The sequence below is a fragment of the Misgurnus anguillicaudatus genome, unplaced genomic scaffold (assembly GCF_027580225.2).
Source record: "Misgurnus anguillicaudatus unplaced genomic scaffold, ASM2758022v2 HiC_scaffold_33, whole genome shotgun sequence".
Taxonomy (NCBI): Eukaryota; Metazoa; Chordata; class Actinopteri; order Cypriniformes; family Cobitidae; genus Misgurnus; species Misgurnus anguillicaudatus.
Genome location: NW_027395283.1, coordinates 4654519 through 4758340, shown reverse-complemented (window position 1 = coordinate 4758340; position 103822 = coordinate 4654519). Strand labels below are relative to the sequence as shown.

At 38.6% G+C, this 103822-nt stretch overlaps 1 protein-coding gene and 1 long non-coding RNA gene across 2 annotated transcripts; one reads left to right on the top strand and one right to left on the bottom strand.

Annotated features, from left to right (window-relative positions):
* Positions 1 to 11912: 11912 nt before the first annotated feature.
* On the bottom strand, positions 11913 to 88959 carry LOC141363182 (protein NLRC3-like). The gene is made up of 6 exons (XM_073865774.1): positions 88848 to 88959; positions 86855 to 88663; positions 72356 to 72529; positions 65493 to 65666; positions 52802 to 52975; positions 11913 to 13737 (listed from the first exon to the last, which is right to left on the bottom strand). The coding sequence occupies exons 1-6, from the start codon at positions 88862 to 88864 to the stop codon at positions 13731 to 13733; spliced, it is 2355 nt and encodes a 784-aa protein (XP_073721875.1). The 5' UTR covers positions 88865 to 88959; the 3' UTR covers positions 11913 to 13730.
* Positions 88960 to 91000: 2041 nt separating this feature from the next.
* LOC141363183 (uncharacterized) lies at positions 91001 to 94064 on the top strand. Its single transcript, XR_012368665.1, has 3 exons — positions 91001 to 91630; positions 92798 to 92905; positions 93336 to 94064. It is a non-coding gene; the product is annotated as an uncharacterized lncRNA (long non-coding RNA).
* Positions 94065 to 103822: the final 9758 nt, after the last annotated feature.

Genomic DNA, 103822 nt, shown 5'->3' with positions numbered 1-103822 from the left:
GTTAAATTTGATGATGTTTGTTGCTGGTTTTGTTAGTATATCTTCAATCATATCATCAGTTGGACAGTATCTCAGACTTCTGTCCTCCTTTATCACAGACCTCACAAAATGACATTTAATGTCCACATGTTTACAGGATTTTTTGCTGACGCTATGACACCCTGATTGTCTTCATAAACTCTAGATTGATATTTCAGTCCATCAATGTTTTCTAACACTCGTGTACAGTCACAGTAAATGTCATAAACTCAGCTTCACATGTGGACAGTGTAACAGTAGACTGTCTTTTAGTCTTCATGAGATTAATGGATCATTTTTGTTCAGGTTAATGCAGTAACTTGTAGTACTTCTATCAATTATATCAGCTGTCCATACAGTGATTTTTTTCAGTTTATACAAATCAGTTTTGTAATACTGATGTCTGCACAATTAATATCAGTAAAGTTTAGATTATTGAATATGTTTATTTCATGTCACAGAGAGAGAGAGATTGAGAGAAAGATGAAAGAGAGACAGTGAATGACTCGATCTGTTTCACACATAAATTCTGACACCTTGTATTTACTCTTAGTTTTACATCAACACTAACAGAAATGTTTTACATCAGCAGAAGGTAAAATCATCAGTTTATAAATGTATTAAATATTACTTTTGAGTTCGGGTTTGGTCCAGAATGACTCATTTGATGCAATACAATCAAAGTCCACGAGATGTCGCTGGTGTGCAGACTGTACTGACATGAATGAGTGAAGAATGAAAGCAGCATGAGATGTAATGCACATGAGATGAATTGTTCTTAAGAAAATCAAGCATGACTTAACTATAGTTAGCATAGTTTTATGTTTGTTTTATTTGTAGTAGGTCTTTGTTATCAATGCTCACATCAAAAGTCTTCATCTCTGTTGGTATGGAGGAGGATTAGCGTCTAAATGAGCAGCTTTCACATCTGGAAAGACCTCATCAATACTGAAAGAGCAACATCTGCTTTCATCTGTCTTTGTCTATTTCAGTAAGACATTGATAAACTTCATACTGCATCTATTACAACAGCATGAGTTTATAGTAGAAGAGTCCTGAGCACAGTCCAGATCTGAAAACCATCTGACAAACATTTGAAGTGAAAAATACAACAAAGAAAACTCTTAAACAGCTAGAATCCAGTATCAGACATGAATGGGACAACATTCCTCTCCTAAAAGTTCATCAACGGCTCTCCTCAGTTCTCAGATGTATACAGACTGTTTTTAAAAGAAGAAAAGACGCTCCACAGAGATAAACATAACCCTGTCACAACTTTATTCACAGGTGTTGATGCAAAACACAAAAGCAAAGACGTCCAATATTTGGATTTAGAGATAAATGAGCTGCGAGTCTTCAATGTTGTGCTGAACACATTTCAGTTTAAAGCCCTATTCACACGGGATTAGTATTACCTGGTGACGTCCTGTGATTTGTAATAATTACAGAGGTTGTCTGTGATCCTAATCCCGTGCGAATCGGCCATGTCTGTAATTTGTAAAGTAAAAATTCCTCGGAAAAAAATCACCTAGTTCAAGTTCAAGTTCATTTATTTATGAGCACATTTAAAACAGCCACAAGACTGACCAAAGTGCTTTACATTTAAAATATAGAAAAGACAGATAAAGCAAGAATAAAAACCAAATGCACTCAAGTACATGAACAATATGAGTGTAAAACCAAATGGGTTTTACACTACGGTGAAATACAAGTACAAATTAATCTGCCAGCTCAAACAGGTTTTTAAAAGAGACTTAAAAGTAGATATAGAAGGTGCCACTCTAATCTTGAGCGGCAAGTTGTTCCATAGACGGGGCCCTACCACCAAAAAGGCTCGATCCCCTCTAAGTTTTAATTTTGATGGAGGAATTAAAAGGAGATGCTGATCACTGGATTTGAGATTTCTGGCGGGAGTATAGAGATGAACTAGCTCAGATAAATAACTGGGGGCAAGGTTGTATAGCGATTTGTATACCAATAACAGGATTTTAAAATCAATTCTGAGTTGGATAGGTAACCAATGCAGGTATCTCAGGATGGTAGTGATATGGTCGCTTTTGCGACTGTTATAAAGGAAGCGAGCCGCAGCATTTTGGACGAGTTGAAGACGGGCAATTTGTGCTTTGGAGATACCGCTATAGAGTGAGTTGCAGTAGTCCATACGAGAGGTAATAAAAGCGTGCACGGCCATTTCGAGCATTTTGTGATTTAAAAAATGTTTAACCTTAGATAGTAGACATAATTGGTAGAAACTTGCACCAATAACAGAGGAGATATGTTTGTCCAATTTTAAGGACTCATCCAAAAGGAGCCCAGATCTCGCACGCGGGTGGATCTGAAAGCTGAAAGGCTGCCCAGATCTACAGTGGAAGCCTGTGGGTGGTCAGTGGGATTAAAAACAATCACCTCTGTTTTATCTTCATTTAACGTTAAAAAGTTTTGGGCGAGCCAGATTTTGATCTCATCTAGACACTTTAAAAGCGTTCTAATAGCAGACGAATCATTTTTCTTAATGGGAAGATAAATCTGCGTATCGTCCACATAGGGATGGAAGCGTACCCCGTGCCTTCTCAAGATAGAGCCCAAAGGGAGCATGTACAAGGAGAATAGTATTGGCACTAGGATCGACCCTTGAGGGAGGCCACACGAAAGAGGAGCAACAGAGGAGGAAAAGTCATCTAATTTTATAAAAAATTGTCTATTTGATAAAAATGACTGAAACCATTTAAAGACTGTGCCTTTAAGACCCACTTCAGACTCTAATCTAAGTAGCAAAGTGGAGTGGTCCACATCAAAATCTGCAGAGAGATCTAGGAGAACCAAGACCACAGAGTCACCGGAGTCAGAGGCTAAAAAGATGTCATTTAAAACTCTAAGGAGGGCCGTTTCTGTGCTGTGAGCAGATTTAAAACCAGACTGGAAGGTTTCAGATATACCATTAAGATGTAGAAAGGACTGTAGTTGGTCGAGTACAATTTTTTCTAAAATCTTTGAGGTAAATGGTAAAACTGAGATTGGGCGAAAATTATTTAAAATAGAGGGGTCTAGTGAAGGCTTCTTAAAGGGGAATTCCGCCCTAAAACGGAATTTAGGGTGTTTTTTCGTTGTTAACGAGTCAAACTTTCATTTAAAAGCATATTTATGACTGAAGAGCAACATTTAAGATATTTAAGATGTTCGTTTTCTGGTAAACTGGCCTTTGAATGGGAGTGAATAGGGCATGTCGCATGAGTGCACAAAATCTCTATTTTTACAACACTAAGAAGGCTCGACACAACGTGATACTTTACTCGAAGTATCACGTGGGTCTCTACACATGAACGCGAGCATTGAGAACATTGTTTGTGTACACAGATTTTAGTAAAAGCGAAAAGTTTGGAACAACTTACCGTGCTGTTAAACTGCGTCCCGCCGCCATCTTGCCAGTCATGAGCAATCGATTTCAGAATGCGATTGAATGGACTCCATAGGACGCTACTTTTTCAACTACAGGGTCAATATTGTTTTTCACTTGAGACAAAACAACAAATTATCCGTGCATTTATATGGAACTATGCTTTAGGAGCTATCCATCTTTACTCTCCTTCCTCCTTATGTCGCATTCTGAGATCGATTGCTCATGACTGGCAAGATGGCGGCGGGACGCAGTTTAACAGCACGGTAAGTTGTTCCAAACTTTTCGCTTTTACTAAAATCTGTGTACACAAACAATGTTCTCAATGCTCGCGTTCATGTGTAGAGACCCACGTGATACTTCGAGTAAAGTATCACGTTGTGTCGAGCCTTCTTAGTGTTGTAAAAATAGAGATTTTGTGCACTCATGCGACATGCCCTATTCACTCCCATTCAAAGGCCAGTTTACCAGAAAACGAACATCTTAAATATCTTAAATGTTGCTCTTCAGTCATAAATATGCTTTTAAATGAAAGTTTGACTCGTTAACAACGAAAAAACACCCTAAATTCCGTTTTAGGGCGGAATTCCCCTTTAAGAAGTGGGGTGACAGTCGCCACCTTGAGGGTAGTAGGAAAAGAGCCGGTTAGCAAGCATTTATTAAAGAAGGAGACCAGATCAGGCCCGACAGTGTCAACGATTGTTTTTAAATATTTGGGGTGAATGGTGTCATAAGGACAGAAGGATGGTTTGGTGGTTTCAATTATTTTTTTTTAAGAGATGAGAGGGATACAGGTTCAAAATTATCCCAGGAAGCGGGCACAGGAGGGGGGGCTCAATAGTCGCAATGGTAGAGCAAGTATTGGGTCTCAAAATTTCTAGAAAATGTTTTAAAAAGCCTTCACATAGAGAGACAGAGGCAGCATGAGCATTTTTTCATAGGAGGGTTAATAACAGAATTTATAACTGAGAACAAAACTTTAGGAGAGAAAGATTTTTCAAAATTAAATATGAAGCTTTTGCAGATTTGGCAGCAGACTGATAGGCGGATAAGCTGTCTTTAAATAGTTGAAAGGAAGTGTGTAGCTTGTCCTTTTTCCATTTTCGCTCAGCCTTTCTGCAAGTTTGACGAGCCAGTCGAGTGTCGGGGTTTTGCCATGGAGCCGATGTAGCTTTGTGCTTAAAAGGCTTAAGTGGAGCAGTTATATTTAAAACATCCAGCCAGGCAGAGTTCAGTAGACTTAGATGTTGATCGGCATCTAGATCAGATAGCGATAAGTCCGTGGATACATGCGGACAGGAGTCCAGATAGCACTGATTAAAATTTGCCCCGAAATTAGACGAAAAGACGAAAAAAGAACGAGAGAGTGTAAAAGCTTTCTTGGTTAAGGGAGGAGGGTGGGAAGTGACAGTGAGAATAAAATCGGCTTATGATCCGAGAGCGGCACGTCTGATAAAACAATGTTAGAAGCAGTAAGCCCAAATGATAGTACAAGATCTAAAATGTGTCTGTGAGCATGCGTAGGGGCCGTTATCCACTGAACCAGATTAAAAGAATCAATGAAATTGATAAACTCCTTAGAAAGATGGTTAGACTGACAGCAAACATGGATGTTGAAATCACCAACTAATACAAAGCGGTCATATTTTATGGCAATATTGCCAATAAAATCAGTAAATTGCTGAATAAAGTACATTGAAGAATAAGGGGGACGGTAAATTACCCCAATAAGACTGGACCTACCATATTTCGCCGAACACCGAGGTCCTCTGATAATTTTAGTCCCGTGCAAATTGGCATCTCTGTAATTTGTCCAGCATTTGTTACCTGTTATATATTTTTCTCAGTTTCTGTGCCTCTGACACTGCAGCTATGAAGCGCACACACAGAGACACATCTCTCCGATTTTTAATTTGCTTTCATGGTGAAACTTGAGGGCTTTATTAGTACCTATATTTCATATTATAAACGTCTATCTCGATGATTGATATTAAAAATATGCAAAACTGTCAATATTTGCAATCTCTAAAGTTAGGTGACTTTCGTGGTAAAGGAATTTCCCTTGTGGTGATTTTGTGTGGCGCGTTACTTAACCCTTGTTTATTAAAATAAATAAAATTATTATTTAAATCCAGAACGCAGGGTGCTACATGTCTTTCCCCTATGAGAAAAAGATTAACACAAGCTATACTACATGTAAATATTTATTTAATAATAATAATAATAATAATAAATCGAAGAACATTTTTTAGGCTTGTTAAGTGCTAATTTAAAAAGCATGTGTCAATAGGCAAGGCAAGGCAAGTTTATTTGTATAGCACATTTCATACACAGAGGTCATTCAAAGTGCTTTACATAGAAATGAGAAAACAATATATAAAAGAGAAAAAAGAAAATGTAAAAATAAGAGATACACGATAAAATCACAATAAAAACAAAGATACATGAGAATTTAGAATAACAATTAAAGAAAATAAATGTGATTTTAATAAAAACAGTTTAAAATGTTAAAAAGAATAAAACGGGAGTAAAAGTGACTTGAGTTAAAAGTGCAACACAGATGTGTTTTTAATCTAGATTTAAAAGTGTTTAGTGTTGAAGCACATCTGATCTCTTCTGGAAGCTGATTCCAGCTAGAGGTGGCATAATAACTAAATGCTGACGCACCTTGTTTTGAGTTAACCCTTGGTATTTCTAACTGACCGGATCCTAATGATCTGAGTAATCTTTTAGGTTTATATACAGTTAGCATATCTGTCATGTACTTGGGTCCTAAGCCATGAAGTGATTTATAAACGAGTAACAACTTTAAAATCTATTCTAAATGTAACAGGTAGCCAGTGTAAGGACCTGAGGACTGGAGTAATGTGCTCAGATTTTTTGGTTCTGGTCAGAATTCTGGCAGCAGTGTTTTGTATGAGCTGCAGCTGTCTAATGGTCTTTTTGGGGATCCCAGTAAGAAGTCCATTGCAGTAATCCACCCTGCTGGTGATGAAAGCATGAACAAGTTTCTCTAAGTCCTGTCTTGAGACAAAACAGCTAATTCTGGCAATATTTCTGAGATGGTAGTAAGCTGATTTGCTTATTGCTTTCACATGACTACTGAAATTAAGGTCAGACTCTAAAATTACACCAAGATTTCTGACTTTATTTTGTGTCTTTAGACCCCTAGAATCAAGGTATGTGTTAACTTTGAGAGTTTCATCTTTATTTCCAAATACAATGACTTCAGTTTTGTCTTTGATTAACTGGAGGAAGTTTTGACGCATCCAACAGTTAATTTCATCAATGCATTTACATAGAGAGTCAATGGGGCTGTAGTCATTAGGTGACAGGGCTAAGTATATCTGGGTGTCATCTGCATAGCTGTGGTAAGCAATTTGGTTCTTTTTCATTATTTGACCAAGTGGGAGCATATACAAATTAAACAGAAGCGGTGCAAGAATTGAACCCTGTGGGACTCCACATGTCATGGATGTCCACTCAGATTTATGGTTACCTCTGTTCACATAGTAACCTCTTCCTTGTAGGTATGTTTTAAACCATTTGAGGACCATCCCAGAGAGCCCTACCCAGTTTTCCAGTCTATGTAAGAGTATAGTGTGATCTACTGTGTCAAAGGCAGCACTAAGATCTAGTAGCACCAGCACTGATATTTTACCTGAATCAGAGTTTAAGCGAATATCATTTATTATCTTTATGAGCACTGTCTCTGTGCTCTGATGCTGACGGAAACCAGATTGAAAATTGTCCAGATGGCCATTTGAGTTTAAGAATTTGTTCAGCTGATTGAAAACAACCTTTTCAATGATCTTGCCTATAAATGGAAGATTTGAGATTAGTCTGTAGTTGCCAAGTATGGTTTTGCAGTGTCTTAAAGAAATTAAAATTATGCAGTTTTTGTGAACGTATATGTACAAAACTAATGCAATACACAAGGCAATACATATTAATGTAGGACATTTCCAATAATATATTAGTAGATAAATGAACTCTCCGTAGAGGACGTGCTGAAACAGTCGAGTCGGCAAGATGATCATCGTGTTTATGTTTCACGCAGATATTGTTGATGAAAAACTTCCATATCTAAATGCCCAGGCCAGAGTCAAATGTTCAGTCAGTTAATAGTAAAGCCATCGGCGTCAGGCTGCAGCTCCCTCATCCATGGAGCAGACAATGTTGATACACAAAGAAAAAACCTTTAAAGGGTTTTATTTAATGCTGGTAAACAATCAGTTATATTTTGATGCCTTTTATTTATGTTGATCAGTTAGATTAAAGTAATTTTAAATCTTTAAAACTGCATCTAGATGACGCTAATTCTGTCATCTCAGTTTCACTTTTTTCCCCACACGTTCACTCACTGTGTGATTTAACGAAATATGATTTGGTTAGGTACCTTTTACAGCGTGTCGCGGTGTTGCGTAAACAGTGTTATGCAAAGCCTCAACAATATATCTGGGATATAAGTCAGTAAATTTAAGTGAAATCACAGGCTTTGCTTATCCCGTGCAAACCGGCCACATGAAACTCAGACGTAGGGATATAATTTCTAAATCACACAGGTCCCCAGATAATACTAATCCCGTGGGAATAGTACATAAGATGAAGTTAAAAACCCCAACAGTGTAGAAGAAGAGGAATCTTGTCAGTATTTACTTCAGTTTATGATCCTATGAGATTTCTTGCTCCTCTTACATTGACTGATAAATCGCTCTTATAGGAAATGTGTAGACAGAAGCTGAGTTAGGATGAAGATTTACCTCCAACACTTCAAAGTCAGATTTGGATAAAGTCACAGATCAGGGCCCGTATGTATAAAACATCTCAGAAAAGCTCTTAAGAATAGTCTTAAGCTATGACTTAAGTGTCAAAAAATTCTTAGTAAGGAGTAGGAGCAGTCTGAGATTAGGAGACGTTTATAAAGAAGCTGAAAGCAACTTTCAGTAAAGTGTAAGACTCATTCTTAAAGGATAATTCCGGTATTTAACACTTTGAGTCTCATTTCTGGTTTGTTTTGGATGAACTACAGTGATGGACACAGAAATTTTGACAATGGGTCGTGTCTTGAGTTTTTGACTCGTTTAGAAGCGTCTCTTGACTGCTTCAGAATGGAAGTCAATGGCCATGCACAAACATGTCATTAAAACAACACTTAACGTTCATTTTCAAAACTGTGCTACTCACCGAGTGGTTCGTGGTGTTCGTTGATAATTAAAAACAAGTTGTGTAGCGAAATACAGTTTCTGTCGTGTTTTATTTGGCATTTTGTAAAATTCCATTGACTTCTCTAGGAAGACGCAATGCTCGCTGATATATCACTCCGCCGCCGGGAAACTGTTTACTCTCAGAAGAAATTTTTCCCATATTTGTAGGGCTGACATTCGATTCGTGGGTTGACATTCGATTTTCAGTTTTGAGATTCGAATATATATATGTTTTTACGGCGTTAATGCAGAGCTTTTGCCAAGCAGGAAGTGCACTTCACGCTCCCGCTCTATAGGTGGCGCAGAGAGACCAACATCCATAGCCAACAGCCACCAAACGCACACCAGTGGAAGAGATCGCCTCAAACGGAAAGCACGCTTCCTGCTTTGGCATTCACGCTAATAGTGTTGTAAATAACGTTCAGTTTCTTGCAAAAACTGATTGATTTGCTTCACAAGATGTCAATATGTCACACGGAGTTATGGGGGATTGCTGTTGTATTGGATATATATGCTTTAGCTCTTAAAGTGTGCGGATCTGTTGACTTGCATGACGGAGCACCGGGGTTTCTGCAAAATATTTTCTTTATTGTTTTGCTGATGAAAAAACATATTCGATGGTGTAAGTGTTAAAAATAAACTTGATTTTGAAAGTATACTACCGTTTTATTACAGTTTGTTGGACTACGTTCATTCATGCTTCAGACTCAAATATAGAGCGGAAGTATATACGCGGTTGTGAGGTATCTGAAAAAATAGTTCCACTATAGCAAACAACACGGACTGAAATCATACATTGCGCCAATATATTTGTTTTTAATCATCAACGAACACCACGAACCACTCGGTGAGTAGTACAGTTTTGAAAATGAACGTTAAGTGTTGTTTTAATGACATGTTTGTGCATGGCCATTGACTTCCATTCTGAAGCAGTCAAGAGACGCTTCTAAATGAGTCGAAAAGTCAAGACTCGACCCATTGTCAAAATTTCTGTTTCCATCACTGTAGTTCATCAAAAACAAACCAGAAATGAGACTCAAAGTGTTAAATACCGGAATTATCCTTTAAGTGCTGTCTTAAGTGCTGCAAACTGAGGACTACAATGATTTCAACCTAAAATGGCCGCCCTTAACCTCTGAATCAGCCAATAGAAAGCCAGCAATGTTATAGAGTCACAGCAGCATGTGACACCATTAGGCATGGGCCGATAACCGGTTTCAAGGTATACCGAGGTTTTAAACAGTCAAGGTTTCAAAACCACTAAAATGTTCTGTGATACCGTCTCCAAGGTATGAGCTGTGTTTATACAAAATTCATTAAATCATTAAGTCATGTGATTGATTTGATGTTTACATTTAATATACATTACGAAAATACTATATATTTTTTGAAAGCATATTATAATTTAAAGGCTTTATTTTTACCCAGCATTTGAAAGTAACACATTTTAGTGTTGCAATGGCAATACCGCAACACCGCGAAACCGTGGTATTTTTGCTAAAGGTTATCATACCGCCAGAATCTTATACCGGCCCATGCCTAGACACCATACATTTATGAATCATGAAGACCTTACAATTATATTAGTATTTAAATATTTTAATTTAAATTTGCTTCACAAAATGTTTAACAATATTACAAATAAGTACATTCATTTATTTTACACGATTTTGCATTATTTTAATTAAGTTTCAACATGTCAATGAAATATACAAACGTAATGCTATTAAAAAAATAAGGTAAGGAAAGACTATTATAAGGAAAGAGTAAAGTTTGCAAACACTTGGATAAAAATATTTTCATGATCAAGCCTGAAAAAGATGATCAAGTTAATTGTAATTTTTGCCATCTTTGTCCCTTTCACCTTTGGCTTGCTCACTGCTAACATTGCTAACAATATGGTTTGGGTCAGGGTTATATACTCTATAAATATATCACTTTACATGTTATAGTGTCACTGCAATCTTGTAGATAATTAATTTTTTTGGGTTAATAATGCTATTGTAAATTTTATTTACATTCTATGGTATTTTATTTACCTGTCATAAACTGTAAAGCGTAAAAGCGTCTCTACTTAAAAAACTTCAGTTGGTAACACCTAATATTTAAAGGGGTCATCGCATGAAAATGATAGCATTGCCACTTTGTAGGTTTGAGCAAAAATGTGTCGTTTTGGGTGTGTTTTTTAAAATGCAAATGAGCGGATGAAGTGCAAACACTGATCACAATGATGGTGGTTTGTTGTAATTCAAGCTCAATTGTGCTGTCAAGTCCTTCTTTTCTCTCTCTTTCTCTTTGCACTAAATGGCAGTGCAGTGGTTGGATAGTGCAGATTAAGGGGGCGGTATTATTCTAATAAGATATCCTTATGACATCATAATGAAAGCCAAATTTCAATTACCTATTTTTGCTCACACCTACAAAGTGGCAATGCTAACATTTTCATGCAATGGCCCCTTTAAACATTTTTAATTATTTCACTTAAAATGAGAAAATGTAAGTTGATAAAACATCATATTTTTTAGGCCTTATCAATAATTTGATTCAACTTTAACTTTTACAGTGTATATTATGCAAAATTTTTATACCATTTAAGTATGCTGTCTTGATAATCCCACAAAAATTCTTAATAAGTTTTACTACATCTTATACATTTTATACTGTATATTATATTGTGTAATGTAATATAAAAAACCCTATACTCTTTATATTTCATAATGTTATATTAATTCTTATATTAATCTACTTTCTATATACTACTAATATGTAATTTACAGTAAATTTGCTGCTTTGCAACAATGCAACAAGACATTTTTTTTAAGTCCTATAAATACATTTGAATTAAAGTAATTCCAACACATTCTTTGTTGTAAAGTGCATGATCTCCACCTCTCTGCTGCCCTCTTGTTACTCTTAACTAGGTTAAGAGACCTCTCCAGCTCTCTTAAATAATTTAGGAGCTGAGACCTAGTCTTAACACTTAGGAGGGTTTATAAAGCAAACTTATTCTTAAGTCTAGAAATAAGAGTAAAATGACGTCATTCTTAGAATTTTGACACAGTTACAACTAAAATTTTACTCTGAGCAGCTTTATACATGGCCCGTATGTATAAAACATCTCAGAAATGCTCTTAAGAATAGTCTTAAGCTATGACTTAAGTGTCAAAAAATTCTTAGTAAGGAGTAGGAACAGTTTGAGAATAGAAGACGTTTATAAAGAAGCTGAAAGCAACTTTCAGTAAAGTGTAAGACTCATTCTTAAGTGCTGACTTAAGTGCCGCAAACTGAGGACTACAATGATTTCAACCTAAAATGGGCGCCTTTAACCTCTGAATCAGCCAATAGAAAGCCGGCAATGTTATACAGTCACAGCAGCATGTGACACCATACATTCATGAATCATGAAGACATTACAATTATATTAGTATTTAAATATTTTAATTTAAATTTGCTTCACAAAATGTTTAACAATATTACAAATAAGTACATGCATTTATTTTACACGATTTTGCACTATTTTAATTAAGTTTTTAACATGTTAATGAAATAACGTAATACTATTAAAAAATTAAGATGATGAATCACATTATTTTGATTTCACTCACAAGCAGGGTTATTATAGTTTAAAAAAAAATTAGTTTTTATTTTTATTTCGTTTTGTAATGTGTTATTTTATTGCAGTTTAGTTTTAGTTCTTTTTAGTGGTGCATAAATAGTTTTGATTTCGTTTCTATTTTTCAAAAATCATTACTTTTAGTTTTTATTTAGTTTTAGTATAGTTTTAGTCTTTAGCATAATATCATGGTTGTGTACATACACCTTGCCAAATCTGGAAATGTTGAAAATACGATCAGAAAAAGAGGATTTAAAAAAAAGAAGTTTTGTTTGTTTAGTCCTATCAATCAAAGGCCAGGACAAACACCACACCAACCAACACTCTAAATTCTGTTGTGTTATTTTGATAAATATAATATACATATATAAATATAAATGTTTGGTTATAAATAATCATATGCTGGGTTGTTGTTAACCCAAACATGAGTTAAAACAACCCAGCATTGCATTGAAACAACCCAACATATGTTTATTTATAAACCAACATATGTGTTTTGTCCAATATTTTCCCAGCATTGGGTTAAAAATAACCCAGATAATTTAGAGTAAATCAGCACATCCTACTTGTACAAACTGTGCACAACAACCGAAAATCAATGCAAAGTTTAATGTTCTGTCTATGAAATATACCTATTTGTTGACTAAATATTAACATATAATATTATTTGTTGATTATCCACAAAGGCATATAATAGTTTCAGATTAGCATCAGCATTTTTAGCCATATTTAAGGTTTTAATGCTTCCGTGTACAGTACACTTTTAGTTATTGTAATGGTTTGCCAGCAGAAACAAATTGTCTTACTAAACTAGCCGTTAGCAACAAGATGATGTTTTCTGAACCGAACTGTTGGCTCGGAGGCAGGGATCCAGTGCCCTGACAGCGTCATACACATCACGTGACGCTGCTGTGCAGGTCAGGAGTTCTAATAGACTGCCACCTATTGGTCATTAATGATCCAGCAACATCTGCTCATTTGCTTATGATCCGGTAATATGAGTGACTCCGTGTTCAACTGCTGATCCAATAACATTTAAAAAACGAAAACGCAAGTTTTGTTTTCCAAAATTTTAGTTAGTTTTAGTTAGTTTTACAGGTCCACATTATAGTTATAGTTTAGTTTTTTTTAGAAACCTTCGTTTTTATTTTATTTCGGTTAACGAAAATGTTTTTTCACTAATAGTTTCAGTTTTCGTGATAGTTTTCGTTTACGATAATAACCCTGCTCACAAGCTGTTTATAAAGAAAAGAGTAAAGTTTGCAAACACTTAAATAAAAAATACTTTGATGATCAAGCCTGAACAAGATGATCAAGTTAATTTGGATTTCTCCACTTAAACACAATTGTAATTTTTGCCATCTTCGTCACTTTCACCTTTGGTTTGCTCAATGCTAACATTGCTAACATTATGTTTTGGGTCAGGAAGTGATGTCACTATTGTGTCTCCTTATTCACCAGCAGATCATACTGAAGATCAGACATCTTTGCATCTTCATCACCAACTGTAAGTTAAAGAAAATGAAAGAGAAAGTCAATCAGATATGAGATCATCGTCAGTGTCAGATGAAGAGATATAAAAACAAACTATTAGTGCTGTCAGTCAGTGATAGAAATGAAATCTTTAACATAATAAACATGTCAACAATCTGTTTATCACATACACATTTCATCTATTTCCTCTGAATATTTGATGTCAATGTAAGAGATGAATGTATTGATATGTATGTAGTATAATATAATGACACACTGACAGTTTTATGAGTTCACACACAAACAGTAAGAAAATGAAGGTGATGCTTTATTTGAAAAGTCCTGGAGGTTGACAGTCGTGTAAATAAAGAGAAACAGCATCAATGTCAAAGCTCGACAGAGAGTTGTATGAAGTGTCCATCAGATTTTAAGAGTTGACTTTCTCTTCTTTTTTCTAATCTTCATCTCTATCATTTATCATCTGTACTTTGTGTTCATCTGTTGTGTATATATTGTGTTTGTTATTTCTGTCTGTATTCTGATGATTTGATAAATAATGCTTAAAACATGAAATCAAAACCAAGTTGTTATAAAAAGAGTTTAAGATGAACATCTAGTCAAGTGTGAATAACTATAGAGGTGTCGGCCTATCAAACAAACCCCATTAACAAACATCATATATAATGTGTAAGAAGAGTAAGATCACAGTATTAAATCCTGGAGTGAACAAACTCAACATCACAGTTAGTAAACAGACTCAGACATTGGATTGAATTCTTATTGTGTTGATCTGACAAAGCATCAAGTGTTGTTCATGTACACTTCATATTTTCTGTTTGTTGGGCTTAAAGCAGTAATTCTCAAAGTGTGGTCCGCGCACCACTAGTGGTCCGTCAAACCCCCTCAGTGGTCCGCCAAAAGATGACCTAAACTAGGCAAGTGTTTATACAATCGTCACTTATTTAAGTAGATTTTTAATGCACTTGTGAAACTGTGATATCAGTTCTTGCCATTCTGTTTTAATAACTTAAAAATGTATCAATGGCTAAACCAAAGAGGAGTCAAAAGAAAAGATCAAGCGTCAACTGAAAGCAGCTAAAATACACAGATCTATTAGTTTTGTAATGTACTAATTTTTGTTTCATGTTCCTGTAATTTCAGTAATTTTGGACATTAAGAGGAACATTTTTTTCAGCATTTTATTGTTACCATAGACTTCATATACCCACCACCCCAGTTTTAAACTAAGGGCTCTTTGGAATGACATTAAGTGGAACCTAGGCTGTTACAGTATGTTTAATTGCAGGGTTTTTTTCATACGTGCAGTTTGTTGTTCATATTAACATCATCTGTACCAAATTAACATTTTCAAAACCCTATCCCCACCCACACAAGAGGTCCCCACTAGATCTTGAAGTCACAACTTGGCTATACAATTCACTATAATAAGAATTACTTCCAGCACATAATAATGAAAAAGGAACAACAATAATACCACTAGACAAAAAATAAATAAATAAATAAAAATAAATAAATAAATAAAAAATAAAGAATAATATAATATTAATAATTATACTAACTAGATATTAAAGTTTGAGGACAAACTTTATGTTGGCTTGACAAAGCCTGGTCTGAACGTTTAAAACAGTTTGACAGAAGTTTGGTTTAGTATGCTATCTTGTTGTTAGTATGCTTCAGTATGAAGCTTTTTAAAATAAAGCTAGCATGATTTAGCATGAAGCTAACATGATTTAGCATAAAGTCAGCATAAAGCTAACATGTTTAAAGACCCAATCCCCATGTCTCTATGATGTTCTGATGCGAAGATATAAGGCTTTGTTTATTACGTTGCTAGGGTACTAAGTTTGGTTGCTAGGCAGAAAACTGGCATCCTATAATGATTTCACTTCAAGTCACAAGTAAAACGGTCCAACCCCCATGTCTCTACGATGTTCTGATACGGAGATATAAGGCTTTGTTTATTCCGTTGCTAGGGTACTATGTTTGGTTGCTAGGCAGAAAATTGGCATCCCATAATGATCACACTTCAAGCCACAAGTAAAACGGTCCAACCCCCGTGTCTCTACAATGTTCTGATGCGGAGATATAAGGCTTTGTTTATTCCGTTGCTAGGGTACTAAGTTTGGTTGCTAGGGAGAAAATTGGCATCCCATAATGATCACACTTCAAGCCACAAGTAAAACGGTCCAACCCCCGTGTCTCTACGATGTTCTGAAGTGGAGATATAAGGCTTTGTTTATTCCGTTGCTAGGGTACTAAGTTTGGTTGCTAGGCAGAAAATTGGCATCCCAAAATGATCACACTTCAAGCCACGAGTAAAACAGTCCAACCCCCGTGTCTCTACGATGTTCTGATGCGGAGATATAAGGTTTTGTTTATTCCGTTGCTAGGGTACTAAGTTTGGTTGCTAGGCAGAAAATTGGCATCCCATAATGGTCACACTTCAAGCCACAAGTAAAACGGTCCAAACCCCGTGTCTCTATGATGTTCTGATGCAGAGATATAAGGCTTTGTTTATTCCGTTGCTAGGGTACTAAGTTTGGTTGCTAGGGAGAAAATTGGCATCCCATAGTGATTACACTTCAAGCCACAAGTAAAACGGTCCAACCCCCGTGTCTCTATGATGTTCTGAAGTGGAGATATAAGGCTTTGTTTATTCCGTTGCTAGGGTACTAAGTTTGGTTGCTAGGGAGAAAATTGGCATCCCATAATGATCACACTTCAAGCCACAAGTAAAACGGTCCAACCCCCGTGTCTCTATGATGTTCTGAAGCGGAGATATAAGGTTTTGTTTATTCCGTTGCTAGGGTACTAAGTTTGGTTGCTAGGGAGAAAATTGGCATCCCATAATGATTACACTTCAAGCCACAAGAAAAAAGGTCAAACCCCCGTGTCTCTATGATGTTCTGAAGCGGAGATATAAGGCTTTGTTTATTCCGTTGCTAGGGTACTAAGTTTGGTTGCTAGGGAGAAAATTGGCATCCCATAATGATTACACTTCAAGCCACAAGTAAAACGGTCCAACCCCCGTGTCTCTATGATGTTCTGATGCCGAGATATAAGGGTTTGTTTGTTATGTTGCTAGGGTGCTCAAAAGTGGTTGCTAGGGGCGTGGCTTAATACCTATGTAAGGATCCTGAGAGACTGGTTGGATGCCTGAGTAAAATGAGCCCACCCCCATGTCTCTATGACACTGTGGTGCAAAGATATCCATCTGGGCATTTTATAATGGCAGTCTATGGGAGATGTTGCTAGGGTGCCCAAAATTGTTGCTAGGGGCGTGGCTTAATAGCTCTGGGATGATCCTGAGAGACTGATTGGATGCCCGAGTAAAATGAGCCCACCCACTTATCTCTACGACACTGTAAAGCAAAGATATCCCATCTGGAACTGTTTTATTCCCTTATATGGGCATGTTTCCTGCCCCATTATAAGTCATAGGGAATTTTCGGGTGCCTCTTACACCCCAGGGGTACAACTTACACCCCAATCTCATGTATGTTCTTACATAGCCTACCACCCTCTTCAAATTTAGTAACCCACATGTTTCTACGAAATCCTCACTCGGACCTATGACCTGACAAAGTTTTCCGCAATGTTAGTCTATGGGATTTTGCCCCATTGACTTTTCATTGGGCATTTTTGGGCACCTCTTACACCCCAGGGGTACAACTTACACCCCATTGTGATGTATGTTCTTACAGAGTCTACCACCCTCTTCAAATGTTGTAACCCACATGTTTCTACAAAATCCTCGAGCGGAGCTATGACTCGTCAAAGTTGGGCCCAATGTTAAGTCAATAGGATTTTTCGGGTGGTTTTTCGCCCCCCTTTCAGAAATCCTGCACCCGATCGCTTATAAAAGTCATAGCACACCTCTCCTCAATAATCCGGTCGATTTGAGCCCTCTTTCATGGGACTACATGAAACCGTGCGGGACGAGTTACGCGCCGAAAAAGTGTCCAGAAAAAAAAGAATAATAATAAGTATGAGGAATAGTAATAGTGATGCCTTGCATAAATGCAAGCACCACTAATAACTAGATAGGTACATTTAGGTACATTTCCTGAAGAAAATGTGAGTGGTGCTTGCCGTGGCAAAATTCTGGGGAACATATATGATTATACTCCATGCCAAAAGTAAAACGATCCAACTCCCGTGTCTCTACGATGTTCTGATGCGGAGATATAAGGCTGTGTTTACTCTGTTGCTAGGGTACTGTATTTGGTTGCTAGGGAAAATTTGCCATCCACTAGTGATTACCCTCCGAGTCACGAGTCAAACGGTCCAACCCCCGTGTCTGTACGAAGTTCTGATGCGGAGATATAAGGCTTTGTTTACTCTGTTGCTAGGGTACTGTATTTGGTTGCTAGTGGGAAAATTGGCATCCACTGGTGATTACACTCCAAGTCACAAGTCAAACGGTCCAACCCCCGTGTCTCTACGATGTTCTGATGCGGAGATATAAGGCTTTGTTTACACTGTTGCTAGGGTACTGTATTTGGTTGCTAGGGGGGAAAATTGGCATCCACTGGTGATTACCCTCTGAGTCACGAGTCAAACGTTCCAACCCCTGTGTCTCTACGATGTTCTGGTGCCGAGATATAAGGCTTTGTTTACTCTGTTGCTAGGGAGCTGTATTTGGTTGCTAGGGGAAAAAATGGCATCCACTAGTGATTACCCTCCGAGTCACGAGTCAAACGGTCCAACCCCCGTGTCTCTACGATGTTCTGATGCGGAGATATAAGGCTTTGTTTACTCTGTTGCTAGGGAGCTGTATTTGGTTGCTAGGGGAAAAAATGGCATCCACTAGTGATTACCCTCCGAGTCACGAGTCAAACGGTCCAACCCCCGTGTCTCTACGATGTTCTGATGCGGAGATATAAGTCTTTGTTTACTCTGTTGCTAAGGTACTGTATTTGGTTGCTAGGGAAAAAATTGGCATCCCATAGTGATTACACTCTGAGTCACGAGTCAAACGGTCCAACCCCCGTGTCTCTATGATGTTCTGATGCGGAGATATAAGGCTTTGTTTACTCTGTTGCTAGGGTACTGTATTTGGTTGCTAGGGGAAAAAATGGCATCCACTAGTGATTACACTCTGAGTCACGAGTCAAACGGTCCAACCCCCGTGTCTCTACGATGTTCTGATGCTGAGATATAACTGTTTGAATTTTATGTTGCTAGGGTGCTCAAAAGTGGTTGCTAGGGGCGTGGCTTAATAGATCTGAGGTGATCCTGAGAGACTGGTTGGATGCCTGAGTAAAATGAGCCCACCCCCATGTCTCTATGACACTGTGGTGCAAAGATATCCATCTGGGCATTTTATAATGGCAGTCTATGGGAGATGTTGCTAGGGTGCCCAAAATTGTTGCTAGGGGCGTGGCTTAATAGCTCTGGGATGATCCTGAGAGACTGATTGGATGCCCGAGTAAAATGAGCCCACCCACTTATCTCTACGACACTGTAAAGCAAAGATATCCCATCTGGAACTGATTTATTCCCTTATATGGGCATGTTTCCTGCCCCATTATAAGTCAATGGGAATTTTCGGGTGCCTCTTACACCCCAGGGGTACAACTTACACCCCAATGTCATGTATGTTCTTACAGAGCCTACCACCCTCTTCAAATAATGTAACCCACATGTTTCTACAAAATCCCCGAGCGGAGCTATGTCCCGTCAAAGTTTGGCGCAATGTTAAGTCAATGGGATTTTTCGGGTGGTTTTTCGCCCCCCTTTGGGAAATCCTGCACCCGATCGCTTATAAAAGTCATAGCACACCTCTCCTCAATAATCCGGTCAACTTGAGCCCTCTTTCATGGGACTACGGCAAACCGTGCGGGACGAGTTACGCGCCGAAATTTTGTCCAGAATATAAGAAAAATAACTAGATAGGTACATTTCCTGAAGAAAATGTGAGTGGTGCTTGCCGTGGCAAAATTCTGGGTAACATATATGATTATACTCCAAGCCAAAAGTAAAACGATCCAACTCCCGTGTCTCTACGATGTTCTGATGCTGAGATATAAGGCTATGTTTATCTGGTTGCTAGGGTACTGAATTTGGTTGCTAGGGAAAAAATTGCCATCCACTAGTGATTACCCTCCGAGTCACGAGTCAAACGGTCCAACCCCCGTGTCTGTACAATGTTCTGATGCGGAGATATAAGGCTTTGTTTACTCTGTTGCTAGGGTACTGTATTTGGTTGCTAGGGAAAAAATTGGCATCCACTAGTGATTACCCTCCGAGTCACGAGTCAAACGGTCCAACCCCCGTGTCTCTACGATGTTCTGATGCGGAGATATAAGGCTTTGTTTACTCTGTTGCTAGGGAACTGTATTTGGTTGCTAGGGAAAAAAATGGCATCCACTAGTGATTACCCTCCGAGTCACGAGTCAAACGGTCCAAACCCTGTGTCTCTACGATGTTCTGATGCGGAGATATAAGGCTTTGTTTACTCTGTTGCTAGGGTACTGTATTTGGTTGCTAGGGAAAAAAATGGCATCCACTAGTGATTACCCTCCGAGTCATGAGTCAAACGGTCCAAACCCCATGTCTCTACGATGTTCTGATGCGGAGATATAAGGCTTTGTTTACTCTGTTGCTAGGGTACTGTATTTGGTTGCTAGGGAAAAAATTGGCATCCACTACTGATTACCCTCCAAGTCACGAGTCAAACGGTCCAACCCCCGTGTCTCTACGATGTTCTGATGCGGAGATATAAGGCTTAGTTTATTCGGTTGCTAGGGTGCTCAAATTTGGTTGCTAGGGGCGTGGCTTGGGAGTGGCCAATTATGTGCCCAATTGTTACACCCCTAGTCACAAGTAAAACGGTCCAACCCCCGTGTCTCTACGATGTTCTGATGCCGAGATATAACTGTTTGAATATTATGTTGCTAGGGTGCTCAAAAGTGGTTGCTAGGGGCGTGGCTTAGTAAGTCTTTAAGGATCCTGAGAGATTGATTGGATGCCTGAGTAAAATGAGCCCACCCCCATGTCTCTATGACACTGTGGTGCAAAGATATCCATCTGGGCATTTTATAATGGCAGTCTATGGGATAGGTTGCTAGGGTGCCCAAAATGGTTGCTAGGGTAACCTTACACCCCATTGTGGGGGACGTCCTGAAAGAGTCTAGCACCCTCTTCAAATGTTGTGACCCACATGGTTCTACGAAATCCTCGCTCGGACCTATGACCCGTCAAAGTTTTTCGCAATGTAAAGTCTATGGGATTTTCGCCCATTGACTTTGAATGGGAAATTTCGGGTGCCTCTTACACCCCAGGGGTACAACTTACACCCCAATGTGATGTATATTCTTAGAGAGCATACTACCCTCTTCAAATGTATTAACCCACATGTTTCTACAAAAATCTCGCTCGTACCTATGACCCGTCAAAGTTTTTGCAATGTTAAGTCTATGGGATTTTCCCCCATTGACTTTTCATTGGGGCACTTTTGGGCGCCTCTTACACCCCAGGGGTACAACTTACACCCCAATGTGATGTATGTTCTTACAGAGCCTACCACCCTCTTCAAATGTTGTAACCCACATGTTTCTACAAAATCCTCGAGCGGAGCTATGACTCGTCAAAGTTGGGCGCAATGTTAAGTCAATGGGATTTTTCGGGTGGTTTTTCGCCCCCCTTTCGGAAATCCTGCACCCGATCGCTTATAAAAGTCATAGCACACCTCTCCTCAATAAGCCGGTCGATTTGAGCCCTCTTTCATGGGTCTACGACAAACCGTGCGGGACGAGTTAGGTGCCGAAAAAACGTGCAGATGTAAGAATAAAATATAACTAGATGAGGTTAAAGTTTGTGAACAAACTTTATGTTGGCTTGAGAAAGCCTAGTCTGAGAGTAATAGATGGAGCTGCAGTTGGGGCAGTTAAGTTAGTTGGGGCAGATGGGTTAGTTGGGGCAGAATTGGGCAGTTGGGGCAGAATGGGGCACTTGGGGCAGATGGGGCAATTAGAGCAGTTGGGGCATTTGGGGTAGAATTGGATAATTGGGGCAGATGAGGCAGTTGGGGCATTTGAGGCATTTAGGGCAATTTGGGCAGAATGGGGCATTTAGGGCAGATGGGGCATTTAGGGCAGAATGGGGCAGATGAGGCAGTTGGGGCATTTGAGGCATTTAGGGCAGTTTGGGCAGAATAGGGCAGATGGGGCATTTAGGGCAGATGGGGCATTTAGGGCAGAATGGGGCAGATGAGGCAGTTGGGGCATTTGAGGCATTTAGGGCAGTTTGGGCAGAATAGGGCAGATGGGGCATTTAGGGCAGATGGGGCATTTAGGGCAGTTGGGGCATTTAGGGCAGTTGGGGCATTTAGGGCATTTGGGGCAGAATGGGGCAGATGAGGCAGTTGGGGCATTTAGGGCAGTTGGGGCATTTAGGGCAGTTGGGGCATTTAGGGCAGAATGGGGCAGATGGGGCATTTAGGGCAGATGGGGCATTTAGGGCAGTTGGGGCAGAATGGGGCAGTTGGGCAGAATTGGGTAGTTGGGGCAGACGGGGCATTTGGGGCAGATGGGGCAGTTGGGGCAGAATTGGGTGTTTGGGGCAGATGGGGCATTTAGGGTAGTTGGGGCATTTGGGGCAGAATTGGGTAGTTGGGGCAGACGGGGCATTTGGGGCAGATGGGGCATTTAGGGCAGATGAGGCATTTGGAGCAGAATTGGCCAGTTGGGGCAAATGGGGCAAAATGGGGCGGTTAGGTTATTTGAGGCATTTGGGGCAGAATGGGGCAGATGGGGCATTTAGGGCAGTTGGGACATTTATGTGTGTGTTTGTGTGAGTATGATTGGGTGTGTAATATTGTGTTTGTGTGTGTAATTTTGTGGTTGTGTGTCTGTGTGTGTGTGTGTGTGTGTGGTTGTGTGTGTGTGTGTGTGTGTGTGTGTGTGTGTGTGTGTGTGTGTGTGTGTGTGTGTGTGTGTGTGTGTGATGTGCGTGTGTGAGTCTGTGTTTTTGTGGATGTATGTTATATATAATTTTGTGTTTGTGTGTGTATTTGTGTGTCTGTGTGTAGTTGTGTGTCTGTGTGTAGTTGTGTGTGATTGTGTGTCTGTGTGGTTGTGTGTGTGTGTAGTTGTGTTTGTCTGTGCTATTGAGTGAGTTTTGTGAGACAGAGATAGACTGAGAGAGGTTGAGAGATGATGTAATGTATTTGTATGAGTGAGAGTTGACAGTTAGAATTTGAAAATAAACACTCAGCCTAAACATTCTATGAATGTAAGTCTATGGGATTTTTTTGGGATGTTTGATCGGACGGTTTAGGAGAACCGTAAGTCCGATCCCTTAGAAAAGATATAGCACACCTCCTCAGATCAGACTGAAGGTCTGTGCAAAGTTTGGTGGCTGTAGCTTAAAAGCTCTAGGAGGAGTTAGAGTTAGAAATTTTGGTCTCAGAAGAAAAAGAATAATAATAATAATAATAATAATAATAATAAGTTTAAGTGCAACAACAGTATGTTGGCTTTCTCAAGCCAACATAATAATAATAATTTTTACAATAGTAATAGTGATGCCTTGCATAAATGCAAGCACCACTAATAATAATATCCCTGAGCAATAGTAATAGTGATGCCTTTCATAAATGCAAGCACCACTAATAATAATAAAGATAGGTACATTTCCTGAAGAAAATGTGAAGTGGTGCTTGCCGTGGCAAATTTCGGGGGACAGTATATGATTATACTTCCAGTCACGAGTAAAACGATCCAAACCCCGTGTCTCTACGATTTTCTGATGCACAGATATAAGGCTTTGTTTATTCGGTTGCTAGGGTACTGTATTTGGTTGCTATGGAAAATTTGACATCCAAAAGTGATTACACTCTGGGTCATGAGTCAAACGGTCCAACCCCCATGTCTCTACGATGTTCTGATGCTGAGATATAAGGCTTTGTTTATTCGGTTGCTAGGGTAGTGTATTTGGTTGCTAGGGAGAAAATTGCCATCCACTAGTGATTACACTCCGAGTCACGAGTCAAACGGTCCAACCCCCGTGTCTCTATGATGTTCTGATGCGGAGATATAAGGCTTTGTTTACTCTGTTGCTAGGGTACTGTATTTGGTTGCTAGGGAAAAAATTGGCATTCCATAATGATTACACTCCGAGTCACGAGTCAAACGGTCCAACCCCCGTGTCTCTACGATGTTCTGATGCGGAGATATAAGGCTTTGTTTACTCTGTTGCTAGGGTACTGTATTTGGTTGCTAGTGGAAAAAATGGCATCCCATAATGATTACACTCTGAGTCACGAGTCAAACGGTCCAACCCCCGTGTCTCTACGATGTTCTGATGCGGAGATATAAGGCTTTGTTTACTCTGTTGCTAGGGTACTGTATTTGGTTGCTAGGGGAAAAAATGGCATCCCATAATGATTACACTTTGAGTCACGAGTCAAACGGTCCAACCCCCGTGTCTCTACGATGTTCTGATGCGGAGATATAAGGCTTTGTTTACTCTGTTGCTAGGGTACTGTATTTGGTTGCTAGGGAAAAAATTGGCATCCCATAATGATTACACTCCGAGTCACGAGTCAAATGGTCCAACCCCCGTGTCTCTATGATGTTCTGATGCGGAGATATAAGGCTTTGTTTACTCTGTTGCTAGGGTACTGTATTTGGTTGCTAGGGAAAAAATTGGCATCCACTAGTGATTACCCTCCGAGTCACGAGTCAAACAGTCCAACCCCTGTGTCTCTACGATGTTCTGATGCTGAGATATAAGGCTTTGTTTACTCTGTTGCTAGGGTACTGTATTTGGTTGCTAGGGAAAAAATTGGCATCCCATAATAATTACACTCTGAGTCACGGGTCAAACGGTCCAACCCCCGTCTTTCTACGATGTTCTGATGTGGAGATATAAGGCTTTGTTTACTCTGTTGCTAGGGTACTGTATTTGGTTGCTAGGGAAAAAATTGGAATCCCATAATGATTACACTCCGAGTCACGGGTCAAACGGTCCAACCCCCGTGTCTCTACGATGTTCTGATGCCGAGATATAAGACTTTGTTTACTCTGTTGCTAGGGTACTGTATTTGGTTGCTAGGGAAAAAATGACATCCCATAATGATTACACTGTGAGTCACGAGTCAAACGGTCCAACCCCCGTTTCTCTACGATGTTCTGATGCCGAGATATAAGGCTTTGTTTACTCTGTTGCTAGGGTACTGTATTTGGTTGCTAGGGAAAAATTTGGCATCCCATAGTGATTACACACTGAGTCACGAGTCAAACGGTCCAACCCCCGTGTCTCTACGATGTTCTGATGCCGAGATATAAGACTTTGTTTACTCTGTTGCTAGGGTGCTGTATTTGGTTGCTAGGGAAAAAAATGGCATCCACTGGTGATTACACTCCAAGTCACGAGTCAAACGGTCCAACCCCCGTTTCTCTACGATGTTCTGATGCCGAGATATAAGGCTTTGTTTACTCTGTTGCTAGGGTACTGTATTTGGTTGCTAGGGAAAAATTTGGCATCCCATAGTGATTACACACCGAGTCACAAGTAAAATGGTCCAACCCCCGTGTCTCTACGATGTTCTGATGCTGAGATATAAGACTTTGTTTATTCTGTTGCTAGGGTGCTCATTTTGGTTGCTAGGGGCGGGGCTTAGAAGTGACCAATGATGTGGCCACTGATTACACTCCGAGTCACAAGTAAAACGGTCCAACCCCCGTGTCTCTACGATGTTCTGATGCGGAGATATAAGGCTTTGTTTATTATGTTGCTAGGGTGCTCATTTTGGTTGCTAGGGGCGTGGCTTGGGAGTGACCAATGATGTGGCCACTGATTACACTCCAATTCACAAGTAAAACGGTCCAACCCCCGTGTCTCTACGATGTTCTGATGCTGAGATATAAGGCTTTGTTTATTCTGTTGCTAGGGTGCTCATTTTGGTTGCTAGGGGCGGGGCTTAGAAGTGACCAATGATGTGGCCACTGATTACACTCCGAGTCACAAGTAAAACGGTCCAACCCCCGTGTCTCTACGATGTTCTGATGCGGAGATATAAGGCTTTGTTTATTATGTTGCTAGGGTGCTCATTTTGGTTGCTAGGGGCGTGGCTTGGGAGTGACCAATGATGTGGCCACTGATTACACTCTGAGTCACAAGAAAAACGGTCCAACCCCCGTGTCTCTACGATGTTCTGATGCCGAGATATAACTGTTTGAATTTTATGTTGCTAGGGTGCTCAAAAGTGGTTGCTAGGGGCGTGGCTTAATAGCTCTGATACTATCCTGAGAGACTGATTGGATGTCTGAGTAAAATGAGCCCACCCCCATGTCTCTATGACATTGTGCTGCAAAGATATCCATCTGGGCATTTTATAATGGCAGTCTATGGGAGATGTTGCTAGGGTGCCCAAAATTGTTGCTAGGGGCGTGGCTTAATAGCTCTGGGATGATCCTGAGAGACTGATTGGATGCCCGAGTAAAATGAGCCCACCCACTTATCTCTACGACACTGTAAAGCAAAGATATCCCATCTGGAACTGTTTTATTCCCTTATATGGGCATGTTTCCTGCCCCATTATAAGTCAATGGGAATTTTCGGGTGCCTCTTACACCCCAGGGGTACAACTTACACCCCACTGTGATCTATGTTCTTACAGAGTCTACCCCCCTCTTCAAATGTTATAACCCACATGTTTCTACAAAATCCTCGAGCGGAGCTATGACCCGTCAAAGTTGGGCGCAATGTTAAGTCAATGGGATTTTTCGGCAGGTTTTTCGCCCCCCTTTCGGAAATCCTGCACCCGATCGCTTATAAAAGTCATAGAAGACGTGTCCTCAACAAGCCGGTCGTTTTGAGCCCTGTTTCATTGGTCTACGACAAACCGTGCGGGACGAGTTACGCGCCGAAAAAGTGTCCAGATATAAGAATAAATAAATAAACTAGATAGGTACATTTCCTGAAGAAAATGTGAGTGGTGCTTGCCGTGGCAAAATTCTGGGGACCATATATGATTATACTCCAAGCCAAAAGTAAAACGGTCCAACCCCCGTGTCTCTACGATGTTCTGATGCGGAGATATAAGGCTTTGTTTACTCTGTTGCTAGGGTACTGTATTTGGTTGCTAGGGAAAAAATGGCATCCACTAGTGATTACCCTCCGAGTCACGAGTCAAACGGTCCAACCCCTGTGTCTCTACGATGTTCTGATGCGGAGATATAAGGCTTTGTTTATTCTGTTGCTAGGGTGCTCAAATTTGGTTGCTAGGGGCGTGGCTTGGGAGTGGCCAATGGTGTGCCCAATTGTTACACGCCTAGTCACAAGTAAAATGGTCCAACCCCCGTGTCTCTACGATGTTTTGATGCCGAGATATAACTGTTTGAATTTTATGTTGCTAGGGTAATCAAAAGTGGTTGCTAGGGGCGTGGCTTGGGAGTGGCCAATGGTGTACCCAATTGTTACACGCCAAGTCACAAGTCAAACGGTCCAACCCCCGTGTCTCTATGATGTTCTGATGCAGAGATATAAGGCTTTGTTTACTCTGTTGCTAGGGTCCTGTATTTGGTTGCTAGGGAAAAAATGGCATCCACTAGTGATTACCCTCCGAGTCACGAGTCAAACGGTCCAACCCCCGTGTCTCTACGATGTTCTGATGCGGAGATATAAGGCTTTGTTTACTCTGTTGCTAGGGTACTGTATTTGGTTGCTAGGGAAAAAATTGGCATCCACTGGTGATTACACTCCAAGTCACAAGTCAAACAGTCCAACCCCCGTGTCTCTACGATGTTCTGATGCCGAGATATTACTGTTTGAATTTTATGTTGCTAGGGTGCTCATATTTGGTTGCTAGGGGCGTGGCTTGGGAGTGACCAATGATGTGGCCACTGATTACACTCCGAGTCACAAGTAAAACGGTCCAACCCCCGTGTCTCTACGATGTTCTGATGCTGAGATATAAGACTTTGTTTATTCTGTTGCTAGGGTGCTCATTTTGGTTGCTAGGGGCGGGGCTTAGAAGTGACCAATGATGTGGCCACTGATTACACTCCGAGTCACAAGTAAAACGGTCCAACCCCCGTGTCTCTACGATGTTCTGATGCGGAGATATAAGGCTTTGTTTATTATGTTGCTAGGGTGCTCATTTTGGTTGCTAGGGGCGTGGCTTGGGAGTGACCAATGATGTGGCCACTGATTACACTCCGAGTCACAAGTAAAACGGTCCAACCCCCGTGTCTCTACGATGTTCTGATGCTGAGATATAAGGCTTTGTTTATTCTGTTACTAGGGTGCTCATTTTGGTTGCTAGGGGCGGGGCTTAGAAGTGACCAATGATGTGGCCACTGATTACACTCCGAATCACAAGTAAAACGGTCCAACCCCCGTGTCTCTACGATGTTCTGATGCGGAGATATAAGGCTTTGTTTATTATGTTGCTAGGGTGCTCATTTTGGTTGCTAGGGGCGTGGCTTGGGAGTGACCAATGATGTGGCCACTGATTACACTCTGAGTCACAAGTAAAACGGTCCAACCCCCTTGTCTCTACGATGTTCTGATGCGGAGATATAAGGCTTTGTTTATTATGTTGCTAGGGTGCTCATTTTGGTTGGTAGGGGCGTGGCTTGGTAGTGACCAATGATGTTGCCACTGATTACACTCTGAGTCACAAGAAAAACGGTCCAACCCCCGTGTCTCTACGATGTTCTGATGCCGAGATATAACTGTTTGAATTTTATGTTGCTAGGGTGCTCAAAAGTGGTTGCTAGGGGCGTGGCTTAATAGCTCTGATACTATCCTGAGAGACTGATTGGATGTCTGAGTAAAATGAGCCCACCCCCATGTCTCTATGACACTGTGCTGCAAAGATATCCATCTGGGCGTTTTATAATGGCAGTCTATGGGAGATGTTGCTAGGGTGCCCAAAATTGTTGCTAGGGGCGTGGCTTAATAGCTCTGGGATGATCCTGAGAGACTGATTGGATGCCCGAGTAAAATGAGCCCACCCACTTATCTCTACGACACTGTAAAGCAAAGATATCCCATCTGGAACTGTTTTATTCCCTTATATGGGCATGTTTCCTGCCCCATTATAAGTCAATGGGGCACTTTTGGGCAACTCTTACACCCCAGGGGTACAACTTACACCCCATTGTGATCCATGTTCTTACAGAGCCTACCACCCTCTTCAAATGTTGTAACACACATGTTTCTACAAAATTCTCGAGCGGAGCTATGACCCGTCAAAGTTGGGCGCAATGTTAAGTCAATGGGATTTTTCGGGTGGTTTTTCGCCCCCCTTTCGGAAATCCTGCACCCGATCGCTTATAAAAGTCATAGCACACCTCTCCTCAATAAACCGGTCAATTTGAGCCCTCTTTCGTGTGTCTACGACAAACCGCGCGGGACGAGTTACGCGCCGAAAAAATGTGCAGACATAAGAATAAGATATAATAACTAGATAGGTACATTTCCTGAAGAAAATGTGAGTGGTGCTTGCCGTGGCAAAATTCTGGGGAACATATATGATTATACTCCAAGCCAAAAGTAAAACGATCCAACTCCCGTGTCTCTACGATGTTCTGATGCGAAGATATTAGGCTTTGTTTACTCTGTTGCTAGGGTAGTGTATTTGGTTGCTAGGGAAAAAATGGCATCCCATAGTGATTACACTCTGAGTCACGAGTCAAACGGTCCAACCCTCGTGTCTCTACGATGTTCTGATGCTGAGATATAAGGCTTTGTTTACTCTGTTGCTAGGGTACTGTATTTGGTTGCTAGGGAAAAAATTGGCATCCCATAATGATTACCCGCCGAGTCAGGAGTCAAACGGTCCAAACCCTGTGTCTCTACGATGTTCTGATGCGGAGATATAAGGCTTTGTTTACTCTGTTGCTAGGGTACTGTATTTGGTTGCTAGGGAAAAAATTGGCATCCACTAGTGATTACCCGCCGAGTCAGGAGTCAAACGGTCCAAACCCTGTGTCTCTACGATGTTCTGATGCGGAGATATAAGGCTTTGTTTACTCTGTTGCTAGGGTACTGTATTTGGTTGCTAGGGAAAAAATTGACATCCCATAATGATTACACTCTGAGTCACGAGTCAAACGGTCCAACCCCCGTGTCTCTACGATGTTCTGATGCGGAGATATAAGGCTTTGTTTACTCTGTTGCTAGGGTACTGTATTTGGTTGCTAGGGAAAAAATTGGCATCCCATGATGATTACACTCCGAGTCACGAGTCAAACGGTCAAACCCCCGTGTCTCTACGATGTTCTGATGTGGAGATATAAGGCTGTGTTTACTCTGTTGCTAGGGTACTGTATTTGGTTGCTAGGGAAAAAATTGGCATCCCATAATGATTACACTCCGAGTCACGAGTCAAACGGTCAAACCCCCGTGTCTCTACGATGTTCTGATGCGGAGATATAAGGCTTTGTTTACTCTGTTGCTAGGGTACTGTATTTGGTTGCAAGGGAAAAAATTGGCATCCCATAATGATTACACGCCGAGTCACTAGTCAAACGATCCAACCCCCGTGCCTCTACGATGTTCTGATGCGGAGATATAAGGCTTTGTTTACTCTGTTGCTAGGGTACTGTATTTGGTTGCTAGGGAAAAAATTGGCATCCCATAATGATTACACTCTGAGTCACTAGTCAAACGGTCCAACCCCCGTGTCTCTATGATGTTCTGATGCAGAGATATAACTGTTTGAATTTTATGTTGCTAGGGTGCTCAAAAGTGGTTGCTAGGGGCGTGGCTTAAAAGCTTTGGGAATATCCTGATAGACTGATTGGATGTCTGAGTAAAATGAGCCCACCCCCTTGTCTCTACGACATTGTAAAGCAAAGATATCCCATCTGGAACTTTTTTATTCCCTTATATGGGCATGTTTCCTGCCCCAAATTTCGGGTGCCTCTTACACCCCAGGGGTACAACTTACACCCCACTGTGATCCATGTTCTTACAGAGTCTAGCACCCTCTTCAAATAATGTAACCCACATGTTTCTAAGGAATCCTCACTCGTACCTATGACCCGTCAAAGTTTTTGCAATGTTAAGTCTATGGGATTTCCCCCCATTGACTTTTCATTGGGGCACTTTTGGGCGCCTCTTACACCCCAGGGGTACAACTTACACCCCAATGTGATGTATGTTCTTACAGAGTCTACCACCCTCTCCAAATGTTGTAACACACATGTTTCTACAAAATCCTCGAGCGGAGCTATGACTCGTCAAAGTTGGGCGCAATGTTAAGTCAATGGGATTTTTCGGGTGGTTTTTTGCCCCCCTTTCGGAAATCCTGCACCCGATCGCTTATAAAAGTCATAGCACACCTCTCCTCAATAAGCCGGTCGATTTGAGCCCTCTTTCATGGGTCTACGACAAACCGTGCGGGACGAGTTAGGTGCCGAAAAAACGTGCAGATGTAAGAATAAAATATAACTAGATAGGTACATTTCCTGAAGAAAATGTGAAGTGGTGCTTGCCGTGGCAATTTTCGGGGGACAAAATATTCTAAGAATGATTATACTCCCAGTTACCAGTCAAACGATCCAAACCCCGTGTCTCTACGATGTTCTGATGCAGAGATATAAGGCTTTGTTTATTCGGTTGCTAGGGTACTGTATTTGGTTGCTAGGGAAAAATTTGACATCCAATAGTGATTACCATCCGAGTCACGAGTCAAACGATCCAACCCCCGTGTCTCTATGAGGTTCTGATGCTGAGATATAAGGCTTTGTTTATTCGGTTGCTAGGGTACTCTATTTGGTTGCTAGGGAAAAATTTGACATCCAATAGTGATTACACTCCGAGTCACGAGTCAAACGGTCCAACCCCCGTGTCTCTATGGTGTTCTGATGCGGAGATATAAGGCTTTGTTTATTCGGTTGCTAGGGTACTGTATTTGGTTGCTAGGGAGAAAATTGGCATCCACTAGTGATTACACTCCGAGTCACGAGTCAAACGGTCCAACCCCCGTGTTTCTACGATTTTCTGATCCAGAGATATAACGATTTGTTTATTCCGTTGCTAGGGTGCTCATATTTGGTTGCTAGGGGCGTGGCTTAATACCTCTTGGCATCCACTAGTGATTACCCTCAGAGTCTGGAGTAAAACAGTCCAACCCCCGTGTCTCTACGATTTTCTGATGCAGAGATATAACGATTTGTTTATTCGGTTGCTAGGGTGCTCAAATTTGGTTGCTAGGGGCGTGGCTTGGGAGTGGCCAATTATGTGCCCAATTGTTACACGCCTAGTCACAAGTAAAACGGTCCAACCCCCGTGTCTCTACGATGTTCTGATGCCGAGATATAACTGTTTGAATTTTATGTTGCTAGGGTGCTCAAAAGTGGTTGCTAGGGGCGTGGCTTAGTAAGTCTTTAAGGATCCTGAGAAACTGATTGGATGCCTGAGTAAAATGAGCCCACCCCCATGTCTCTATGACACTGTGGTGCAGAGATATCCATCTGGGCATTTTATAATGGCAGTCTATGGGAGATGTTGCTAGGGTGCCCAAAACGGTTGCTAGGGTAACCTTACACCCCATTGTGGGGGACGTCCTGACAGAGTCTAGCACCCTCTTCAATTTTAGTAACCCACATGTTTCTATGAAATACTCACTTGGACCTATGACCCGTCAAATTTTTTTCGCAATGTTAGTCTATGGGATTTTCGCCCCATTGACTTTCCATTAGGGCACTTTTGGGTACCTCTTACACCCCAGGGGTACAACTTACACCCCAATGTGATGTATGTTCTTACAGAGCCTACCACCCTCTTCAAATGCTGTAACCCACATGTTTCTATAAAATCCTCGAGTGGAGCTATGACCTGCCAAAGTTCGACGCAATGTAAAGTCAATGGGACGTTTTCGGGAGGTTTTTCGCACCCCTTTCGGAAATCCTGCACCCGATCGCTTATAAAAGTCATAGCACACCTCTCCTCAATAATCCGGTCGATTTGAGCCCTCTTTCATGGCACTACGGCAAACCGTGCGAGACGAGTTACGCGCCGAAAAAGTGTCCAGAAAAAGAAGAATAATAACTAGATAGGTACATTTCCTGAAGAAAATGTGAAGTGGTGCTTGCCGTGGCAAATTTCTGGGGACAGTATATGATTATACTTCCAGTTACGAGTAAAACGATCCAACCCCCATGTCTCTACGATGTTCTGATGCGGAGATATAAGGCTTTGTTTATTCGGTTGCTAGGGTAGTGTATTTGGTTGCTAGGGAGAAAATTGCCATCCACTAGTGATTACATGCCGAGTCACGAGTTAAATAGTCCAACCCCCGTGTCTCTACGATGTTCTGATGCAGATATATAAGGCTTTGTTTACTCTGTTGCTAGGGTACTGTATTTGGTTGCTAGGGAAAAAATTGGCATCCCATAATGATTACACTCCGAGTCACGAGTCAAACGGTCCAACCCCCGTGTCTCTACGATGTTCTGATGCGGAGATATAAGGCTTTGTTTACTCTGTTGCTAGGGTAGTGTATTTGGTTGCTAGGGAAAAAATTGGCATCCCATAATGATTACACTCCGAGTCACGAGTCAAACGGTCCAACCCCCGTGTCTCTACGATATTCTGATGCGGAGATATAAGGCTTTGTTTACTCTGTTGCTAGGGTACTGTATTTGGTTGCTAGGGAAAAAAATGGCATCCCATAATGATTACACTCCGAGTCACGAGTCAAACGGTCCAACCCCCGTGTCTCTACGATGTTCTGATCCCGAGATATAAGGCTTTGTTTACTCTGTTGCTAGGGTACTGTATTTGGTTGCTAGGGAAAAAATTGGCATCCCATAGTGATTACACGCCAAGTCACGAGTCAAACGGTCCAACCCCCGTGTCTCTACGATGTTCTGATGCGGAGATATAAGGCTTTGTTTACTCTGTTGCTAGGGTACTGTATTTGGTTGCTAGGGAAAAAAATGGCATCCACTAGTGATTACCCTCCGAGTCACGAGTCAAACGGTCCAACCCCCGTGTCTCTACGATGTTCTGATGCGGAGATATAAGGCTTTGTTTACTCTGTTGCTAGGGTACTGTATTTGGTTGCTAGGGAAAAAAATGGCATCCACTAGTGATTAACCTCCAAGTCACGAGTCAAACGGTCCAACCCCCGTGTCTCTACGATGTTCTGATGCGGAGATATAAGGCTTTGTTTATTCGGTTGCTAGGGTTCTCAAATTTGGTTGCTAGGGGCGTGGCTTGGGAGTGGCCATTGATGTGCCCAATTGTTACACCCCTAGTCACAAGTAAAACGGTCCAACCCCCGTGTCTCTACGATGTTCTGATGCCGAGATATAACTGTTTGAATTTTATGTTGCTAGGGTGCTCAAAAGTGGTTGCTAGGGGCGTGGCTTAGTAAGTATTCAAGGATCCTGAGAGAGTGATTGGATGCCTGAGTAAAATGAGCCCACCCCCATGTCTCTGTGACACTGTGGTGCAAAGATATCCATCTAGGCATTTTATAATGGCAGTCTATGGGATAGGTTGCTAGGGTGCCCAAAATGGTTGCTAGGGTAACCTTACACCCCATTGTGGGGTACGTCCTGAAAGAGTCTAGCACCCTCTTCAAATGTTGTGACCCACATGTTTCTACGAAATCCTCGCTCGTACCTATGACCCGTCAAAGTTTTTCGCAATGTTAAGTCTATGGGATTTTCGCCCATTGACTTTTCATTGGGCATTTTTGGGCACCTCTTACACCCCAGAGGTACAACTTACAGCCCATTGTGATCCATGTTCTTACAGAGCCTACCACCCTCTTCAAATGTTGTAACCCACATGTTTCTACAAAATCCTCGAGCGGAGCTATGACTCGTCAAAGTTGGGCGCAATGTTAAGTCAATGGGATTTTTCGGGTGGTTTTTCGCCTCCCTTTCGGAAATCCTGCACCCGACCGCTTATAAAAGTCATAGCACACCTCTCCTCAATAAGCCGGTTGATTTGGGCCCGCTTTTATGGGACTACGGCAAAGCGTGCGGGACGAGTTACGCGCCGAAAAAACGTGCAGACATAAGAATAAGATATAATAATAAGTATGAGCAATAGTAATAGTGATGCCTTGCATAAATGCAAGCACCACTAACTAGATAGGTACATTTCCTGAAGAAAATGTGAGTGGTGCTTGCCATGGCAAAATTCTGGGTAACATATATGATTATACTCCAAGCCAAAAGTAAAACGATCCAACTCCCGTGTCTCTACGATGTTCTGATGCTGAGATATAAGGCTATGTTTATCCGGTTGCTAGGGTACTGTATTTGGTTGCTAGGGAAGAAATGGCCATCCACTAGTGATTACCCTCCGAGTCACGAGTCAAACGGTCCAACCACCATGTCTGTACAATGTTCTGATGCAGAGATATAAGGCTTTGTTTACTCTGTTGCTAGGGTACTGTATTTGGTTGCTAGGGAAAAATTGGCATCCACTAGTGATTACCCGCCGAGTCACAAGTCAAACGGTCCAACCCCCGTGTCTCTACGGTGTTCTGATGCGGAGATATAAGGCTTTGTTTACTCTGTTGCTAGGGTACTGTATTTGGTTGCTAGGGAAAAAATGGCCATCTACTAGTGATTACCCTCCGAGTCACGAGTCAAACGGTCCAACCCCCGTGTCTGCACAATGTTCTGATGCGGAGATATAAGGCTTTGTTTACTCTGTTGCTAGGGTACTGTATTTGGTTGCTAGGGAAAAAAATGGCATCCACTAGTGATTACCCTCTGAGTCACGAGTCAAACGGTCCAACCCCCGTGTCTCTACGATGTTCTGATGCGGAGATATAAGGCTTTGTTTACTCTGTTGCTAGGGTACTGTATTTGGTTGCTAGGGGAAAAAATTGCATCCACTAGTGATTACCCTCTGAGTCACGAGTCAAACGGTCCAACCCCCGTGTCTCTACGATGTTCTGATGCGGAGATATAAGGCTTTGTTTACTCTGTTGCTAGGGTACTGTATTTGGTTGCTAGGGAAAAAAATGGCATCCACTAGTGATTACCCTCTGAGTCACGAGTCAAACGGTCCAACCCCCGTGTCTCTACGATGTTCTGATGCGGAGATATAAGGCTTTGTTTACTCTGTTGCTAGGGTACTGTATTTGGTTGCTAGGGAAAAAATTGGCATCCACTAGTGATTACCCTCCGAGTCACGAGTCAAATGGTCCAACCCCCGTGTCTCTACGATGTTCTGATGCGGAGATATAAGGCTTTGTTTACTCTGTTGCTAGGGTACTGTATTTGGTTGCTAGGGGAAAAAATGGCATCCACTAGTGATTACCCTCCGAGTCACGAGTCAAACGGTCCAACCCCCGTGTCTCTACGATGTTCTGATGCGGAGATATAAGGCTTTGTTTACTCTGTTGCTAGGGTACTGTATTTGGTTGCTAGGGAAAAAAATGGCATCCACTAGTGATTACCCTCTGAATCACGAGTCAAACGGTCCAACCCCCGTGTCTCTACGATGTTCTGATGCGGAGATATAAGGCTTTGTTTACTCTGTTGCTAGGGTACTGTATTTGGTTGCTAGGGGAAAAAATGGCATCCACTAGTGATTGCCCTCCGAGTCACGAGTCAAACGGTCCAACCCCCGTGTCTCTACGATGTTCTGATGCGGAGATATAAGGCTTTGTTTACTCTGTTGCTAGGGTACTGTATTTGGTTGCTAGGGGAAAAAATTGCATCCACTAGTGATTACCCTCTGAGTCACGAGTCAAACGGTCCAACCCCCGTGTCTCTACGATGTTCTGATGCGGAGATATAAGGCTTTGTTTACTCTGTTGCTAGGGTACTGTATTTGGTTGCTAGGGGAAAAAATGGCATCCACTAGTGATTGCCCTCCGAGTCACGAGTCAAACGGTCCAACCCCCGTGTCTCTACGATGTTCTGCTGCGGAGATATAAGGCTTTGTTTACTCTGTTGCTAGGGTACTGTATTTGGTTGCTAGGGGAAAAAATGGCATCCACTAGTGATTACCCTCCGAGTCACGAGTCAAACGGTCCAACCCCCGTGTCTCTACGATGTTCTGATGCGGAGATATAAGGCTTTGTTTATTCGGTTGCTAGGGTGCTCTTATTTGGTTGCTAGGGGCGGGGCTTGGGAGTGGCCAATGATGTGACCAGTTGTTACACTCCGAGTCACAAGTAAAACGGTCCAACCCCCGTGTCTCTACGATGTTCTGATGCCGAGGTATAACTGTTTGAATTTTATGTTGCTAGGGTGCTTAAAAGTGGTTGCTAGGGGCGTGGCTTAATAGCTCTGGGACTATCCTGATAAATTGATTGGATGTCTGAGTAAAATGAGCCCACCCCAATGTCTCTATGACAGTGTGAAGCGAAGATATCCCGTCTGGGCATTTTATAATGGCAGTCTATGGGAGATGTTGCTAGGGTGCTCAAAAGTGATTGCTAGGGGCGTGGCTTAATAGCTCTGAAATGATCCTGAGAGACTGATTGGATGCCCGAGTAAAATGAGCCCACCCACTTATCTCTATGACACTGTAAAGCAAAGATATCCCATCTGGAATGGTTTTATTCCCTTATATGGGCGTGTTCCCTGCCCCATTATAAGTCAATGGGAAATTTCGGGGGCCTCTTACACCCCAGGGGTAAAACTTACACCCCAATGTTATGTATGTTGTTACAGAGCCTACCACCCTCTTCAAATGTTATAACCCACATGTTTCTACAAAATCCTTGAGCGGAGCTATGACCCGTCAAAGTTGGGCCCAATGTTAAGTCAATGGGATTTTTCGGGTGGTTTTTCGCCCCCCTTTCGGAAATCCTGCACCCGATCCCTTATAAAAGTCATAGCAGACGTGTCCTCAATAAGCCGGTCATTTTGAGCCCTGTTTCATTGGTCTACGACAAACCGTGTGGGACGAGTTACGCGCCGAAAAAGTGTCCAGATATAAGAATAAATAAATAAAGATATAAATAATAAGTATGAGCAATAGTAAAAGTGATGCCTTGCATAAATGCAAGCACCACTAATAACTAGATAGGTACATTTCCTGAAGAAAATGTGAAGTGGTGCTTGCCGTGGTAAATTTCGGGCGACAGTATATGATTATACTCCAAATCAAAAGTAAAAAGATCCAACTCCCGTGTCTCTACGATGTTCTGATGCGGAGATATAAGGCTTTGTTTACTCTGTTGCTAGGGTACTGTATTTGGTTGCTAGGGAAAAAATTGGCATCCCATAATGATTACACTCTGAGTCACTAGTCAAACGGTCCAACCCCCGTGTCTCTACGATGTTCTGATGCTGAGATATAAGGCTTTGTTTACTCTGTTGCTAGGGTACTGTATTTGGTTGCTAGGGAAAAATTTGGCATCCCATAATGATAACACTCTGAGTCACGAGTCAAACGGTCCAACCCCCGTGTCTCTACGATGTTCTGTTGCGGAGATATAAGGCTTTGTTTACTCTGTTGCTAGGGTACTGTATTTGGTTGCTAGGGAAAAAATTGGCATCCCATAATGATTACACTCCGAGTCACGAGTCAAAAGGTCCAACCCCCGTGTCTCTACGATGTTCTGATGCGGAGATATAACTGTTTGAAATTTATGTTGCTAGGGTGCTCAAAAGTGGTTGCTAGGGGCGTGGCTTAAAAGCTTTGGGAATATCCTGATAGACTGATTGGATGTCTGAGTAAAATGAGCCCACCCCCTTGTCTTTACGAAATTGTAAAGCAAAGATATCCCATCTGGAACTTTTTTATTCCCTTATATGGGCATGTTTCCTGCCCCATTATAAGTCAATGGGAAAATTCGGGTGCCTCTTTTACCCCAGGGGTACAACTTACACCCAATTGTGATCCATGTTCTTACAGAGTCTACCACCCTCTTCAAATAATGTAACCCACATGTTTCTACAAAAATCTCGCTCGTACCTATGACCCGTCAAAGTTTTTGCAATGTTAAGTCTATGGGATTTTCCCCCATTGACTTTTCATTGGGGCACTTTTGGGCGCCTCTTACACCCCAGGGGTACAACTTACACCCCAATGTGATGTATGTTCTTACAGAGTCTACCACTCTCTTCAAATGTTGTAACCCACATGTTTCTACAAAATCCTCGAGCGGAGCTATGACTCGTCAAAGTTGGGCGCAATGTTAAGTCAATGGGATTTTTCGGGTGGTTTTTCGCCCCCCTTTCGGAAATCCTGCACCCGATCGCTTATAAAAGTCATAGCACACCTCTCCTCAATAAGCCGGTCGATTTGAGCCCTCTTTCATGGGTCTACGACAAACCGTGCGGGACGAGTTAGGTGCCGAAAAAACGTGCAGATGTAAGAATAAAATATAATAATATCCCTGAGGAATAGTAATAGTGATGCTTTGCATAAATGCAAGCACCACTAATAACTAGATAGGTACATTTCCTGAAGAAAATGTGAAGTGGTGCTTGCCGTGGCAAAATTCTGGGGACCATATATGATTATACTCCAGGCCAAAAGTAAAACGATCCAACTCTCGTGTCTCTACGATGTTCTGATGCGAAGATATAAGGCTGTGTTTATCCGGTTGCTAGGGTACTGTATTTGGTTGCTAGGGAAAAAATTGCCATCCACTAGTGATTACCCTCCGAGTCACGGGTCAAACGGTCCAACCCCCGTGTCTCTACAATGTTCTGATGCGAAGATATAAGGCTTTGTTTACTCTGTTGCTAGGGTAATGTATTTGGTTGCTAGGGAAAAAATTGCCATCCCATAGTGATTACACTCTGAGTCACGAGTCAAACGGTCCAACCCCCGTGTCTTTACGATGTTCTGATGCGAAGATATAAGGCTTTGTTTACTCTGTTGCTAGGGTACTGTATTTGGTTGCTAGGGAAAAAATTGGCATCCACTGGTAATTACACTCCAAGTCACAAGTCAAATGGTCCAACCCCCGTGTCTCTACGATGTTCTGATGCGGAGATATAAGGCTTTGTTTACTCTGTTGCTAGGGTACTGTATTTGGTTGCTAGGGAAAAAATTGGCATCCACTAGTGATTACCCTCCAAGTCACGAGTCAAACTGTCCAACCCCCGTGTCTCTACAATGTTCTGATGCAGAGATATAAGGCTTTGTTTACTCTGTTGCTAGGGAGCTGTATTTGGTTGCTAGGGAAAAAAATGCCATCCCATAGTGATTACACTCTGAGTCACGAGTCAAACGGTCCAACCCCCGTGTCTTTACGATGTTCTGATGCGAAGATATAAGGCTTTGTTTACTCTGTTGCTAGGGTACTGTATTTGGTTGCTAGGGAAAAAATTGGCATCCACTGGTAATTACACTCCAAGTCACAAGTCAAACGGTCCAACCCCCGTGTCTCTACAATGTTCTGATGCAGAGATATAAGGCTTTGTTTACTCTGTTGCTAGGGAGCTGTATTTCGTTGCTAGGGAAAAAATTGGCATCCCATAATGATTACACTTTGAGTCACGAGTCAAACGGTCCAACCCCCGTGTCTCTACGATGTTCTGATGCGGAGATATAAGGCTTTGTTTACTCTGTTGCTAGGGTACTGTATTTGGTTGCTAGGGAAAAATTGGCATCCCATAATGATCATACTTAAAGCCACAAGTAAAACGGTCCAACCCCTGTGTCTTTACGATGTTCTGATGCGGAGATATAAGGCTTTGTTTATTCGGTTGCTAGGGTACTAAGTTTGGTTGCTAGGGAGAAAATTGGCATCCCATAATGATCATACTCCAAGCCACAAGTAAAACGGTCCAACCCCCGTGTCTCTACGATGTTCTGATGCGGAGATATAAGGCTTTGTTTATTCGGTTGCTAGGGTACTAAGTTTGGTTGCTAGGGAGAAAATTGGCATCCCATAATGATCATACTCCAAGCCACAAGTAAAACGGTCCAACCCCCGTGTCTCTACGATGTTCTGATGCGGAGATATAAGGCTTTGTTTATTCGGTTGCTAGGGTACTAAGTTTGGTTGCTAGGGAGAAAATTGGCATCCCATAATGATCATACTCCGAGTCACGAGTCAAACGGTCCAACCCCCGTGTCTCTACGATGTTCTTATGCGGAGATATAAGGGTTTGTTTACTCTGTTGCTAGGGTACTGTATTTGGTTGCTAGGGAAAAAATTGGCATCCACTAGTGATTACATGCCCAATCACGAGTAAAACGGTCCAACCCCCGTGTCTCTACGATGTTCTGATGCGGAGATATAAGGCTTTGTTTACTCTGTTGCTAGGGTACTGTATTTGGTTGCTAGGGAAAAATTTGCATCCCACAGTGATTACACGCCGAGTCACAAGTCAAACGGTCCAACCCCCGTGTCTCTACAATGTTCTGATGTCGAGATATAACTGTTTGAATTTTATGTTGCTAGGGTGCTCAAAAGTGGTTGCTAGGGGCGTGGCTTAATACCTATGTAAGGATCCTGAGAGACTGATAGAGACAGAGCGCAGCGCGTCACAACCTGAAAACCACGCCCACCGGGGGGGAAAGCAATCCAACAGTCTCCATTGACTTTGTATTGCAAAAGGCCGCCTCCTTGTCATTTCTGGCTTATAACAAAAAACTGAATAATGCCTAAAAGCTGCTTTGGGACAATATGTACAGCTAACAAGCCAAAGAACACAGAAATAAGTTTTTATAAGCTGTCGAGCCGTAAAACCCAGTCTTTAAGGAGAATAAAGTGGATCGCCGATTACGTTTCCCCCTATTGGACGCAGTTTTACTAATAGGAGTACTATGAAAAGTTGCCTGTTTCCATTTCTGTGTCTAAACGCTCGTTTTTTGAAGTCGACAGCTTATAAAAAATTATTTATTTATTTTTTTGGCGTGTTAGATGTACACCTTGTCACACAGCAGCTTTTAGGTATTATTCTGTTTTTAAGTTTAATCTGTAAATAAGTTTTTATAAGCTGTCGACCCCAAAAAACGAGCGTTTAAAGACACAAAAATGGATACAGGCAACTTTTCATAGTACTTCTATTAGTAGAACTGCGTCCACTAGGGGGAAACGTAGTCGGCGATCCACTTTATTCTCCTTAAAGGCTGGGTTTTACGGCTCGACAGCTTATAAAAACTTATTTCTGGGTTCTTTGGCTTGTTAGCTGTACATATTGTCACACAGCAGCTTTTAGGCATTATTCAGTTTTTTGTTATAAGCCAGAAATGACAAGGAGGCGGCTTCTCGCAATACAAACTCAATGGAGACGGTTGGATTGATTTCCCCCCCGGTGGGCGTGGTTTTCAAATTTGCATAACGGCGCTCTGTCTCTATTGGATGCCTGAGTAAAATGAGCCCACCCCCATGTCTCTATGACACTGTGGTGCAAAGATATCCATCTGGGCATTTTATAATGGCAGTCTATGGGAGATGTTGCTAGGGTGCCCAAAATTGTTGCTAGGGGCGTGGCTTAATAGCTCTGGGATGATTCTGAGAGAATGATTGGATGCCTGATTAAATTGAGCCCATCCACTTATCTCTACGACACTGTAAAGCAAAGATATCCCATCTGGAACTGTTTTATTCCCTTATATGGGCGTGTTCCCTGCCCCATTATAAGTCAATGGGAATTTTCGGGTGCCTCTTACACCCCAGGGGTACAACTTACACCCCAATGTCATGTATGTTCTTACAGAGTCTACCACCCTCTTCAAATTTAGTAACCCACATGTTTCTACAAAATCCTCAATCCTACCTATGACCCGTAAACATTTTTGCAATGGTAAGTCTATGGGATTTTGCCCCATTGACTTTTCATTGGGCATTTTTGGGCACCTCTTACACCCCAGGGGTACAACTTACACCCCATTGTGATCCATGTTCTTACAGAGCCTACCACCCTCTTCAAATGTTGTAACCCACATGTTTCTATAAAATCCTCGAGCGGAGCTATGACCTGTCAAAGTTGGGCGCAATGTTAAGTCAATGGGATTTTTCGGGTGTTTTTTCGCCCCCCTTTCGGAAATCCTGCACCCGATCGCTTATAAAAGTCATAGCACACCTCTCCTCAATAATCCGGTCGATTTGAGCCCACTTTTATGGGTCTACGACAAAACATGCGGGACGAGTTACGCGCCGAAATTTTGTGCAGACATAAGAAAATATAATAATAATATCCCTGAGCAATAGTAATAGTGATGCCTTGCATAAATGCAAGCACCACTAATAATTATTATAATAAGTATGAGCAATAATAATAGTGATGCCTTGCATAAATGCAAGCACCACTAACTAGATAGGTACATTTCCTGAAGAAAATGTGAAGTGGTGCTTGCCGTGGCAAAATTCTGCGGACAATATATGATTATACTCCAACCCAAAAGTAAAACGGTCCAACCCCCATGTCTCTACGGTGTTCTGATGCGGAGATATAAGGCTTTGTTTATTCCGTTGCTAGGGTACTGTATTTGGTTGCTAGGGAGAAAATTGGCATTCCATAGTGATTACACTCTGAGTCACGAGTTAAACGGTCCAACCCCCGTGTCTCTACTAGGTTCTGATGCGGAGATATAAGGCTTTGTTTACTCTGTTGCTAGGGTACTGTATTTGGTTGCTAGGGAAAAAAATGGCATCCACTAGTGATTACCCTCCGAGTCACGAGTCAAACGGTCCAAAACCCGTGTCTCTACGATGTTCTGATGCGGAGATATAAGGCTTTGTTTACTCTGTTGCTAGGGTACTGTATTTGGTTGCTAGGGAAAAAATTGGCATCCCATAATGATTACACTCTGAGTCACGAGTCAAACGGTCCAACCCCCGTGTCTCTACGATGTTCTGATGCGGAGATATAAGGCTTTGTTTACTCTGTTGCTAGGGAGCTGTATTTGGTTGCTAGGGAAAAATTGGCATCCCATAATGATAACACCCCGGGTCACAAGTAAAATGTTCCAACCCCCGTGTCTCTACGATGTTCGGATGCCGAGATATGACTGTTTGAATTTTATGTTGCTAGGGTGCTCAAAAGTGGTTGCTAGGGGCGTGGCTTAATACATATGTAAGGATCCTGAAAGACTGATTGGATGCCTGGGTAAAATGAGCCCACCCCCATGTCTCTATGACACTGTGCTGCAAAGATATCCATCTGGGCATTTTATAATGGCAGTCTATGGGAGATGTTGCTAGGGTGCCCAAAATGGTTGCTAGGGGCGTGGCTTAATAACTCTGGAATGATCCTGAGAGACTGATTGGATGCCTGAGTAAAATGAGCCCACCCCCTTGTCCCTTCGACACTTTACTGCGAAGATATCCCATCTGGAAATGTTTTATTCCCTTATATGGGCGTGTTTCCTGCCCCATTATAAGTCAATGGGAAATTTCGGGCTCCTTTTACACCCCAGGGGTACAACTTATACCCCATTGTGATGTATGTTCTTACAGAGTCTACCACCCTCTTCAAATAATGTAACCCACATGTTCCTACAAAATCCTCGAGCGGAGCTATGACCCGTCAAAGTTCGGCGCAATGTTAAGTCAATGGGAATTTTTGGGTGATTTTTCGTCCCCCTTTCGAAAATCCTGCACCAGATTGCTTATAAAAGTCATAGCACACCTCTCCTCAGTAAACCGGTCGATTTGAGCCCGCTTTCATGGGACTACGGCAAATCGTGCGGGACGAGTTACGCGCCGAAATTTTGTCCAGATATAAATATAATAATAATAATAAGTATGGGGAATAATAATAGTGATGCCTTGCATAAATGCAAGCACCACTAATAAGTATGAGCAATAGTAATAGTGATGCTTTGCATAAATGCAAGCACCACTAATAAGAATAATATCCCTGAGGAATAGTAATAGTGATGCCTTGCATAAATGCAAGCACCACTAATAACTAGATAGGTACATTTCCTGAAGAAAATGTGAAGTGGTGCTTGCCGTGGCAAATTTCTGGGGACAGTATATGATTATACTTCCAGTCACGAGTAAAACGATCCAAAGCCAGTGTCTCTATGATGTTCTGATGCGGAGATATAAGGTTTTGTTTACTCTGTTGCTAGGGTACTGTTTTTGGTTGCTAGGGAAAAAAAATGGCATCCCATAGTGATTACAAGCAGAGTCACAAGTCAAACGGTCCAACCCCTGTGTCTCTACGATGTTCTGATGCGGAGATATAAGGCTTTGTTTACTCTGTTGCTAAGGAACTGTATTTGGTTGCTAGGGAAAAAATTGGCATCCACTAGTGATTACACTCTGAGTCATGAGTCAAACGGTCCAGCCCCCGTGTCTCTACGATGTTCTGATGCTGAGATATAAGGCTTTGTTTTTACTCTGTTGCTAGGGTACTGTATTTGGTTGCTAGGGAAAAAATGGCATCCCATAGTGATTAGACTCTGAGTCACGAGTCAAACGGTCCAACCCCAATGTCTCTACGATGTTCTGATGCGGAGATATAAGGTTTTGTTTCCTCTGTTGCTAGGGTACTGTATTTGGTTGCTAGGGGAAAAAATGGCATCCCATAGTGATTACACTCCGAGTCATGAGTCAAACGGTCCAAACCCCGTGTCTCTACGATGTTCTGATGCGGAGATATAAGGCTTTGTTTACTCTGTTGCTAGGGTACTGTATTTGGTTGCTATGGAAAAAAATGGCATCCCATAGTGATTACCCGCCGAGTCACGAGTCAAACGGTCCAACCCCCGTGTCTCTACGATGTTTTGATGCAGAGATATAAGGCTTTGTTTACTCTGTTGCTAGGGTACTGTATTTGGTTGCTAGGGGAAAAAACGGCACCCCATAGTGATTACACGTCGAGTCACGAGTCAAACGGTCCAACCCCCGTGTCTCTACGATGTTCTGATGCTGAGATATAACTGTTTGAATTTTATGTTGCTAGGGTGCTCAAAAGTGGTTGCTAGGGGCGTGGCTTAATACATATGTAAGGATCCTGAGAGACTGATTGGATGCCTGAGTAAAATGAGCCCACCCCCATGTCTCTATGACACTGTGGTGCAAAGATATCCATCTGGGCATTTTATAATGCCAGTCTATGGGAGATGTTGCTAGGGTGCCCAAAATTGTTGCTAGGGGTGTGGCTTAATAGCTCTGGGATGATCCTGAGGGACTGATTGGATGCCCGAGTGAAATGAGCCCACCCTTTTATCTCTACGACATTGTAAAGCAAAGATATCCCATCTGGAACTGTTTTATTCCCTTATATGGGCATGTTTCCTGCCCCATTATAAGTCAATGGGAATTTTCGGGTGCCTCTTACACCCCAGGGGTACAACTTACACCCCAATGTCATGTATGTTCTTACAGAGCCTACCACCCTCTTCAAATAATGTAACCCACATGTTTCTACAACATCCTCAAGCGGAGATATGACTCGTCAAAGTTGGGCGCAATGTTAAGTCAATGGGATTTTTCGGGTGGTTTTTCGCCCCCCTTTCGAAAATCCTGCACCCGATCCCTTATAAAAGTCATAGCAGACGTGTCCTTAATAAGCTGGTCATTTTGAGCCCTGTTTCATTGGTCTACGACAAACCGTGTGGGACGAGTTACGCGCCGAAAAAGTGTCCAGATATAAGAATAAATAAAGATATAAATAATAAGTAGGGATGTCCCGATCAGGTTTTTTTGCCCTCGAGTCCGAGTCCGAGTCATTTGATTTTGAGTATCTGCCGATACCGAGTCCCGATCCGATACTTCCATAATACATAAAAAAGAATAAAGAAGAGCGAAAAACAGAACCAGGATGTTCCTTATGTCATGCCGCACGCGTTGCTGTTTCTGTGTGGAGTCAAAAGAGTCTAACTCTGTGCCAGCGCATAATTATAGATGTGTTAAAAAATAATTAGAATATTTATGGTATATATACAGGGGTTAAATTGGGATTTGTTTTGTGGGGATGCTCTGTTGGGAGGGAGGGTTCGAGGGGTAGCATGTTTAATCCTGATGACAGCAAAGCCACTGGTGTGTTTCAATGACATTTTGTACCTCTGATAGGATTTTATAAGTTTCAGTTTTAAAGCTGTGCCACATGTTGACCCAAACTTTAAAACCTGAACTTTAAATTATGCAAATCTATGAGTCTGACACCCTATATGCATTTGTTGCACATGTCATCATTATGCACAATTGATCAAACTTAGAAGGAAGTTATAAGACTTAACCTCCTTGACTAATTCTAGGCATAAGATAGGCTACCCAAAAAGACTCAATTAACAAGAAAAACAACATACTGATTCAGCAATATGTCTTATAAAATAGACATAGAGATTCCCTAAGCTGGTCAGCAGTTAGTTAAAAAATACCTATAGTTAGGTCGTAATTAATTTGTATAATCAAAATACATTATTTTATTAAACTATACAATCAGTTGTATCCAGTTATCTAGTTAACATATTGTAATGAGATGAGTGACATGGCTATACATACTTTAATACTTTGTTTCTAGACTTCTATTAAGTTTTTTCGACGTGGGCACCATTCTTACCTCTCTCTCTATCTCTCATCTCTCCAGTATCCTGCGCGAATGCGCGTTCTTGAGGTTCTGAGTGAGACGCGGAGCTGCGTCTGAGCACATGGTGACAAAACGATCAACGCGTCGTTTAAATGAGCGGTAAAAACGCGGTTTTGTCGTGGGTTCCTTGCACGCACGAGTGTGAAGCTTATGAATGAAAACACGTCAATAGGCTTGCTCGACTTCATGCGGGGCCGCAACAATCGACAGCCGGGTGACGTCAAACTACCGCGCGAGTGATCCGCGAAATCATACGGAGGAGTTTGCTTTTAAATCGCTCTCGCGGAACTTTGACGTCATCCGGCTGCCGGTTCTTGTGACGCCGCATGAAGTCGAACAAGCCTATTTTCTTCTTGTCAGTTCACACGAACCAGCGCAGCGCGTACACTGGCGCGGAGCAGAGCGAGACCTTGATGGATTTTAAACCCTGCATATGTATCCGAGTCTTGATCGGGAGGTGACGTCCGATTCCGATCGAGTCCGAAATCACGTGATCGGGGCCGATTTCCGATCATGTGATCGGATCGGGACATCCCTAATAATAAGTATGAGCAATAGTAATAGTGATGCCTTGCATAAATGCAAGCACCACTAATAAGTATGAGGAATAGTAATAGTGATGCCTTGCATAAATGCAAGCACCACTAATAAGTATGAGGAATAGTAATAGTGATGCCTTGCATAAATGCAAGCACCACTAATAATAAGTATGAGGAATAGTAATAGTGATGCCTTGCATAAATGCAAGCACCACTAATAAAATAATAAGTATGAGCAATAGTAATAGTGATGCTTTGCATAAATGCAAGCACCACTAATAATAAGTATGACGAATAGTAATAGTGATGCCTTGCATAAATGCAAGCACCACTAATAATAATAAGTTTAACTACAATAACAGTATGTTGGCTTTGTCAAGCCAACATAATAATATCCCTGAGCAATAGTAATAGTGATGCCTTGCATAAATGCAAGCACCACTAAAAAGTTTAAGTGCAACAACAGTATGTTGGCTTTCTCAAGCCAACATAATAAGTTTAAGTGCAACAACAGTATGTTGGCTTTCTCAAGCCAACATAATAATAATATCCCTGAGCAATAGTAATAGTGATGCTTTGCATAAATGCAAGCACCACTAATAATAATAAGTTTAGAATGAAGAACAGTATGTTGGCTTTTTCAAGCCAACATAATTACTGCCCCCTTTCCAAATAGGATAAATATCTAGACCATTTCTTTAAAAAAAAAATGTAAATTATCCATCTGTCCGTAAGACATTTTTCCAGAGCAGCCACTCTACCCAGTTCTGCTACCCATTCTTGAAAGGAAGGGGCCTCCTCTGACTTCCAACTCCTAAGAATAATTTGTCTGCCAATCATTAAACTGGTTTGTACCCAGTTTCTTATGGGCTTGTCTCTTATATCAATGTCTGTCAACACACCTAATATAAACAACTGAGGACATAGTGAAACCTGAGTCTCCAAAACCCTGCCAATATATTTATGTACCCTTTTCCAGAAAACCTGAATTTTTGTACAGGTCCAGAGGGCATGAGTTAAGTCTCCATCCTCAGTAGGGATGCACCGATCCGATATTCTGGATCGGTATCGGGGCCGATCCGGCCTTTTTTGCTGGATTGGATATCGGACTAACAGGACCGATCCAATTCCGATACAGCACGTTACCCATGGTTGTCACTGACAAGCGATTAAAACGACAAAATATTATAAAAGCACCATAAACGTTTTTATGCACTTTAATCAAAGTCATCTTACACTCAATAGCTTCATGTGAAAGAACAACCGCACATTTAAAGATATTAATGTTCACAGAAACACTGTAAGTTAACTTACTTGCAAACTAAGTTAATCCACTGATGAGAAGCGGACGGATGAAAACGCGTCATTCAACACACGCACACACACAATAACTGTAACGTTAGGCTTTATTAAAGATCTGATTTTATAAAGTCTCAGTAAGCTGTTGGATGGATGCAATTCACTATGTGCTGAGCACACGATGCATCTAATCTCTTTGTTTTAATAGTTATGAACGTAACTTTCCATTGCGGAGCGAGGATTCCCATGTGAGGATGCTTCTAGAGCATCAATGCTGCACCCAGGAAGCACAGTATTGCGCACTCAATATGATTTAGGCGCATCAATCCTGCACCTGAAATGTGCATAAAAGGTCCGGTTAAGTGCATAATTCCCAAAATAACCATCTGCACACTAAAGCTTTTTTACTGTGACTTTTTGAAAATATATTTAGCATACTTATTTGATCAAACGTGCCAATTTTATTTTCTCCTAAACACTGCCATGGTTAATAATTACTAATGTTCTTGTAACTTGTAAATCATTTAAAATTATTGGTTTTTACTTTTAAATTATAATTATATAATTATATTATGCTAGATTTAGCAGAAAGCACTATACTCATTTATATATAGTGTGCGTGTGTCTGTGTGTGTGTCTGTGTGTAATTTAAATTGCTCAAGAAAAATACAGTAGTATCGGATCGGCAGGTATCGGAATCGGCCGATACTCAGAATTCAGGTATCGGAATTGGATCGGAGATGGAAAAAGTGGTATCGGTGCATCCCTAATCCTCAGTCTTACATCTCCAGGCAGCAATATGGTGTGCCTTTTAACCCAAGCCTAAACAATCTGGAAGGGGTCCAATAAAAACGATGCACTATCTTAAACTGTATGAGACGTATTCTTGCATCCCTAGATGCAGTTTTAACATTTTTTAAAACTCTACAACACTCCTCCTCATCAAGTGTTAAATTTAAATCTCTTTCCCATACTTTCTTAAGAGCTGATAACCATCACCCAGATTTTGAATCAGCCAGGAGTAGTATGTTGATACTTCATGGCCTTTTCCATATGTTGACATTACTATACAGTGAATATCTGCTGGCTTAGGAAGCTGTGTACTGGAACCGAAAATAGTACAAAGTAAATGCCGTAGCTGTAAATATCGAAAAAACTGAGATCTAGATAGACCATACTGCTGGCATAAATGTTCAAATGACTTCAAACTATCGTTTTCATAGAGGTCCCTTAACATAATCACTCCTTTCATAATCCATTCCTTCCATAGAAAGGGGACTTTATTAATACACAGTTTATGATTCAACCATATACTCGAACATATTATAACAGTCACAAGCCTGTTATAGGGTAAGTTTTCCTCCTCACCACTAGGGGTACTAGAGGGCAACGTGTGGGGATATAACTCATGTAAAAAGGTAGAGGGAGAGGTGTATCAGAAAAAGGCTGAAGCCTGGCTTGGCCATAAAAATGTGGAGTCATGGTTGAGAAACATTTGTTTGATGCTCAACTTTAAAGACTCTTTTGTGCTGGAGGAGCATAGTCTATGAGAAGAACTATGTAAATGGATTGGGACTGTTCTTTTGTACCAGAGGATATACTGGACATTATTGGACCCACAGATAAGACTTTATTATTCTTACTTGCATCACCCATGGACATTGATTGCTTGAACTTTATATACATTTATATGGTGTGTTTTTTTTTTGAAGTGAATATATGTGATGGAAGGTTAAACTTAATTGATTGGTGTGAATGTGTTTTCTTGCTATATAAACTACAAAGATTTTGCATTTAATCAAAGTCTTTAGTGTGTGTTTATACTTTGTTAAATTGACTATGTTAATGCAGTAGGTTTCCTTTATAAAAAATTGTATTACTGTTTTTGGGTTTAGTTAAATCAAGAATGGTTATAATATATTAAGGTACGGATCAGAGCTACGCAAACGGGAAATCCTTATCCAAACTGTATGCAAATGCGAAATAATAGGATGTTTTTCGCCTCGCTATCCAATTTAATGGACAGACTCTGCAATAATGAAATCAAAGGGAAGACAGATTGTTCTATTGTATACCAAGGGGGAGCATAATAATAAAATAAAAAGCATGATAATAAAATAAAACATTAGGCAGGCCTAAACCACCTTTCTCAACAGGTCTCTGCAGCTTGTTAAAATGCATCCGAGGGCGCTTAACCATTCCAAATGAAAATCTTTCATCCTGAATGCGCATCACTCCAAAATGGCGGCGCTACCGGAAGGTAGTTTATAAAGTTAATAACATATTAAATATGGATATTTCTACAACAACACCGCACGGATTACCCACAGAAGACCTTTGTTTATCATCCTGGAGCCGTTTGGATTTAATTTGTGAAGGATGGACGCACTTTTTTGGACTTGAAGGTCGTGGACTATTGCTGGACCCCGCAACATTACATTTAATGAACAGAAATATCTAAAATATTTTCTAAAATATCCGAAAATGTGTTTGTCTGAAAAACGATGGACATATGCAACTCGGACAGCTTGGGGGTGAGTAAATCATGGGTTTAATATCGTTTTTGGCCAAACTATCCCTTTAAGACGCCATCTATATGATTTTTTCCTCTCTATATAAGGCTTCAAGTCTAAGAATACCCAAGCATGGTCCGAAATTAAAATATTTCCAATGTTGCATTCAATTACAGAAGAAATAAGTGTTTTTGATAAAAGAAAAAAATCAATTCTAGAAAAATTTTTATGTGCATGCGAAAAAAAGTTTAATCCCTTCCAACTGGATTCAGAAGTCTCCAGATATCTATGAGACAGAGAGAATGACACATCCTAAGTAATGACAATTTCGCTTTTGATGTGTTAAACACTTTTGGGCTATTATGATCTAAAAGTGGATCCATTACCATTACCATCATCAATAATAGGCGCATAAATATTGGCCAATAATAAATTCTTCCCCTGTATTTCGGCCCAAACCATAATTACTCTTCCAGACTTGTCTTTCATTTGATTAACATATCTAAATTGTAAATGCTTTTTTATTAATATTATAACTCCCTCACTATTACTTGATCCTTCACTGCAAAACATATAACCCCCGAAAGCCCTTCCCAATTTTTCAGCTTCATGCAAAGCAAGATGTGTCTCTTGAAGAAATACAATATCCAGTTTGTTACGCTTGAGAGAAGTCACCACCTTCTTTCTTTTAATAGGGTGCCCCAACCCATTTACATTCGACGTAGAAAAAGACAATTCACCTAAGTCAACGAGTGGCATTCTTGAATTGAAAGAAAAACATATGTAGCCAAGGTCCCCTTCTCTAAACCATATTCGAGCAATAGTGTAACTGCAAGACCCCATTCAACCCACAAAGAAACAAAAACAGATTGCGCTTCGATATAAACATAGCGCATTAATGTTTTAACAAAAACCCATCCCACATTAGTCCAATGGTCCATGACTCATTCAAGAGAAGTTCCGCGACATTTCGCTACTCAAAATGAAGAAAAAAAAATCAAAAAGAATCAAGGCCGATGAAATTTAACAGCAGAAAAAAAAGCTTTCGACAGTTACATATTAAACTTATATTTAGCTTAACCTTCCTATTATGTTGTTTTTGGGGGCGTGTTAGAGTGAGATTTTGTTAGGTGGTCCTCAGAAAAAAATTGGAAGATAAAGTGGTCCTTGGGCTGAAAAAGTTTGAGAAAAACTGGTTTAAAGGATACACAGCCTATAACAGCAGCAGATCAATTTACATTTATTTCTAATATTTATATTCTAGGATTTAAATGACACTGCATGAGTTTACGTTAAACATTTATTTAAATGAGCTCTACTCACCCTACTGTCTGTAGTTTATAATGTGGATCATCTTTTAGATCAGAGATCAGCTTCACTCCTGAATCTGTGAGATTATTATAAGACAGATCCAGATGTGTAAGGTGTGATGGGTTTGATCTCAGAGCTGAAGTCAGAGCAATACAACCTTCATCTGTGATATTACACCTCCACAACCTGTAGAGAACAGAGATTTTATGTGAATGATGCAAAACTACAAAGTTTGTTTACAAATCTCTAACCTCCATCTCTTCATGTAATGTTCCTCTTTCAATCCCTCAGTAACTGAAACACTGTGTGTTTAAATGTCAAATAAATCCATCACACTGCTGACTATTAGTGTTAGATGTCCTAAACCACATGAACATTTCTTCATAAATCTGTATTGAGTTCATGTCTCACACTTGTAATTCTCATCAGGTATTTGATGTAAAAATCTTCCTCTATTACAGGAGGAATATCAGCTGAAGATAACATAACTCTGATCTTACATTTAAAGATGTTACAGTGTTTAAAGATCAATTTCACTCAATCTATAAAAACATTATTAATGTGTGTGTCAGTGTCAATGATGGATCAATGTTTTTAATCATCTTTATAAAAACAACACGACGAGGAGAAAAACTCTTCATACACAATAATATCAGCAAAGATTTCATCAAAGAAACACCAAACTACATTTTCTGACATTTTAACAGAGGAGTTTTGTTGCACGTTGCAAGGTTATTTTCGTAAACGAAAACTAAAACAAAGACTAAACTATTAGCTAAAACATTTTCGTTAACTGAAATAAAATGTAAAATTCATAATAAACTAAAAGAAACTAGCAACATTTATTAAAAAACTAAGTGAAATAAAATAATAATTATCAAAAATAAGTATTAGTTTTCGTAATTAATAAGCTCTAATCAAGTGGCGGAAAATCTGATGTGGTTTAGTTTAAAACCAAACAGGACCCCTAATCGCCTATGTCACTGTGACGTCACCGCTCTAGCTGGAGGCAAAACATAAGGAAGAACTCATAACAACATAGACAGGGAAGACGGGGCATGTGTATGGGTCGGCCTGGGGATGGATTTTGGGGCCCTGGGCCCCGCAGCACCTCACCTTGATAGCTTGTTGTAACATGACAGTGGTGGGGATCTAACCTATGCCATAGCCATGAGGGGGGTCAGAGGCAGTTTTATAACACCTTATTATTAATATCTGTATTAATATTATCATTAATATATCATTATTAATATCCTTATCAAATATTATCATGATTACTATTATTAATATTATTATTACTATTATCATATATTATAACTACTATTATCATTACTACTATTGGATGTATCAATATTACTATTATTTTGATTATTTATTTATTTTTTTAAATATTATTATTGTTATTATCTCTACTATTATTTATAATCCTCTTCCTGATCCTCCCTCTAAGTCCAGATGAAATTTGTATATTTATTAATTAATTTGTTTATTATTTCTATTACTACTATCTGCCATTTCATATTAATAGATTTTTCATTATTATTAATATTGATACTATTATTATTATTATTATTATTATTATTGCTATTATCACTTTCCTTATCCATTTTGTTTATTTATTTATTTATTTACTCCTAATTATGTCTGTTATACTTCTGCTCCTTTATTCAACAATTTCAACTGTCATATCTATTATAGTTACACACACACACACACACACACACACACACACACACACACACACACACACACACTACTGGCTGTTATGTTATGTGTTTTGTTGGTCTTTGTACTTGTATTTTTTTTTTCTCTGTAAATATTGTATTTTTCTGTTTGCAAAAAAAAAAAAAAAAAAAAAAAAGGAAGAACTCATAGCAGGCGCGCTAAAACTTTGAGGTTTTGACTTTAAAATGTTGTCTTGTTGTGTTTTTGGCTGCCAAAATAGAAGGAACACCACTTTCGGTTCAAAACTAAAGTTTTACCAGATCCCGGCAGACATTCCGTCACAGAAATAACATTAAAGAAGACAATTGAATGGACAGAGACGATCATAATGCTTGTGTTTGCAGTGCACACTTCATATCAGGTAAAATAATCTATGCATATGTACTGATGTGTTGGTTTTATCTAGTACAAATCAGTAAGTTTCTGTTTTATAGGTGATAAGTCAACCTTCAGCGCACTAGCTAACTTAAATGTTAGACAAACATACAGCGATAGATGTGTGTGCCATCCTTTGAATGATCTCCTAAAATAATCCACATTGCTAATCATAGTGAGCCCAGCGATAGGTTACATTACACAATAAGCCTTGAAAAAATTCCCCAAACCACCCGAAAGTAGTTCATATGTTGTCTAGGAAATATCAAAACCTGGTTAAAATGTTTTCAATGATACAAGAACTAACTCAACTGTTACAGAGTTAATTTACAAAAATAGCTGTCACAGTCCCGCAGAGTCAGTGACTGTACATATTCGGACAGTTCCGAACATTCTTCTGCATCCACGCGGAGACGTTGCAAAGTTTACAAACTTAGTGGTCTTTACCTGTAGATGGCGCTTTATGCATGTGAGGTCAGCTGAGACTGACAGCAACATCAGTTAACTGATAAATACTTTATGTCAGACAGTAGCTGCTGTTAGCTGCTAAACTATAATTACTAAAACTATAACTGAAACTAAATAAAATAAAACTAAATAGAAATGTGTTTGCAAAATAAAAACTAAACTAAAACTAACAAAACCATTCATGAAACTAACTAAAACTAAACTTAAATATAAAACAAAATTGAAAACGATATTAAAATAAAACGAATTTAAAGGAGCGGTGAATCAAATACTCAATTTTAACTTGATAATTTGTTATATAAGAGGTCAGCATACTTAAATGAACATCCTGCCAGTTTCAGAACTGAAAACGTCTGTGCTACTGAAATCTAACAGTTTTTGGCACCAAGCCAGTTTTACACCAGAGTGTGGAATTTGGAAAAGTATGACGTCAAAGTAGAATTGAAGGACCTCCCATAGCCAAATACAACCACCACTTTTGTAGCCCCGCCCACAGCTTCGCGTGACACACGTGTGTCTCAACAAGTAAACATGTCTTTAAAGATTGATAAATGTAACCAAAATGACTTTTAAATAATTTTTTTTCTGAGAGACTTTTATTTTGACGCGGTGATCGGTTATGATACCATGGAAACGCATTTTCGGTTGTGGAAGAACCGCGTGGGAACAACACAGAAGCTAAATACTTTAATTCGGAGGCTTGGAACATAACATTAGGATCAATGCATGGATAAAGTTTGCTTTTGAAGAAGTTCCAGCTCGTGTGGGGAGCGTTTGTTAACGTTGTGGACATGGATTCATTTGTAAAGAAGTCGATGCTGGATTTGCAGAGAGACTGTGATTAAAAGCACCACTTATATTGGATCTGACAACAATGACACAGCAGTATACACAGTAAGACATTTTACTTTATTTAAGTTACTGCGTTTCACTATTGCTTTGTTAAAAGAGATTGATTGATATGTCCTGTTGTAACATCCTTGTCTAAACACGTTTGTTTGACTGTTTTAATTTACTAAAAACATTAAACGATTAATAAAGGTACAACACTTAACAATACGACTGTAATTTAAAGGTAGAAATATACAATGGTAGTGATAAGGAAGGATTTATCAGCCGCAGTTTAGATTCTGATGCCCGTTTACTGTGTTGTATACGGTAATTTAGGCTAGTTGCGTTTGAAAGGTCAAACACTCAACAAAGCTTATTTTTTATCATATAACTGTGGTATTTAACATTACGTGAATGTAAAAGCAACCTCACAAGCACAATAGAAATATACAAAGTTATTGATAAGGATTTATCAGCCGCAGTTTAGATTCTGATGCGCGCTTACTGTGTTTTATACGGTAATTTAGTCACGTCGAGTTTTGTTTCTACTTTAATATACGTATTGTCATTTATGTGTATCATCTTTAGCACCCAGAATCTTTTGTGGCTCAAACATATTTGTGTTCGGCTGCTATTTTTATCACATTAATGTTTTTAAAACATTTCCCCACGTGTAATGACGGGGGAATGAAGCTGTCCAATCATAGCAGTGGGCGTTTACATCCAGGTCTTCAGTGCGGCCCACCCCTTCAAACGAACCATTGCTCCACAGAGCCACTAATCGATGTTACAAAATAGCCTATTACTTATTGCTTTTGATGTTTTTGAATGTAAAAACCACACGAACATCATAAGTAGACATCAGACAACAGTATAAAACAATAAAATCAACAAATTCACCGCCCCTTTAAAAAAGCAAAACTATAATAACCTTGGCATGTTGTGAAGTAAATTGAAATGAATCATAACTAATTATAACTAACATGTCTTTTCCTTACAGGTTTGAACATTTGTACTGTATGCTTTTGACAACAAAATGTGTTGAAATAGAGAAAGTAAAAGTTGTATGTATTGAATACTGTAAGACTTTACAATAAGGTTTTGATTGAATACATGATCTTATTTCCTCAAGTGTTTGTGTTCATAATGGACAAGATGTTGTGTGACTCTTGAGTGTTTGTCTTCTGTGGACACCAGGTGAGGATAAATGTCTTGTGTGTGTTGTCTATAGACTGTTGTGTAAGATGCAAATTATCCAACCTTTATAAGCCAAATAATACACCTAATTTTATATGTCATTCTTTGGAGCAATAGAAACCTCTGGTTTGTTATTTTATACTCCTTTTGTTATGTTAGACTCATTATTTTATTATTAAATACGCCAAGTGTTGCTTTAATGTAAAGTATTATAATCACTGATTTGGGAATATATGCATGACAGCTCTTAAATTGCATGTTTAACAAAATGATACATATATGGTTTTAACTAGTTTATTAAAGGAACACGCCCACATTTTGTGAATTTAGCTTATTCACCGTATCCCCCAGAGTTAGATAAGTCCATACATACCTTTCTCATCTCTGTGCGTGCTGTAACTCTGTCGGACACAGCCCCGCTAGCTTAGCTTAGCACAAAGACTGGAAGGGAATGGCTCCAGCTAGCAAACTGCTCCCAATCAGTGACAAAATAACGCAAACGGTTTTCTATTTATGTGTTGTGGTTTGTACAGTCACACCGTGTACAAATAACAAAGTCATATGAGGGACAGCCATCTTTTAACAGTATACATACTGGGAACTATATTCTCAGAAGGCGAAGCACTGCTAGTTGGGCGGAGTGATTTGCACAACTCTGACCGAACTCTCTGCTCCTCACCAGGGGGCTTCTCGGGTGCTGCGAGCAAATCACTCTAGCTCTGGGGGATACGGTGGATAAGCTAAATTCCCAAAATGTGGGCGTGTTCCTTTAAGAGTAGAGCAGAGATATTGATAAATGTATTAGATAGAATAAAGCATATATATTACGGTTTAAGGCATGATTTAAAGGCATGTCTTCATCAGAGAAAGTGCAGAAGAAGAACAACAAAGAGATTTTATTGTGTATATATATATATATATTAGGGCTGTCAAAATTAACGCGTTAATAACGCGTTAACGCAAATTCATTTTAACGCCACTAATTTTATTAACGGAGATTAACGCAACGCGCAATTTCTGTTTGACCCTTGGTCCAGCCCATAGTTGAATGAACAGAGACGCAGACAAATGTGACTCTCTCTAAATGAGTAAAAGGTTTTCATAGAAATAAGAACATTAAGCAAATTGTCTACCAAATCCAACGCTCTAAATGCTCGTTGGACATCTGATATGATCTTTATTTATACGTCTGAGAGGTGTAACGTTACCGTCCTCCTAATGCTTAATCTAATACAAAGATGCGTCTCAATTCATTTTGGTTTCGCTTTTATGCATGACTTAGAAAATAGACTGCAGGACTTGTTTGATGTTAAAAGAGTCATTAAGAGAGATAAAGTTCGGTACCTGATTAATGTTAAAGAGTTATTAAGAGCGACAAGACTCAAAAGCGATCCCCTCACGCTGACTGACTGATATCTGAAGCGCGTGCACACAGACGCGCGAGTGCGCGACCCGGATATATAGACATCTACACAAAATTACAGTTTTACAAATATCTGTTTTGATAAGAATTCACGCAGGTAGGCTCTATAATCTGTTATGTTTTAAGTAAATGTTTGGTTAACTGTTGGGTAAAACTATCTGATGTGTAACATTATATTAGATCACTTAGATTTTAAGCAGTCTGTCTCAATGTCAATCAAACAAAAGGAAAAAAAGTTGAACATACATTGATGATGTTTTTGCTTTGTGTGTGCTAAATCTATTAGTTTTACCAGTGATTTTAAGGTATTGATGTGGTAATATAATGTATGGATGTGGAAATTTTTGTGGTAATTTGACTCTTTCAACTTCAAACACGTGTAGTTCTGTCATATTTTGTTATATTTCAACAAATCATGCATTGTTCTATGTTTTAATAGAGAATGTCAAAATATGAACAACTATTTTTTTTTAAATTTGCTAATTCCGACTCAATTTGCCAGCACAGGTCACAAATGATGCAGCAGCAAACAAAAATGGAGAAAGAAAAATCTTCTGAAAGGAAAATTCATATACAAAACAATGGCTGGTGATTCTGTTAAAATGTAAACAGGCTGTTGTTAACATACATTTGCATAAAGCATCTATATATGTATATATGATTAGAATATTAAAAACCTGAAAAGTGTTAAATTAGGGTAAATTTAGAATGGATAAAAATGTGCGATTAATTTGCGATTAATCGCAGTTAACTCATGAAATCATGCGATTAATCTAGATTAATTTTTTTAATCTATTGACAGCCCTAATATATATATATATATATATATATATATATATATATATATATATATATATATATATATATATATATATATATATATATATATATATATATATATATATATATATATATATATATATATATATATATATATACAGGGAGTGCAGAATTATTAGGCAAGTTGTATTTTTGAGGATTACTTTTGTTATTGTACAACTACAGAGCTCTTGGTCAATTCAAAATGTTAACAAACCCTCAAACCTGAACATTTAAGTAGTAAAAGTGAAATTTTGGCTTTCTTAACAGAAAATTTCTATGTACACCATTATTAGGCAACTATTAGTGTGTAGAATTATTAGGCAACTAAATGAAAAAATTTTTTTACCATCTCACTTGTTTTTTTTCACCTGTTAAAGTGAGAATAATAAACAAACCCTACATTTACAAATAAACATGTAATAAAAAAATAAAAAAATATATAAACTCAGTGACCAATATAGCCACCCTTCTTTTCGATAACAGTCATAAGCCTTCCATTCACGGATTCAGTCAGTTTCTTGATCTGAACCAACATTTTGTGCAAAGGCAACCACAGCCTCCCAGACACTGTTCAGAGAGGTGTACGGTTTACCTTCACTGTAAATGTCCTGCTTAAGAAGGGATCAAAAGGTCTCAATAGGGTTTAAGTCAGGTGAAGAAGGGGGCCATGTCATTAGTTCTTCACCTTTAAAGCCTTTACTGGCCAGCGATGCAGTGGAGTACTTTGATGTATGTGATGGAGCCCTGTCTTACAAAATAATCAGTCTTCTTGAAAGATGCAAACTTTTTCCTGTACCACTGCTTGAAGAAAGTGTCTTCTACATTACAGGCAGGCAAGCACAGACAGGTATTATTAAAGATGAGCTTGTTGGACCTTTTTGGGTTGAAAATGGAAATAAAAAACAACTCTCAGACCTACTGCCAATTTTTAGAAGACACTTTCTTCAAGCAGTGGTACAGGAAAAAATCTGCATCTTTCAAGAATACTTTTTTATGCAAGACAACACTCCATCACATGCATCAAAGTAATCCACTGCATGGCTGGCCAGTAAAGGCTTTAAAGATGAAAAACTAATGACATGGCCCCTTCTTCACCTGACTTAAACCCTATTGAGAACTTTTGATCCCTTCTTAAGCAGGACATTTACAGTGAAGGTAAACCGTACACCTCTCTGAACAGTGTCTGGGAGGCTGTGGTTGCGTCTGCACAAAATGTTGGTTCAGATCAAGAAACTGACTGAATCCATGAATGGAAGGCTTGTGACTGTTATCGAAAAGAAGGGTGGCTATATTGGTCACTGAGTTTATATATTTTTTTATTTTTTATTGTTTTATTAATTTTTTTGTAAATGTAGAGTTTGTTTATTATTCTCACTTTAACAGGTGAAAAAAAACAAGTGAGATGATAAAATCTTTGTTTTTCATTTAGTTGCCTACACTGAAACAAAATGATTCATTGAATTTAATCAATTTTTTAAGGTAAGTGGTTGCAATCAATTTATTTAAGCTACATTTAAACAAAAGTTTTATATTTTATTTTACGTTACTAATCTTTTTTGTTTAAATGTAGCTTAAATAAATTGATTGCAACCACTTACCTTAAAAAAATTGATTAAATTCAATAATTCATTTTTTTCAGTGTAATAATTCTGCACACTAATAGTTGCCTAATAATGGTGTACATAGAAATATTCTCTTAAGAAAGCCAAAATTTCACTTTTACTACTTAAATGTTCAGGTTTGAGAGTTGTTAACATTTTGAATTGACCAAGAGATGTTAGGGGAATTCGCCAATAAATGTAAGGATCAAAGACGTGTCATGAAGCATTGAATATGATCCTAGAATTTGGCCTTGAAACCGTCCCTATAAATTGATGCTTCTGCAGAACTTATTCAGATCTGGACGTCGCAGCCAGCATCTCTGTTGTCTGACAGCCTGAAATCTTGTGTGCTCTAGACAGGATTTGTTAGACTCTGTATTTTTGTTTCATTACTTTTTATCTAATTTGGTATTTTTATTTCTTTTCTTTTTCTTTTTAATTTGGCAAAACTTGTAATCGCAAACAACTAAGTTGAATTAATACATTTTATAAAAGACAAGAAGTCGTCTGCTTTCGTGAACTTAGCTCAGATAATCAACTACAGGGAAGTCTTCTGACAATTATATGTGAGTATGATCTAATCTTAGAGTATTACTTTATTTAAGGTAATGTAATTGGTATACTTAGGGATATAGTTGCAGATTCGACTATCCTTGCCTACCCTGAATAGAAAGAATAGGCAAAAGGTACTAATTTTCGTACCATAAAACAAGATGCACCGGTTATGTAACTTAACCCTCAAACTCTCATCATTTTCTGTTTACACTACTGGCCCTTGGAGTCTATATGACCCCAAAATTGAAAGCATAATTGTAGCATAATCACACAGATGTCAAGATAATGAGCAAAATTCTGGCAAGAAGGTTGGAGGGACTCTTACCCAGTATAATACATCGAGATCAAAATGGATTCATTAAGGGCAGGCAAGGCTTCCATAATGTTAGAGCTCTGCTTAATATTTTATATCTTAAAAAGGGAAATTTTGATACGGCCGTTCTGTCTTTGGATGCCGAAAAGGCCTTCGACAGGGTGGAATGGCCCTATCTATTTGAGGTCCTGAATAGATTTGGATTTGGAGAATTTTTTGCAAATGGATTAAGATACTTTACACGCGTCCAATGGCCGAAGTACTGACTAATAGCATAGTTTCCAGGGCTTTTAATATTCAAAGGGGCACTCGTCAAGGATGCCCCCTGTCCCCTCTTCTTTTTGTCTTAGCAGTTGAGCCTCTTGCTATAACAATAAGGTCACACGGTAGCATACTAGGCATCAGATTAAACTCCATATATACATGTATCTCTTTGTATGCAGATGATGTACCTTTATATCTTACACATTTGGCCCAATCCATTCCTTCTCTAATACAACTTCTTTCAACTTTCGGTAACTTCTCTGGTTATAAAGTTAATCAGTCTAAGTCATGTATTCTCTTATTAAATAAGGATGATGGTCAGCTACCGGCTGTTACTCAATTCAATATAGTAGACTCCGTTACTTATTTAGGTATTAAAATCACAGCTAAAGTAGAGTGTATATCCTCAGAAAATTATCAACCCCTTTTAAATAATATTTCTCAGTTCATTGATAGATGGAAAAGTTTACCCATATCACTAATTGAACGCATAAATGCAATAAAAATGAGCATACTACCTAAAATACTATACTTCTTTCAAAATATCCCTCTATGTCCTCCACCCTCCTTCTTTACATCACTTCGAAAACTATTCAATGAATTTATCTGGAATAATAAAAGAGCTCGAGTTCGTTTGTCACTATTATACTTATCATATAATAGGGGTGGTCTCCAGTTTCCTAACATACAGTGGTATTATTGGGCAGCACAATTGAGATATCTTTTACATTACTTTTCTCCCGAACCCTGCCCATCTTGGTTGGACATTGAATCTTCCTTTATAAAATCAAAACTACCCTTTTACCTTTATCTTTATTCGACAGATCTCAAAACTCTCCATAAAGGCAAAGATATTGTATCTTTTAACCCTATTCTCATTAATACAATTAAATTACTTGGGTTGGACAAATACCTTATCATGTTTTACCCCAATAAGGGGAAATTAGAGTTTTAACCCAGCTAGATTAGATTCAGGATTTAAGATATGGCATGATAAAGGGCTGCAAAAAATTGAGGATTTTTATATTGGAAATGACTTGATGTCTTTTGCTGAGATCGTGGCACAGTTTAATATTCCCAAACAACAATTATTTAAATTCCTTCAATTTAGGAGCTATGTTTCTTTTCACCAAGGTACAAAGCTTACAAAACCTATTAAGACCCCACTTGAAATTTTACTATCAAAGTCACCGCAATCTAAAGGCTTAGTTTCAATGTTTTATAAACTATTAGTCATACTCTAAAGAATCTACAGAATCAAAATTGATCTCTTGGAGAGAAGATTTAAAAATTAACATTTCCTCAGATATATGGGAAAAAATATGTACAAAATCTCAAACACAAACTATTAACAGTAATCTTAAATTAATACAGTATAACTGGATTATGAGAACGTATTTTACTCCAGTTAGATTAAACAAAATTTGTCAGAACACTCCAGACACATGCATTAAATGCACATCTGAAAAAGGCACACTTTTACACTGCAAGTGGAGTTGTCCTAGGGTGCAGGAGTTTTGGAAAGATGTAGTTCTACTAATTTTTCAGATGATATCTGTTAATCTTCCAATGAATCCAGAAATTTTTATTTTGGGTATTTTTTCTGAAAATATTGTATGTTGTAGCAGCAGCACTTGACTTAAACTAATTGACATGTGAATACTTCAAGCAAAACGTTTAATAGCTATGTACTGGAAAAAAGTGGAAAGGCCATCTGTTGTACAGTGGATTAATAATGTCTTTTTGTTTTTCAATGGAAAAGATTACATATATTCTAAAAGGTAAATTGTCCCTATTTGAGGATATTTGGAAACCCTTTATATCCTTTATCTCAAACTCCAATTTTAGTAATGTAATGGGTGAGGTTAAAAGAGACAAAATATCTTGATTCTTAACGTATTTACACCCACATTATATTAGTAATCATTTAGCCAATTACTGTTTTTTCCCAAGTTACCCCTTTATATCTGCTTTCTGGTTGACTATTTTTAACTTCTTTCAACTCTTCTTGGTTTGATATTTGTATTGACCTGTGCCTTTTTTTCTTTATTTTTTTATTTTTATTTAATGTTATTTAGTGTCTTTCCTTTATTGTCATGTTATTTATTGTTATTATGTTAAAAGAGATCTAACTATTTCATTTAAAATATTTTTGAAATATACTGGGAGAATTTGTTAAATCTCAATAAAAAAATTTTCAAAAAAAAAAAAAAATTGACTGAATGTAAGTGTGTGTTTGTGCATGAGAGGGAGAGCATGTGTGTGTCTGTGTTTGTGTCTGTGAGAGAGAGAGTGTACTGTACATGTGTGAGTGCATTAGGTCACAACCCTTTTTTCTGCATGTGTGGCTGTTTTTCTTTGCCAAATTCTATAAAAATGCTCTCTGTAGCAGTCATACCTGTGTGTTTGTGTGTGTGTTTATGAGTGCGTGAGAGAGCGTGTAAGTGTTTGTGTGTGCGTGAGAGAGCGTGTGTGTTTGTGTTTATGTGTGCGTGAGAGAGCGTGTGTTTGTGTGTGCGTGAGAGAGCGTGTATGCGTGAGAGAGCGTGTGTGTGTGTGTGCGTGCATTAAGTCAGCCCTTTATATCTTATTTTCTTATAGCATTTCATTTTTATTTTCATTTGACCCCAAGGGAGAGATTAATAAAAACATTTTTACATAGCTTTAGAACAACTGAATCAAGCACAGTTTTTTGTGTATGTAAAGATAGATTATTTAGGAAAAGTCACAAATTTTTATATCTCTGAGATGAAGGGAACCTTTAAAACTAATGAAATGTAATTTGTGGTCATATAGACCCCAAGGACCTTTTGAGGGTTAAGTCAGTCAGGTGTGTAGGGGAAATCTACCAACACAACATCATTCATTTTAATTGGAGGAGAATACATTTTGTAATTTTAGGATCTCAGTTTTTATCTTCACCGGTTGTGATGTGGTGAAACACTGCAGTACTTTGATGATGTATCGATGTCTCATAATTATTCATGAGACTGCTGATGTATCTACTTACTGATCAGATCTCTCATTGACTTTATATATTCTTTACATTTTAGTGTGTGTTTATTTTTCATACAGTTTATGTTGAACTAAACCTCAGTACATGTGTGACTATCAGAGAGATGATCTTACTCCAGTTTCTCCAGTTTACAGTCAGGATTCTTCAGTACATCAGAGATCAGCTTCACTCCTGAATCTGTGAGATTATTAGCAGACAGATCCAGATGTGTCAGGTGTGATGGGTTTGATCTCAGAGCTGAAGTCAGAGCAACACAACCTTCATCTGTGATTTTACACTGACTCAAGCTGTAGAAAAGACAGACACACAGTTTGTTCACACACAGATCAAATCTACAGTGAGTTGAATTTGTTTCTCTTCTGTCATCATTTAGTGTTTATGGACATTTTCATTTTAGTTTCATTTATGTGTGTTTGTGTTTTACTGAAACACATCTGTGAGATTTAAAGTAAATTATCCGTTGATTCCTCCAATCAGACATTAAAACATTTTCTCTTACATTTCTCTTACTGTGGCTTTCAGTATAAGTTAAAATGTTGTGATGAATGTTAAAGGTACAATTTGTAAGATTTTGCAGTAAAATATCCAAACACCACTAGTCCGGTGTTATATGTCCAGCTGATAACTAACAATATCTCTAATGTTTTCAACTACTTGTAAATTATGAGAAAATTGCTGCCCTAAACAGTGACACGAGGCAGTGCAGTAACCTGTAAATGACGTTAATATCTACGTTACCCTTTGTCACCGCCTTTACTGATGTAAAAACCACATGACAACAGTGTCGTGGACAAATGCGGAAGTAATAGCATCTGTCGGGCCACTCGCTTTTTTATGGTAGGTTTGTTCATCTGGGCCCGTATGTATAAAACATCTCAAGTCATAGCTTAAGACTATTCTTAAGAGTATTTCTAAGTGTCAAAAAATTCTTAGTAAGGAGTAGGACCAGTTTGAGAATAGAAGACGTTTATAAAGAGGCCGAAAGCAACTTTCAGTAAAGTGTAAGACTCATTCTTAAGTGCTGACTTAGGTGCCGCAAACTGAGGACTACAATGATTTCAACACAAAATGGCCGCCCTTAAAGGAACACGCCCACATTTTGGGAATTTAGCTTATTCACCGTATCCCCCAGAGTTAGATAAGTCCATACATACCTCTCTCATCTCCGTGCGTGCTGTAACTCTGTCTGACGCAGCCCCCGCTAGCTTAGCTTAGCACAAAGACTGGAAGTGGGTGGCTTTAGCTAGCATACTGCTCCCAATAAGTGACAAAATAACGCGATCATTTTCCTATTTATGTGTTGTGATTTGTATAGTCAAACCGTGTACAAATAACAAGGTGATATGAGACACAGCGATCTTTTAACAGTATACATACTGAGAACTATATTCTCTGAAGACGAAGCACTGCCGCATGGGCGGAGTGATTTGCACAATTCTGACCGAACTCTCTGCTCCTCACCAGGGGCTTCTCGTGTGCTGCGAGCAGATCACTCCGCCCATGCGGCAGTGCTTCGTCTTCAGAGAATATAGTTCTCAGTATGTATACTGTTAAAAGATCGCTGTGTCTCATATCACCTTGTTATTTGTACACGGTTTGACTATACAAATCACAACACATAAATAGGAAAATGATCGCGTTATTTTGTCACTTACTGGGAGCAGTATGCTAGCTAAAGCCACCCACTTCCAGTCTTTGTGCTAAGCTAAGCTAGCGGGGCTGCGTCAGACAGAGTTACAGCACGCACGGAGATGAGAGAGGTATGTATGGACTTATCTAACTCTGGGGGATACGGTGAATAAGCTAAATTCCCAAAATGTGGGCGTGTTCCTTTAACCACTGAATCAGCCAATAGAAAGCCAGCAATGTTGTACAGTCACAGCAGCATGTGACACCATACATCATGAAGACATTACAATTATATTAGTATTTAAATATTTTAATTTATATTTGCTTCACGAAATGTTTAACAATATTACAAATAAGTACATGCATTTATTTTACACGATTTTGCACCATTTTGATTAAGTTTCAACATGTTAATGAAATATACAAACGTAATGCTATTTAAAAAATGAATCATTTTGATTTCACTCACAAGCTGTTTATAAAGAAAAGACTTAAGTTTGCAAACACTTAGATAAAAAATACTTTAATGATCAAGCCTGAACAAGATGATCAAGTTAAGTTGGATTTCTCCACTTAAACACAATTGTAATTTTTGCCATCTTTGTAACTTTCACCTTTGGCTTGCTCAATGCTAACATTGCTAACATTATGTTTTTGGTCAGGGTTGTATACTCTCTTAATATCACTTTACATGTAGTGATGTCACTGCAATCTTGTAGATACTTCACATTTTTATTGTAGATTTTTTTACATTTTATGGTATTTTATTTACCTATCATAAAATGTAAAAGCGGCTCTACTTAAAAACTTACTTCAATTGGTAACATCTAATATTTAAACATTTTTAACTTTAATTATTTCACTTAAGAAATTCACTGAGAAATTTAAATAAAAAAAAAACATAAAATTTTTTGCCATTATCAATAATTTGATCCAACTTTAACTTTTTACAGTGTATATTATTAAAATGTATATACCTTTTAAGTATATACCATTGCTGCCTTGATAATCCCATAAAAATTCTTGGTACTGTGCAAGCACTTGAATAAGTTTCACTAATATACATCTTATACTGTATATTATATTGTGTAATATAATATACATTGTATAAAAACCCTATACTCTTTATATTTCATGTTATATTAATTCATATCTACTGTCTATATACTACTGACATGTATTTATTGTACATTTTCTGCTCTGCAACAATGTAACAATACTTTTTTTTTCAAAAGTGCTATAGAAATACATTTGAATTAAAGTAATTCTAACAGATTCTTTGTTGTAAAGTGCATGATCCTCCGCCTCTCTGCTGCCCTCTTGTTACTCTTAACTAGGTTAAGAGACCTCTCCAGCTCTCTTAAATAATTTAGGAGCTGAGACCTAGTCTTAACACTTAGTAGGCTTTATAAATCAAACTTATTTTTAAGTCTAGGAATAAGAGTAAAATAACGTCATTCTTAGAATTTTGACACAGTTAAGACTAAAATTTTACTCTGAGCGGCTTTATACATATGGGCCCTGAACACTTAATTATGTGCTGTGTTAATAAACCATCGTATTGGACTAATACTGTAACATTTATGACTAATAATAATCATCCCTATGCCCTATTCCCTTCGAAGATCAGAACACTTGTATAAACTCTATTTATTTATTTATTTATTTATTTATTTATTTATTTATTTGTATAAACATGTATAAACTCTAGAGAAAGATGCACAATTGTCTCATAGTGTGGCCAATTCAAATACACTTGGCGCATAGAGCAATGAAATACACACGTCAGTTTCTCTTTATTTGAATCTACTGTGTGATATCCCCTTCCTGAAGTGCCCTTCAAGGGCGCTAAAACGCCATTTGGAATTCACCTCGCTTTCCGCATGAACTTGACTGTGCATCCCATCTCAAAGGCCGATAAAACAGCTGGAGTACTAATAAAAACATCAGTAAATTAATAGGTTTCAGCAATTCTTCTGAAGCAATGTTACCATTAGCTTTCTTTGGTAAAATAAGCTACCTTCAAAGCAAGTGTAATTGTGGCATTCACATGCTTCTCTGGGCCCGTATGTATAAAGCCGCTCAGTGTAAAATTTTAGTCTTAACTGTGTCAAAATTCTAAGAATGACGTCATTTTACTCTTATTCCTAGACTTAAGAATACGATTGGTTTATAAAGCCTCCTAAGTGTTAAGACTAGGTCTCAGCTCCTAAATTATTTAAGAGAGCTGGAGAGGTCTTTTAACCTAGTTAAGAGTAACAAGAGGGCAGCAGAGAGGCAGAGGATCATGCACTTTACAACAAAAAATTTGTTAGAATTACTTTAATTCAAATGTATTTCTATAGCACTTTTGAAAAAAATTATTGTTGCAGAGCAGAAAATGTACAATAAATACACATTAGTAGTATATAGACAGTAGATAACATTATGAAATATAAAGAGTATAGGGTTTTCATACAATGTATATTATATTACACAATATAATATGCAGGATAAGATGTATATTTGTGAAACTTATTCAAGTGCTTGCACAGCACCAAGATTTTTTTATGGGATTATCAAGACAGCAATGGTATATACTTAAATGTATATAAATTTGCATAATGTACACTGTAAAAAGTTAAAGTTGGATCAAATTATTGATATTGCTTAAAATGTAATGTTTTTTTTCAACATAAATTTCTCAGTTTAAGTGAAATAATGAAAGTTAAAAATGTTTAATTAAATATTAGGTGTTACCAATTGAAGTAAGTTTTTTAAGTAGAGCCGCTTTTGGTTTCACAGTTAATGATAGGTAAATAAAATACCATAAAATGTAAATAAAATCTACAATAGCATTATCAACATCAAATATTGAGAAGTATCTACAAGATTGCAGTGACACTATTACATACAAAGTGATATTAATGGAGTATACAACCCTGACCCAAAACATAATGTTAGCAATGTTAGCAGTGAGCAAGCCAAAGGTGAAAGTGACGAAGATGGCAAAAATTAAAACTTTGTTTAAGTGGAGAAGTCCAACTTAACTTGATCATTTTGTTCAGGCTTGATCATCAAAGTTTTTTTTTTATCTAAGTGTTTGCAAACTTTAGTCTTTCCTTATAAACAGCTTGTCAGTGAAATCAAAATAATGTGATTCATCATCTTAATTTTTTAATAGTATTACGTTATTTCATTAACATGTTAAAAACTTAATCAAGATGGTGCAAAATCGTGTAAAATAAATGAATGTACTTTGTAATATTGTTTAACATTTCTTGAAGCAAATTTAAATTAAAATATTTAAATACTAATATAATTGTAAGGTCTTCATGATTCATTAATGTATGGTGTCATTATGCTGCTGTGAATGTACCGTTGCCAGCTTTCAATTGGCTGATTCAGAGGTTAAGGGTGGCCATTTTAGGTTGAAATCATTGTACTGTAGTCCTCAGTTTACAGCACTTAAGTCAGCACTTAAGAATGAGTCTTACACTTTACTGAAAGTTGCTTTCAGCTTCTTTATAAACGTCTCCTACTCTCAGACTGCTCCTACTCCTTACTAAGAATTTTTTGACACTTAAGTTATACCTTAAGACTATTCTTAAGAGCATTTCTGGGAAGTTTTATACCTACGGGCCCTGATCTCACTTTCCAAAAATTGTTATTATAAGTAAGAATGTACAAATAACACTGAGACTTACGTTCTTACATAGATGTGTTGTATTTGTATTATTAGGGAATTTCAGGTAGAGATTTTTTCACCCTCTTAACTTATTTAAAACACAGCATATTTTAAACGAAAATATATTTGGCAAAGACGTTCATTACTAGATTACTTTAGTTTTTAAAGTTATTATTACATATTTCCATTTCTTGAATAAAAATAATTTTTAAAAATGTTTTATTATTATTCTTAACGAAAAACTCAAAACCAATAAAACAGTACAATGACAAACTCGCTAAATAGCTTGTTTATTAATAAAAGAAATTCGACGGATGGTATCTGCCTTCTTACACAAATAAATTAAAGACTTAATTTTGCATTACTACGAATGCTTAGTATTTGTTAATTTTTATTTTATTATAACAGAACAACAATAAATTACTAAAATTACTCGCTTATATAAAGGAGAAGGTTTAACATAAACTAATAGACGGAAAACATTTTACCTGCCTCATAACATAAACTTTCACATTTACGTTGATGTTGTAAGTCAGAAAAATTATTTACAGCGAGTGCAGTATAAGGACGGTTTCACATTTGGTGCCATTGCCTGGTCCGAACCCGAGTTCGATTTCTCCCCCCTCCCCCATGCCCCCCATGGACTGTGTTCACATATTATTTTTGCATCCGAACCGCGGTACACTTGCATCATCAAGCTGCAGCCGGCGCGTTCTCATGTTGCTTGGCAACCGTTGTAAACGAGAAGACGACAAGTGTGATTTTGACTAACTGCAAGCAGAGAGATGATTACTGAATGCCTCCGCAAAAATTGACGTCGGCGGACAGACCGTTGTCATTGAAACGACTTTAGTATGTTTGCGGCAGACAGACGAAAGTGCGTTTCTGTATTATTTCTTGGAAAACAAAACCAAAGGTTTAAAAAAATAAGAACAAAACTCAAGCAAGCATTCTATTCATTTTGTTGTCAAGGTAAGTGCACGCACACAAACACACACGTCTGTTTTGGTGGGACATTCCATATAATACGTAATTAACAATGGTTCACTTCCGCGATTTGGTACGATTGCGCTCACATTAGCAGCGAACCGATCTGGAGTTCACATGAAACGAACCCCAGACCACCCTTTTTAAGCGGACTCGAGTACGTTTCGCGGGTGCGCACCCGAGTTCGGAAGACAGCGTTCACATCATCCAAATGTACCGAACTCTGATGTCAATCGAACCCGGGTGCGCACCAAAAGTGCTAATGTGAAAACGCCCTAATTTAACTATCATCATGTGCCGGGCTGGTGTCATTATATTTTTTTCAGACCGCAGAGAAGTACTAAATTGTCGCAGTTTTAATGATGTACAGAACGTAACGCCTCAGAAAATCCGATTTATATCTGATTTATTTCCACATATGAATGAGGCCTGAAACGGAGCTCAAAATATCCGAATGTATGCGGTTTTTCCTGTTTACACTGCCACAGAAAACATCCGATCTGTGTCACATATAAGCAAAAAATCGGAATTAGGTCACATTTCACTGACAGTGTAAACGAGGCCCAAGTGAAACTTTGGTTATCAAGAGATTGAATTAAAATCCTATAAACCCATTGCAGATGTTATGGTCTCTATATAGTCTCACTATGATCTATATGTGATTTCTGTCTGAGCATTAGATCACAATCTTACTTCAGTATCTTCAGTTTACAGTCAGGATTCTTCAGTACATCAGAGATCAGCTTCACTCCTGAATCTGTGAGATTATTAACAAACAGATTCAGTTCTCTCAGGTGTGATGGGTTTGATCTCAGAGCTGAAGTCAGAGCAACACAATCTTCATCTGTGATATTACAATCACTCAACCTGTAGAGAAGAGAGACACAGTTTGTTCACACACAGATCAAATCTACATCTGTAATGGATTTAGAAATCCACCTGCCACTGTGACTTTTTACCAGCCATTTTTTTTGCCTGAATAGTCTTTATTGTATTAATTAAATATAATAATTTTTTAGAGCTACAAAAGTGATTTTGTCTTTGTCATTAATGTTAATCAAACAACCTATGTATCACTGATTCGCATTGGCTACCCGCCAATGTGGCTGGTAGATTGACAGTGTTACCCGCAAATTGCAAAATGTGCCCGCAGTTGTCGTGTGGTTGGGTGTTAATTTCAGGCCCTGACTGTCACATCTTAACATATATCAGTGCCATTATTTTGTCTGAAAATGAACACCAGTACTGTTTTTGAGATGTATATTGTAAAAACTACGTAAATATCCTAATATAACTAAGGCCTACACTCTTAAGAAAAATGGTTCTTCAAAGGTTCTTAAACGATGACAACGAAAGGTTCTATATAGAACTATATCTTACTGAAGAACCCTTTTGTGCTGAAATGGTTCTTTGTCTTGGCAAAAGGGTTTCTCTAATTCCCGCCTTTTTGATTTTTAATTTAGTCAGTTAATTTAAAGCTGCTGATTAGTTTCACCTGTAAAAGCCCCGAATCAACATTCCTGCTGAACCGCCTGAAGACTAACAACACAAACAGTTAAAAGAGTAAAATAATTATCATTTACTGTTAAAAACATTTAGAAAATTACAGTTTTGTGTGTTCTTTTTGTACTTTATTTCTTTTATAACAAATACTTTATACTGTAAGGTTTATTCATTTTATAACCGGTACACTTCATACTGTTTTAAAGGGGACATATCATGAAAATCAGACTTTTTCATGTTTAAGTGCTATAATTGTGTCCTGTCCCCAGTGCTTCTATCAACCTAGAAAATGTGAAAAAGATCAACCCAGTAACTTAGTTTTGGTAAACCATTCTCTGCAAGCATGTGAAAAAATATCTCATTAAAATTTGTCTCTCTTTGTGATGTCAGAAGGGGATCTCATTATAATAATACCACCCCTTAATCTGCACTCCACGGCACTGCCATTTAGTGCAGAGATCAGCTCATTTGCATTTTAAAGGACACACCCAAAAACAACACATTTTTTCTCACACCTACAAAGTGTCAATTTTAACATGTTATAATAGGTGTGATGTTCGACAGCAATCTATCTTTCAATAGTCATATCTCCAACGTCTGCCGCACAGCATTCTTCCATCTTAGAAATATCTCAAAAATACGTCATATACTGTCTGCATCAGATGCAGGGAAGCTTATCCATGCTTTTATGACCTCTAGAATAGACTATTGTAACTCGTTCCTCTGGGGATGCCATGCAAATCAGGTAAACAAGCTTCAGCTGGTTCAAAACATCACTGCAAGAGTGCTTACTCAATCTAAAAAGTATGACCACATAAGCTTAATTTTGTCATCTTTACACTGGCTACCAGTTAAATAATGCATACAATTTAAAATATTGCTAATCACCAATAAAGCCTTAAATGGCCTAGCACCTTCGTATCTTAGAGAATTAATAAGTACGTTTACATGCACAGCATAAGCGGATAACTATCAAAAATCTGCTTATTACAGAAAACTGTTTTCATGTGTTTACATGCAAATCAATAAGCCGGCTATGCAGACAACTGCGTTTACATGGGACTTGCAGAATGATCAGTTTTCTCGCAGGCAGTGACGTCACCACCTATAGTACACAATAGTCATTCAAAAAGTCAACAGCATATCTGTCTTAAGCTGTACTGTTGTATCTCTTCTGCGGTCTCCAGAACCTGTAAATGTAACATGAGCTGCTATTTTAAAGGAGCATTTCACCCGTAGAAACATTAATCTTTATTGAAAGTGCGTCATATTTGTAGTTGAAATGTAACATACATTTAGAACTTAGTGCCTATTTGACAGAGAAAAGGGGTGTTTGTACAGGGAGTGCAGAATTATTAGGCAAGTTGTATTTTTGAGGATTACTTTTGTTATTGTACAACTACAGTGCTCTTGGTCAATTCAAAATGTTAACAAACCCTCAAACCTGAACATTTAAGTAGTAAAAGTGAAATTTTGGCTTTATTAAGAGAATATTTCTATGTACATCATTATTAGGCAACTATTAGTGTGCAGAATTATTAGGCAACTAAATGAAAAACAAAGATTTTACCATCTCACTTGTTTTTTTTTTCAACTGTTGAAGTGAGAATAATAAACAAACTCTACATATACAAAAAAATAATAAAACAATAAAAAATAAAAAATATATAGACTCAGTGACCAATATAGCCACCCTTCTTTTCGATAACAGTCACAAGCCTTCCATTCACGGATTCAGTCAGTTTCTTGATCTGGTCTGAACCAACATTTTGTCCAGCCACAACCACAGCCTCCCAGACACTGTTCAGAGAGGTGTACTGTTTACCTTCACTGTAAATGTCCTGCTTAAGAAGGGATCAAAAGGTCTCAATAGGGTTTAAGTCAGGTGAAGAAGGGGGCCATGTCATTAGTTTTTCACCTTTAAGGCCTTTACTGGCCAGCCACTCAGTTGAGTACTTTGATGCATGTGCTGAAGCGTTGTCTTGCATAAAAAGTCTTATTGAAAGATGCAGATTTTTTCCTGTACCACTGCTTGAAAAAAGTGTCTCCTAAAAATTGGCAGTAGGTTTGAGAGTTGTTTTTTATTTCCATTTTCAACCCAAAAAGGTCCAACAAGCTCATGTTTAATAATACCTGTCTGTGCCTGCCTGCCTGTAATGTAGAAGACACTTTCTTCAAGCAGTGGTACAGGAAAAAGTTTGCATCTTTCAAGAAGACTGATTATTTTGTAAGACAACGCTCCATCACATACATCACAAGTACTCCACTGCATGGCTGGCCAGTAAAGGCCTTAGATGAAAAACCAAAGCCATGGCCCCCTTCTTCACCTGACTTAAACCCTATTGAGACCTTTTGATACCTTCTTAAGCAGGACATTTACAGTGAAGGTAAACCGTACACCTCTCTGAACAGTGTCTGGGAGGCTGTGGTTGCGTCTGCACAAAATGTTGGTTCAGACCAGATCAAGAAACTGACTGTATCCGTGAATGGAAGGCTTGTGACTGTTATCGAAAAGAAGGGTGGCTATATTGGTCACTGAGTCTATATATATATATACAGTTGCAATCAGAAATATTCAACCCCCTCACCTCAAAAACATTATAGTGATGTTGATAAAAAAAATAATAAAAATCTCTTGGAATGTTAAATATTTTGGAAATCTTCTTATACCCAAGGCCCTTCAGATGTGATGAAATAATCTCCTCTCTTAGCTTTTGTGGAAGCTCCTTTGTCTTTCCCATGATTGCAACTCACCTTGAAGACCTTGATGGTTGGGATTTATATATGCATCACAGAAGCAAATGAAGGATCGTTATAGAGTTCCTAAAGGCTTAATGATGTTTCAGCTCCACTTCAGGCCATAAAAACTGTCAGAAAGCTTTAAAAATAACAATATTATATAGGGGTTGAATAATTGTGACATGGCTATCTTAACAAAATATACTATTACACACAAATACTACATAAAACATTTTTTGTTTTGATGTTATGCCTCACTTAACTCATAAAAACTCATCCAAAGTAGAATCCCGCACCTTGAAAATATTTTTTTTTATAAATCCTTAAAACTCTTTGGGGGTTGAATATTTCTGATTGCAACTGTATATATATATATATATATATATATATATATATTTTATTGTTTTATTTTTATTTTTTGTAAATGTAGAGTTTGTTTATTATTCTCACTTTAACAGGTGAAAAAAAACAAGTGAGATGGTAAAATCTTTGTTTTTCATTTAGTTGCCTAATAATTCTGCATACTAATAGTTGCCTAATAATGATGTACATAGAAATATTCTCTTAATAAAGCCAAAATTTCACTTTTACTACTTAAATGTTCAGGTTTGAGGGTTTGTTAACATTTTGAATTGACCAAGAGCACTGTAGTTGTACAATAACAAAAGTAATCCTCAAAAATACAACTTGCCTAATAATTCTGCACTCCCTGTAGTCTCACTCCCTCAACAAAGATATTGGACTTCCTTCTTTCAATGATGCAATATGATGATTTTTACATCATTGAAAGAAGGAAGTGCAACACTGAAATCTTTATTTCTCCTGTCTCAGTGGCAACTGAGGGAATGATGCATGACCATTCAAAAACATGACTGGGTTCTAATGATACAAAGCTTAATGCAAATGGGTGAAGTGTCCCTTTAACAGTTTCTCTGCCAACTGCTTTAGTCCAGCGGAGACTTTTATGCGTTACTTTGCGCTTACTTCCGCGTGTGACGTTTATCTTTCATACGCGGAGACATGTGCACATGGTCAAAACCGTGAGAAAGCCAGTTAAGGTGTTTACATGCCACGCGAAATCGGCGTAATGAGCAAAAAACTACCTGTGCCGATCGGTTTTTGCTTACGCCGTTTATGGGCTTTCCCCGATTAAAGAAAACCGATTTATGCGTTTACATGACCCCACGTGTTATCAGTTTATTAAGCATAATCGGCGTAAGACTGTGCATGTAAACGCACTCAATATCAGAATCCTTCACGAGCACTTTGGTTGCAAAATTCTGGTCTCTTAATTATCCCTAGAGTATTTAAAAGTGTCTAAAGGTGGTAGATCCTTATTCTGATTAGCCCCTAAGCTCTGGAATGTTCAAGAATCATACGCAGTCGATTAATTTAAATCTAAACTAAAGACATTTTTCTTTAACAAAGCATTCCCATAAAATATGCAGAAATGTACTTATCCCACAATTGTTAGCTTGTCCGGAACAAAGCATTCACATAACTCGTCTAGGTAATATACTTATGCAACAATAGTTAGCCTGTCTGGAATAGAGCGGATATTAAACCACAATACTGTATGACACTTGCATTACATGCTAACAGCCCCTACGCTAAAAGGATTTTGTTTCTCTCTCCCTGGGCCTCATTTATAAAATACTGCGTAGAAACCATCCTACATTTGATCTTACGATCATTTATTAAATATGCGTACGCGTGATACATAAACCGACCGTAAGTGCAGAAAACGCACTCTGAAAGACCCCTTTCTTTCAGATGTGAAATGTACAAATCGCAAATGATCTTGAACTTGTGAGGAGCCGAGCAGTTTCAGATCTCAGCCTTTAAACAAGCTGACTTTGGCTTAACTTAGCACCCTTTTCGATACGTTACATCAGTACTATGCTCGCTAGAGAGACACTTCCTGTTTTTGAAGGTGATGTATAAATGTTGACAACCTCCCCACATTAAAATAATAGTCATTTAAAGGGATAGTTCGGCCAAAAACGATATTAAACCCATGATTTACTCACCCCCAAGCTGTCCGAGTTGCATATGTCCATCGTTTTTCAGACAAACACATTTTCGGATATTTTAGAAAATATTTTAGATATTTCTGTTCATTAAATGTAATGTTGCGGGGTCCAGCAATAGTCCTCGACCTTCAAGTCCAAAAAAGTGCGTCCATCCTTCACAAATTAAATCCAAACGGCTCCAGGATGATAAACAAAGGTCTTCTGTGGGTAATCCGTGCGGTGTTGTTGTAGAAATATCCATATTTAAAATGTTATTAACTTTATAAACTAGCTTCCGGTAGCGCCGCCATCTTAGACTCAGGAGAGAGGATTAGCGTAGTGTACGCACTTTTCTTAGTGACGTATGACAAATTCGGAGGGCGGGGCACCGAGCAGCAGCAGAGAAACTCTGTACGCTGCGTAAGCTCTCATCCTGAATGCGCATCACTCCAAAATGGCGGTGCTACCGGAAGCTAGTTTATAAAGTTAATAACATTTTAAATATGGATATTTCTACAACAACACCGCACGGATTACCCACAGAAGACCTTTGTTTATCATCCTGGAGCCGTTTGGATTTAATTTGTGAAGGATGGACGCACTTTTTTGGACTTGAAGGTCGTGGACTATTGCTGGACCCCGTAACATTACATTTAATGAACAGAAATATCTAAAATATTTTCTAAAATATCCGAAAATGTGTTTGTCTGAAAACAATGGACATATGCAACTCGGACAGCTTGGGGGTGAGTAAATCATGGGTTTAATATCGTTTTTGGCCGAACTATCCCTTTAATGTTTAAACATTTTGCAGATTGTGTTTGTGTTCTTGTGGCACATTTACATCTAAAAGCATATGTATTATTTTTGTCTATCTGTTGTAGGTGGATCGTGAATGAAGCTCTGAAGTGTTGGATAGCTGCAGGTCTGCCATTGGCTTGATAACAGTGGTTTATGTGAATTCAGTGACACATTCACTCAGGTAAGAGAGAAGTCAGGGAAATGTTTGAATAAATCTTTTACCAAGCATTCAGCTAATTTACTGACAAACAAGTACACTCTTAGAAAGGATGTGTTAATTTTTTACACATCATTGTGCGGTAAGCTTTTAACACATTATGTGTCATTTTAACACATTATGTGTCATTTTGTGTTGATTTTGTGTTCAAGTATAACACATGTTGTGTTAAAAGTAACACCAAATGTGTTGTTTCAATAATAACACAGAGATGGGTGGATTCCAGGACGACACAGTTAATGTGTTGTTCCAGAATCAACACTAATGTGTTGTTTTTAACACATTCTTTCTAAGAGTGTAGCTTGACCAGAATCATATTAAAGCTTCATCAAATCAAGTTTTACATACAATATGTAAGCAAACTCCAGACTAATATTAACTTGTTTTGTCTCCATGTCTTATCCTTTCTTCCATGACCAACAGTCGTTTACCAAACAATGACCACAGTCAGGTGATGTGAATCTGTGATAATCATAGCCTGCGTCTCAAGATCACCATGGTAATAGCAGACCATACTCTTATCTGACCAAATATTCAACATCACTGCTACAAAACAAAACAAAAACATGAGATGGAGTCTGCACAATGACCCAGCAAACAAAATAATATGGACTTCTTTAGCTAGCTTCTACAAACATTACCACAATCCTATTGACTTTTATTTTTACAGTTAATAATGAAATATTTAAATCCTATTATCCTATTAATTCTTAATTTATGCCATCTCTCTGTTTGTGCTAAAATGTATACATCTGAATATAATGTCATATATTTACCCTGTAAACAATGTGTCAAAATTCAGTATTTATTATCATTTGCATGTTTGATGTGGCATATGTCATGATTTTCATGATTTTAAATAATTGATGTCAATTTTCAATGATCATCTTTGGCAAATTTTATTGTTAATTTATTTAATATTAAAGCAGTTATTCAACATCCATATCTCATTTGAGTAGTTATTTGTTATATTTGCATAATAATTAATATATTTAATTTTATGTATATTTTAAACTTAACAATGTGATTTTAATACACATATTTATTATTGTTTGATACCTCATGTAATGAAAAAGTGCTATGAATAAAAAAGTGTATAAATAACAAAAATAATCCTCCTGATTAATAAATGAATGGTTCTTTATTTATTAAAAATTAGCTCAAACTTTTTAGTCTGGGACTAGGATAAACCCTGTCTGAGAAACCACCCCATAGTGTTTGTTTGACTTGTGTGGTATTAAATATAAAAGTTAAAGGTAAATGTTATAAAAAATGAATAAAAAATCTTTTATTGAGTCAAATTATATGTGAGGTGGTACATTTCCAAAGCTTTTGTGTATTTTTGTGTGTTATAGGGTGGTTTCCAGACAAAGTTAGGATTAGACCTTAGATAGGAGATTAAAGCTGTTTCACAAACATACCTCAAAAACACATTACTGGCATCTGACAAAACAATGGTACTGATATATTTAAAGATCTGTCATCTGTTTCCCCCATTTTCACCAGTTACCTCTGAACTGCATTACCCATCATCATCATCACATCATCATAACATCATCATCTTCACACCATATAATCTCTCTCTGTTTCCCCATTGATGTTTGTTCTCCATTGAATTTAGTTTGTTTTTTTACCTGTCTGTTTCTTGTTTTATAATTAAAGGTTATCATTGTGATTCATTCTCTGAGTCTCTGTCATCCAGTGTTAATTTCGTTGACGAAGACGATGACGAAAAATATTCGTCAACGAACCTTTTTCACGGACGAAAACTAAATAAAAACTAAATAAAATCATATATGATGACGAAGACTGTAACGAAATATAACTGACACTTTAGTCAACGAATAAAAATAAGACGAAAATGTTAGGGAGGGACGAATGGACAAGAGATCCAATCAGAGCTACTCATTTTGTAGAACAGTTGGGAAGAAATCCAATCAGAGCGAGTCTTTGAGGGTAGGTTGATCTATGCAGAAGCAGGCAGCAGAGGCATTTTAAAAAGCCGTGGCAAAGTTAGTTTTCTCAACAGGTTGTTTACATTATATTTAGTTGTACAGTCCTCGTTTCCCAGCTTTGGCTGATTTCAGTTGACTTCGCTCGTTAGCAACACGCTAACGTTTTGTGGTGCACCCGGTCCGAAGACATGCCTCATTAACAACACAAATGTCAGAGCTAGCGTCTAATCTGGTCACACTTCAAATATGACAAGACGACAGCCTGTAAAGACGACTCATCCGGAAATACATGCGAAGGTGAGCATACACGCTAAGGTTATTTTATCAGATAAACCACTGTGTTTTCGCTTAACTTGGTATAACATACAACCCCAAAACAGAAAAAGTTGGGACATAGTAGAAATTGTGAGTAAAAAAGGAATGGAATAATTTACAAATCTCATAAACTTATATTTTATTCACAATAGAATATAGATAACATATCAAATGTTGAAAGTAAGATATTTTGAAATGTCATGAAAAATATTGGCTCATTTTGGATTTCATGAGAGCTACACATTCCAAAAAAAGTTGGGACACGTAGCAATAAGAGGCCAGAAAAGTTAAATGTGCATACAAGGAACAGCTGGAGGAGGACCGATGTTTAGGAATAGGAATGTTGTCCTATTCTTGTCTAATACAGACTTCTAGTTGCTCAACTGTCTTAGGTCTTCTTTGTCGCATCATCCTCTTTATGATGCACCAAATCTTTTCTTTGGGTGAAAGATCTGGACTGCAGGCTGGCCATTTAAGTACTCGGATCCTTCTTCTACGCAGTCTTGATGTTGTAATTGATGCAGTATGTGGTCTGGCATTGTCATGTTGGAAAATGCAAGGTCCTCCCTGAAAGAGACGACGTCTGAATGGGATCAAATGTATCTAGAACTTGGATAAACCTTTCAGCATTGATGATGCCTTTCCAGATGTGTAAGCTGCCCATGACACACGCATTCATACAGCCCCATACCATCAGAGATGCAGGCTTCTGAAAAGAGCGCTAATAACAACTTGGGTTGTCCTTGTCCTCTTTAGTCCGGATGAAATGGCGTCCCAGTTTTCTAAAAAGACCTTCAAATTTTGATTCGTTGGACCACAGAACAGTTTTCCACTTTGCCAAAGTCCATTTTAAATGAGCCTTGCCCAGGGAAAACGCCTGTGCTTCTGGATCATGTTTAGATATGGCTTCTTTTTTGACCTATAGAGTTTTAGCTGGCAACAGCGAATGACACGGTGGATTGTGTTCACTGACAATGTTTTCTGGAAGTATTCCTGAGCCCATGTTGTGATTTCCATTACAGTAGCATTCCTGTATGTGATGCAGTGCTGTCTTAAAGCCCGAAGATCACGGGCCTCCAGTATAGTTTTCCAGCCTTGACCCTTACGCACAGAGATTGTTCCAGATTCTCTGAATCTTTGGATGATATTATGCACTGTAGATGATGATAACTTCAATCTCATTGCATTTTTTCTCTGAGAAACTCAGAAAACTATTTTTCGCTGCAGCATTGGGGGAATTGGTGATTCTCTGCCCATCTTGACCTCTGAGAGACACTGCCACTCTGAGAGGCTCTTTTTATACCCAATCATGTTTCCAATTGACCTAATAAGTTGCAAATTGGTCTTTCAACTGTTCCTTATATGTACATTAAAATTTTCTGGCCTCTTATTGCTACCTGTCCCAACTTTTTTTGGAATGTGTAGCTCTCATGAAATCCAAAATGTGCCAATATTTGGCATGACATTTCAAAATATCTTACTTTCAACATTTGATATGTTATCTATATTCTACTGTGAATAAAATATAAGTTTATAAGATTTGTAAATTATTCCATTCCTTTTTTACTCACAATTTCTACTGTGTCCCAACTTTTTCTGTTTTGGGGTTGTAGAAACGAAAGGAATACACATCTGAACTGTATTGATTGTATTGGGTTGTCTGAATTAATACTGAGTATAAATATTCAATGTCCTCAAATTGAATGAAATGTGTAACGTTACTATTATAGTAGATGTTGTGGTTTTACTTGACTGGACAAAGTGCGTGTGTGTGTGTGTGTGTGTGTGTGTGTGTGTGTGGTGTGTGTGTGTGTGTCTCTGTCTGTGTGTCTGCGTGCGTGTGTGTCTGTGTGTGCATGTCATTTAGGGAGAATGCATATCTTTTTAAGTGACCATGTATATTTTTAGGTAGAGCGGGCCTTATGCTTATTTTATGTGATATTATCTTTTGTGAAAAAGCCACGGTCAGTTTTTTTGACATTAAGAATAAAATAAAATACGTGTTTTCTATAACAACCATTAAATCTGTGTCTGTATTGCATATTCAAACCTTAATACCATTCCATAACAGACTAATAAACTTAAGACTAGACTAAAACTCTTATGATATTTCGTCGACTAAACTAGACTAAGACTAAAAGATTTCAGATGACTAAAAAAAGACTAAAACTAATTGGTGTGTTATTCAAAAGACTAAGACTAAATCAGAATTTGCTGCTACAATTAACACTGCTGTCATCTCTTCCTGCAAGCATGCCTAACATTAGTGCAGCTATTTTTAGTTATGACAGCTCAAACACACATTTTAGTCTGAGTCTAGACTTAAACCCTGTCTGAGAGATCACCCCTAAAAGTTCTGCTTTTGAGATTGACTGATGATTTATATACAACATAAGGAAAATTAAACACTTGATAATCTGTTTTTATGAATGATTCTCCTAAAATAAAAATTAAATAATAAAGTAAAATACCGTAAAACTTCAAATAATAGCCCGGGCTTTTATTTTCCCAAACCTATCGTCACAACAGGCGTCTAAAAGAGACAGGCGTCTATAAGAGACAGGCTTTTAATTTTATTGTTCCAGCATGACAGCAGGAGGTTACCAGATATTACGTTTTATTTATAATTTAAATGTATTTAACAAATTAGTTCGTGTAATAACAACAGTCTTAAATTATTGGCAGTATAAATAAAGCAAACAAGGACATGTTTTTTATTGGTTGTTGCGTGAAATCTTACCCAGATACAACAGTGTTATTTTCTGATTGGCTATTGTGTAGCCTCTTTCTTTTTTTTGTATTGGCTCGCTCGACTAGAACTCTAGGGAAGACGGGCTTGATAGAGAGAGAGAGAGAGAGTCCAGATACATTTTGGGCGCTGCAGCATATTAAATATGATAAATGGTGTTTCCGCGTGAGAAATACAATGTGTGGCGGGAGTGCATGCATGACAAAAGACTGAAAGCCCGGCTATTATCAGCGGCCCCAAAACACTACCGGCCCACCGGGAAAAGTCCCGACTCTCCTGATTGCCACTTCGCTACTGTCATCATCACCTCAATCCTGACGACGAACCTTGTTGTGTTGTAGTGATGAGTAACGGAACGACTGCGTCTGTCACGTGACATCTACCGGTAAGCAAAAAAAACTTTAGCTTGTTCAATCTGCACCATAGAACTGGCTTAAACAGATGATCTGACGGGTTTTAGAAGATTAAATACAACCCGAAACAAAAAAACAGACCAGGCCTTTATTTGGTCTCGTACACACTGCAAACTTTCGGGAGTGACAACCGCATTTAAATGCGGGAGTAAATCCCCTAAATGTTCGTTTCATGTCTGTACGGAACAAGACTAACTCCAGAAAATGTGATGATTGACACAGAAATAACCATAGCAACGTTCTGCCGTCTCGCGTGCTTATCACTCACAGCTTTGACCAAAATAATAACAGCATTGTGTTTTGCAATAAACATCTGTCTTGGCGTTGTGTATTTTCCGCTTTTGTGAGGCTGCTTCACAGCACTTCACAGTCTTGCAGTGTTGCCAGGTCCTCGTCTTTTTTGTACGTAAATACCGTTTTGGCACTTAACCGTTTATGGCTTTTGGGCCATGAAGCGATCAAGTTTTTGGTGTTAATAAAGGGTGAGGGTGCCGGTCCCAATATTGTGATCTTTGGGATAAAGCATTTAGATTTCTTTCGGTTTATTATTGGATTTTTCTTGTTAGCTGTTTTTTTCGTGCAAGATCTGGCAACACTAGTCAGCAAACGCTTCCTCTGTCATTTTCTGAACCGCGCATACAGAAGACTTTTTCGTTTTCTAAGCATATATTTTTTCAAAAGAGAGACCTGTCTTGTTTATGATGAACGTTTAAACACTTGATTAACTACTAGTTGTTCAGTTCGGTTATGTACACACTGTGCAGAGTTTTTGTAAATTCGGTTGTCACTACCTGCATTTTGCGGGAGTTAATTCGGTTGTAGAATGCGGTTGTGAGTCCCGTAAATTACTGAACTGTGTGTGTACAGAACAGGATTAAGCATTAAAAGGTGAAGTGACAACCGAATTAATATGCAGTGTATACGGGACCCAGGCCCGGATTGGCCATAGGGAGAACCGGGAGGATTCCCGGTGGGCCGGTCTGTTTTTATTGGCCACGAGGGCCGGTGTTGTCATGCCACCGGGATGACGCGTATTTGCGGGTGAGAGATGTCCCCGCCGCTTTATGCACAAGTTGATTGTGTCCCGAGTCCCGACCACTTATTGGAAGAATTCTTGCATTAGGGTTCATTGACATCTAAAACGCATGGGAAACGCAGGATGTGCCGCTGTCTACTGGTTTTCAAAGCGCTTACTTGAACACGAGTTTTGTTTCAGACGCGTCTATATTGAGTGCGCTTGCCGGCCACGCGTCTATATTTAAAATAAACTTGAGCGCGTCTTTTGAGTGCGCTTGCCGGCCGCGCGTATACATTTTAAATAAACTTGAGCGCGTCTTTTGAGTGCGCTTGCCGGCCGCGCGTCTATTATATCTTAAATAAACTTGAGCGCGTCTTTTGAGTGCGCTTGCCGGCCGCGCGTCTATATTTTAAATAAACTTGAACGTGTCTTTTGAGTGCGCTTGCCGGCGGCGCGTATACATTTTAAATAAACTTGAGCGCGTCTTTTGAGTGCGCTTGCCGGCCGCGCGTCTATTATATTTTAAATAAACTTGAGCGCATCTTTTGAGTGCGCTTGCCGGCCGCGCGTCTATATTTAAAATAAACTTGAGCGCGTCTTTTGAGTGCGCTTGCCGGCCGCGCGTCTATATTTAAAATAAACTTGAGCGCGTCTTTTGAGTGCGCTTGCCGGCCGCGCGTATACATTTTAAATAAACTTGAGCGCGTCTTTTGAGTGCGCTTGCCGGCCGCGCGTATACATTTTAAATAAACTTGAGCGCGTCTTTTGAGTGCGCTTGCCGGCCGCGCGTCTATATTTAAAATAAACTTGAGCGCGTCTTTTGAGTGCGCTTGCCGGCCGCGCGTATACATTTTAAATAAACTTGAGCGCGTCTTTTGAGTGCGCTTGCCGGCCGCGCGTCTATTATATCTTAAATAAACTTGAGCGCGTCTTTTGAGTGCGCTTGCCGGCCGCGCGTCTATATTTTAAATAAACTTGAACGTGTCTTTTGAGTGCGCTTGCCGGCCGCGCGTCTATTATATTTTAAATAAACTTGAGCGCGTCTTTTGAGTGCGCTTGCCGGCCGCGCGTCTATATTTTAAATGAACTTGAGCGCGTTTTTTTAGAAACAGAAATATAGTGGAAAACACAAACACATTTGTTTCCTTTAGTTTTTAAATAAGTTTACTTTAGTAATATTATGGTCTTATGGTAGGGCTGCATGATTATGGCAAAAATTATAATTGGAATATGAAATTATATATTTGAAAAATACAGTGAATTGCAAGTGGGCCGGTCTAAGGCATGAAACTCCAGGGCTGAAAATGAGTCCCACTCCGGCCCTGACGGGACCTTTGAGACAGGCGTTTATTTACCCAAACCTGTCGTCACACCAGGCGTCTAAAAGAGACAGGCGTCTATTTGGGACTCGGCTATTATTTGAAGTTTTACGGTAATTTAATTAATATTTTAACTGTTAGTTTTACTTACTGTAGTTTTTTGGTTTCTTTAATCACAAGCTGCAGTCTCACAAGAACTTCATCTGCTGTATTTTTATCTCCAATAAATGGATTTAGATCAAGTTCATCCAAATGCTTCTCAGACGTCAACAACACAAAAACTAAAGCTGCCCACTGTGAAGAAGAGAGTTTGGTCTCTCCTACTGATCTAGATTTCACATAATGTTGAATCTCCTGCAGCAGTGAATCATCACCCAGTTCATTCAGACAGTGAATCAGATTGATGGATTTCTCTGGAGACAGATTCTCAGTCATCTTCTGTTTAATGTACTCAACAGTTTCCTCTTTCTTGTAGGAGCATCTTCTCATCTGTGTCAGTAGATCCTGTAAGAGAATCTGATTGGACTCCAGTGAAAGACCCAGAAGAAAACGCAAGAAAAGATTCAGATGTCCATTCTTACTCTCTAAAGATTCATCTACAGCTCGCTGATGCAACTCAAATAATGAATCCTCTTCTGATGATTTATGTTTAAAGTTTCCCAAAATTTTAGACTGACCTGGTTTAGTACTTTGATCAAACACATTTGTGTTGTTGTTTGTGAAGGAGATGTGAGCATAAAGAGCTGCTAGATGTTCCTGGATGCTGAGATGAACAAAGCAGTAAACTTTCCCCTGATACAAACCAAACTCCTCTCTGAAGATCTGAGTACACAATCCTGAGTACACTGATGCTTCTGCTACATCAATGTCACACTCTCTCAGGTCTTCATCATAGAAGATCAGATTGCCTTTCTCAAGCTGCTCAAAAGCCAGTTTCCCCAGTTTGAAGATCATGTCTTCATCTTTCTTCTCATAGTCCTTCTGATGTTTGATGTTTGTCTGAATGATCAGGAAGTGTGTGTACATTTGAGTGAGAGTCTTGGGGATCTCTCTTCTCTCTGCTTCACTCAACATTCTCTCTAGAACAGTGACTGAAATCCAGCAGAAGACTGGGATGTGACACATGATGTAGAGACTCCTGGATGACTTCAGGTGTGAGATGATTTGATCAGACAGACTCTTATCACTGATTCTCTTCTTGAAGTATTCCTCCTTCTGTGGATCAGTGAAGCCTCGTACCTCTGTGACTCGATCAACACACTCAGAGGGGATGAGATCAGCTGCTGCTGGTCTGGAGGTGATCCAGATGAGAGCAGAGGGAAACAGATTCCCCTTGATGAGGTTTGTCAGCATCACGTCCACTGAGGTTGATTCACTTACATCACACAACCTCACACTGCTGTGAAAATCCAGAGACAGACGACACTCATCCAAACCATCAAAGATGAACAACACTTTATATTTATCACTGAAGATTTCCATTTCTTTTGTTTGTGGGAAGAAAAGATGAAGAAGATCTAAAAGACTGAGTGTTTTGTTCTTCATCAAATTGATCTCTCTGAAAGGAAGTGGAAATATGAGGTGGACGTCCTGATTCTCTTTCTCTTCAGCCCAGTCCAGAATGAACTTCTGTACAGAGACTGTTTTTCCAATGCCAGCGACTCCCTTTGTCAGCACACTTCGGATGTGTTTGTATTGTTCAGGTAAAGGTTTAAAGATGTCATTACATTTGATTGGTGTCTCCTCTGTTGTTGTTCTTCTGGATTGTGTCTCAATCTGTCTCACCTCATGTTCATTACTGATCTCTCCACTTTCACTCTCTGTGATGTAGAGCTCTGTGTAGATCTCATTCAGTAGTGTTGGGTTTCTCTTATTTGATGTTACTTCATACAAACACTCAAACTTCTTCCTCAGATTTGATCTGAATGTGTTCAGGACTTCAGCAGGATCAAAGTCATGACTGTAAATTAATAACTCAGATTATTATATAAATACCTGTAAGATTAAAAATGTACAGAACAAAATGTTTGTATAATAAGACACACGACTTTTAATGGTTTGTAAAATGTTAAATTTAGGCAAAATAGAAAAGTTCAACATTTTCTAACATTTACTACTAAATAAAATAAAATCCTATAATTCACCTGAAATGAGGACTCATGTTTTCATTGAAGTCTTGTAGTTGATTATCAGATTGCTCAATCTTCCTCCTCTTACAGTCAGGTTCTGTTATTGGTCTGGATGGCAAGAATGAGAATCAAGAATTTCTTTACACTTCATTATTAGTGGAATTTTTATGTAACTTTATTACCTTTATTGTTTTTACAAAGCTGTAAATTAGGGATGTTCACAAATGGTTAAATATTCAATCTGCAATATTAATTTAAATAGAAATTTTTTTACTTGGACTCTTTCGCCACCATTGGCAAGTTAACTTGTCAATTAAGAGAAATCGCGTCCCTGCCAATGGCGAGTTTTTCCGGCAGTCCGCAATACCACTATTATCCACCATATCTCTCCTACCCAACTTATGCAACCAGAAAGAACCCCTCCTCCCAAACAGTTCAGACGCAGCACTTGTTGATGATCGCTCTGAATCTAATCTATCAGAAAATGCTATTATCTCAACTTTTTGCTCAAATCTTTTTACTTTTGATGAAACCCACACACACATATTTGAGAGGTGATATAAAGAGAACTAGTGGAGGTAGGATGCAACTTTTTATTAAAGCAGAGGGTCTTTTGTTTCATTTGATATATTGTATGTTTATATATTTTAAAAAAGAACATTTTCTGGAAGGCATGAAACTTGTGAAAATCATTAAAAATGGTTTTGACAAGATGAACATTTTGGATGGTTTTCTCCTGAGAGTAAAAATTGGTGTGTCATTTTTGAATGTTCTATTCTACATCTTGTATATATAACTTGATTCCATCGTTCATCAAAACAGGAATTATGTTTTTTCCTCACATCAGGATTTATTTCATGCAACTTATTATTTAGACATTGATCCCATTCTGATTGCCATTTATTTCTGATGTATTCATTTATCCTTTGTTTTAAGTCTGTAAAAGGTATAGAACACTTTATTGATTCTGTGGATAGTGCTTCTTTTGCTGCATTGTCCGCTTTCTCATTTCCAGCAATTCCTGAGTGTCCAGGTACCCAGCAAAAATAGATGTTAAAAGCCTTTGATTTCAGCATTGATCAGTTTTCATATTTTCCAGTGAATCCAGGCATAATTTTGATTTAGTCACTATTAAGAATTTCTTTTGCGAAGATGTTTCAATAAATTTTAATGCCAACAATAAAGCATTTGCTTCTGCTGTGAAGATTGAACTTTGATCTGGAATACGTATTCCTTGATGTACTTCATTCGTAGCAAAAGCTGCCGCTACCTGGTTTCCAGATTTGGATCCATCTGTGTATATTGGAGTATACTGGGGATAAATAGCTCTTATTTCTAAAAACTGTAGCTGATAATCATTTGGGTGTGTTTCAGATTTTTGATTCTTTGATAAATCCCACAAAATAAAGTGTTTTTTGATATCCCAAGAAGGAATTTTGCAAAAGTGGGTTTGTTCCAGGATGTTTAAATCTAATTTGAGATTTTCAAGATGAGGTTTTATTCGTAGACCAAATGGACAAATATGATTTGATTTTCTTTCATACATTATTGAATACTGGGTTGAAAAAACTGCTTGATGTGCTGGGTTTCCTTTGTTTGTTTTTAATTGAATTGCATATTGTAAGGCCAACATTTTCATCGTCTGTTTTCTAAGGTAGGTTCATTAGCTTCTACATATAGACTTTGAATTGGTGATGTTCTATAAGCTCCCAAAGCTAGTCGTATGCCTTGATGATGAATACTTTCCAAGGACTGTATGTATGATTTCCTGGCAGATCCATAAACAATACTTCCATAGTCCAACTTTGATCGGATCAGTGTTCTATACAAGTTCATAAGTGATGTTATATCTGCTCCCCATTTAGTTGTGGACAAAACCTTTAAAATGTACATGTCTTTAGAACACTTCTCTTTAAGCATTTTAATATGTGGAATAAAGGACAACTTATTGTCAGAAATTATGCCAAGGAATTTAGTCTCCTTTTTATGGGAGTTCCATCCAAAAATAATTCAGGTTCATTGTGCAATAAACAAAGTTGACAAAAATGCATACAGACAGTTTTTGTTTGTGAAAATGTAAAGCCATTTCGTACTGACCATGAGAGCATTTTATTTATTTTTAGTTGGATTTTTCATTCAATAATGTTAATATGCTTGGTCTTATATGGAATTACATTTGTGTCAAATTAAACGAACGCAACTTTTGCAAAAACAAACAAAAATATACATTGATAAAAGAAAAAAACAATCTGAAAATAAAAACAATCAACTAACTAGCAAAAAAATTAACATCATCTTTAAATATACTGCATTCTTTGTATATAGTTTTCTAAGTTTCACTTTCACTAAACATAGTTTTGAATGTGCTGCAAATGTTTTCGTTTTCACTTTCCAAGTTTTCGTTTGCGCTTCGCAAATTTACGTTCTCCATTTTGACACAAACCTCTCGTGAGGGGCGGGCTTAACAGCGGTTCACTCTTATTGGCTTGTGAGATTTTGATTGACAGCTCATTGAACCGGAACCCCGGAACAGAAGGTGGCGGTAGTGGACCAATAAGCTGGATCCCAACCGCTGTTAAAAATAACAAGAAGAAGACGATCGGACGCTGTTTATCAGCGGAGCTGCAAGTAGTCTAAATAAACGGTAATAAGAGTATATTAAAGAACATTATTGATAATACACGGATATTTTACACGTCAGCAGAGGAATTACAATAGTTCAAGATGAGTAATCGAGAGGCTCACGGTCCGGAGCACCAACACCATCCTCCTCGGCCGGACAATCGAGGCAGCCTGAGGTAAGTTTGTAATAACTAAAAAATAAATAGAATAATCACACTGCCAGATTTATTCATGTGTGAAGGCTGCAACGTTGTGTTAAACTGTATATGAATGGTATTGCATTTCTCAAAGCAGAGCAAAGATCGTTATGTAACAGACCCATTTGTTCCATAGTCTACTTTGGCACATTTAGGCTTACAATGGATATGTGAAACGCAAAGATAATGATCTTTCTTTAATTGTGGTTAGGCAAACAATTCTATCTTTATTATTGTCCATAAAAAACAAATGTAAGATTTTAGCCTAATTCCGCTTTTCTTTTTATATTACTTATCAGGACCAAAGAGTGTAATTTCTCCAGGTAGGCACTGAACCATCTCATGTTGTTCTCTTTATATAAAATTTCAATTTAAAGGGGCTTTGGTAAATTTTTAGGTTTTTTTAGTTTATGTTTTTATTAGATTTGAAATGTAACGAGTTCAGCATAGAATTCATGTTAGCTATTTCTACAAGAACAAGCGTGAGAACATATTTTGCAGCGAATGCTTAGTTTAAATCAATTTTAATTCAAATCAATTAATCTTTAATGCACGTTTACAAGAGCACTGTGCTACATAAGGTTAAAATGAAGCCTTGCTGTTACTGGTGGGACAGAAAGCTCTCTTTGAAAAGATAACATTTTAAAGATCTTTACTTGTGTTCAGAAGATGAACCAAAGTCTTAAGGGTTTGGAACGACATGAGGGTGAGTAAATGACAACAGAATTGTCTTATTTAGGCGTATTAGCAGCACTCTAAAAATGCATATCTGCACCACATCTGGTATTATTCAGCCTACCTGCCCTTAATGTAGGAATGGCACTAATTTGGTTTCCATACACTCTAAAAAATTTGCTGTAATTTTGCAGCTGGTTGCCAGTAACTTACTGTAGAAGATAAAGTCAAAAAATGTTTCATGTTCATTTAACTTTGAACAAAATGTTGCCAGTAAATAACATAAATGTAAAATCTACAGTAAGTTACTGGCAGCTAGTTGCCAGTAATACCCAGTAATACTGTAATTTCTACAGACATTTTTTACAGTGTAATACTTCACATGATGATTTACTATGGACAGACATTGCTTTTTTATAAGCTACGATTTGCCCATACTTTTCTCTTCTCTTTTTTTTTTTTTTTTTTTAGAATTGAGCCTCTATGGTGTGATGTTTGGTCAGCTGTCTCTTGTACTATGAAGAACTGCAATGGAAGAAGAGACAGTGCTTGATTCGGCAGGTGAACTGCACCTATATTGTAAGACCAGATTTCATTTTAGAATATTTATCAAGAATTAATGTTTCATTTTTCATCTTTTATTTTTATTCATAATTCTAGCCAGGTAGATGGCATGACATTAAACTCTTAATAAACAACAACAACAACAAAAAAAGCACTGTAATAATACATCCTTCCCCCCAAACTATTTTGCAAAGTCATTACTCATTATCATAGTAAGTAGTGTGCTGTCCCCTTAAAGCAAATGTGGTCTCAAGACTCATCCAATGCCATGTGTAAATAGGGCTTATGTTACATGAGATTGGAATGACATTAACTAAATATCAGGATTTTTATTCTTGACATTCATGTACTTGCATATAGTTACTTTGGCATTATGTAATTATGTGTCCTTAGAAATGTATCAAACTAAATTTGGTTAGCATTATAACACTTGTTTCTTTTTCAGATGGTGGAGCAACTTTTTCAAGAGGAAATTGTTGTGTTGACAATGTCACAGAGGATGATGGTGTGGTCGTGGTGCCAGAGATCTATTGTCCTTTGTCAGACCAAAAGCCTTTGATATCACCATTGAATGTCTAGGAGTTATACCAACAGACACTTGATGTCATCCAAAGACTGTGCTCCATTTAAATTGTAAAAGTCATTTTCAGGTTTACAAGATACAAAAGCTGGTTCACAGATGTACCTTTCCTTTAAAACTATTTCCCACCTGTAATCACAATGGAGACACATCTCTGACTGCTGGGCTTCCCCTCTTATTGTGTTCGGATTCATATGCATCTGCAGGGTTATTCATGGCAACACTTTATACTGTTGTGCTGGTAATTTATCTTTATATATCATGCCTTCTCACTACATCTGTCAGCCTGTGCTTTACATATCTGAGAGTCAACGCAGCTGAACATGAAGGACAAATGCAATGCAAGACGTTATGCATGTTATATATCGGCATATGGATGATTAGATTAGAAACTGCTTTCTGTTGGCGTGTTTAAACATCACATGACATAGAAAATTAACTGTCCTCCATTTTCCTCCTTAGATTTAATTTGTACTTTAGACGTCAATGGGAACACTCTCATGTGTGCTTACCATCATTTATCAAAATATCTTCTCAGCAGAATAAAGAAACTTAAACAGGTTTACAACAACATGAGGCTGAGTAAATAATAACAGAATTTTCATTTTTGTGTGAACTATCCCTTTAAGACTCTGTAAACCATTCAGATGCATGTAAAATCATTAACAACTGTTAAACAGCATCTATAAATGATAAAAAAGACATTACTATTGGGAGAAACATTTTGTCTAGACATTTGAGTTCATTTCAACTGACACTGTAAAAGTAAGCATCATGTTGTACTGCTGTTTCCATTCTTTCTTTAAATTCATTTGCTTGGCCTTCAATGCATGCATGTGTGATCAAAGTTATTATCAGTTATTTTGAAGGCGTTTTTCTCTGACAGAAGCAGGTGCCTGTCAACCCCTGCATCACTCGTGGGACAGAAAGTGCTGCCTCGTCCTGAGTTTCGCCGTCTAGGGCCGTAAAATAAACAATAAGCATTTAATGACATCACTACATATAGCACAATAGTCATTCAACACTAATACTTTAAAATGTATAACTTGTTTGTAACTAATTGTTGCTTTAGAAAACCGCAAATTTACAGACAAGGTTAACATAAGAACCCTGAAATTTTGAAGCTGGTCACCCTGTGCACGGCTAACAGCAAAAACCTCCTCAGCAGCACATCAATAAAACTTGCAGTGGGATTATTCTATTTATTTTGATAGTTATTAAAAACTTAACTTACCTCAGGTAAGGTTGCCTCGATTGTCCGGCCGAGGAGGATGGTGTTGTTGCTCCGGACCGTGAGCCTCTCGATTACTCATCTTGAACTATTGTTATTCCTCTGCTGACGTGTAAAATATCCGTGTATTATCATTAAATTAATATACTCTTATTACCGTTTGTTTAGACTAACTTACTTGCAGCTCCGCTGATAAACTGCGTCCGATCGTCTTCTTCTTGTTATTTTTAACAGCGGTTGGCATCCAGCTTATTGGTGCACTACTGCCACCTTCTGTTCCGGGGTTCCGGTTCAATGAGCTGTCAATCAAAATCTCACAAGCCAATAAGAGCGAACCGCTGTTAAGCCCGCCCCTCACGAGAGGTTTGTGTCAAAATGGAGAACGTAAATTTGCGAAGCGCAAACGAAAACTTGGAAAGTGAAAACGAAAACATTTGCAGCACATTCAAAACTATGTTTAGTGAAAGTGAAACTTAGAAAACTATATACAAAGAATGCAGTATATTTAAAGATGATGTTAATTTTTTTGCTAATTAGTTGATTGTTTTTATTTTCAGATAGTTTTTTTCTTTTATCAATGTATATTTTTGTTTGTTTTTGCAAAAGTTGCGTGCGTTTAATTTGACACAAATGTAATTCCATAGTCTTATAACAAATGCAGATATCATCTACATATAAACTACAAAGAACATCAGAACCAATAACTTGGGCAATACTGTCAATTTTAATACTAAAAAGAGTTACTGATAGAATCCTTCCTTGAGGTACTCCAAGTTCTTGTTTATGCGGGTCGGACACAGTATTGTCTACCTTAACTCTAAAAATTCTATTCGAAAGAAATCTTCCAATAAAGATTGGCAGACGTCCTCTAAAATTTAGTCGATACAAATCCTTTAAGATTCCATGCTTCCAGGTGGTATCATAGGCTTTTTCAAGTAAAAAAAAACAGCTACAGCATGTTCTTTTTTAATAAAAGCATCACGGATATAGCTTTCAAGACTGACAAGGTGATCTGTTGTGCTTCGACCTTTCCTAAAACCACATTGAGCCTTACTTATAAATTGTTTGGATTCCAGAAACCAGACTAGACGATCATTTACCATCCTCTCCATAGTTTTACATAAACAACTGGTTAAAGCTATAGGTCTATAATTTATAGGATCACTATGGTCTTTTCCTGGTTTTGGGATAGGAATAATTTCAGCTTCAAGCCAAGAAGATGGGATATTTCCTGATATCCAAATAGAGTTAAAAGTTCCCAGAAGCTTCTTCATAAAGAGGTGAGGCAAGTTCTTTATAAATTGGTAATGAACTTTATCTGGTCCAACCGCTGTATCATGGGATTTCCTAATTGCTCGTTGTAGTTCTTCCATGGAAAAATCCTTATTGTATGGCTCTAAATTATTTGAACTAAAATTTATTTTCTCCACCACATCACCACATCATGAGAGATTTGTTAGCTTCCTGTTATATAGCCTAATTTATTTTGTTAGTGTAAAGCTAACCAAGACAGACATGAACAACGAAACGAATCAGAGAGCATTTATTATATGTGGTGTTCTGTGGAAAATGAATCGAATAACTGCAGACATGGCCGCGGGAAGTGGGGGTGCTGCAGGTGCTGCAGCACCCCCTGTTGGCGAGAGGGAGATTTTTTTTTAAGTTCAAATATTTTGCACAATTTATACATTACTGATGAATATTTTAGGAAATTATTTTTGACACACGTAGGTTATTACGTGTTTTTTGGATTTTAGTTTCATTACTGTCTGTGCCTACCCATCTCCGTGGCCTCATCCGAGCGCACTTTCTCCGCCTTGCGTCTTTTGAAGACAACATGGGTACGCAGCAGCACCATGACCCAGAATAGACTCACACACCTTTGGCTAATGCATGCCCACACCGAAATTCTGAACTCCCTGGGCATTCGTCCCCTAGCTCATGAGAGACTTTGGACTTTATTATACAACCGGCGCAATGCGCGACGCGAGTGTCTTTTGCTAGAGTAAAGAGCGCGTTGATAATATGCGCATACAGTATTAACGGGATGACAACGCGGCGCGAGTTTGCTTATCACATACATGGATGCAAAGCAAAAACGCTTTTTAATATGAAAAATTAAAGGATTAAAATGTAAAAGATTATTAGTGAGTCTCTTGGACATAAATGAGGACTGAATATGAGACGTTAGAAGGCGCAAAGAGCTGCTTCATAAGTAAATAAATGCTTTGCTTTAAACAAATGCATCTATTTTTAAATGTTTTTTTACCCCACAAATTTATTGTATATAATCTGTGGATTTGGTGCGATGAGAACTCATCTCTTGTTTGTAACAAATAGTATTTTTAGAGTACAAAACTTATATAAAGTCTAATATATTCTAAAAATGTAATTATATCATTATAAAAGTATACAATATCAGAACTAAACCCATTATTATTTTTGTTCAATTTATGAATTATTTATAAGTTTAAAAAAATCAGTAATAGTGCTATTTAGTAAAAAAAAGATCTATATAAAAATATGTTATTGTGAGCAGTGCTTTAAGTGGCCCAAAAGAGGTGCCGGTACTCTATTTTTTTTTTTTTTTTGCTGACTCGACTCCTATATTGAAGGGGTTTTATATTCAGCAGTCAACAGACGACCTTGTAAAAAATAATAAATCCTTTTATAAGTTTGTGGATTTGCTTGAGCTAGAAATAGCTACTGAACATAAATAAAATGTGCAAAAGGATTTTGAAAAAATACCATTAGAAAGAGCTACTGTAGAGCTTTTGAACATAAATAAAATGTGCAAAATGTAGATATGTGAGTAAAATGTTCAGCATGGTTAAATGCTAAAACTAGTTGTTCAGATAGAAAGAGCTTGAAAAAAACTTTAAAATGACACCAAGACCATGTCTATGGGTTCAAGAATAACAAAATACTGGCGATTTGAAACTCGAAAGTCATTTATTTTGTCCCATTGTTTTCCATTTTGCGGGTGGTAAAACTACTGTGTACGTCATTCAAATTAATTGAAATTTCGTTCACTTGTAGTTTAGCAATTAAACTAAATTTATATTACAATTTCAAGAATGTTTTTACTCTGCACATCGCCTAAGGAAATCCGAAGTTGCGTCGAGGGGAACCAAACTGACAGCCGCGACAGCGGAGATTATCACGTACCTACAAAAGGGTATTGGAAAAAGCTTGCGTCTGACTCTGACCTGCAGCTATCATTCTGGCTTGGTGGGATGTCAGGCAGTGAGTCCTCTGATTCTGACCTTGTTCTTTTACTACTCAGAGTCTAAAACAAGGAGGGCATATTAAGTGTTCATTGTATTTTCATTTTAACCGAGCAGCTATGGTTGCGCGTTTCACCCACAAACACACACCTCTCCAGTCCAGAGCACGTTGACGCTGACTGACCGGCGCATGCGCTTTTAACTTGTAAACGCAAGGGTGTATGGGTAATGTAGTCTCTGCTCTCAGTGGGACGAAATAGGAAACGTACATTAAGGGCGCTCTGAAAAGCCGCAGCACAGCCAAAGGATTAAATTAAACCTCTGATTTTTAAACAGATGTGCAAATGAGCGTTCTGGTACGCTAAAAGCACGTTCTGGGCGCACGGAGAGGTGGTGGTACGCTCAAGAGCTATTTTTGGAAGTGGTGGTTCTGAGTACCGGGGCGTTCCGGTGTCATGAGCAATTCGGTCCCCCCGAGCAATTCGGTCTCCCCTAGGACCCCAATTGGTATCTAATGCCTGCTCAAAAATTTGTCATTGCAATACCTCGTCTGCATACGCGGATAGCAAGTTAATTATGTTGTACAAAATAGAAGCATCAATTAAAAAAATAAATAAAAGTTAACTAAAAAAATAATTTAATAAACTAATATTCATTTTGCAGACACTTTTGTGTCATCATCTGCTTTACAAAAGCAATACTTTTATTTTTTGTAAATTATTAACATACCTTACGGAATATATTTTTTTATAGTAAAAGTGTAGTAATCATGGCTTATAATTATAATTAAAATGTGTGATTCAACTATGTAGTAATCATGTTTTGTATAAGTAATTAATGAGTAAGTAATTGTATAAGTAGACAGTCAAAAGTGGAAATGGTACAGTATAATAATCTAAATAATAAAATGACACAAGCAATGTGTAGATCTCCCACCTATAACCTCATTTATATACTACTATATGAAACATATCATTTAAAAGACATCAATTGTAATTTTAACAACGTTCTAACTACATAAATCATAACGCGATTTTGTAGGAATTGTAATAAGGCGCTAAGAAAACTACCCATGAGGAGTTTTTTCAGCCAATGGAATCACGCGGGGTCCTAGGGGAGACCGAATTGCTCGGGGGGACCGAATTGCTCACGACACCGGCCCACTTAAAGCACTGATTGTGAGAATATTTTACCACTGTTAATCGACGTTTGATCCTTATTTAAAAACGAAAGTAAAATATGTTCGTCCGCATGGACATTGAAAATTGTGAAGTTTAATTAATATTATATGTTGTTTTAATATTATATATTGTATGTAAATATGTTGTATGTATGTATATCTGAAGTTGTAACGAAAGTAATTTCCCCTGGGATTATTAAAAGTATTTCTGCTTCTGATTAATAGCGCATTCATCTGATAACTGATGTCTGTGTGTTTCAGACCCTGGCTGTGTGCACTGAAGTGTACATGTCAATAACGTAGTGAAACTCAATGTATTTATTTTTAAAATGTATTTTAAATAAGCCTATAGGCTCATAGGTTTTTTGTTAAAAAAAAATAATTCACAGCACCACCTGTTCAAAATGACTTCCAGCGGCCTTGACTGCAGATGGCCGTTTAACAGCAAACCCTAGCAATAGATCAGTCTTTGTGAAGTGTTGTTAAATTAAGCTCACAACTTTGCACAGTCAGCAATAAGCTATCAAGTCTAGTGGTCGACTGGTATATTGCTGTTTTTTTATTATTGGCCTCATTCAATAAATCTTTCTGTTCTTTCTTTTTTGTTCTAATAATATATATTTTAACTTTAAGAAAGCGAAACAACCTCTTACTGAGTGAAGTAATTTATTTGTTAAAGGATTAGTCCATTTTCTTAAAATCCAGATAATTTACTCACCAACATGTCATCCAAAATGTTGATGTCTTTCTTTGTTCAGTCAAAAAGAAATTATGTTTTTTGAGGAAAACACTCCAGGATTTTTCTCATTTTAATGGACTTCAATGGATCCCAACACTTAACAGTTTTAAAGGGATAGTTCACCCAAAAAAAATGAAAATTCTGTCCTCATTAACTCACTCTCATGTTGTTACAAACCTGCATAAATGTCTTTGTTCTGATGACCACAAAAGAATATATGTTGAGGAATGTTTGAAACCAAACCGATCATGAGCCCCATTCACTTCCATAGTAGGAAAAAAGAATACAATTGGGTACAAACATCTCTCAAAATATCTTCCTTTGTGTTCATCAGAACAAAGAAATATATACAGGTTTGTAACAACATGAGAGCGACTAAATGATGACAGAATTTTTATTTTTGGATATTAACTAATGCAGTAATAAAGATAATCCCTTTAATGCGGTTTAAAATTGCAGTTTCAAAGGACTTTAAACAATCTCAAACGAGTCATAAGGGTCTTATTTAGCGAAGCGATTGTCATTTTTGTCAAGAAAAATAAAAAATATTCACTGTTAAACCACAATTTCTCGTCTTCCTCCGGCTGTGTGACATGCCAGTGCGACCTCACCTAATACGTCATCACATCAAGAGGTCACGGATGACGAATCGAAACTACGCCCCAGTGTTTACAAGTGTGAAGAAAGAGGACCGTTCCAACGTTGTTGTATGTGGAATTATAATAATTAATGTCTTTGTGTCAATTAATTGTTTAAAATGGTACGCAAATGTGCATTTCATTTATGTAACACGTGACCTTTCGGCATCACACAGCTGGAGGAAGACGAGAAGTTGGGGTTTAAAAGCAGTGTTTCCCATACATAGGCTCTACTTGGGCGGTGCGCCCAGTTAAATTGCGACCCGCCCAGGTAAAAAAAAATCACTTTACGAATTTCCGTATTTTCTGAACTCGACTGGATGACCCCTGTTTTGGAGAGAGAGAGAGAGAGAGAGCGAGAGAGAGAGAGAGCGAGAGAGAGAGTGCGCGCGAGAGAGAGAGGTGGGGGCCGGGTGACCGTGAAGATGATGCACGCGTCATAAACTCATCATCCAGCGCGGCAAACTGGATCAACTGCAGCACATACGGAGCAGCCAGGGAACTACACTGTGACCAAAATGGTCGCATATGCTTTTGTGCATATGTGTTTATAGCATCCAAGTTGGCTTTATTTTGCGTGCAAGCACGTTGTGTCTCTCCCGTTGAGTGTCCGTTTACGTGCTCTTTGTTTTTCAATGAATTGGGTGCGACGCGAAGCAAGCTCAGTGTCACATTGTATCCTTTCATGTTTCTGAACTTGAGCAGAGTTTTACCATTAGAGGTCTTTCTTCACTGAGGACGCGGGACCCGTACGGTTCCGGGTTTATATTTTAAATGGTCAGTCAGGTCCCGGTCGGTCCTAGTTCATTTTCTTCGGGTCCCAAGTCTGATTAATATTGTTAATATTAAAACCCGAGTCGATCGAAGAACGGCCGCGAGCGCCAAGCTCGAGTCCTGTGTCAGCGTGCCTCCGGTTTCAATGGCGATAACAACTGGCTCTTGTCACGACCACGCGCCGCTTCATTTTCTTTATCCCATTTTTTAATAATCTTACTATTAATAGACCATATCTTTACTAAAATCTAAACAGTTTGCACAGAGATTGTAGCAAACAGCAGTGCTAATACTGAATGAGCAAAGCTCTAGCTGACTCAGGACATAAAAACCGCAAAGCTGTCCTGATAAAAAGTCTGTCATCGGGACAGCAAGTAGACTTTTAAATCTGAAATAATTAGTGGATTAAGCTTTTTTTATTCGGCAAAAGAGAAAAGAAAGCAGAAGCAGTAAAAGTGCCTATCTAATAGAAATTATTAACATTATAACATCAGTCACATTTATAATCTATAGACCTGCACTGTCTATTAATATACTATACATAGTATTGTATTATATTGAGTTTGATAAAAGGGGTCATCAAATTGCTTCATATATCAGGGCAAAAACATAAAGTGTTTTCGTGGTGCTTTGACAAACAGTGTCAGCTTTGTTTATGGCAAAGAAAGTTTGGGGTGGTTAGATTTATGAACTATAATGTGAAATTAATATTAATGTTTAATAAATCAAAGTATTGTGTTGTGTCACACATTATTAGTTCTTTGTCACATGTATAGTAGACCATTTTTTGTCGGTGGATAATAATGATTGCCCTTTTCACCAGCTACCACCACAAGTAAATTTCAGATCTGTGGGAAACACTGAAAAGTGCATTTTTTTCAACCTGCCAAAGGGGCTAGTGGGACTGGCTGTCTTACCCGCCACAGCTGAAATCTACCCACATTTGGCGGGTGTTAATGTCAAGCTCTGGGCTGGATTTCCCAATAACATTGTCTCTTTGCGCGCTACGAAGACTCTTAAGTTAAACCTTAACTACAGTTATACCTTAACTAGGCGTGTTTCCCAAACTGTCCCCTAGCGGGATTCTTAAGGTAGACTTTCTTAGGTATGATGTTACCAGGTGCTGTCCATGGCGATGGTGCTGAATAGGTTGATATCGGTTGCTTGACAATCAATTGTTCACTTTATGTAATAGGTACTTCGCTGCCTTTTGAGATAAAGGTGTTCTTTATTAAAGACGCATTTCAGAAATAGTTCAAATTAAATTTATTAGTACTATCTGGTAAAAAATATTTCAAATTGCAATTAATTAAATTCAAAATTTTACATTTTATATCAAACCCGTCCATAACCCTCAACTTCTTGTCGAAAAGTATCATGTAAAAACTGTTTCAATGCATCCGCTATGCCTTCACTTGAAAGGATAATTTATATCAGGGGTTCCCAATAAGTGCGTCACACAGGGGAATAAAGTGGGTCGTACAAGTCACCTGGCTTGGCTGTGGATTACTCTTAAAATTTATAAAAACAAACTGTTGTTCATTAGTTTACGCTTATTGTACTTGGACACTGGATGCGCAAGCAGTGTGTTTATAGTGCGGATACAGCTTAAGGGACGCATTTCTGGAGCCTGTCTGTCTACCTCAAATATAACATATAAAATATATATTAATAATGCTTTAGATTTTATCTTTGATCAGTTTTAATGTGGAAATTTTGTTGACCTTAGGAGACTATACAAGCAGTAATCAAGTGGAGCAGTTGACGCACGCCTGGAGGTCACACGGCGCAGAAGAGGTGTTTGGCGCGGCGTGGAAGACCCGTTTCTGCCTCATTCGCGTATCTAGCTCATGCGAAAGGGCGCGAATTGAGTGTTGTGCGCGGTACGCCCAAATGGTGCTTTTTGTGCATTTTGCGGTTCACGCAAATTTGCGGCTGACGCCCAAGTTGAAAAATGTGAACTTTGGTGAAATTTCGTGGAGCATTAACCAATCAGGGGCCTGCTTTCTGCTGTGGTGGCAGCCCCGCCCGGAGTCACTCATTCAACCAACGCTTGATATTGTCCATAAGCAGTCACCCGGAGCTATATGACACAAGTTCTTATTTCTATAGAGACATGAATAAAAAGGACCTCGCTTGGAAGAGTGTCAGTGAGGACTTTTGGCAACCTGGTAAGTTGTAATACACATTTCACTTTTGAGTCACGTGACGTTTATTGACCTGCACCGTTTATTTTCCCCCTATAGTAAGGTTACCACATACAAACCGGTAACTCTCTCGATAAATGCACAATCAACATCCGTCATCTTGCAAACAGACAACCGCATAGCACTTGCCCCTCCCACAAGAAGAGGATTTTGCCTCTGACGCGCGTCAAATGCTTGCTTTTTCTACTCTGCTCTACACGTGCGAATGCATTCAAACTGTTCAAGCAGCAAACTAGGCGCGGTAGACGTGATTTTGACGCCTGAAACGCGGTTGGTGTAAACGCAGCATAAGAGTGCTCCAGACCAACCTTCCGAACGTATGACTTACAGAAGGGATACTTGTAGTACAGCTGGTA

Coding starts and splice junctions, on each gene's coding strand:
- LOC141363182 (XM_073865774.1), bottom strand. Junction 72,530..86,854: donor AAAGAAACCAAAAAACTACA/GTAAGTAAAACT, acceptor TCTTCTCTACAG/GTTGAGTGATTGTAATATCA. Junction 65,667..72,355: donor TGTAAACTGAAGATACTGAA/GTAAGATTGTGA, acceptor TCTTTTCTACAG/CTTGAGTCAGTGTAAAATCA.